Consider the following 119,910-nt stretch of genomic DNA (forward strand, 5'->3'; position numbering starts at 1 on the left):
CCGACAAGCGCCGCCCCCTGCTCCATGGCGCCCAGTCCCATCGACCACCCAAGGACTGAGGAGTGCGGGCGCATAGCGGGGGACTGGCAGGCAGCTCCACCTGCGGCACCCGTGTGGGAGCCACTGGGTGAAGCCAGCTGGGCTGCTGAGTCTGTTGGGGACTTGGAGAACCTTTATGTCTAGCTAAGGGATTGTAAATACACCAATGGGCACTCTGTATCTAGCTCAAGGTTTGTAAACACACCAATCAGCACCCTGTGCCTAGCTCAGGGTTTGTGAATGCACCAATCCACACTCTGTATCTAGCTACTCTGGTGGGGACTTGGAGAACTTTCGTGTCTACACTCTGTATCTAACTAATCTAGTGGGGACGTGGAGAACTTTTGTGTCTAGTTCAGGGATTGTGAACGCAGCAATCAGCACCCTGTCAAAATGGACCAATCAGCTCTCTGTAAAATGGACCAATCGGCTCTCTGTAAAATGGGCCAATCAGCAGGATGTGGGTGGGGCCAGACAAGAGAATAAAAGCAGGCTTGCCCAAGCCACTGGTGATAACAGGCTGGAGTTCCTCTTTTATGCTGGGGGTAGGTTTGTCTTTTCACCTTTTGCCAGCAGTCTTGTAGCTGCTTATTGTTTAGGGCCACGCTGTCTTTATGAGCTGTAACACTCACCACAAAGGTCTGCAGCTTCACTCCTGAAACCAAAGAGACCACGAACCCACCAGAAAAAAAAACAACTCCAGACGCGCCGCCTTAAGAGCTGTAACACTCACTGGGAAGGTCTGTGGCTTCACTCCTGAGCCGGTGAGACCACAAACCCAGCAGAAGGAAGAAACTCGGTACACATGCGAACATGAAAAGGAACAAACTCCGGACACATCGCCTTTAAGAACTATAACACTCACCGAGAGGGTGCGTGGCTTCATTGTTGAAGTCAGTGAGACCGAGAATCCACCAATGCCGGACACCCTGGGCTCAAATTCTCCTTTCTCAGCCTTTCGAGTAGCTGGGACTACAGGCGCCAACCCCCATGCCTGGCTAATTTTTCTTTGTATTTGTAGTAGAGATGGGGTTTTGCTGTGTTAGGCAGGACGGTCTCGATCTGACCTCGTGTTCCACCCGCCTCGGCCTCCTAAAGTGCTGAGATTACAGGCGTGAGTCCCCGCGGTCCCAGTTCTTTTTCAATTGTTCTGTTTCCCTGTTCCTGCCTTACTTGAAAAAAGTAACTTCGAAATGACCGATCCGTTGTTTGTTGCTGGCTTCTTCCGCCTATTCTGTCTATAAAGCGTGCATCCTCTGCTCAGCTCAATGAGACGCTTATTCTGTTTTACAGAAGTTACTGTGATAATATATCTATTTTTTGTTTTTGTCTATAGTTCCTGGCCGACAGCCCATATATAAGCCTTGTAATTTCCTAAGAGACTAGAGTGTGATAAGAGTATCTTTCCTTAAAATATTTGGCCTTTCATCCTTCGTTCCTGAAACAGCTCTGGAGCAGCTCCAGAGTAAGCATAAATGTGAAAGATGGGCTGGGCGCAGTGGCTCACGTTTGTAATCCCAGCACTTTGGGAGGCCAAGGTGACAGATCACGAGGTCAGGAGTTCGAGACCAGCTTGACCAACATGGTTAAACTCTGTCTCTACTAAAAATACAAAAATTAGCTGGGCGTGGTGGTGCATACCTGTAATCCCAGCTGCTCAGGAGGCTGAAGCAGGAGAATTGCATGAACTCGGGAGGCGGAGGTTGCAGTGAGCTGAGCTCACCACTGCACTCCAGCCTGGGCAACACAGCAAAACTCCATCTCAAAAAAAAAAAAAAGTGAAAGACGGGGTTGTTCTTTAGAGCCACAACTGAGCTTATGTTCATAACCACAAGATGGATGGCTGCTTGCCAGGGGAACCAACCATCTGCTCAGAACCCCACCCTCCACCTTCGGGGAGGGGAGATGAACCGAAGGTTGATCACCAGTGGGCAATGATGTAATCGATCATGCCTACATAATGAAATCGCCATAAAAACCCGTAACGACTGAGTTCAGGGGTTTTCCAGGAAGGTGGTGTTGTATGGAAGATTTTGTATTCGGGGATGGAAGCTTTTGTATTCGAGGCCCTTCCGGAGTGTGCCCCATTTATCTCTTCATCTGGCTTTTCATTTGTATCCTTTAAAATACGGTTTATAATAAACTGCTAAACGTAAGCAAATGCTTCCCTGCATTCTGTGAGCTGCTCTAGCAAATTAATCAAACCGAAGAAGAGGGTCATGGGAATCCCGATTTATAGCCAGTTGGCCAGAAGTACAGGTAACACAACCTGGGGCTTGTAATTGGCACTGGAAGTGGGGGACAGTCTTGTGGGACTGGGATCTGATGCTATCTCCAGGTAGATAGTGTTGGAATTGAATTAAGAACACCCAGCTGGTGGCCACTGCAGAACTGGCTCCTTGCTTGATATGGGTGGGTGGGGGAACCCCACACATGTGGTATCAGAAGTGTGTTTCTGGAGTATAGTAGGAGAAATTGAGTTTGTTTTCTACTCATATACAGAGAAACAAAATCACTAAAGAGCACCAAATTGTATTCTGTTCAGATAATATAGTGGAAGAAATATTCCATTTATGGTAGTACCAAAAAGGATAAAGTACCTAAGAATAAATGTTCAGACAATATAAAGGACATTTCAAAACTTCTAAAGGACACAAAAGAAGACATAAAAACACACCATGTTCAAGGATAGGAAGACTCAATATCATACAGATTGTCATTTTCTTTTTTTTTTTTTTGAGATGGAGTCTCGCTCTGTTGCCAGACTGGATGGAGTGCAGTGACTCAATCTCGGCTCACTGCAACCTCCAACTCCCGGATGCAAGCGATTCTCCTGCCTCAGCCTCTCAAGTAGCTGGGACTACAGGTGCATGCCACCACACCCAGCTAATTTTCGTATCTTCAGTAAAGACGGAGTTTCACCCGTGTTGGCCAGGATGGTCTCAATCTCTTGACCTCGTGATCCACCTGCCTCAGCCTTCCAAAGTGCTGGGATTACAGGCCTGAGCCACCATGCTCGGCCAAAGATTGCAATTTTCTATGAGTTACTTGACACATTTAATATAATCCAAATAAAGATACTGACAATATTCTTTTTTAAAAACTACACCAGGTAATTCTAAAGTTCATTGAAAAAACAAACACTAGTCAGATAAAGATACTGACAATATTCTTTTTAAAAAACTACACCAGGTAATTCTAAAGTTCATTGAAAAAACAAACACTAGTCAGCCATGGTAACTGGCTTGCATCTGTAGTCCCAGCTACTTGGGAGGCCAAGGTAGGAGGATCACTTGAACCCAGGAATTTGAGGCTGCAGTAAGCTATGATCACACCTGTGAATAGCCACTACACTCCAGCCTGGGCAACATAGCAAGACTCTGTCTCTTAAAACAAAAAAAGGCAGAAGATCTTTCTTAAGAAGCATTAAAAAGAATTACTCCTATAGATATTTAACATTTTATGGCACCTCAATAATTAAAACAAAGTGGTCCTAGAGAATGGATAAACATTAGCCCAATGGAACAGAGCAGAAAGTGCAACTATAGACCTCAACACAAAAAATTCATGGTGTTGAAAAAAGGGGGATCAATATTTTATACTTTGTACTTATTTAAATTCCAAATGAGTTTACAATTTTACAAGTAAAAAATAAAATAATGAGATTACATTAAATTCTGTTATGATCTCAGAATGGAGATTTTTTTACTTATGACTCAAAATCCAGAAGTCATAAAATATTTATCAATTCAAATACATTTTTAAAATTTCATGAGAAAATATTATAAGCAAAGTCAAAATACAAACCAACAAATTGAGTGAAAAAAAAATTTACAGCTCATATCAAAAATGGCTAATCTTCCTAATATTTAAAGAGCTCCCAAATGTCAAAAACAGAAATAGAAACAACCAGCACTAGAAAAATGAACAAAGTAGATAAAATAACAGTTTGTAGAAAAGGAGACACATGGCTCTTAAACATATTAGAAGATGCTCAACCTCACTCAAAATAACACAGAAGCAAATGAAAAGGTTTCTAGGTAATTCAATGGGGAAAAGATACCTTTAAACAAAAAGTGCTGGAACAATCGGATATCACCAAAAAAAAAAAAAGAACGTCAACTTTTACTTCATACCATATCAAAAATTAATTCAAAAATGGATCACAGGTCAGGCAAAGTGTCTCATGCCTATAATTCCAGCACTTTGAGAGGCCAAGGCAGGTATATAACTTGAGCTCAGGTGTTTGAGACCAGCCTGGGCAATGTGGCAAAACCCTGTTTCTACAAAAAATATAAAAATTAGCCAGGTTTGGTAATGTATACCTATAATGCCAACTACTTGGGAGGCTGAGTGGGGAGGATTGCTTGAGTCCAGGAGGTTGAGGCTGCAGTGAGCCAGGATTGTGCCACTGCACTCAGCCTAGGCAACATATCGAGACTCTCTCTCTCTCTTTTCTTTCTTTCTTCTTCTTTTAAGAGATCAGGTCTTGCTGTGTTGTCCAGGCTGGCCTCGAACTTCTGGGCTCAAGTGATCCTCCCTCAGCCTCCCAAGTACCTGGGAATACAGGCATGTGTCACTGCATCCAGCTTTACTAAGAACTTTTAAAGCTCAACAATATTAATAGCCCATTTCTTAAATAAGCAAAATATTGAACAGATAGTTCACAAAAGAAGACATGTGCCCAATAAGCAAATTAAAAGTGGCTCAACATTGTCAGTCACACCTGTTAGAGTGGCTAAAGTTTAAAAGACTGACTATACCACATGTTGACAGGACCACTTTGGAAATGTTTGACAGTTTTTCAATCCAGCAATTCTACTTCTAGGTATTTACCCAGATGAAAATATATGTCCAAACAAAGACTTGTACACAGATTTCTGGAGGAGCTTTATTTAATAACCAAACCTGAAAACTACTCAAATGTTCATCAATGGATGAATGAATACATTGTGCCTCTATCTAGACAATGGAATGTGTTGGGAATACAACAAACTACAGATACACAGAATAACATGTATTACTCTCAAAACCATTACAGTGAGGGCAAAAAGCTAGACGCAAAAGAGTACATACTGTGTACTCATTTCATTCATATGAAATGCTAGAAAAGTGAAATGTGATCAGTGGTTATGGAAAGGTCAGTGGCTGCTCAAGGCTGGAGGTGGCGAACACTGACGGGAAGTGATGTGGAGAACTTCGTGAGTGGTTGGGAATGGTCTGTATTTGATTGTAGGGGGTGGTGGTTACTCAGGTGTTCACATGTGTCAAAGCACCTCAAATGATACATCTTATTTTTATTTTATCTTTATTTATTTAATTTTGAGATGGAGTTTCGCTCTGTTACCTAGGCTAGGGTGCAGTGGCATCATCTCAACTCACTGCAACTTCTGCCTCCTGGGTTCAAGCAATTCTCCTGTTTCAGCCTCCCGAGTAGCTGGGACTACAGCCGTGTACCACCATGCCTGGCTAACTTTTGTATTTTTAGTAGAGGTGGGGTTTCACCATATCGGTCAGGCTGGTCTCAAACTCCTAACCTCAGGTGATCCACCTGCCTCGGCCTCCCAAAGTGCTGGGATTACAGGCACGAGCCAGCAAAATAATACATTTTAAAAGGGTGTTTGTTGTATGTAAATTACACCTTTAAAAAATATGTAAATGCTAGGGGAAGAGAGAAACCAAACCAAACCCTGTTCTTTGCTGGAGCTAGAAATCCAAGACTTACAAAGCAATAAACAATTGGACAATAAACAGGCTGGCTAGGTGGCTCATGCCTGTAATCCTAGCAGTTAGCGGGGCCGGGGCCACGTGGGAGGATCACTTGAGGCCAGGAGTTAGAGACCAGCTTGAGAAGGCCCTGTCTCTACAAAAAAAAAAAAAAAAAAAAAAAAGCCAGGCATGGTGATCCTTTAAGCCTGGGAGGTTGAGGCTGCAGTGAGCCATGATGGCTGTACTGCACTCCAGCCTGGGTGACAGAGTGAGACCCTGTCTCAAAACAAACAAACAAAAAACAAACAAAAAAAAAACTTGAACAATAAACAAAAAGATTACACTGAGATACAAATTTTCACTTTCCAGAATGTCAAAAGATCCAAAAGTTTAATAACACAGTGTATTGACATGACTATGAGAAAAAAACACCACTGACAATGGGAGTGTAAATTGGTATAATCCCCAGAGAGGGTATTCTGGCAATATTTACTAAATTATAAACGCTTTGATTTAGCAATTCCACTTCTAGGATTTTATCTTATAGATAAACTCTACCACAAATAGCACATGTTAAAGGTTATTCATTGCAAAAGCATTTAAAATAGCAAAACACAAGAAATAATCGAAATGCCTATCAGTCCAGGACAGGTTGAATAATTTATGATACATCCATACTATGGAATCCTATGTAACTACAAGAAAGCACAGGGAAAGGCTGTCTGTGGTAACATGGAAAGATCCTCAGTGGGTGATGTTAAGTGAAAAAGGCAACATTGTGTTTCTATGTTGCCATTTGTATAAAATCAGGAACAACAAAAACCCAGAAGATACATATTTGGATTTTCTTGCATATGTATTTTTTAAAAAAACAAAACCTTCAGGAAGAATTACCAAGAAACTAATCGCAGGGAATGGGGGAAGGCATGGGAAATATGTGTGGAGGGAGAATTTTCATAATATGCTTTCCTATCTTTTTAAATGTTTAGCCAACCAAAATTTAAATATTGGCTGGGTACAGTGGCTCACACCTGTAATCCCAGCACTTTGGGAGGCTGTAGTGGGAGGATCCTGCGAGCTCAGGAGTTCAAGACCAGCCTGAGCAACATGGGGAGACATCCTCATCTCTACAAAAGAGATTTTAAAAATTAGCCGGTTGTGGTGGCACAACCTGTGGTCCCAGCTACTCAGGAAGCTGAGGCAAGAGGATTGCTTGAGCCCCAGAGATCAAGGCTACAGTGAGCTATGTTCGTGCCACTGCACTCCAGCCTGGGTGATAAAGCAAGACCATCTAAAAAAATTTTTTTTTTAATGCTTAAAAATAAGGCCAGGTGCGGTGGCTCACACCTATAATCCCAGCACTTTGGGAGGCCTAGGCAGGCAGATCACTTGAGGTCAGGAGTTTCAGACCAGCCTGGCCAACATGGTGAAATCCCATCTCTACTAAAAATACAAAAATTAACCAGGTGTGGTGGTGTGCGCCTGTAATCCTGGCTACTCGGGTGTCTGAGGCAGGAGAATCACTTGAATCTGGGAGGTAGAGGTTGCAGTGAGCTGAGATTGTACTGTACACCAACATGGGCGACAGAGTAAGACTCTTGTTTCAAAAAAAAAAAAAAATACTTTTCAATAACATCAAAACACATTATATATTAATATATTAACTAGGATACTATAACTATTATCATTATTCACCAGGTTATCCTGAAGAAAAATATAATACATAAGAAGTGTCTAGTCCAGTATAAGGACATATTTGGCACACAGTAATGGTTACTATTTCTATATCCTGCCTCTCAAATGCCCGCACACAACCTGTCTCGTACTTCAGGTTCTAGTTCTCCGAAGCCCAGTTGCCTGGCTACTTCTTCCAGCTGTGCCCTTGCAGGGACTTCTCCTCTGCTGAATGATTTTCCCTGTCTCTTCTTATTGTCCACCTACTTGGTAGCTGGGATGTGGAGAACATCACTTCCTCAGGAAAGCCTTCTCTGATTGACACACACCCTCCTCCTCCCTCTTCACACCAACCCTTTAGGTGGCCCTTGTCCTCCCTCCCCTGTGGACTGCAGGGTCTGCTCAGTCCTCTGTAGTCCTGGAGTGCTGGCCAAGGATCGAGCTCCCCTCCACAGGGCGGGGATTCATGGCAGGGGCAGGCCTTACTCTCCACCCACACAGACATCCAGAAAAGTTTCGGTTTCCCCTAAACGTTATGTTAATCTTCCCATGCTCACAAAGAAGAGTTTAGGTTTCCCCTAAGTTGTGATCTCATTTTTCCTGTCTTCCCTACCCCAGCCAAGGGGCAGTGCCAGCTTTCATGGTGAAGATGCCTGGGGTTTCCTGGGCAGCCCTTCATATACTGTGTAATAGCAATGGAAGGAATCCACAGGTGAACACTGATGCGGGAAGCTCCCAGTCCAGCAGGGAGGGCAGCCATATATGCAAGAAGCAGAAACACACAATGTGGAATGGGTGCAGAGAGCCAGGCAAGGGCATAGAGGACAAGTCTCACTGGGCCTCAAAGGGTGGCCGCAGTGTGGCTGCAGGGATTGGAGGGCAGGCTTTGGAACAGACAGCCTCAGCTAGAAAGCCCTGGGAGGGCCCATGAGAGGCCTCCAAGTAGGCAAAGGGGCAACAGCAGGTGCAGCAGCCTGGGACTCTAGGAAGGAGCCTTGGAAACTTGAACCTCAATGGCCATGGCAGTGACAGAGGGGTCTGTGCTGGGCTTTAGGGAGGTGCCTCAGGCAATGTGGATGACCTCCACGAGGAGGGACAAGGCAGCGTCTGGCAAAGGCAGGGACAGACAGCAAACAAGACAGAGCCAGGCACCCAGGAAGGGCAGAGACCCCTGGGGGGAAAGGGAAGTTGCGGTGCCACAGGACAGGCTGGGGCTGTTCTTAAGGGGAGGCTCTGATTTTTGTGGTTTTGTTTTTCCCAGAAGTCTCTCCAAGGAGTAAGATTCCTTTCTCAGGACTCAAGAAGTCAGAGGCCCCCTTCTCTGGGGCCCCTGGGGTTTGGGCGAGAGTACTGGAGCAGAAAACAGGGCTGGGCTGGGCCTGGGGCCAGGCCTCGATGACTGTTTCCTTCCCGTCAGCCAGCGGAGAAGCAGTGACAGAGTGTACCAGGAGGGGAAGCTGACGGTGGCCCCAACTCCTCTCTTGAATGGGATATGACCACCCCGTCTGCCCCTCAGTATTTGCAGCACACTCTGGCACACTCATGCCTTCCTTTCCTGGTGAACCTGTATCCCACTACAAAGAGGAACAGAACTCCCCACCCAGCCCCACCCCTGCTTCCAGGGGCTTTGAGACACTCAGGAGAAGGAGCTTCAAATACTGTGAGGGTCTGTCTTTGTCAGCCACCAGGATGTCAATCCCTGCCTGGGCTGGCAGCAGGGACCTTGTGGACCCTCCTAGCCCACCCCATGCCCTCAGGAGCCCCGCTTGGCTTCTTCTCTTTTACACATTGTAAACACCACATTTATTTGTCTGAGGCTTGCAAACGTCTGGTAGGAAGCACAGAACGCAGGGCTCTCCTTCATGCTGCCCTGGGCCCCAGCTAGCCAGGCATGCAGGACGGAGCTGGCAGATGAGTCAGACATCTTTGGGAGCAGCGCCAAGGAAGCAGCAGGCCCTGCTCCTTCACATGTCCAATCCCGCTAGCACGGGCCTGGACTGCAGCCAGGAAGGTGGGCCAGCCAGGATCCCCAGGTAACTTCGCCACAAGGACCTCTTCTCGGAGGCTGCCTTCCCTTCCCTCCCCATCCCTCTCCAATCCCCGCAGAGCTTAGAGCCTGGGCCACATGCTTGGTCCCTCACACAAGGACCAAACCAGCTGCTGTCAGGCTGTTTCTGTGGGTCCTGTCTCTCCAGTCAGGAAGGCAGCAGGGCAGGGCAGGGCAGGCCTGGCTCTCCTCCTGGAATCACACCGTGCACCCAGCTCAGCGCTGGGCGCTCAGCTGGGGACCGGGATGGACAAAGACTTGTCCAGAGAACCACTGTAGGGGAGACGTGCATTGCAGCCGGACTCAGCCTCCCCCAGCCTCCATCCATGGGCTCTTGGCTGGGCCTGAAACTTGTTAGGGCCTCAACTCTCCATGGTGCAGATGAACACCTCCTCCTCCAAGAGGCCCCTCGGGCTTGGTGCCAGGCTTGGGACCGGGCTCTGGAAAGTCAGTCAAGGCTGCTACTTCAGGGCCCTGAGGACAGCCTCCAGCTTCATGGCCATAGCCAGGTCGCCCTTCACCTTCAGCCGTCCGCTCATGTAGGCCCCCAGGGGCCGCAGCTCTCTGCACAGCAGGGCCTGCAGGTCTGCCTCAGCCATCTCCACCACCACATCAGGGATGCCATCAGGCACCCCGTGTCCCACTCTTCCTCGTCCTGTGGGGCAAAAGAAAACCGAGTGTCAGTAGGGGAATGGAGGAACGTGAAGGAGAGCTATGGGGGTGGGAGGGGCTGGCATTTCCCATTGGGAGGAGAGTACTGGTTAAGAGTTCGGGTTCTAATACCCTGGGTTTGAGTCTTATTGGCTGTGTGAACTCTTGGAGCCTCAGTTTCCAAATCTGTGATGATAATTCCTTTAGAGATGACAATTCCTAAAGCATAGGCTCATGGTGAGAAGTGGGTGAGATAATGCACAAAAAGTACTTGGCACAGAGCCTGACAGGGAGCAGGCCTGTAACACGGGCAGACCGCTTGGTATTGGAAGCCTGGCTGCATTGTCCTGCGGATGGCAGGGAGATCAGGGCATAGTTAATGCCCGGAAATGGTGTCTGAGCCCCTGCCTGCCATGGGTTCACCCCAAATTATTGGCAGGAGCAGGGGGCAGTCTACAAGAGCACCACTGGGGTAGGTAACAAGCAACCTAGCAAGCTGGATGGGAAGTAGAGGCAAGGAGGGCAGCGGCACCTGTAGTGAGGTCCAGGAAGTAGGTGCTCTGGGTGCCGCTGGGCAGGACGACATTGAACTGGTAGCAGGCCCCGACTTGGCTGACCAGGGCCTCAGACAGGAAGGGCTGTAGAGCAGTCAGTAGCCCCTCTGCCAGAGGCTGCTTCGGACTGGACCTGGCACCAACTTGAGGGGCAGGTGGCTCAACTTCACTCACCATCTCCACGGTGTCTGCTGGGGGTGGCCAACAGGGTTGGGGAAGGAGGCAGAGAGGAGGTCATCGTGTTGCCAAGATCAGGACCACTCACTGTGGCCTCTGCACCTTTTGTGGCAGTTTCCTCTTACATCCCCTTCAGGCCTCTGTTCAACTTCCTTCTCTACCAGAAAGGTGCCCCTGAGTTTTCAGCCTAAACCTCAAACTCAGTTTCTAAACTACTCCAGCCTCAGATATAAAACTCCTTTCAGCTGCCCTTCTGGTGATGTCGCCTCCTCCCATGGAGGCTGCCAATGGCCTCTACACACTCAGACACCTGGCCTCCTCTCACTGCCTTGGCTGTGGTCAGTGTGGGCTGAACATCTGTGCAGAGTGTGTACTGCATAGAGCTGCTGGGATAGCGAGCAAAATCTGTGCTGGCATCAAGCTGGTAAACACCCCCGCCCTCCTCCCCAGGGCTCCTCACCTGGCCCCGGGGATGGGGCACCTCCTGCCACTGAGTTCATGCTTCCTCCCAGGAAGTGCAGGGCCAGGTGCTGGAGGGTGCTGTCCAGGTTGGGCCCAGCTGGGCTGTCCTGGGGCGGCTGGAGCACGGCCTCCACCGCCAGCTCCACGCGGTCTACCTCCAGCCCCCAGGCCCTGGTCACATCGTTGATCTCCAGCTGGAGGACAGTGTGGGGAGAAACGTAATTAATTCAACAAACCTTTCCTGAGCACCTTCTCTGGGCAGACTGTGTGGCCGTGCATGGACATGGTGGCACCACACCGCCCTTAAGACGCTCCTAGCCTGGGAACACAGGCAGAGGGCAATGACTTCTCAGCTGTGGTAAGTGCCAAGACAGAAGCAAGGCCGGTGGTGAGCCCCCAGCAGAGGAGGGTGGTGCCAGCAGGAGGGAGTCCTCAGGTGCAGGAGGACCCTTCCAGGCAACAGATACAGCATGTGCAAAACCCCAGGCAAGAAAACCTGGCATGTTTGTGGAGCTGCGAGGAACCAGAGTTCCATTTAGCTGGACCCTCACATTTCGGCTGAGGACTGGAGACAGCTGAGGGGTCAGAGGTAGGGTGTTTCTGCTTACTTTGATTTATTCTGAGGCAACAAAGAGCCCCAGGGAGGAGTTTGAGCAGGGAGGTGACAGAGCAGACTTGCTTTAAGGCAAGATCCTCCTGGCTGCTGTGGATGCTGGATTATAGGGGGCTGAGGGGAGGGATGGAGACCAAGGAAGACATTGTTTCAAAATACAGCCAAGGAATGATGCAGCTCTGGCGAGGGTGGAGGGGAGCTGTGAAGCCAAGAGCCACTGAGGGAGGCATGCCTCTATCAACTCTACTGAGCCACAACAGGGCACTAGAGAAGTGCAAGCACCAGGCTAGGGGCTGCCTCGATGTGTGCAATGATATGAGAGGGGGTGGGAGTGGGGAGGAGTCAGGCTCCTGAATGGATGAGTGTGGCATTCACTAGAGAGGACACACGGGGGTGGGAAGGGAGGGATGGCAACTTTTTTTTTTTTTACTACTGTAAGCTTGAGGTGTCTGTGGGGCAGTCAACTGTCCAGTAGGCAGCTGGAGAAATGGCCCAGAGTACAGAAGCATCAGGGCTAGGGCAGGTCATTGTGAATAATCAGCGTCCATAGGCAGCAGACAGCCCAGATGGATGAGCTCTCCCAGGGAGGTCACAGATGAGAAGAGGCCAGTGATGAAACCCTGGAAACTCAAGGGCAGGAGAATAAGTGGCAGCAACCAGGGGTGACAGGGAAGGAGGAAATGCAGGGGGTTCTGGGGGCTGGGGGCTGGGTCGACCATGTCAAATGCTGCCATCAGGTGATATAAGGGAAGGGCTGAGAGGTGCCCACTGGGCTGGCATGTGGGAGGTCACTGTGATGTTGGCCAGCGCTGTCTTGGGAGCCCAAGGAGGCCAGGATGAAGGATGTGGGGGCAGGGGCTGGGAGCTTGGATGAAAGTCTTGCAGAAGAAAAGGGGAGAAAGGGAGTGGGAGCTAGAGGGCACTGGGGCAAAGGGAGGGCACATTTCTACACAGAAAGGAGAGGTGACAGAAAGAGAGTGCACGGAGTGGAGGTAAGGCATCCTGGGACAGCAGGGGGCCCACAGCACTGCGCAGTACAGAGATGAGCCTCAGAGAGGGGAGGCAGCAAGGCAAGGAGGCAGGAAAGCAGCACAGAGGCAGGTGGGTTTGAAGGGGTGAAACTGGAGGAAGCAGAGTGCTCATCCTAGAGTCTTTCTCCTGAGTGTTAGGAGGCAAGGCCTGCTGCAGAGAGCAATGGGCAGTGGTGGGGCTGGAGGAAGGCAGCGAAGGGCTGAGGCAGCTGGCCTGGAGCACTGGCAGGTAAGGAGTGGTAACTGGCTAAGGAGGGTCCAGCAGGTGAGAGGTGGGGACTCTGATTTCTCTAGAAGAAAATCAGGCAAAAAGGGGCATGTGAATAAGTGTATGCCTGTACCAGGGCCTGAGGGCAGTGTGCTGGACTTCCTGAGGTTCTGTCTCAACCACAGGCACAGCTCTCACTCTACCAGGTTCTCACTCAGTCTAGGAAATGGGGCCTAAATGACTCTCACATCCTGGTGTGGGACTGACTTCCCCAAACTGCCTGTCTCACATCAAAACAATGTGCAACAAGTCCAAGATCAATTTTCTCTTCCTAAAGGTGAATTAACACGGGACATGGTTTTATGAATAAAAGTTGTTATCCACTTGCTATCTGAGTTGTGTTAGATCAAGCACTGGATTGAGGGGGGATGGTGGGATGGAGGCAGGTGGTCTGGCTATGGCTCAGCTCTGCCCTTGACCATAGCTCTCAGAGGCAAGTCAAATTATCTCTTAGCTTTAGTTTCCTCCCTCCAAAATAAAACAGTAGTACCAACTTGCAGCAAAAATGTGAAGCTCAGAAATGCTGGGCTAGACAAAAGGACTTTGTAAACCATAAACTGCTAAGCACATGAGAGCTATTGTTAGGATCTCAAATAGTATTTCCTCAGGGATTTCCCCTCGCTGCTTCCAGTGGGACCTGCAGGACTGGCATTTATCCCATTCCCCTGCCTGTCCTCTAACCTTGATTCCCCAGGGCAAAGCAGAGCCAAGAGGAATGGGGAGAAACATCACTTACATTCCCCTGTCAGGACACAAGAGGAAGCACAAGTTGAGTGTGGCTGCAGGGGACACGACTCTGCATGTGTATTTATTTCTACCCCATCTTGTAGCAGAAGAGATTTAGGGCAAACTCCAATATATACATGGAGAAGAGGCAGGAAAAAGATCCAAATGTCCTCATGTGCCTTTGTTCTGTTCCAAACAAGGAAACCAAAATCACAAGCATGCACACGCTGCATGGTGAGCCTGGAATTCCCCAGCAGGTGACTGGGCTGGGAGGGTCCCTGCTCCTTCACCCACCTGCCTGCCCCATGAGTCAGGCCTGGAATGAGAGCTGTAGAGGCCAGTGTCATCATGGCAGAGCAGTGAGGGGTAAAAACTAAGGGGCAGACCCCAAGAAGGTCTGCCGGGGCCACTTCCTCTTCTCGGGGACAAGTTTGCCCAAGATCGTTATGGTCTACGCCCACCTGCCATTCCTCAACTCATGGCCCCACCCAGGCACTGGCTCTTCGAAGGTGGTTACACTATTGGGACATATGGTAAACTGAGGCCCACAGTGGTCTGACTCTTTGCTCAAGGTGACCTGGCAGGTGGAGCCAGGCCGGTGCCACCCCCCAAGCTCCGTCTTGTGAGGGGCTGCCTACCAGAAGCTGGTCGCTGATCTTGAGCTTCTCCATCTGGATCTCCCGCAGCGGCCTCTTGAGCAGGGCCTTGGTCATGGCGTTCTGGGCTGTCATGCGTGTGGCTGTGTTCAGGTCTTTCACAGTCATCACCGACAGCACCGGGTCCCAGATGCGAAACTGGACATCGGCTCCCACGGACAGCACAGCCCCGTCCTTAGAGGCCAGCTGTTGGGGGAGGCCATGAGAGAGAGACACTTGAGGGGTTGGGGGTGCAGGGAGGTCAGGCCCACTGGGGCCACCCAGCTTGACCCACCTGCTTGGCAGCTAGCTCCTCAAGGGCAAATGGTGTCACCAAGTATGTAGGGTTAGGTGTATGAAGCAAGGATGTCCTCCTAGCCTCCATCAATTTTCTGGTCTCTTCTTCCCCCTGCCCCCCTCAGATGGTGACTCACAGGCCAAGGTCCTGGCACCACAATACATTCTGGACAGGCCCCCAGTTCCTCTGTCAATGCAGCTGAGAAGCCCCTCACCTTGCAGGGAGGGACGTTGAAGGCTCGTGTCCTCAGATCCACCCTCTGAAAGGAGTCAATGAAGGGCAAGAGCAGAACCATGCCAGGTCCCTGGGGGGTGCGGATCCGGCCCAGACGGAACACGATCATCCGCTCGTAGGTGGGCACAATCTGTCCACAATGGCAAGGGAAAGAGTTGAAAGTGGTCAGCCTAGGCTGGCCAATGCCGTCTGCCTAGGTCCCTTCCTCACTTCTCTCCTCCTCACCTGGGTCACAGTTAGGTATCCCTAGCTCTGTTTCCAGATGAGAAAACCAAGGCTCAGGGAGGCTAAGTGACTTGCTCAAAAATTGCATAGCCCTAAGTGAAACCGGGAAGATTTGAATACAGTTCTGAATAACTCCAAAGTCCATGTGTCTTAACCACTGCACTGTATTGACTTGATCCTTAGAGAAACTTTTCATCTCTGTGGTCTGAAGCTAGACATGACTCATACCAGGAAACTGTCTGTCCTTGGATTAGTTAGGAGAAAAGGCTGGGCTGCCCTAACAGCACCCCCAGGGAAAGGGCTTTGTCAACTTTAGGTCCCTGGACCTCCTAGAGAAGTAGTGATGTCCAAATTGAGAAATGAAGGCCCAGAGAAGCAAAGAAACCTGCTCAAGGTCACACAGCATTTGTTTCTGTGGCAGTTTTAGAACTAGGATCTAAGGCCATTTAAGGACGCCCTTGCAGACCACACCAAACCCAGAGGTTTTCTAGAGAGGGACTGTTGCCTAGGGCTACACAAAGGGCAAGGCCTCCTTGGGCTTCCACTTTCCCCACAGCTTTCACGTGTGATGCTGAACTATAGCTCCATGGTTCATCCGCTTCCCACTGTACCACCCCTTATGGAAAACGAGGTCTGAATTCCCATTATGCATTACCTGCTGGGCTAAGTTGGGTGTTTTCATTTCTAATTTATTCTAACCCAAAGAGAAGATAATTTGGCAAAGACATCTGTGTGCACCTTAAAGGCAGTGTCCAGATCCCAGGACTTAGGAGTTTGGGACTTGTTTCTACCCCCTACTGGCTCCCAGTATGACTTTAGACAAGCCCAAGCCTTAGTTTCCTCCCCTGAACAATGTGAGTGAATGGTTCTTGCCTAACCCAACACGCAAACGGGTAATACTATTTAGAGAAAGGGGACAGAGGATAGGCAAATTTATTCATCAATGCCAAAGCTCTCAGTGTGGCCCAACCACCCTGGGGGCTGACCCAGCCAGCCTTACCTTCAGGGCAAACCAGCCGGAAATGGGGAAGGTGACCAACAGCAGCAAGAACCCCAGGAAACTGATGAGGCCATGACAGAGGCAGGAGGGCCAGCTCTGGGGTGCATCTGCAGGTGAGAGCAGAGGTGGTCAACTGGACCTGCCATGACAGCTGCAAGTGGAGTGAACTTGGGCAAGTGTACATCACGCCCACCTTCCCCTCGAGAGGCTCCTTCCTTCTCAGGGCTCTCAATCTGGCTCCTTGCCTAATATCTCCGTATCTTTGGGCAGCTGCGAGTTAGGGTCTGTTCCCTCCTCCCATACATCAACACTCATTTGTCCCAAGTCCAACAACCCTCACAAGGTCTTATTCTCTGCTAGACAACAGCCATTCAATCTCAGAATCCAGTCCAGGTGATGATGCTCTCCTCACTGGACTGAGTAGGGGTCAATCCTCTCGTTTAATTTATACTGCCTACCCATACCTGGCATGGAGCCAGGAGCACCTGGGCATCTGTAAACATGCACTAAATACTGCTGGCAGAACACACGCCTCCTATACCATCAGCCCCAGAAGTGTGCTTTCCAGGAGTCTTTATGAAGATGATGCCTTAGCCTACAGGGATAAAGCATAAATAGCTTATCAACAGGAGCCATAGATGAGGAATTAGATTATTATTTTCTATTCCTCACGCTACTTTAATGCCTTAATGACCATTAAAAAATGCCTATTTCATGAGATTGCGCCACTGCACTCCAGCCTGGGGGACAGAGCGAGACTCCGTCTCAAAAAAACAACAAACAACAAAAAACAAAAACAAAAAAAACCCCTGCCTATTTCAATTCAAGAAAATTGTTAGGGGTCGGGGTCAGGGGCAGAGCTAGAAAGATGAGGCTTATCCAAGCCAAATGTCCTGGCCCCTGGAGAATCAGGAGCCCAGGATGGGAGCGAAGCCGAGACAGCTCCAGAATCTGGGATGAGGTTATTTGCCACTTTCCTTCTCCCAACCCTGGACAGGAAGCAGTCAGGAGCCCTGCTCCATTCTTCCAGGAAGCCCTGCCCTCTGGGCTAATTCCCAGAGCACTGAGGCTCCACTTTGTGCCTGGCTCTGATCCACCAGGCCTCTCAAGAGAGTTCTGGACAGGGAGAGCTTTCAGGACAGGAAGGCCAGGGAGGGATCAAATCCAAGGTTAGGCGGTCAGGCTGAACAGCGTGGGATCTGGCCTGTAGGCCAAAGGAGCCACGGAAGACTTTGAGGGCAAGACAGAAGCAGGGCAGATCCAACAGGCAGCTGAGGACCTGTCATTTTGGCCTGCACATCCAGGAGATGCCTAGTTCCTGGGCTTCTAGAGGTGCCCCCTAGGGTGAAAATTCTTCCATTTCCCTGCAGCAGGTGCCTTTAGGGTGCTGGTGGCCTCCTCTGCCTAGACCTCGGTTTCTTCTATGCGAAATAGAAACCTGAAACGTCTTCCCAGGCCTAAAGGGCTGATAAGAGCCGAGGACCAATGTGGTGAGGTGAGGTTTTGGAAGATAGGAGCAACGCTGGCTGGCTCTGGGGCCAAAGCCCAGTGACCCTAGGGAGGGCGGATCGGCGCTAGTACCAGGCGCCGGGTCCAGCCCCCTCTCCACATCGTATCCCTTTCTCAGTCCCCCCTCGTAGGGTGCGACGGCACCGGGCCGGCCGACTCCTCGGAGGCAGAGATTCGGGCCTGGGGGTTGCCGGCCGATCCCCCCCGGGTCCGCCGTGCCAGGCGGCCACTCACCGGCCCCCGTCCCCACGCCGCCCCGCTCCGGGGACAAGCAGCCCTTCTGCGAGCCCAGAAAGCCGAAGCTCGACTGCTGGAAGCGGTCAAAATCCCCCAGGGGCAGCGCCCGGTACCCAGACCTGCCGAGCATGGCTTTTGACAGGAGACACGCCCCGCGCCTCCGCGCGGCGCCCTCCCTGGCCAGTGGGCCCTACGCGGCACCGCCCTCCTGGCTGCTGCTTCCGGCTTCACCCGCGCGGCCACCCGCGGCGGCGCGGGCGCAGGAAGAGGAGGCCGGCCGGGGCCCGCTTCCGCCGTCGCATGGCTCCCCCTGCGCTGGGAGGACCGAACTGCAGCCGAGGGCTAGTGGGTGTGATCGGTGTTCCTGGGAGCCCGCTGGAGTCATCGACTCCTCCCCTCTTCTCCTACTCAGCCTTAGAAAAGCTGGAGGGGAAGCTGGGCACGGTGGCTCACGCCTATAATCCATCAATATGGGAGACTCAGGCAGGAGGATCGCTTGAGGCCAGGAATTCAGGACCAGCCTGAGCAACATAGTGAGAGCCCATCTCTACAAAAAAATTTTAAAAATTAGCCTGGCGTGGGATGCCTGCCTGTGGTCCCAGCCACTTGGGAGGCTGAGGCGGGGGGATCTCTTGAGTCCAGGAGTTTGAGGCTGCAGTGAGCTATGATCGTGCCACTGCACTGCAGCCGGAGCGAGAGAGCAAGATCTCATCAGGGTTTACAGGAAGCGAATCTTCTCCAGGATCAAGGACATGCTATATCAGCCTTCTCAGCACTCCTTCTCTCACACTGGAGGCAGGACATGCCATATCTGGACTTTGGGTTTCTCTGGGACATAGTCTGCAAATTATTCCTCTTTGTGAATCCACAGCCCAGCAAGCAGGGACTGGCATAGGGCAGGTCTCAGTACTTATTTAAGTAATGGCCTAGCCAGGTCACCGTGATCAAGGTGGAGTAGGAAGGCCTGAAATTTGGCACAAAAAGAAAGAAGTTTCACATGCAGACCTCGGGGAGCATGGGAGTGTAAGGAAAAAGGGGATAGCACAAAGCTACATGAGGGCAGGGGCCCCAGAGCACCACAGAGGTGAGGCTCTCAGTCCTGCAGGTCCAGAAACAGCATGCCCCTGATCCAGGTACCTGGAATTAACTTGCCTCTCCAGGGCTTGAGAAAACCTGAATGCAACTTGTGAATTTACTTTGAGAAGTGTTAACTTCCAACAGGACTTTGGGGTAGTCTGGGAGCAGGCTATCTTCCAAAGCAAGCAAAGAAATGAATAAAGCTTCCCCAGCTCTGCCTCCTCAGCCAATCGCCTCTGGCCTCCGAAGCCCCATCCTGCCATAGCCCACTTCCAGGTCCCTTGTGCAGATGGCTGCCCACCATATTTGGCTTTTATGGACTGATTCTCTAAAGGCCTGGGAGTACTGACCAGGCTGGAGGGAAGGGCAGGCTCCTGAGGCCTCTTACAGTCCCTAGGAAGTTGCGTACCTGCCCAACTCCTGCTCTCCACCCTGCTGACTGTAAGGTTTATAAGAGCCAGGCCCTATCATCATCCTTTCTAGTCTGTTTCTAAGTTGGAACAGAGTACAGAATGGTACACAGGAGCCAGCACAGTGGTTGCAATGGTTTAAATTTGAAGCCGGGGCACTGACCCAGTGAGGTCACCTGGAGCTGTGTCCCTTTCCCCTTACCAGCTGGGAGTCTGGCATGCTTTTTCATTGGCGAAGACCTAGCTGGCTCTCCCCTCACCCTCTTCATACCCGCTCTCCAGCTCTCCCCCTCCCTCCTGCCCCCACCACCTCAGATCCACCAGCCTTTCCAGCTGTCACTCAAGGCATCATCCTGCTCCCTCACCTCCAGTCACTGGCTTCCCAGGATCTCTGACTCAAGTCCCTCCTCTGCATCCCACAGCCACTGTCCTAGACCAGGGCACATGCTCCTAGGTCGTCAGAGTGACTGTCCCATCATGCACAGCTGATAGTGTTGTTCCCTTGTTCCAAATCCTTCACCAACTTCCCATCACTCACAGAACTGGTTCAATCTCCTTAGCTAGGATCTTGTCCCAGCACACTCCTTGGGCATCATTTCTCATGAATTCCCTCTTAAATCTGAAAATGGCCAAAATTAGTTCCCAAACAGGCTATCATGTTTCAAACTTCCATGCCTTTTGCAAGAGCTATCTTTTCTGTTTCAAGTGTCCCCTGTACCCCACCACCTACAACCCTAAATCCCTGGTGAATTTCCACTGCTTTTTCAGGTCCCAGCTGAGGGCTCTCCTTTCCAGAATGTCTCCGTTTGCAGGCTTGCTCTTCCATTACATCTAGGGCTCTTAGAAAGCAGGGGCTGCGTGTGGCTCATCTTTGTACGCCCAGCTCCTGGCAGGAGGTGGCACGAAGCAGTGCCAGAGTGAACTGATGAATGGATCAAAGCCGGGAGCAGGGCTGCCCCCCTGCAGCTCTGCCCTACCTCTCCCGCTTTACCGTAAGTCAGCTGTAGGTCTGCAGCTTCCCGCCTCTACCTCCTCCCCGCTCTGGGCGTGTCTTTAAAACCCGTAGTCGGCCTCTCTGCCCCTAGAACCGCCCCCAGCTTCTGTCTCACTTCCTCTCCAGAGGCGGGCCCTGAGCCGGCACCTCCCCTTTCGGACAGCTCAAGGGGCTCAGCCAACTGGCTCACGCCTCCACTTCAGCTTCTCTTCACGCCCTCCAAGATCTAAACCGAGAATCGAAACTAAGCTGGGGTCCATGGAGCCTGCACCCGCCCGATCTCCGAGGCCCCAGCAGGACCCCGCCCAGCCCCACGCGCCCACCATGCCTCCCCCCGAGACCCCCTCTGAAGGCCGCCAGCCCAGCCCCAGCCCCAGCCCTACAGAGGTACTATTGGGTTAGGGGATGATGGGTTAGGCTTTGTTGGTTTGCTGTGGTGGGGAGAGGTGGGAAGAGAGGGTCTAACGGAGGATTTGGTCAAGTACCCTAGAGAGTGACACAAAGCGGGAAGATCAGACACCAGGGTCCTGACCCTCTCGGCTGGGGCAGGGAAGGGAGGGTACGATAGAGTAGAAAAGAGGACACGGAGGAGTTGGGGCGGCCTCGCTGGGCTGCGGTTTCTCCACTGAGCAGTTGGGCAAGGTGAGAAGGGTCAGTGGCCTCCGGGCCTGGGCCCTTCCGCCCACCCTCGTGCCCTGCCTCAACCCTGCCTCAGGTGCAGGACTTAAGATTAGGGAGGATGGAGGTAGTACCCCTGTTGCGCTGGCCTGGAGCCAGGGGCATGTCCCAGGCACGGCAAAACTAAAACCAACTTCCCAGATCCGAGGTGAGAAACTGTGGCTCAGACTGAAGAGGTATCTTTGCCAAGGCCTCCCAGCTCATGTGGTTTCTGCTTAAGGAAGCCTCCCCAACGAACCCTTCTCTTGCCACACCTCTCCTGCCCACCTCCCACCTCCACCCCCAAAGGAACTACTTGGGTTTCTTGCTCTGCTGCCTTTCAGGCCCTTTTGCTCCCCTTCATGAAAGTACGGAGGCCACCGTATTACGGTAACTTTTATAAGCATTATTACAACTAAGAATAACATTACTTAACAATACTAGGTAACATTTATGAGCACTTCAAATGTGCCAGGTACTGTATTAAGCACTTTGGTTTTTTGTTGTTGTTGTTGTTTGTTTGTTTTGCTTTTTTTGTTTATCTGTTTGTTTTTGAGACGGAGTCTCACACTGTCGCCCAGGCTGGAGTGCAATGGTGCGATCTCGGCTCACTGCAACCTCCTCCTTCCAGGTTCAAGCCATTCTCCTGCCTCAGCCTCCAGAGTAGCTGGGATTACAGGCCACGCCACCATACCTGGCTAATTTTTATATTTTTAGTAGAGATGGGGTTTCACTATGTTGGCCAGATTGGTCTCTAACTCCTGACCTCGTGATCCGCCCACCTCGGCCTCCCAAAGTGCTGGGATTACAGGCACGAGCCACCATGCCCGGCCTGTTTTCGTATTTTAAAAATTGTGGTAAAATATACCTAACGGATAAATTCCTATGTTAACCATTTCTAAGTGTACCATTCAGTGGCATTAAGTAGATTCACAATATTGTGTAACCATCACCACCATCTATTTCCAGAACTTTTTCATTACTCCAGAAACTCTGTACTCTTTAAACCATAGGCAAGGGAAAGATGGCTTCCCTCCACCCTTCTAGTTTCCTTGGCTGGGCTATGAATTAAATAGCCCATGAATTAAATAGTCATAAAATAGATTAACAGCGGAAAACCCATATTTAATTACATATGTATATTCAGGAGTCCCACAAAGTATGAGACTCAAAGAAAGGTCAGATGATTGAAGCCTGTATAACATCCTGAGCTATGGAAAAGATCTTGGAGCTTCTGGGTGGTGGTGATAACACAAGTTATGGGAGGGTGAGGAGAGGAGCTGTTTGGTGAATAGAGGTTGTCTTGCTATGTAGATAAAAAGTTCCTAGATAATAAAAGTTGTCTGGAGCAGCCCTCTTTTAATATAGATCATTTTACTAATGTAGATTTTCTTTAAAGATATAAATGCCTTTCTTTTTCACAAAAGGAGAGCTTTTCAGAGCTATTCCTGTATCGGCAGTTTCTCAGAATAACCAGCTTAAAATATGCCAACGAAGTATATTTCAAGAGCCTCCTGCAGTCATACTTTGAAGTGGTGTGTCCTGAGCCCCAGTAATGCAATAGCTCCTCATTTTCTCCTTCGCCTAGCCCTTGGTAACTTCTAATCTACCTTCTGTCCCTATGAACTTACTTATTCTAGATATTTCATATAAGTGGAATTGTTACCATTAGAGGGTCTTGACTGCAAATTGTTCAGGTTCTTGGCATTTTGAACAAAGAATTGGACAAAATGCACAGCAAAGCAAGAAAAGAATGAAACAATGAAAGCAGAGATTTATTGAAAATGAAAGTACACCCCACAGGGTGGGAGCGGCTGGAGCAGGGCTCAAGGACCCCAGTTACAGAATCTTCTGGGTTCCAAATACCCCCTAGAGGTTTCCCATTGGCCACTTGGTGTTCACCCCATTGGTTGCAGAAAGCAACCAACCAGAGGTACTTTCAATTTTCCATCTGCCTGGCAGGAAATGGGGTGGTTTGCAAAGAGAGTAGCCTCTCGTCCTTTTGTTACTTAGGCGTGGAGAGTTGCGGTTTTCCTTTCGATTTAGTTCTAGGAAGTCAGAGGGAATCGGCCTTAGGTTCCCTGCCTCCAGACCCTATTCTCCTGCCTCAGAGTCATATAGTATTTGACCTTTTGTGACTGGCTTATTTCACTTAGCATAATTTCATTGAGGTCCATCTATGTTGTAGCATGTATCAGAATTTCATTTCTTTCTAACACTGAGTAATATTCCATTTTATGTGTAGACCACATTTTGTTTATCTATTCATCTGTTGGTGGATACTTGGATTGTTTCTACATTTTGTCTATTGTGAATAGTGTTGCTGTGGACATTGTTGTACAAGTATCTGTTTAGGCCTTGTTTTTAGATCTTTTGGTTATATATCTAAGAGTGGAATTGCTGGGTCATATTGTTGTTCCATGCTTACCTCTTTGATGAACCCCTAAACTGTGCATTAAGCACTTTATATGAGGTTGGTACTTAGTGTATCTACCTTCCTAACTGAGTTCCTTGAAGGCAGAATGTATCCTACACCTCTTATATCTCAGGGGCTAGTACTGTGTGCGATAAGAAGTAGATGCTCAATAAATGGTGCAGTGAGAGCTGGAGGGCCTGAATAAATGGGAATATTGGGGTGCTGATAAGCCAGGGTTTTGCATCATCCAATGACTGGCTGGAATGGAATATGAGGTCCTACTCCAGTCTCCAGCTGTAAGGGTGATTGGCCGGTAGGTGGGGGCTCTTGGGACTTCTCCAGGCCTCACCTGCCTCTCTGGTCCCCCAGCAAGCCCCCCCTTTGGAGGAGGAGTTCCAGTTTCTGCGCTGCCAGCAATGCCAGGCCGAAGCCAAGTGCCCGAAGCTGCTGCCTTGTCTGCACACGCTGTGCTCAGGATGCCTGGAGGCGTCGGGCATGCAGTGTCCCATCTGCCAGGCGCCCTGGCCCGTAGGTGCAGACACACCCGCCCTGGATAACGTCTTTTTCGAGAGTCTGCAGCGGCGCCTGTCGGTGTACCGGCAGATTGTGGACGCGCAGGCTGTGTGCACCCGCTGCAAAGAGTCGGCCGACTTCTGGTGCTTTGAGTGCGAGCAGCTCCTCTGCGCCAAGTGCTTCGAGGCACACCAGTGGTTCCTCAAGCACGAGGCCCGGCCCCTAGCAGAGCTGCGCAACCAGTCGGTGCGTGAGTTCCTGGACGGCACCCGCAAGACCAACAACATCTTCTGCTCCAACCCCAACCACCGCACCCCTACGCTGACCAGGTGAGTAGGCTGGCACAGGGTGGGGTGGTGCATCCAAGTACCAGGTAGAGGGCGAGAGGAGCAAAGATCCAAAGAGTCACACAGCTGAGGACAAGGAGCTTCTGGGGCCTTGCAGCTCTAAATGTGGTCTGCGGATATGCAGCGTCCGTGTTGATGACCACAATTTATGCTGCCAGTCCCCACGCAGGTGGATAGTAAGTTTCCAATTTCCTCCTGTAATAAATAATGCTGCAGAATCATCTTTGCATCTTTATCCAGTAACTTCTTTAGGATAAATTTTTAGAAGTGCCACTGCTGGGTGTAGGGGGACGGAAATTCTACATTTGATAAATGTTACCAAACTGCCCTTTAGAATTTAGTGGAATTTTCCGAGAGCACTGACACGGAATCTCAGTAAGGCTGGATTCTAGGATCAGAGACAGGTAGTTAGCTTCTGTCTGAAAAGTTGAAACCATTAACACCAGGCAGCGCTATCTGAGAATGTCTGTATGGGGAAAAAAATCACATCCAGTTGTAATTATTTTTATTAAACAGATTTTAATTCAGTTTTTTAATAGGTAATACATTCGTACAGTTCACAAACAAAATATGTAAAGAGGAGAGAGAGAGTGCAATCTTCTGTCCATCCTCAACTGTCTAATTCCCACCACTTCTCCCTCTTCCCATCCACAGGTAGCCATTGTTACTAGTTTTGAATGTTTCTTCTGAGAGTTTCTTTATGAATATATATGCAGGTAGGAGCAGTCTTATCAGGTCCTATTTTCCCTCTTTTAGCCAAAAAGGTAGCATAACTATGTGAACTCTTCACCATCAGAAATAGATTGTTTATAGAAGGCGCTTCTTGGTTCTTAGGGATCCACTTGCAAAATGAAAGCATTTTTCGCTGGTTTTTGACAACTCAGAAATATATATGGCTAAACCACATACCTGCTAAACTACATATCTGCTAAACTGAGTGTGATTTGTTTCCTGCTTTAGGATAAACTTCCCACACTATCAGAATAAGCTTTCCCCTCCGACTCCTCAACAGCTGGTATCACCGTTTCTTAGCTTATTGTAAAGGTTGAGTGGCTTTCCACTTGTTTATTGGCCATTGTGTTTCTTCATTTGTGAATGGCCTGTTTAGGTCCTTTGCCTGTTGTTGTTGTTGTTTCCTTTGGGGAATTAAGGGACTAATTAAAGAATTCAGGAACAAATTCCTCGAAGGAAAAAAATGTATGCATTTCTTTTGCTCTTACAATTTATGCAGTTTTAAAACTTACATATTTATTGGATTTTGATTGAAATTGCAATAAATTAGGAGAAATTGGCTTTATCTCTGGTTATATCTTTTGGATTTAAAAAAATTTTTTTAATTTTTTTTTTCTTTTTTTGAGTTGGAGTCTCGCTGTGTCACTCAGGCTGGAGTGCAGTGGCGTGATCTCGGCTCACTGCAACCTCCACCTCCTGGGTTCACGCCATTTTCCTGCCTCAGCCTCCCAAGTAGCTGTGATTACAGGTGCACGCCATCATGCCTGGCTAATTTTTTGGCATTTTTAGTAGAGACAGGGTTTCATTATAATGGTCAGGCTGGTCTCCTGACCTCAGGTGATCCACCTGCCTCAGCCTGCCAAAGTTCTGGGATTACAGGCATGAGCCATCGTGCCCAGCCTTATACTAATTTCTTAATGAATTTGTAAGCTTTCATGTTTTGAACATGATAATGCAGCCATCCCACGGGATCCATGGGAGACTGGTTCAAATTCATAGATGCTCAAGTCTCTGATATAAAATGGCATAGTATTTGTATATAACTTCTACATATCCTCCTGTATATTTTATTTTTTATTTTATTTTTATTTTTTGAGACAGGATCTTGCTCTGTCGCCCAGGCTGGAGTGCAGTGCTGCACTCGTGGCTCGCTGCAGCCTCAATCTCTTGGGTTCAAACAATCCTCCCACCTCAGCCTCCAGATTATATGGGACTACAGGTTTGCACCACCAGGCTCAGCTAATTTTTAAATTTTTTGTAGAGACAGGGTTTCACCACATTGCCCAGACTGGTCTTGAGAACTCTCGGGCTCAAGCAACAACCCTCCGTAGGCCTCTCAAAGTGCTGGGATTACAGGTGTGAGCCACTGTACCCATCCCCTCCTGTATACTTTAAATCATCTCTAGATTACTTATAATGCCTAATACAATGTAAATGCTGTGTAAAGAGTTGTTTTACTATATTTTTGAATTTGTATTTTTTTATTGTACTTTTTTTAATTGATTTTTTTTCCCCTGAATATTTTTGATCCAAGATTTGTTGAATCCACAGGTGCGTAACCTGCAGATACTGAGGGCCAACTGTACATATAAATTGTTTAGCGTAGTGCCTGGCACATATTAAATACTCAGTGAATGTTAAAATTCTATTATAATTTCTCCGCTCTAGAACAGTTTGAAGAATATGAGAAATTTAGGCTTGTAAAAGTTTTTTGAAAAACCATCTTGGAACTGGTGCCTTTTTTATAGTAGATTTTTGAGACTTTTCCCATTTTTGCCATGGCATTAATCTGTTTTGGCTCTTGTGTCAGATTTTTGGAAGATTTTCCAGTTCATCCTGAGTTATCTTTCATTATTTAAAAATCTCCTATATGCCTGTAACTATACCCCCTTTTTTTATTTCTGATGTTGTATATTTGTGGTTTAGCGGTCTTTTCAAAGTACTGTACTTTTAGTCTTTCCTTAGATTGCTTACTGATTTTAGTGTTTTCCTTCTTTCTGTTTGATCATTTTATTTTTGTCATTTTCTTCCTCCTAACTTTTGTCATTATTCATTTTCTAGCTTCTTGAACTTATAATTCATTTATTTGCGATCTTTATTGTTTAATAATAATAACTTTTTTTTTTTGAGACAGAGTCTCCCTCTGTCACCCAGGCTGGAGTGCAGTGGTAGATCTTGGCTCACTGCAACCTGTGCCTCCTGGGTTCAAGTGATTCTCCTGCCTCAGCCTCCCCAGTAGCTGAGACTACAGGTGCCCACCACCACGCCTGGCTAATTTTTTTATTTTTAGTAGAGACGGGGTTTCCCCATGTTGACCAGGCTGGTCTCGAACTCCTGGCCTCAAGTGATCCACCCGCCTCAGTCTCCCAAAGTTCTGGGATTACAGGCGTGAGCTACAATACCCTGCCTAATAATAACTCTTTTAAGGTATAAGTTCTCTGTATATGGCTTTGGCTGTATGCCATAACTTTGATAACTTTATTAGTGTTCTCATAGTCTATCATTTCTCAAATATCATTTCAGTCTTTTCTTAAAAAGGTTCTCTTGCTTAAGGTCAAGAGTTCGAGATCAGCCTGGGCAACATAGCAAGACCTCATCTTTACAAAAAATAAGAAAAATTAGCCAGGCATGGTCGGTGGTACATGCTGGTAGTCCCAGTTATTTGGGAGGTTGAGGCAGGAGGGTTGCTTGAACCTAAGAATTTGAGCCTACAGTGAGCTGTGATGGTGCCACTTCACTCCAACCCGAGCATCAGAACCAGACCCTGAGTCGAAAAAAAAAAAATTTTTTTTCTCTTGAAAAGTTTCAGAGAAGAGTGTTTTCTAAAATTTTCAAGTGGTTTGTGATGTTTGGTTTCTTGCTCTGTCACCCAGGCTGGAATGTGATGGTGCGATTTCATACTTGTTAATTTCTGCACTATGGCCAGTTTATACAGTTTGTATGAGTTCTACATCTAAGACTATATTGAGATTTTCTTAGTGGCCTAGGATATTTCCTTGGACTCACATATTCCTAGCAATAATCCTTAGAGATGAAAAGTTGTGTTTGTTGTACAGTACACACATATATATACATACACAAATATATGTATATGATATATATGTGTATATAATGTATATATGCATATATCTATGTGTATATATCCACATATATGTAAGTTCTAGTGCTTGTGTGTGTGTGTGTGTGTGTGTATCTCCACGCTATTGAAACTTTCTACCTTTCTTTCTTTTCTTTTTTTTTTTTTGATGGAGTCTTGCTCTGTCACCCAGGTTGGAGTGCAGTGGCATGATCTCGGCTCACTGCAACCTCCTCCTCCCGGGTTCAAGTGATTCTCCTGCCTCAGCCTCCTGAGTAGCTGGGATTACAGGCGCGTGCCACCATGCCTGGCTAAGTTTTTTTTTTTTTGTATTTTTAGTAGAGACGGGATTTCACTGTGTTGGCCAGGATGGTCTCGATCTCCTGACCTTGTGATCCACCCTCCTCAGCCTCCCAAAGTGCTGGGATTACAGGCGTGAGCCAACACGTCTGGCCGAAACTTTCTACCTTTCCTTCCATTCTGTTTCACCAGTTCTCTAAATGATAATTACAGAGTGGTAACTCCCCCATTAAAACATATATATAGGCCAGATGTGGTGGCTTCCACCTGTAATCCCAACACTTTGGGAGGCTAAGGCCCGTGGATCGTTTGAGGCCAGCCTGGGCAATATGGCGAAACCCCGTCTCTACAAAAAAATACAAAAATTAGCTGGACACGGTGGCACATGCCTCTCGTCCCAGCTATTCGGGAGGTGGAGGTATTCCTCAGAGAGGATCACCTGAACCTGGCAGTTCAAGGATGCAGTGAGCCATGATCATGCCACTGCACTCCAGCCTGGGTGACAGAATGAGACTCTGCCTTAAAAAAAGAAAAAAAAATGGGCCAGGCGCGGTGGCTCACGCCTGTAATCCCAGCACTTTGGGAGGCCGAGGCGGGTGGATCTCCTGAGGTCAGGAGTTCGAGACCAGCTTGGCCAACATAATGAAACCCCTTCTCTATTAAAAATACAAAAATTAGCTGGGCGTGGTGGCGGGCGCCTGTAATCCCAGCTACTCGGGAGGCTGAGGCAGGAGAATTGCTTGAAACTGGAAGGCAGAGGTTGCAGTGAGCTGAGATTGTGCCACTGCACTCCAGCCTGGGCAACAAGAGCGAAACTCCGTCTCAAAAAAAAAAAAAAGTGTATACACACAACCACACACACACACATGCACACTCTAGAACCTATCTCATCTGTCACCACAAAGAGTAGAATATAACTAGTCTTCCAGAGAAAATAAAACATTTAGCACACTTTTATAGTTTTTCTTCTTCCCTCTTCCCTCTCACTTTCAGATTTAGTTGAAATAATGTGAACTTTTAGTTCCAGATTACTACCAAATTGTTAATGTTTTTTTTTTTTTTTCCTATTGTAAACTTCCTTTCTGAACAGGTATTAAGCTTCATGGTCATATTACAACGTACTTGTTAGCCATACCTTATACTTTAATTGGTTTCATTGCTCATGATAATTTTTCCTATAGCTTTTCTTCTCCTTTCTTGAATTATTTAAGGTGATTAATTTTCCATTTGGCAGGAATACTCCATCAAGTAATTAAAAAAATTATTCCAGAGTTTACTTTCTGAGACCTTAAGTGTCTTTACTTGTATGTCCTTCTTTTGCTGTCACATATGAGGGAAAGTTTAGCTAGGTGTAAAATTCTGAGGTCACAATCACAGTGCTTTCACCTCAGAATATATAAACCTTGCTTCATAAATTTCTAGTCTCTGGTGTTGTAGATGAGAAGTCCACTAATGGTCTATTTTTTCTCTGTGAGTAATCTGTTTTTGTTTGCTAAGGATCTTTATTTATTTTTATTTATTTTACTTTTTAGAGATGGGGTCTCACTCTGTCACCCAAGCTGGAATGCAGTGGTGCAATCAGAGTTCACTGCAGCCTCAAACTCCTGGGCTCAAGCAATCCTCCCCACCTTGGCCTCCCAAGTGGCCAGGACTACAGGCACCTGCCACCACGCCTGGCTAATGAATATAGTTGGATGGTTTTCATTTGTTTATTTGTTTGTTTAGAGATAGGGTCTTGCTCTGTTGCCCAGGCTGGTGTGCAGTGGTGTGATCATAGCTCACTGTAACCTCGAACTCCTAGACTCAAGAGGTCTGCTAGCCTTAGTCTTTGAGTAGCTAGGACTATAGGTGCCTGCCACCGTGCCTGGCTAATTTTTAAAATTTTGTATAGAGATAGGGTCTCACTATATTGCCCAGGCTGGTCTAAACTCCTGGCTTCAAGTGATCCTCCTGCCTTAGCCGCCCAAAGCACTGGGATTACAGGCTTGAGCCCATGCCCGGCCTGCTAAAGATCTTTATATAGTTTTTTCTTTTTTCAATAATGTTCTATCACCATTGTTGATCTGAAAAACTCAAGTCTTTCTTCAGCTTTTCATCTCAGGGAAATTGTATTCTGCTTTTTAATTTTTTTTTTTTTTTTTTTTTGAGATAGAGTCTCGCTCTTGGAATATAGTGGCATGATCTTGGCTCATTGCAACCTTTGCTTCCCAGGCTCAAGCAGTTCTCATGTTTAGCCTCCCAAGTAGCTGGGACTACAGGAATGCGCCACTACACCTGGCTAATTTTTGCATTTTCTTTTTAGTAGAGCAAGGTTTTGCCATATTGGCCAGGCTGGTCTTGAATTCCTGGCCTCAAGTGATCTGCCCGCCTTGGCCTCCCAAAGTGCTGGGATTATAGGCATGAGCCACTGTGCCTGGCATACTTTTTAATGTACTGATAGCCCTTCATTTGTTTATTTTATTTTTTATTTATTTTTTTTGAGGCAGGGTCTCACTCTCACCCAGGCTGGAGTACAATGGCATGATCTCGGCTCACTGCAACCTCCGCCTCTCGGGTTCAAGTGATTCTCCTGCCTCAGCCTTCCGAGTAGCTGGGACTACAGGTGCGCACCACCATGCCCAGCTAATTTTTGTATTATTAGTAGAGACGAGGTTTCACCATATTGGCCAGGCTGGTCTCAAACTCCTGACCTCATGATCCACCTGCCTCAGCCTCCCAAAGTGCTGGGATTACAAGTGTGAGCCACTGCACCCGGCCCATTTGTTTATTTTAAAAATTTTTACTACTGTTGTTATATGGATATTGGAACTCCAAGAACATATTTTACATCTTTTAAATTTTTTCCCCATTAATTCTGTTGCTTTGCTTTTTTCCCCGAGATTCTTAGAGAGCTCCTTGAATTGTTTTTCTAACTCGCCAGCTCATCTTTTTGCCACTGATTCCACTCTTCTATCTGCTATCCCTGTTGAGTTGTTGTGGGTTTTTTCCCCCCAGCAATCTTTTTTTTTTTTTTTTTTAATTGCCAAAAGAGCTTAATGCTCTCAGGATGCTTTTTCTTGGCAGCCTGTTCTTGTTTTCTCATTGTAGTATGTTCTTAAGTCTCCCTGAAAAACACACTTGGCATTTACAGAGGTGTGTGTTTCCTACATGATCCCCTTTTCAGTGGGGACTTGCTCAGTTTGGCTGCTGATTCTCTTCATATGTCCTGTGGTCTGTGCTATCTGCTCCCATGTAAAGGTTGACAACTAGATTGTTCAGTGTTTGTAGCTAGCGTGGGCTGGCAGCAATTGTGTAAAGCACAATTTATACCCCACATTCAATCCCTGCAGTGGCACAGGGCCGCTCCCCACGAGCCCCAGATTGTGTCAGCTTGTAAGCAGTCCCACCTCTACTGTGGGGGTCAGAGGTGGATTTCTCTCCATTAGGGATGGAAAAAACCTTTTGTCTGTACCCATTTTAGATGTCCAGCTAGGTCCCTGTAAATTAGACTAACAAGATATAGATTAACACGAGAAAAGCAGGCTGGGCGCGGTGGCTCACACCTGTAGTCCCAGCGCTTTGGGAGGCCGAGGTGGGTGGATCACCTGAGGTCAGGAGTTCGAGACCAGCCTGGCCAAGATGGTGAAACCCCATCTCTACCAAAAATATAAAAATTAGCCAGGCGTGGTGTCACACACCTGTAATCCCAGCTACTCAGGAGGCTGAGGCAGGAGAATTGCTGAACCCTGGAGGTGGAGGCTGCAGTGAGCCAAGATCACACCACTGCACTCCAGCCTGGGTGACAGAGCGAGACTCTGTCTCAAAAAAAAAAAAAAAAAGAGAAAAACAGGAGCTTTTTAGCATGTGCATCTAGCATGGGTATCACATCTAGCATGGGAATCGTGCATATACCTGGGAGTATCCAGAGATGAGTAACTGAAAGCGTTGGTTAGAACTTCAGCTTACGTAGCATCTTAATGAAAGAAAAAGAAATGTTTAGAGAAGTGGCAGGGTAAAAGAAAGGGGTTTTAGGCTTGCAAAGGTGGCAAACTTTTGGAAGTTGTGTTTCTGTTTTGCATTGCTAGAAGGAATACCTGAGGCTGGGTAATTTATAAAGAAAAGAGGTTTATTTGGCTCATGTTCTGCATGCTGTACAATCATGGCACCAGAAACCTGCTTGGCCTCGGGTGAGGCTGCAGGTAGGTTTTACTCATGGCGGAAGGTGAAGGGGGAATAGGCGTGTCACATGGCAAGAGAGGGAGCAAGAGAGAGAGAGAAGGAGGAGGCAAGAGAAGGAGATGCCAGGCGCCTTTAAATAACCAGCTCTCCCTTGAACTACCAGAGAGAGAATTTACTCTTTACCATGGGATGGCCCAAAGCCATTCATAAGGGATCCACCCTCATGACCCAAACACCTCCCACTAGACCCCACCTTCAACATTGGAGGTCACATTTCAACATGAGATTTGGTAAATATATGGGAACTCTAATGGAGTAAGGTTTGTTTGTGCGGGCCTACTTGGTGCCAGCTTTCCATCTTCGCGGCTGTTAAACTTTCCTGAGAGAGGAGATTTATGGTAGTTCTTGTTTCTCAGAAGTTTCTGTTTTTAGTCATAAGAGCAAAGAGCGTTAAGAGTCAAGAGAGTTTCTGTTTTTAGTCATGAGAGAAGCTCTTAGAAGGCTCCTTTCTGCGTCTGTTGGTTTTCATTTGCCTGCAGCTCAAAACAATCATATGCCAAAGTGGCATATTTTGGGGTGGCATATTTTTATCCCTTATGTCAGGTACAATGTGCAGGGAAGGTTCAGCCAGCAAGAGGGCAGGATTCCTATTCCTTGAGCACGGTGCATGGCCTTAACAAACCTGAAAAATCATGTGCTCCCACTCCCATTTCACATTGTTTCACAATTTACCAGTGGTTACTGGACAACCTCAACTTATTTTTTCTGCACAAAACTTCATTGCCATAAATAAGAGTTCACAACTTTCCTCTGGTCACAAGTCAGTTAGCAGCCACCTCGCTCTTTGACACTGAGCTGATTTAGAGCTCACACTGGGGAGCAGCCCCAGAGGTGGCTTTAAACCTGGGACTCGGGGTGTCTGCCCTGGGGTGGCTGTCCTGGGGCCATTGGTATTTGCTCCACATGCCTGTGGAGTCCATTTTTTCATGTTCATGTCACACCTACTGTGTTGCATGTTCTTTACTAGGGGGTGGGGTAGAAATATGAATGGACACAGCCCCTCCTTGAGATCACAGCCTGGTAAACAGATCAGCCATTAACAATTGAGACAGCAGGGTTCCATGCAGAAGGCTGCATGACTTTGCTGTCTATTGTGACTGCGTTTTGATAGTTGCCTTTGTCACACTGTCTTCTGTATTATGTTTGCCCTCAGCAACATGTCGTATCTGGCACAGGGCTGACATCCTGTTTGTGCTTAGTCAGTTGTGGAAGGAAGAAGTCAGGCAAACACAAAGGTGGCTGAGCTCAGAAAAGGCCACTTACCCTTCTGGGATTGGCTGGGGAAGGTGGCTTCCAAGAGGCCATCACACTTAGTGTGATTTATAAGGAAAGAGAAAGGCCACAGACAGGAGGGACCGCACGTGCAAGGAAGGGGCACTAGTGAGTTTGCAGCATCTCAGGAACTGCAATAGAAGGTTGATGTGAGGGCAGGCACTGGAAGGGTGAGTTGGGGTCAGATGTGGCAGGCTTGGAAGGAGTCAGGACTCTATGCTACAATTTCCAGAACACTCAGTGTGCTCAGCTTTCTCCTTTGTCATGCCTTCATACCCCCTAATCTTCTCACCAGTGACTATCCTCTGGAAGACAATGGGAATGGGACCCTGTGGAGGGTTCTGTTGAAAACCCATTGATGGGGCCGGGCGTGGTGGCTCACGCCTATAATCCCAGCACTTTGGGAGGCTGAGGAGGGCAGATCACGAGGTCAGGAGATCGAGACCATCCTGGCTAACATGGTGAAACCCCGTCTCTACTAAAAATACAAAAAAAATTAGCTGGGCGTGGTGGCAGGTGCCTGTAGTCCCAGCTACTCAGGAGGCTGAGGCGGGAGAATGGGGTGAACCCAGGAGGCGGAGCTTGCAGTGAGCTGAGATTGCACCGCTGCACTCCAGCCTGGGTGACAGAGCGAGACTCTGTCTCAAAAAAAAAAAAAACAAAAGAAAAGAAAACCCATTGATGGGCATTGAGGAGTGGTGGGATGATCAGAGCCTCTCTCTGCACTCTGGTACTTTGACAAAAGTGGGCAAGTTTGGGAACAGGAAGATCAGTATTTCTTTGGCTGCATACTTATTTATATTTCACCCCATTCCACGGAGAATTTGAGGGGATTTGTCACCAGATGTGGGATACTTATCCAATAGAAACTGAAGCAAAGAATCTGGACAAGGGAAAGGGAGCCTCATGAGTACACTAGGTCTTAGGTCCAGGTGGGGGTGAGGCCTGCAAGAATGCAGAGATGGAGGGGTGTGGAGACAGCTGTGGTCCCACACTGCCAGCATTTGCCTGACCGGCCATTCTCAGGAGTGCTTCCACCCAAGCATGGTGTGGGTCTAGGGCTGCAGGTGGAGCTAAGTCCTATCTGTGTCTGGGTGTCAGATCCTAAAATTTGCTGGATGGAGTGGGGGAATTAATCCAGGGCCATCAAGGCCTGCAGCCAAAAGATCTTGAATTATCATTGAATGGAGGAAACAAAAGGCCTATTAATCAAGTTTAAGAGGTGTAATTGAAGGATTGGCACCTATCCCTGCTTGGTGCTCTCTTGATGCCCTCTGTGAAGTTAGTGGTAAATTGCATTTTATTGGGGATTAATATTATTGGGATTGCTTCCTGGCCTGCAAGGAGCATTACATGGGCAGAAGAAAGGCTGCTGCCAGGAGTTGGGCAACATGATGAAAGATGTGGACAATAAATGACCCATTTCCTAGTTTTTCTATGAACTTATCTTGAAGGTAGATTTGTAGAATAATATGTAGATAAAAGGGGTTTTCCTCCTGGTCTCCTTTGATGTTTTGGAGAAAGAAGCAAGGAGTTTATTTATTTATTTGTTTATTTTTGAGACAGTGTCTTGATCTGACATCCAGGCTGGAGTGCAGTGGCACAGTCATGGCTTGCGGCAGCCTCAACCTCCCAGGTTCAAGCGATCCTCCCACCTTAGCCTTCCTAATTTGTAGAGACGAGTTTTCACCATGTTGCCCAGGTTGGTCTCGAACTCTTGGGCTCCACCCACCTCGGCTTCTCAAAGTGCTGGGATTACAGGCTTGAGCCACCATGCCCAGCCGGAAGCAAGGAATTTAAAGCAGCGCAAGCCAAGATCAGGATTAGGGCTGGTGCTCCATTCTCACTTCTCCTGAAGGCCAGTCTCCTCTACTTTCTGCAGCTGTGGGAGTGGGCTTTGCTATTCAGGGGTGGAGGCCTGGGATGTTTTAGAACAATTTGGGGTTTTTTAGTTTTGTTTTTTTGAGACAGGGGCTTGCTCTGTCACCCAGGCTGGAGTGCAGTGTGCGATTACAGCTTACTGAAGCCTTGACCTCCCAGGCAAGTTATCCTCCCACCTCAGACCCCCAAGTATAATAGCTGGGACTACAGACATGCACCACCATGCCCTGCTAATTTTTTTTTTTTTTGTAGAGATGGGCTTTCACTATGTTCCCTAGGCTGGTCTCAAACTACTGAGCTCAGGCAATCCACCTGCCTGGGCTTCCCAAAGTGCTGGGATTACAGGTGTGAACCACTGCGCCCAGCCTTTAGAATAATTTTTAACAAGACTTGAAACTAACAAGCTTTTGGCATAGTGGTGCACGCCTGTAGTCCCAGCTACTAGGGAGACTGAGGTGGGAGGATCACTTGAGCCTCAGAGGTTGAGGCTGCAGTAAGCCATAATCATGCCATATTGCACTCCAGCCTGGGCAACAGAGCGAGGCCTTGTCTCTAAAAAAAAAAAAAAAAAAAAAAAAGAAATTAACAAGCTTTTCTCATTGATTGCTAACTGATAAAATTAAAAACTATTAATAGAACCACGGCCAGCCAGCCAGACAGCCATTGAGCAATCACTTATTGAGCATTTATTTCATGACTGGTGTTATGATAGCTATTGCCAGATGAAAAAGAATGCCTGCCTTTGAAGCTTGAATTTGTGGAGAGTTTCAGCCTATGGATAAGTTGCATGTGTGTGCAGCCTTGTACTCTATGGCAAGAACCCAGAGGTCCCAGAAGACACGTTCAGATCAAGCGCTGTGGCAGTTTTAAGAAGGGAAAACTTGTATTTATGTGGGAGAGTCAGGGAAACCCTGATATTTTAGCATTTGGGCTACACCTTGAAGGGTTTATTTGTCTCTATAAGTTGCATCTAAAACAAACTGTATAAATTAGTGACTTTTCTTTAGTTAGTAGCTTAAGCAAAAGCTGGATTGATGGCTGATGTAAGTGAATCGGGGTCAAGCTGGCCTCTGACCTGACCAATTAGATATTCAGATTGTGTCACCAGGAGGTACTTTCTCTGTATTTCTTGTGACCTGGCTTTCTTCCAAGACTGGTCCATTCACAGAAGGGTTTACTCCTCATGGGTGCCAGATGATTGCAGCAGCTCCAGAGGTTACACCCTCAGCCCCAAATTCAAGGGGAAGAGAGTGTGAATCTCTCCCAGCATTCCAAGCTAAATCTCAGTGTGTCTTTGATTGGGTCAGGTTCCTCTCCCTGCAAGGGTGGCTCAGGCTAGGGGGGTTCTCAGATTAGCTTAAGCCTGAGTCATATGCTCCCCCAAAGCTCATGGACTGAGAACAGGAATGTGTGGCTACCTAAAGGCAAAGTCCAGTTTCATATTGGTACAAGAAGAAAGAAGAATGTGCCTTTAATACATCTTAGAAAAAATGTCCAATAGCCACTGTAAATGAAAGCAAAGAAGAAAAAAACACTCCAGGTATATGGAAGGCAGTGGAACAGAAACTGAAGTGCAGGGGACAGGTTTGAAGCCAGCCTCAAGTGAAACATCCTGACCCCTTGGTGCCTGGGTAAACTCTTCAATAGAAAGCCAACCTTTTTCCAACCAGGTTAGGGAATGTGCTATTCAGGCTGCATTCAACCTTTCCTGTTGACAAAGTAGAGCACTATCCTGCCATTTGAGATGTTTTTCCTGTGCTATTCTCCTAATTCCCACACCCTCCTGTAAGATTATTAGGAAGAGAGAACTGTTCCCTTTGTACAAACAAGGCGAGAGGCCAGAGAGTTAACAGGAGCTTCCCAAAAGGGAGAGCTTGCCAGAGCCGGGCCAGAACAGGATGCAGGGTTTCCTGATTGCAGAATGGGTGCCTCTTTCCTACTCCTGCTGGACTCTACATTCAGGCAGCCCACAGCTAACGACTGCACTGAGTTGCAAAAAGAATTCTAGAAGTTGTTTCTTAAGAATTTAGAGCGTATCTTAAGTAAGCATGCAATTTAAGCATGTTGAACTTAATTTTCCCTGACTTTTACAGAAGATAAACTAAAGTGAAATTAGACTTGCTGAACTTCAAAGAAATAATTCTTCATCGTAAAATATTTTCCTAAAAGATCCCTCTAAGATTAAGAAAAAAAAACCCCAAGACATTAAGAGGTTGGAGTCATTTTGTTTTTTGAAACAGAGTCTCGCTCTCTTGCCCAGGCTGGAGTGCAATGGTGCAATCTTGGCTCACTGCAACTTCCACCTCCCGGGTTCAAGTAATTCTCCTGCCTCAGCATCCCGAGTAGCTGGGATTACAGGCGCCTGCCACCACTCCTGGCTAATTTTTGTATTTTTAGTAGAGACAGAGTTTCACCATCTTGGCCAGGCTGGTCTTGAACTCCTGACCTCGTGATCCACCCACTTTGGCCTCCCAAAGTGCTGGGATTACAGGCGTGGGCCACCGTGCCTGGCCATTTTTTTGTATTTTTAGTAGAGATGGAGTTTCGCCATGTTCGCCAGGCTGGTCTTCAACTCCTGATTTCAGGTAATCCACTCACCTCGGCCTCCCAAAGTGCTGGGATTACAGGCAGGAGCCACCATGCCCAGCCTCATATCGTTTGTTTTTAATGAAATGCTTCTAGTTTACATGGTAGTAACTGAGTCTCTGCAATGAAAGATCAAGATGGTTGGCTTCCATCCTTCTAGTTTTGGTTCCATGTCAATAGGACTATAAGGTTTACCATTGGTCTTTTTACTTTAACATCACTTTTCCCAAGTTTTGTATTTTGATTGAGCTTAGTTGGACAGATGTTATCAATAAGCAATTTTTTTTTCAAGAAGGACTTTTTTGTTCTGAATTCCTTGAGTCTCTTGGTGTTGAGAATGTCTTTGGGTTACTCTGATACTTGAATAATATCTCGGCTGGGTATAATATTCTTAGGTCACAATCACTTTCAAAATTTTGTAGACGCTGCTGCATTATCTTCCAGCATCAAATGTTCATTAGGACAGCTCTGGGGCCAAACTGACTTGCTTTTTCTGTCTTTATGCCTAAAGATATTTTTTATTCTTGAAATTTATTAATTTAACCAAGCTGTCTTGGTGTTGAACATTTTGTATCAAATTATTCTGGAACTTAGCATGCTCCTTCAATCTAAAAATTATCTTTATTTCGATTGCTTAAATTACTTCTCCTCCATCTTCCTTTTCTTCCTTCTCATTTTCTTCTTTTTCTTGCTGTATTACCAATAGTATCGCAATTTGTAATTTATTAACTTTAGGTGTGTTCAGTTTAGTAATATAATAGTACTACTACCATTTAGGGTGGGGCAACTTATTTACTTAATGACTTAATGAATGAGTAACAAAGATTAGAACCACCATATACATTCACTTGATATATATTTTTATAAAAGTGCTTGAGAATATCAGAATTATTTATGTCACATAAGGAGTTACTGCCTGTTTTCTGTGTCACCAGATTCTATTAACATTTAATGATTAACTTTACTCTTTGAATTCTGTAACAAATTCCTGCTGTGGCATATTTTGCAATTTGATTATGTTCTGCCAAAGCTGTAACAGTAGGTGAGGTGTTTCAAATTTGGCATGACTGAATAGAAGAGCTGCCCGTTCTTACCATATGTTACTCAACTCATATATTGCCATGTTATTTTTACCTTACTCATCAAATTATCTTTTTTCTTATACATGGCTTTAATTAATTGATTATTTTAGGTATTTCCATCTCTTGACATTTCATGTACTGAAAATAGATCAGATTTAAATAAAATAGCTTGATAATCAGTATTTATGTGATAAACTTTGTCTTATTTCTTGCAACATTTACCGGCATGTAAATCCAAATTGAATATTGGTTAATGTTCACCAATATTCAATACTATAATAATTGTAGTGTTTTGTTATGAAAGTCAATGAATTTCCCCCCATGATGTACTTTGTTCCAAAATTTGAATCTCCTTTAATAACATATAACACATATGATGCTTAAAAAATTTCTCACCACTGACACTATTTGGATTGTACTTACGACAGGCATACTGGCCATCACCTCAGCATATGAGGATAACCATATTTTAGAAATACCATGCTGGTGGCACTGGGGAGAGCTGATTGGAGCTGGAGAGACCAGAGGCAGGGAGGCCTCTTAGGACATCGTGCTCAAGGAGATAAGCAATAACTGAGGCAAGAACAGAGGCAGTAGCAGTGGGAACTGCTGGGACAGGTTTAGGAGCCAGCATTCTGCCTTAATCATCTTTATACCCTTGCCGCATGCCTAGACCTACTTGGTACTTAGTAAGTTTTTTTGGGTTTTTTTGAGATGGAATCTCGCTCTGTCTCCCAGGCGGGAGTGCAGCGGCGTGATCTCAGCTCACTGCAACCTCCGCCTCCTGGGTTCAAGTGATTCTCTTACCCTCAGCCTCCTGAGTAGCTGGGATTACAGGCGCCCCCCACCACACTCAGCTAATTTTTGTATTTTTATTAGAGACGGGAGGCCGAGGCGGGTGGATCACAAGGTCAGGAGTTCGAGACCAGCCTGACCAATATGGTGAAAACCCGTCTCTACTAAAAATACAAAAATTAGCTGGGCGTGGTGGCGGGTGCCTATAGTCCCAGCTACTCAGTAGGCTGAGGCAGGAGAATTGCTTGAACCTGGAAGGCAGAGGTTGCAGTGAGCCGAGATCATGCCACTGCACTCTAGCCTGGGTGGCAGAGCGAGACTCTTTCTCAAAAAAAAAAAAAAAAAAATCGTTGAAGCCATAGAGGACAGGGAGGCATCCAGGAGTGGCTGTTGAATGGTGGTGCCATTCCCCACCATAAAGATGGCAGGAGAAAGAGGGAACCCACGTGGCAGTGTACCCGCCGCCTGATGAATGAGTGACATGATCCAGGGGAACACTGCCCACCATGGATACACCAGCCATATTCCTTGGGAGCAGGTACCTGTGTAGAAAAGAGTGGAGAAGAAAAAGCACAAACTTTCCCCTCCCCATTCCTGGGTGTGGCACCAGCATCAGACAGGAGTTCAAACAGTGCTTCCTTTCACCGCTTTCCTTGCTGCTTTTCTATTCTGGTATCTTCTTCTCCAAGACCTCAGGCTTTCCCCTCTCCAACACCACCTTCTCAACCAATAAATCACTGGAGGGGAGGTCCACAGGAATAATGCATTCACTCTCTTCAAATATCCCAGGGTCTAGAATTACCCATCTCCTCTCCTGGTTTCAGAAATCTTGTTTTTTCAATGGTGAGATAGCAGGAAACTGATCTGGTGAAATGCATTCATACTACTGTATAAAGGATTGATGGATCCTTTTAACTGTAGTTACTTGAATTTCCAAAAGAGCTCTCTTTTACCACTCTACCAAAGTGAAAGTGCCAAGTTGCTGCATGGAAATGGGACAGGTAGAGGAGAGTTTTTGGTCACCATTAAGGCAAGCCAGGTGGTACCAGCTCTCCTTCACTGGTCCTATTTCATAACATTGTTGCTTCTTGCATTTTAGAGCTACCAGTTTCCTAGAACAGCAGAAGTAGCACGCTCCCCTGGCCCAACCAACAGGTGCGGCTATCGTGGCCTATCTGTACTGGGGAGGGGACACTCCAGATCTGATATTAACAGGTTCACCCAACAGCAGGGATGTCCTGTGCCATGTGTAATACCCCCTCTTCTTTCGTGGCTCCAGAATGTCCAATGACTACATAGCACTGTGCTGAGTCCTTCACATACACCAGCTTGTCTTTGTGCTTGTAACAGTCTATAAGGGAAGCATTATTACTCCCATTCTACAGATGGGGAAATTAAGACTCAGAGAGAAAAGGTAGTTAGCTCAAGGCCTTGTAGCTAGAAATTTGGAAGAGCTAACACATACCACTCTTGGCATGGCAGTTTAGACATGGACAGCTTTAGGATGGGGAGACTGAGAACCCAGGAAACATGTTGAGGCTTCTATTAAAATACAGTACTCGGCCAGGCGAGGTGGCTCACACCTGTAATCCCAGCACTTTGGGAGACCGAGGTGGGCAGATCATGAGGTCAAGAGATTGAGACCATCCTGGCCAACATGGTGAAACCCTGTCTCTACTAAAAATACAAAAATCAGCTGAGTGTGGTGGTGCATGCCTATAGTCCCAGCTACTCGGGAGGCTGAGACAGGAGAATCGCTTGAACCTGGGAGGCAGAGGTTGCAATGAGCCAAGATTGCCCCACGGCACTCCAGCCTGGCAACAGAGCGAGACTCCATCTCTAAATAAATAAATAAATAATAAACATAAATAAAATAAAATACACTACTCAGGAGGCTGAGGTGAGAAGATCACATGAGCCCAGGAATTCAAGTCCAGCCTGGGCAACATAGCAAGACCCTGTCTCTGAAAAAAAAATTAACAGTGTGGCTATTTCACTGAAGAGTCATAGAGGGATAAATGAAACAATACATCCCAGAGAAGAGAAAGAGCTTTGTTGTAATACCTAGATGGGATGTTCTTTGAGTGTTCCCCATTGCTTCCTATTTAAAGTCCAAACTCCTTTACTTAGAATTGATTATAGAAACTTTAGGAAAATCTAAATAGGTGAAAAGGAGGGACGAGAGAAAGAGGAAACTACTATCCCTCTAGACCTTTTCCTTTCCTTTTTGCTATCTCTGTGATCATCTAAAACAAAATGAACAACATTTAGTGTTGTATAACTTGCTTTTCTTATAAATAGTCATGAATATCTTTCAAAAAATATATAGTTTTGAATTTTTTAGGCAGTGGCATCTGTTTTTTTTTTTGAGATGGAGTCTCACTCTGTCGCCCAGGCTGGAGTGCAGTGGCGCGATCTCGGCTCACTGCAAGCTCCGCCTCCTGGGTTCACGCCATTCTCCTGCCTCAGCCTCCTGAGTAGCTGGGACTACAGGCACGTGCCACCACGCCCGGCCAATTTTTTGTATTTTTTAGTAGAGATGGGGTTTCACCATGTTAGCCAGGATGGTCTCGATCTCCTGACCTCGTGATCCACCCACCTCGGCCTCCCAAAGTGCTGGGATTACAGGCGTGAGCCACCGTGCCCGGCCGGGCAGTGGCATGTATTGATTGTATGGTTTCTTTCATTTCTTCAGTAATTATAGTGTCTTTACTATGGTGAGAGTAAATAGTCCACTATGTTTTCTCCTTCGAGATGTAATTTTACACGTTTAACTTTGTGATTCATTGGAAGCGTATCTGGGTATGAAACAAGAAGCAAGGCTCTAACTTCATTCCTGCCTCCTACCCTCCTCCCTAGCCAATTTCTCTGATTCCAATTGTTGAAAACCCCTTTAATGTCCATCAGTTTGGGCTGCTGGCTGGGCGCAGTGGCTCACGCCTGTGATCCCAGCACTTTGGGAGGCAGGGGCTGGTGGGTCACCTGAGGTCAGGAGATCGAGACCAGCCTGGCCGGCATGGTGAAACCCCGTCTCTACTGCAAATACAAAAGAATTAGCCAGGCGTGGTGGTGTACACCTGTAGTCCCAGCTGCTTGGGAGGCTGAGGCAGGAGAATCGCTTGAACCCAGGAGGTGGAAGTTGCAATGAGTTGAGATCACGCCACTGCACTCCAGCCTGGGTGACACAGTGAGACTCTCTCAAAAAGAAAAAAGAGAAAAAGATGGGTTGCTTTCTTTCTTATATAAAATATTACATTTCTATAGATGCCAGGGACTACATCAGGCCTACCTGGTCTGTTCTACTGATCCTTCTCTTGACTCTTGAACTAGTACCATATTCTCTTAATAATGGCATTTCTATAATGTATTATCCCTTCCTTACACTGATTCCTCAAACATTTCTTAGCAGCTGGTCATAGTGGCTTAGGCCTGAAATCCCAGCACTTTGGAGGCCAAGGTGGAAGGATCACTTGAGCCCAGGAGTTCGAGACCCGCCTGGGCAAAATGTTGAGACTCTGTCTCTATAAAATTAAAAAAATTTTTTTCTTAGCTATTTTATCTGTTTGTTCCTTCATATGAAATTTAGAAAGCTTGCCAGACGTGGTGGCTCACACCTGTAATCCCAGCACTTCTGGGAGGCCGAGGCGGGAGGATCACCTGAGATCAGCAGTTCGAGACCAGCCTGGCCAACATGGTGAAACCGCGTCTCTACTAAAAATAAAAAAAAATTAGCCAGGCATGGTGGCTCACACCTGTAGTCCCAGCTACTTGGGAGGCTGAGGCACAAGAATCACTTGAACCCGCGAGGCAGAGATTGCAGTGAGCCAAGATTGTGCCACTGCACTCCAGCCTGGGCAACAGAGTGAGACTCAGTCTCAAAAAAAAAAAAAAAAAAAAAGAAAAAAGGAAAAGAAAAGAAATTTAGAATACTTTGGTTAAGTTTCAAAAATAATTTAAATTGCCTTAAACCTGTTTATTAATTCGAGGAGAATTAATAATCTTATAATATTTAGTCTCTCTTTTTGGGAACTTGATACAGTCTTCTGTTTTTTAGACTTTATCTCTTAGTAGGTTTTTGTCATTTTCTAGGTATTTTGTACCATTTTTTTTTAATTTAAAAAAAGTCTTTTAGAGATGAAGTTCTTGCTAAGTTGCCCAGGCTGGCCTGGAACTCCTGGGTGTAAGCAGTCCTCTCACCACAGCCTCCCTAGTAGCTGGGACTATAGGCACACAATCATGGTGTAGAATTTTTTAAATAGCTGCTGTGAATGGGAAGATGGATTTTTCCCCATATTTCTGTTCGTTTGCTTTGCTAAGATAGAATTATGCTATTTTTCTTTCTTAATTATTATGTAATCTAGCCACTTTGGTGAGCAATTTCTTATTAAGTTAGTGGTGTTTTTGCTCATTGTTTTGAGTATTCCAGAAGCAAATAGATGTTATTTTGCCTTTCTGAAGATACAGTTAAGTCTGGGTTCTTGTCATGGAGCCCTTCTGGGCAGTGTCCCACTTCACCTCTGCCTCCTCCAAAGTGCCAAGCATGCAGCAGGTACTCAGTGAGTGTCCTCTGAATGAAGGTAAAGGAACCGCTTGGCTAAGAAGGTCATTCCTGGCCCTGGGTTGGCAGCCCTTTGATTCAGGTCTGCACCTCAGTCTTACCAGAGGGCTGGGGGCTTTTAGACCCAGGTGTCTGATTCAGGCTAGCCACCTCACAGACACTTGCTGCCCATTTCCATCTGGAGGGGGAGCAGGGGCCAGTCACCCTAGGGAGACCCCATTCAGGACAAAAGAAGGTTAGAAAAAGGACCCAGCAGAGGCTATGGCCATCCAGAACGTCTTGCTCTCTATCCAGCCAGGCTGCCTGAGGTGTGCCCTTCCAGGCTTGGAGTCCTATCTCCAAGGAAGGGGATCCAACATCAGACATAGCCCCTCTCCCCAAGGGTCCAAGTTCCAAAGGGGGAAAATAACAACTGTTTCTTATTCTCCTCCCTTTATTCCTATACCCTATAGAATTGCCCACATTTATTAGTATTCTGTTTTTTAATTTCAAAAAAAGGAATACATTCACAAGGCTCAAACATAATCTAAAAAGGTATACAGTGAATGTCTTACTCTACCCTCATTCCACCCATCCCATAGCCACTTTTATTAATTTGCATGTCCTTTTAAGATTTATTTATTCAAATACAATCAAATATGAAGATATTCTTATTTTTCCCCATTCTTACACAAAAGGTAGCATCTGATACACACATTTCTGCACCTTGATTTCTAACTTAAAATATACATCATAATAATACAAATAGCATTTATTGAATACTCATTGTGTGCCAGTCATTTTTCAAACTTTTGTCCATATATTAACTCATTTAATCCTTCCAGTACTCCTATTATTAACCTCAATTCTCCATGGAGAATTTTCCTTATCAGTATATAAAGAGCTTCCTCAATGGCTTACAGCTACATAGTATTACGTTGTATGGGTGGATCATAATTTATGTAACTAATTGCCTTGTGATGGACACGTGGGTGGCTTCTAATTCTTTGCTATTGTGGACTGTGCTGCAGTGAATATATTGTATGGATATCATCTTGTTATGTGTGGAGATAGAGCTGCAGAGCAGATCCATAGAAAGAGGATTGATGAGTTAAATGCATTTGTAATTCTGATGGGTATTGCCAAATTGCCTTCTGCAGAGTTATTAGTTCTTTTCATAATTGCTTAGTATTTCTAATTAAGCATAGCATTGATGAGCACTATGTATCAGTCTGGCTGGCTAGTAGGCTCTCTGTTGGTGGTTCCAGAACAAGTTGATCTCAGCATGGTCCCAGATGAGACCCTTTCTTCTGGCCTCAGATGGGCTGACTTATTCCTTTCTTTTTTTTTTTTTTTTTTGAGATGGAGTCTTGCTCTATTGGCCAGGCTGGAGTACAGTGGTGCAATTTTGGCTTACTGTAACCTCCACCTCCTGGGTTCAAGCAGTTCTCCCATCTCAGCCTCTGAGTAACTGGGATTACAGGCGCACACCACGAAGACTTATTCTTATCACCGCCGGTGAGGGTAAATTACAGCAACATTTCTGGGGAAGTAACAGTATTTTCCCTGGTAATATTTGAAGAAGCAGCCTTGTAATGGTTAAGAACATGGACTCTGAGCTGGACTGCCTGGGTTTTTATATTTTCTTTTGCTGCTGTAACAAATTACCACAAATTTAGGGGCTTAAAACAATGCAAATGTATTCTCTTATGGTTCTGGAGGGAAGAAGTCTGAAACAGGTCTCACTGAGATATATAAAGGTGTCAGCAGGCTTTGCTCCTTTGGGAGGCTCTGAGGGAGAATGTTTTCTTGCCTTTCCCAGCTTCTAGAGGCTGCGCACATTCCTTGGTGCATGGCCCCTTTCTGTCTTCAAAGCCAGCAACATCACAACACTCCCACCTCTGCATTCAATCATATCTCCTCTCATTCTCCTGCCTCCCTGCCCTTTCCTTTGTAAGGATTCACGTGATTACATTGAACCCACCCAGATAATCTAGAATAATCTCTTTATCTCGAGGTCCTTAATTGAATAACACCTGCAAAGACCCTTTTGCCATAGTAAGGTGACATATTCACAGGTCCCAGGAATTTGCACGTGGACATCTTTAGAGGCCACTATTCTACCTACCACAGTTTGCATCTAGACTCTACCACTTACTAATCGTGTGACCTTGAACAAATTATTTTGCCTCTTGCGCCAGTTTTCTCATCCTTAAAATGGGGATAATAATGGTATCTATTCCATTGGATTGTCAGGAGGATTGAATGAGTTAATATTTGCCAACGCTTATAATAGTGTCTGACACACAATAAATGATACGGAAGTATCTGCTAGCTAAAATATATTAACCAGGCCAGGCGCGGTAGCTCACGCCTGTAATCCCAGCGCTTTGGGAGGCCGAGGCGGGTGGATCACCTGAGGTCGGGAGTTCAAGACCAGCCTGACCAACATGGAGAAACCTCGTCTCTACTAAAAATACAAAATTAGCCGGGGTGGTGGCGCATGCTTGTAATCCCAGCTACTCGGGAGGCTGAGGCAGGAGAATTGCTTGAACCCGGGAGGCAGAGGTTGCGGTGAGCTGAGATGGTGCCATTGCACTCCAGCCTGGACAACAAGAGTGAAACTCGGTCTCAAAAAAAAAAAAAGTAACCAAATAAAAATATTAAAATACAAACACTTTGATCTAGCAAGCCTATATTTATAATCTATTTCATAGGAACAAAAGCTTCCATGATTAGGCTATATAACTTGGATATTACTAAAGTGTTGTCCATATTGGCACCAGAAGAAAAAAAAAGGAAAGGAAAAGCAAAGAAAGAAAATGCACAAACAGGAAATTACCTGAATGCCAGCAAAACGAGAGTGATTGAATCAATTGTGGCCCATCTGGGATATACCAGAGCTATTAAAGAGAATACATCTGATCTGTGCCTACGCACCTAGAGGAATGCTCTGAGTGAAAGTTCGTTAAGAGGAGGAAGTTACAAAGTAATTATATGACTTGATTTATTTGTTTCTTTTTTTCTTGAGACGGAGTTTCGCTCTTGTTGCCCAGGCTGGAGTGCAATGCACCATCTGGGCTCACCGCAACCTCCCCCTCCCGGGTTCAAGCAATTCTCCTGCCTCAGCCTCCTGAGTAGCTGGGATTACAGGCATGTGGCACCACACCCGGCTAATTTTGTATTTTTAGTAGAGACGGGATTTCTCCATGTTGGTCAGGCGGGTCTTGAACTCCCGACCTCAGGTGATCCACCCGCCTCGGCCTCCCAAAGTGCTGGGATTACAGGCGTGAGCCACCGCGCCCGGCCGATTTCTTTCTTTCTTTTTTTTTCTTGAACAAACAGCCCCCAAAATTGTTGTAGATATCTAGGTCAGTCATTTAACACGTTGTTTCTTCCTCTGGGAAATATGTATAACAATAATTCTCACCCAAGGGGCTCTTGCAAAGGTTAAGTGGCATGGCTGACATGTGTCAAGTCTGTACCATCCTGCAAGCAGCAGCCCAGTCTGGCATTTGTGTAAGGCGGTTTCGGTGGAGAGAGGTGTGGAAGGATGCACCCCACGATGCTCACCTGGTGCTTCCTCGGTGGGGAAGGGAAGTTCAGAAGTGGTGGAAGGAGATGATTGTCGTTTCGTATATCTTTGTATTGTTTCCCGGATGTTGAAATTGTTACTGTAGTAACCTTTTATACTCATGTGTTATTGGTATTTTGGATACTATCACCATAACCACAAACACCGAATTAGGAAAAGCAGAAACCTAGAAACATGCCATGATTCAAAGTCTGGTATTTTTGGAAGAGGAATTTAATAACGAACGTTTTTTAAGAGGAAAAAGTCAGGAGAGTCCTAACCCAGGCCAACCTTGTGTGTCCACAGCATCTACTGCCGAGGATGTTCCAAGCCGCTGTGCTGCTCGTGCGCACTCCTTGACAGCAGCCACAGTGAGCTCAAGTGCGACATCAGCGCAGAGATCCAGCAGCGACAGGAGGAGCTGGACGCCATGACGCAGGCGCTGCAGGAGCAGGATAGTGCCTTTGGCGCGGTCCACGCGCAGATGCACGCGGCCGTCGGCCAGCTGGGCCGCGCGCGTGCCGAGACCGAGGAGCTGATCCGCGAGCGCGTGCGCCAGGTGGTAGCTCACGTGCGGGCTCAGGAGCGCGAGCTGCTGGAGGCGGTGGATGCGCGATACCAGCGCGACTATGAGGAGATGGCCAGTCGGCTGGGCCGCCTGGATGCTGTGCTGCAGCGCATCCGCACGGGCAGCGCGCTGGTGCAGAGGATGAAGTGCTACGCCTCGGACCAGGAGGTGCTGGACATGCACGGTTTCCTGCGCCAGGCGCTCTGCCGCCTGCGCCAGGAGGAGCCCCAGAGCCTGCAAGCCGCCGTGCGCACGGACGGCTTCGACGAGTTCAAGGTGCGCCTGCAGGACCTCAGCTCTTGCATCACGCAGGGGAAAGGTAAGCACGCACGCCACCTTCCTGGGCGGCCTGTGCCTCCGCTGCACCCTAGGGAAGGCGAGTCAGAAGAGATCATCTCCATTTGACAGAAAAGAAAACTGGGTGTTTATTCAGTCTTTGGGGGTTGGTAAGGTCTTAGGTTCCAGGGCACAGGATAAGGGGGAGATGAGGCCCTGACAAAGGGCTGCAGCCACCCAGAGGGGACACGTTTTACTAATTTACAAGACTGTATGGATTGACCTAGCGATGACTCACGGGGAACACGTGAAAGTTGAAAAACTGCAAAGCTGAGAATCAGACCCAGTATCATTTTGGCGCCAGAGGGACCAACCACTTCAGGAGGTTCTCTTAAGCCACCAGTGTCTCGGAACAGAGAAGTCAATTGGGACCTGGGGTTATGGTAGAAGGGGGCTAAGAAAACCTCCTGGGGATGGTTGGATGCTTACCCAAAACCATACAGTGGCTCAGTGGAGGAGATCCCTTGTCTGCAGGATGACCTGCTGTCTGCCAACCTTTGTGCGCCCTGCCTAGTGTTGGACATTTGAGAGGTAAGGAGACACAAACTAGTTTCAGATCTCAAGGAGCCAGAGCCATTTCACATAGCTGGAGAATGAGACAGTGCTCAGCTCTGCAATCCAAATCCGGGAGATGTAGCAGCTGTGTATTAGCTGGAACAGGGGGGCTTTCAAAATAAGAGGTAGGGGGAGTGCGCCAGAGAGTCTCCAGGACTCTTTGACTAAATCTCCAAGCTGGAATGTGAGCTCTGAGCAGCTAGTATAGGATGCCCTTACTGGGAAAGGGGAGGGAGGCTATGGAATCTGAAGGCACCTGGGTAGGGTGCCAGTGACAAAGAGCTTATTTACTTCTCCTGGAGCTGGACATGGATCATGAAGGATAATCTTAGAAGGCCTGGACCTGTGCTTTCTCCACCTAGGCAGTGAATGTCACCCATATTAAGGAAATGACCCCACAGAGTTTACACAGCTTGCCTTGGGTGTTATAACTGGGCAATAGCAGAGAGAAGGGTTATTTTATTCTGAAGCATAAGAGATTTAGATTTAATAAAAACCAGCCTGCAGATAAGGAAGATCATGGGGCTCTCACTATATGCAGAGAGTCAGTGAGCCGGTAGTGATGGCTTTATGATTGCGCACACTTAGCCTTGCTGGTGGCTCAGAGATGGAGAGAGGTGCACTTGGGGTTTGGAGCCAAAAGCAAGCACTCTAATGCCACCTCTCTTTCCCTTCTGGCTGGGTTCCTGCCCACTGCATTCGAGAGAGCTCTCCTTCCAGCTGCCCCTCCAGGGAGTTGTCCAGTGCTGTGGGATGCCCTGCAAAATAGGTATCCCGGAAAAGCAACAGGGACCTCCTCTCTATCACTGTCCCAGGTCAGGATGTCCCTTACCAGCATGTCCTTGACCTGCCTGTGACCTTTGTGTTCTACAGATGCAGCTGTATCCAAGAAAGCCAGCCCAGAGGCTGCCAGCACTCCCAGGGACCCTATTGACGTTGACCTGGTGAGATGGGTTTGAGGTCTGAAGGGGAGGTGGTGGGGCCCAGCAGGTCAGGCAGGTTGTGAGTCCTGCTGTCCCTGTGTGTGCAGGGAGAGTGTCTGAGTGAGCGACAGCAAGTGGCTGGGCTGGAAATTTCAGTGAGAGGAAATAAAGGAAGACATTAAAGAAGGGTTGGCTGGCTAGCTGGCTCTGACTCTAGGCTCCTAAATGCCAAAGTTGCTCTTGATGGGCCATGAGCCAGGTTCAGTGGGGGTTAGATGTGGGGTAGACAGTCAGCCACAGATCAGGGCTGCTGCAGAGGGAATTCCAGCATTAGATGGCATATGAGTGCCTTCCAGCCATGAGAAACTATGGTTGTCAGATGTATGGTTAGATGTAGGGTCAGCAGCCCTGAGGGATGTGGCAGATGTCCTCTCCCCTCCTACACCCTACCCCCAATGTGTGAGCCTTCTCTTGGAGTCAGAATAGGTGGGCCCTCCCCTGCTCTTTCCCCACAGATGGTTCTTGGAAAGGAATGGGGAATGGTGCCAGGAGTCAGATTTCGATCCCAGTTGCCCGGGTTCTGCTGGTGTGATTCCAGGGCCATCATACATGTAACAAACCAGAGTGTCTCAGGGTTGGAAGGTATCCATGTCCCATCTAATGCTGACATTCCTTCTGCAGCACCCCTGACCTGTGGCTGTCCAGCCTTCATGTACACATCTCCAGGGACAGGAAGCTTGCTCATTCTAGAGGCAGCTGCTCCCAACTCTGGGCTGCTCTGACTTAGAAAGTGCTTTTCCGAGTGGAAATGCAGTGGTGTCCCTTTGACTTGCCCCCTTTGGCACTCACAAGTATGGCTCCTTTCCACCAGAATAAGCATCCTCGGTTTCTTCCTGGACCTGGCATCTGGTCTTTTCCCCAGCCTAGTCACTCAGGTTTGCATGCACCTAGCCTATTAAGGATCTGGCCCAGGACTGGCCAGTCCTTCATGGACAGCAGGTCTTCTAGTGGTGGGTAGGGGCCTAGCTTTTGCCATGGCATGACCCATAGGAGAGAGAGAGTGCTGTAGGTTGAGGCAATCAGGAGAGGCTTCCTGGAAGAGACAGGACTTAAGAGTCTCAGAGTTTTAGAGCCAGGCAAGAGCATGGAGTCTAACCCCCTTTTTTTTACAGAGGACGAAGCTAAGACCCAGAAAGGATGTGACTTACCCAAAGCTACACACAGCAAATTAGGGGCCAGATTAAAAGCTGACTCTGTTTTTTGTTTGTTTGTTTGTTTTTTAGACGAAGTCTCGCTCTGTTGTTCAGGCTGGAGTGTAGTGGCGTGATCTCAGCTCACTGCACCCTCCACTTCCGGGGTTCAAGCCATTCTCCTGCCTCAGCCTCCTGAGTAGCTGGGACTATAGGCGCGCACCACTACACTCGGCTAATTTTTGTATTTTTTAGTAGAGATGGGGTTTCATCATATTGGCCAGGCTGGTCTTGAACTCCTGACCTCATGATCTGCCCACCTCGGCCTCCCAAAGTGCTGGGATTACAGGCGTGAGCCACTGTGCCCAGCCTAAAAGGTGACTCTTAACTGCCTTGGGTACTGCATTCCTATATACACAATCTCAAGTAAAAAGAGGAATTTTTTAATATATGTGTACATAATATAATCACAGTCAGAAATAAAAACATAGAAAGTGATCAATAGTGTCTTACTCCCACTTCAGACCCCAGTTCTTATGCCCATATAACTATCTTTTAAAAATTTCTTTTGAGACAGTCTTGCTCTGTCACCCAGGCTGGAGTGCAGTGACACAATCTCTGCTCACTGCAACTTCTGCCTCCTGGGTTCAAGCGATTCTCATGCCTCAGCCTCCTGAGTATCTGGGATTATAGGCACGCACTACCACACCCAGCTAATTTTTTGCATTTTTAGGAGAGATGGGGTTTTGCTATGTTAGCCAGGATACTCTCAAACTCCTGGCCTCAAGTGATCCACCCACCTCAGCCTCCCAAAAGTGCTGGGATTACAGGCATAAGCCACCGTGCCCCACCTCTTTTTTCATTTCTTATATATCCTTCCAGAATTTATTTATGTAATTACAAGCAAATATTATTATAGATATTTGCCTTTTGCCTTCTGTGTTTCACAAAGGTAGGATAATACCAGGTACGCATAGTATCATACAAGAATTCTTATCCTATCAATAGGTAGAGAGCTTCCTGATACCTTTTTGCAGCTGCATAATGGACCGTTAAATGGATATGGCAGGCTTTATTTAGCCAGTTCCTTGTTGCTGCATATTTAGGTTGTTTTGCTATTACAAACAATGCTACAATGGATGATGTTTGCAAATAAATAATATAAAATAATAAGGCCAGGTGTGGTGGCTCACACCTGTAAACCCAGGACCTTGGGACACTGAGGCGAGCAGATTGCTTGAGTCCAGGAATTTGAGACCAGCCTCGGCAACATGGTGAGACCCTGTTTCTACAAAAAGTTTAAAAATCAGCCAGGTGTGGTGGCACGTGCCTATAATCCCAGGTACTCAGGAGGCTGAGGTGGGAGGATCACCTGAGCCCAGGGAGTTTGAGGTTGCAGTAAGCTGTGATCACACCACTGCATTGTAGCCTGAGTGACAGAGTGAGACCCTGTCTCAAAAAACAAACAAACAAATAAAATCAAAATAATAATAGGGAAATGCTCTTGGTCCACAGACTCAGCTGTCTTCCAGATGCTAGTCATTGGTGAATGAACAGCAAGAGAGCCTGCACTGTCTTGTGTGAAGGTCTAGGTATTTTGGGTCTTTGTCTTGATAAAATCAGGATAGATATGGCCTCTCACTATCAGCTAGGAAGCAGTTTGAACTTGCAGTATCAGAGGGTTGCTCTTTTTGCAAAGCCTCTGGCTTCAGTCCTTGCCTGGGGATGGCAGTGGAGCTGAGGGAAGGCAGTGGGGAACACAGTGTGAGTGCAAGGACAGGTGAGGCAGGCACAGATGGCTGTCCCAAGGGAAAGTGCTCCATCAGCTGTGCCAGGAGAGAAGCAGCTCTTGGGTCCGTGTTTCTGCCTTAGAAGGCAGGAGTTGGGCATCTAGGTCCAGCGCTCATCCCTCTTGAAACTGCTGGTTTGTTTACTTTCACTGCAACTATATGCCTGGAAGAGATGAAGAGAAAGCTCAGCAGGCTTCACTAGGATTGTTTGGGTGGGGCAGCAGCAGCTCAGATATTTTCCCTCCTCTGTTTCTCATAGGCTGTTTGTAATCGTGTTATAATACTTTAATGGAAAAAAATAAATTTATTATTTTAAAGCTATAAAAATTATAAATCAGTCATTATGATGTGTTTTTCTCTACTGAGCCCTCTGGTGTGTTCCCTGTTTTATTAACGTGGATGGAGGGTGTATCAGGGAGGTTGGGACAGAGGCAGAGAGGAGGCCAGCCCAGCCTTTGGGGAGTTCGTGGCCTGTCTGGAAAGAGGGTCTTTTACATACCAGCAGTTTGCAGAGGCAGACACAGAACGATAGAGCAGGACCTTTTAAACTCCTTTTTCAAAAAAAAAAAAAGTTTAATTTTGGTAAAATACACATAACATAAAATACATCATCTTAACCATTTCAAAATGTTCAGTTCAGTGTACACTGAGTGTACAGTTCTTTAGCATTCAGTACATTCACACTGCTATGCAGCCATCACCACCACCTGTTCCAGAAGGATTTTCATCTTCCCAAGCTGGAACTCTGTCCCTGTAAAACAGTCACTCCCCATGCTGCCTCCCCTCAGCCCTGTGACCCTTGTCTACTTTCTGTCTCTATGATTTTCACCACTCTAGGTACCTCCTATAAGTGGAATCACACAGTATTTGTCCTTTTGTGACTGGCCAGTTTCACTTAGCACAATGTTCTCAAGGTTCATCCATGTAGCATGTGTCAAAATTTCCTTTCTTTTTAAAGCTGAATAATAATATCCCATTATGTGTATATGTCACATTGTGTTGATCCATTCGTCTGTTGATGGACACTGGGCTTGTTTCCATTTTTTGGCTATTGTGAATATGCTATAAACACAGGTGTACAGATATCTCCTTGAGACCTTGCTTTCAATTATTTTGCATGTTTACTCAGAAGTGGAATCGCTGGATCATATGGTAATTCTATTTTTAATTTTTTTGAGGAATCACCATGCTGTTTTCCATTTTTTTTTTGCACCATTTGACATTTCCACCAGCACTGTGTAAAAGTTTTGACTTCTCTACAGCCTCACCAACATCTGTTATATTGTCTCTCTCTTTTTTTCTTAAATAATAGTCATTCTAATGTGTGTGAGGTGGGTTAAACTCTTTTTTGACCACTATCCTCTATTAAAAAATATATATATTATATCTTAACTTATAGTATATACACATGCACACACATACCGTAGCTAAAGGAGTTTTATAAAATAGGCTGGGTGCAGTGGCTCACACCTGTAATCCCAGCACTTTGGGAGGCGGAGGCAAGTGGATCACCTGAGGTCAGGAGTTCAAGACCAGCCTGGCCAACATGATGAAACCTCGTCTCTTCTAAAAATACAAACATTAGCCAGGCGTGGTGGCGGACACCTGTAATCCCAGCTACTCAGGAGGCTGAGGCAGGAAAATCACTTGAACCTGGGAGGCAGAGGTTGCAGTGAGCCAAGATTATGCCACTACACTCCAGCCTGGGCAACAAGAGCGAGACTCTGCCTCAAAAAAAAAAAAAAAGAAAAGAAAAGAAAAAAGTTTTACAGAATAAATTATGATTGTTACATGGGATGTACTCTGACAATTTCTATTCTATACTATTATTTTTGATATAAAAATGTTGGTCATGACCCCACTAAATTGCTTTCATGGTTGGATCCACTAATGGGTCACAAGCTGCAGTTTGAAAACCACTGGCCTTAAGAGTGACTAGACTTTCCTAGAGGCCTGGCAGAGACAGATCCTGGGAGATCATCTGTTCTCTCTCCTTCCCGAGACAGGCTCACACTCTCTAATCCAGAGAGGTCATCCTCCTTCTTTTTAAAGATATGGAGAAAAAGAAAGGAAGGAAGGAAGGGAGGAGGGAAGGAGGTCAATCCATCATGGCCAATGGTGTGGAGCCCATGAGAAGGACCCACTGTGGGGTTCTGGTACCTGGCACACCCAGGAGCCAGCACTGTGCTGGGGCCATCCCTGCCTTAACTCACACGCCCAGCAGCCTCTGTGGGGAGCCTCCCTGCCCAGCCCCAGCTTGCCCGGGTGGTTCTCAGAAGGCCCACACAGGAGGGACAGAGCTTGTCCCCGTGAGGAAGGTGTATCCCTGCCACTCACTCATTTTCAACAATCGGTCCAGTGGACGCTTAAAAAGTTCACAAAAGAGAGAAAGATGGTGGGGAGGGACGTAAAAGACTCATCAAGTAAAGAAAATGAAGAGCACGCCAGGCAGGAAGAGGCCTCCATTTCAAGACACTGGATTTGGCCAGGTGTGGTGGCTCATGCCTGTAATCCCAGCACTTTGGGAGGCCGAGACGGGTGGATCACCTGAGGTCAGGAGTTTGAGACCAGCCTGGCCAACATGGTGAAATCCCATCTCTACTAAAAATACAAAAATTAGCTGGACATGGGGGTGTGGGCCTGTAATCCTAGCTGCTTGGGAGGCTGAGGCAGGAGAATCGCTTGAACCCAGAAAGCGGAGGTTGCAGTGAGCCGAGATAGTGCCACTGCACTCCATCCTGGGCAACAGAGCAAGACTCTGTCTCAAAACAAACAAACAAATGAACAAAAAACACTAGATTCAAGTCAGGCCAGGGGTCCTGAGGTATGGGACCTTGGGAAATCACTTCACCTCTCTCTGCCTCCGTCTCCTTCTCTGAAGATTGGCAATAATCATAGTATGGTACCTACTTTTTTTTAACTATAATTTTTATGGTGATAAAATTCATATAAAATTCACCATTTTAACTCTTGAAGTGTGCAATTTAGTGGTATTTATTACATTCATAATATTTTTTAAATTTTTAAATTTTTTTTTCTTTGCAGCTCCAGCTCAAATGATTAAATTTTTTTCTTTTTAATTTTCAGACATGCGGTCTCGCTATGTTGTCTAGGTGGGAGGCTCAGGCGATTCTCCCACCTCAGCCTCCTGTACTTTCATAATCTTGCACAGTCATTGCCACCTATCTAGCCCCAGAATATTTTTATCCCCCCAAAAGGAAACCCCTTACCCATGAAGCAGTCAGTCCCATTTCCCCCTCCCCCATCTCCTGGCAACCACCAATCTGCTTTCTGTGTCTATGGATTTATCCATTCTGGGCATTGCATGTAAATAGGATCATACACTGTGTATTCTGTGTCTGGTTTCTTTTTTTAAAAAAAATAATTATTATTATTAGTGTTTGAGAGAGAGTCTCACTCTGTGCCCCAGGCTGGAGTGCAGCGACACAATCTCGGCTCACTGCAATGTCTGCCTCGGGGCTCAAGCGACTCTCGTGCCTCAGCCTCCCAAGTAGCTGGGACTACAAGTGTGCACCACCACGCCCGGCTGGCTTCTTTCATTTAATATAATACATTCAAGGCTCATCCATGTTGTACATCTCAGTCCTCATTCCTTTTTATGGCTGAATAATATTCCATCACGTGGCTATACCACATTTTGTTTATTCACTCATCAGTTAATGCACATTTAGTTTGTTTTACCTTTTGGCTATTGTGAATAGTGCTGCTGTGAACATTCACGTGCAAGCTTTTGTTTAACCATCTGTTTTCCCCTCTTTTGGGTGCACACCTGGGGTAGCATTGCTAGGTCATATGGTAATTCTACATTTAATTTTTTAAGAAACTGCTTCTATTTCATTTTGAGATAGGTACATGAAGCACTTAGCACTGTGCCTGGCACAGGGTAGTAATAAAATAAGTAATATTTATAATCATCAATGACATTTTCTAAGTGCCAGGTATTTTATATTTTACTTGTATTAACACATTTCATCCACATTACCATATGAGGTAGATGTTATTATTCCCACTTTATAGAGGGGGACTGAGGCCTGAGGAGTTTTAAGCAATTCATCCAACTTGTGTAGTAGCTGACCCAGGTAGAGTTAAGGCTGAGAGGGCAGAGGCGAGGTCCCAGGGAGGCCAGTTTCAGCTCAATGGGAGGATTTTCTCACTGTTAAAGGAGCCGCTTTCGCCAGTAGTGAGCACTTTGTCCCTGGAGGTGTGTGTATAAGTTGGGCTAATTATTGAGCATGTCCTGAGTTGGGCAGTGTGATTCCTGGGGTATCTTCCAGCCCTGTTAGGACACACAAGAACCAAAGTGGTCCCTGGGCTCCAGTAACTCAGAGTCAGAAGGAGGTGATGCCAGGCACGGTGGCTCATGCCTGTAATCCCAGCACTCTGGGAGACCGAAACAGGAGAATTGCTCAAGCCCAGGAGTTCAAGACCAGCCTGGGCAACATAGTGAGACCCTGTCTCTACAAAAAAATTTTTTTTAAAAAAAGGAGGTGATGTGATGGAGAGTTTGGAGGACTTCTTATCTCCAGTGAGCTCTGAGCTTTGAGTCAGGGAGCCCGGACCTGTGACTTGGTGAGGCCCCAGGGATTGGGCCAACCACAGGTCTGGGGTACCTGGCCCTGGGGCTGCTGCCTAGTCATTTCTGACTCAATTTTCCCAACTTTGCAGCCCGAGGAGGCAGAGAGAGTGAAGGCTCAGGCTCAGGCCCTGGGGCTGGCTGAAGCCCAGCCTATGGCTGTGGTACAGTCAGTGCCCGGGGCACACCCCGTGCCAGTGTACGCCTTCTCCATCAAAGGCCCTTCCTATGGAGAGGTAAGGTTCCCCCCAGCCCCAGCCTTCCCTCCTGAAGGCCTGAGTTCCACCAGGAAAGTGAGCTGGCACTGGGGTGGGAATCCAGGCCTTCATCAGATCAGCTCTTTGTGGGAAAGTGTTTGCTCGACGCCTTCTCTGTGCTCTCCCCTGTGCTTGGCTGCATGGTCAGGGAGCTCCCCATGAGCATGGCCCACTCCCAGCCCAGCAGGGGTGCTGAAACACCCAGGGTTGTCAGAGGCCAGCAGAGACTGGTGGACAGCAGACAGTACCAGCTTGGGAAGGCTTCCTGTCTGAAGAGAGACATAATCTGCGTGGTTGAGAGCAGAGGAGAGGGGACGGCAGGAGCAAAAGGGTGGCCACAAGTCCCTGGCAGTCAGGGCAGGCTCTGCCCACTCACCCCTGGAGGCACCTGACTTGGCTCTGTGACTCCCTCTGTGCAGGATGTCTCCAATACAACCACAGCCCAGAAGAGGAAGTGCAGCCAGACCCAGTGCCCCAGGAAGGTCATCAAGATGGAGTCTGAGGAGGGGAAGGAGGCAAGGTTGGCTCGGAGCTCCCCGGAGCAGCCCAGGCCCAGCACCTCCAAGGCAGTCTCACCACCCCACCTGGATGGGCCGCCTAGCCCCAGGAGCCCCGTCATAGGAAGTGAGGTCTTCCTGCCCAACAGCAACCACGTGGCCAGTGGCGCCGGGGAGGCAGGTAGGGAGGTGGGTAGGGCAGTGGTCTGGGTGCTGCCCGCCAGGGTCTGGGCGGGGCCCCTCTTCTGTATTTTGGCCCCATCCAGAAAGCCCAAAGCCAACAGGAGTCCCTTATTCCCACTGAATAAGACAGGGAAAGTTCACAGTGTGCGTGGGGGTGAGAGTGGACACAGTTTACCATGTGTTTTGCCATGATTGAGGTGTGGGGAGCCTGACAGGCTAAAATGCACAGTTCTATGAGTCCTTTCTCCCAAACACTACTGTGCCTTTGCACAGGGCAGGTCTCCACAAGAAGTTTGTTGGCTGATGCCTAGCATACTCCCAGAGAGGGCTTGGGCATACCATCACAGGAAACTGGCCTCCCTGTGACCTTAACTCTGCTCTCTCAGTCTACACCCATCGTTTCCCCAAGTGTTTCTGCAAAGGCCACCTACCTAAGTATCTCATTTGTCAGAGTTATCTTCTGTGAACACTGCCAGGCAGGTAGTCAGTTGGGCAGGAGTTGAGGTCAACCCAGAGAAATCTGGAACAAGAGAGTTGTTCTAAGGATCTGCTTCACCCAGAGTACAGCTTTGTTCTTCATTCTGACTGAGCCCTAGCCCTGGTCACACACTGAGCACTGACTGATATTCCTTACCCACAAATGCTATTGGTAATCGATGGGTTTGGATTAACTAAATGAAGCATCTTTTAACTCTAGACATCCCAGCTCATGGAGCTGAGAATGGGGACAGTGTGCTTCTTTAGGATTGCAGAAGGTTCCAGACCAGGTAGCGGTTGTCAGGCCTCCTGTACATGGGGCAAATTCTGAATTCTGGGCAAATAACTTAATTGAATATTCATAGATAAGGCACAGCAAGAAATTATGGAAACCCATTTGTGAATTACTCAAATCCAAATGCAAAGCAGAGTCACATTGGCACACACAGTGGCTGTTCCCATCCCCCTGCAGGGCATCCGTTGCCCCCAGCTGACTGGCCTGCAAGGATTCCCATAGGCGCACACCCACACCCCTCCCAGCATGCATCCTAGGTAGTTCATAATGCATCTCCCCTTCCCCGTTTCAGAGGAACGCGTTGTGGTGATCAGCAGCTCGGAAGACTCAGATGCCGAAAACTCGGTGAGTGGCCCAGAAGTTCAGCCCAGGACTCCTGCCTCCCCCCATTTCAGGTCCCAGGGAGCACAGCCACAGCAGGTGACTCTCAGACTTGCCTTGCGCCTGGGGAATTTTCCAGTGAGGCATTGAGTCCCAAGCTGTGCTGAGGACAGTCTCCAAATGCCAGCTGCATGCCTGGACCACCCCAGCCCTCCCACTACACCGGGGCCAGGAGCCTTCAGTAGCCATATGTACTCTTCTGAAATGCTGATAGCATGTGTCCAGAGCCCTGTCTCTTTTCTGGAATGTCCAAGGCCTTTGTCTGGAGCTTCCTTATGCATTTTCTGTCCTCTAAGTCCTCAGTGAAAAGGGCTGGACAAGAATCCATTCCTTGGTTTATTGCAGCCAGTGGGGGCCAGTGAAGGGGTGTGAGGCCACGGGGCAGCTATACAGGGGCCAAACAAGTGAGGTTTGACTCCATCCATGTAGAAAGAACTATAAATCCATTCCACAGTGAAACAGGTGGCCTCATGGGTAGTGACCCTTCTGTCCCTAGAGGTTTATTACTAGAGGCTGGACTATCACCTGTCCAGGGGAAAAGGGGATCTGAATAGAGTGAAAGGTTGGACTGGGTGGCCCCTGAGGTCTCTTCCAGCCCTCAGTCTGAGGTTCTGTATTGGAAAGTGCATGGAGCCCATGGAGACCGCCGAGCCACAGTCCTCGCCAGCCCACTCCTCGGCCGCCCACTCCTCGCCAGCCCAGTCTCTGCCGAGAGCACAAGGAGCCTCCAGCCTGCCCCGTGGCACATACCACTCCCCAGCTTGGCCTCCCCACCAGCCCGCTGAGCAGGCTGCCGTCCCCGATGCTGAGCCTCACAGCCAGCCTCCTGATCACCAGGAGCGCCCTGCCGTCCATCGTGGGATCCGCTACCTGTTGTACAGAGCACAGAGAGCCATCCGCCTTCGCCATGCCCTCCGCTTGCACCCTCAATGGCATCGGGCCCCTATTCGGACTTGGTCTCCCCACGTGGTCCAAGCCAGCACTCCTGCCACCACAGGGCCCCTCAACCATCCTGCCAATGCCCAGGAACATCCTGGCCACCTGCAAAGGGGCATCAGCCCACCCCACCGGATACGAGGGGCTGTGCGATCCCGCAGCCGCTCCCTCCGGGGCTCCTCCCATTTATCCCAGTGGCTCAACAACTTTTTTACCCTCCCCCTCTCCTCCATGGCCTCCCAGCTTGACATCTCTTCCATGGTGGGGGCAGGGGAAGGCAGAGCCCAGACTCCTGGAGCAGGTGTTCCCCCTGGGGATTCTGTCAGAGGTTCCATGGAGGCCTCTCAAGTCCAAGTGCCTCTGGAAGCCTCTCCAATTACATTCCCACCACCCTGTCCCCCAGAAAGGCCCCCCATCAGCCCAGTCCCAGGCCCCCATCAAGCAGGCCTCTGAGAGTGCTACCCTTCTCCTGTAACCTTGCAGCCGTGTACACCCCTGCCCTGCCCCTGAGCTGCCTCCTTCAGCCCATGCTCTTACAGGCCCTGCACAGAGTAGGCACTCATTAATTCTTGGTTAAGGAATGAATCAATGAATGAATGGCTATGCATGGACCTCTGGGTAGGGAGACCTGGGTCTTCTCTGGCTGAGAGGGGAAGGCTAAGGCATGGCTGAGATTCAAGCCACCATTCCAGGCCTCTTTGCCCAAGAAAGAAACTTCTGTCACCCTTGGCACCCTCCTGTGTTCTGAGTCCCTGGCCAATAGCACAGCCTTCCATGCCCCAACCCCCACCCCAAGCCTCTCCACCAGGCCTCTGCCAGGATCTAAGCCCATGAGCACAGGGACTGGCTATCCCAAGACCTGGCAGATGTGGCTGCTCAATAAACACTTGTTGAACCATCACCCTTGCGAACCCTTATTCCACGACCATCATGTTCTCCGATGGATCCAGCTCCTCCCTGCAGGCTGTTCTGTCTTCCCCACGCTGGAACTTGGTTCTCCTCTGGGGATACCATGTCCCCTCTTCCTCCCACACTCATGGGCATCAGAGGTGGGAGGTAGGGTCAAGGCCCCCTGCTTCCTGGACTGTTCCAGCCCCCTCCTGGCCGTCTGGTAAGATCCTCTGTCCCTCTCAGGGCGGGCCCCATGCTCCCCAGCTCATCTCATAGACACCCACCTGCCCACCCTCACTGAGGGCAGACGTGAGCATTCACCTCCCAGATTTCTTCTCCCTGCTCAGGTCCTGCCTTCCTCCTGAGTGACTTCTACATCCACCGACCTGCCCGCCACTCCTTAACCTCTCAGGGGTCGTCACCCCATTCCCCCAGACAGCTGCCTGCCCCATGGCCGTGCCCTGCACCTCGCCATCACTGAGCACTGTCGGTCCCTCAGCCGGTCCTCTCAGACTCTGACCGCAGCCTCCTGTTCCTTGAGCTCTCAGTCCTACCTTCGCCTCCCTCCAGCCCCGCGCACTCCCCATTTCATCCCATCTTTCATCAGAATTGCAGCTCCCTGCCCAGCAGAAAATCCTGGAGGCACTCAGGAGATTGTCGCCTCTGTGCTGCCACCTGGAGACCGAGATCTGCAGGAGAAAGGCCTGGGAAAACTATGATGGTTACCTGTGACTGCTAAGGGCTCCTTGGTGCTCTGCCCAGCATGTCCTTTCGCTCTGCAGGGCAGCCCCCGCCTGCCTTTCCTCACTGGGCCCTTGTCCCAGCCTCACCCTCAGCTGATGGCGGCACCTTCTGCTCCAGGGAGAAGACAGGAGCTCTCCAATGGCATAGGGACAGTTGACATCTTGCTCTCTATTTACAGATCCCCATCGCACCCCTTCCCTGTCCTCGTTAGGGTGGAAGGGATGTCCGCCTGCCTCCAGGACTCACCCTGTGTCCTGGCCCCAGCCCTTGACCCCCTGGGAGCCTCACTGCTCCTCCTCCTCATCTCTCTTGCATCTTCTAATGTATCCACTGCCTTCTGAACTAAACACCCTGAATGAGGTCTTTCTCATCTCAGAAAACTCCACCCACTTCTCTCTCCAGCTGTCGGCTCCCCTTCCTCTGCTCTCCTTGTTTACACTTCAGCCCCCTCCTTGCCCCTTCTTCACCCCACCTCCTGCACTTCCCCGCCAGTACCAGGGTGGCCTCCGTGCCTCTAGGTGCAGTGTTGCGTTTAGTCGTTATTATTCTTGACCGGCGCCAGGCCCGGTCTTTCCTGGAAAGATCGCCTGCTCGGATGCAGCTCTGGGCACTCCTCCCTCTCCTCTGCAGGCTCTGTTTTGTCTTGGGTGTGGTGCTCCTGCAGCTTTGCTGCTGGGCCCTGTCCTCTTTTCAATCTGTGTATTCTCCCAGGTGCTCTCAGCCATGCCCCTGACTTCAGTTACCGCCCAGGGGTAGCTGATACCCAACACTCGCACCTGCCTGCCAGACCAGCATGGCCAGTGACCTTCCAACAGCTCCGCATGGATGCCCATAGGTACCTCAAACTCAGCACCTTCTCCTCCCGTCTCACTGGCTCGCCCCACTCTCTGCCCGGTTGCACAAGCCAAGACCTCATAGCCACCCAGGGCACCCCCCTTTTGATTATTCCTCACATCCAACCAGTTATTGAGTCTTGTCTTTCTAGGGTGTAAATTCCTCTGAAATCTGGGCACTTCTTTGCATCCCATAATCTTGGTAAAATTAAAGCTACCACTGACCCTGGGTAGAGGCAGAAGCCTGGGAAGGAAAGGTGGAGAACAGGTTTAGAATGCCAACAGTCTCCCCAGATGTCATGGAGAATCAAGTAGAGGGACCCCAGCAATATTGGGGGTGGGGTGGGGAGTATGTAATGCTTGCCTAGCAGCAAGGAGTCATTAGGGGCTATCCAGTGAATTAAGGGAGGGGGTAAAAGCACATTTCAGGTGACGATGAATTAAATACCTAGGAGCTCACATTAGAGAGCAGGCCTGGAGACATGGGGAGAGAGCCAGAGGACCGCTGCTTTTGTGTATGTAGCTTTAAGACACAGGTTTTAAAAATTGTTAGAGGAGTCCCAAACTTTAGAAAATATATATTTTAAAACCCCAACAAATTAGGTCCCCCCTATGCATTTCTCACCCAACTTTTGGGCCCTTTCCAGATCCCTGGTGCCCCTAGAGTACACCCAGCACCACCACTGCACACTCCTACTCCCCAGCTTGGAGGGGGTGGGATGATATTCCCAAGGTGATCCTGGCTCCCACCTAACCCATCCTCCCCAGCTCTGCAGCTTGTATCCAGCCTTGCAGTGAGGAAAGTTTCAGAATACTGGTCTGCTACAATATTACATTTTCCAAGTGTATCAGGGCATTTAGGGACCCCTCCCTTGAGCTTCAGCTGTGTCCTAGGGATTCAATGAGAGACTGTGCAAGGAGGAGCGAGAGGCAGCAGGGCATAGTCATGGGGTGGAGCAGTGAGTCCCCTAGGCCTGGTTGTGGAGTACCTGGGGTGAGGACTTTGCTTAAAAACTGCCAGAGTGGGTCAGCAATGCGCCTGCCCTGGGGTCCCTGCTTTAGGATCCAAAGTGGAAAAGATAGGTGTTGTCACCCACTTTTGTGATAGATTACTGGCTCCGGTGCCTTGGTGGCAGCAGCAACGGGGGGGGGGGGCCAAGGCGAGAGAGCAGCCTGTGGCAGAAGTGGCAGTGGTGACGGCGGAGGAAGGGAGGCCTGTGGGGAATGGCTGATCCAGGGGAGGGGCCATGGCACTGGTGAGTGTGCATCTGAGAGAATGAAATGGAGGTGCTGGCCAAGAGGCTGGAGCTAGGCAGAAGGGCAACAGAGGCCACAGGCTGGCTGAGTTTATGGTCCAGTTCACTGATAACATGTGCAGTATTCCTGGGGTCTTTGAGGCTTTGCAAGAGCTGAGGGTTTGTGTCTGCAGAAAGATAGCAATGCATGTGTCTTGCCAAACTGATCCCAGCTGTAGCTGATGCTTAAGTGCTCAGAAAGTTCTTCAGGAGCTTGAGGGCTCTTGATAAGCATGAATGTCAGATGCTCTGTATCTTCCAGACGCTGGATGCTGACTATCAGAGTTTGGCTTGTGTTTGGCTGATGAGCAAACCTGGAATGAATCAGCGATAAGGACAATTGTTCTCAAGCTGGCTGTATATTGGGGAGTTTTCCCAACTACAGATTCTTAGGTCCCACGCCCCGAGATTCTAATTGAATCAGTCTTGGGTGCAGCCTGGGCCTCAAGAGTTTTCTCTTAAAGCTATGCATGCCTAGCCAAAGTCAAGAACCACTGAATAGGGGGATTCATTGCATGTGTGTGGTAGAGGAATGCTGCTCATTTGTTTATAGATGTGGCAGCCTTGAATGCAGGTGACATTTTCATACCAGAGTGTAATACAGCAGAGGAGGGGAGAGGCTGGATCTTCCCTGATGCACCTCCTGGACTTTTGGAATGTGATTACAATGCCAATCCAGCCACTTCCTCTGAGCATGCTTGGGATGACTGTTAGACCTGCTGTGTTGAGTTAGAATGCAGTTGACCTGCTCAGGCCGTGAGATCTATGAGGAAGGGGAGTGAGATGGATGTAGCTCATGAGCCAGATTGCAGGTGTATCCAAGTTGCATGTATATCCTGAAAAAATCCTGGCTCTCACGAGGCTCAGCCTGAACACAGTTTTGCATTCAAAGAAACAATGTCCATTAACCAAGTATAATAAAGAAATAAATCCCAGTATTTACTTGCATCTTTTAAAAGAACGTTAAAGGGAATCCAGCTCATAACCCCAGCAGCACCTCTTCAGTCCTTCTTCCCCTTTTCTTTGGCACCTGGCATCTCTCACTGCATAGCAAAGCTTTCCCCCTTCATTCCCAGTCCTCACACGCAGGCTCAAGGCTCTGTTTCCCATCTTCTTTCTTCTGTCCCCCTTCCTCTTCTCTTCCAAGCAAATCTAAGCCTTTTCCAGTGACTGTCCCTCTCTATGCTCCCCCGACACCCAGTTATCCTAATTTGCGGAATAAGGCCAAGGTGTGGGGCCTGGGGGCAGAATGGGAGAGTCTCCCCTAGTGAGCAGGGAGGGGAGTATGTATGTCCTGCACCAGGCCACTATGTCTGATGGCCCTGCTGGCAAACTTGAGTCTTTCGGAAAGTCTTGTTTAAATGCGTCAGCACTCCCCAGCTGTGATGTTGGAGTTTAAGGCCGGGCAGGGGAGAATCCTGAGTTTACAGCTGGCTGGAGTTCCAGTGAGACCAGCTCCATGGGTGGCCATACTTTATGGAAGTCCCCAAGGGCAAGAGGAATTTTGGAGGAAGTGAGTCAGGGCTGAAAGATCCAGCCTCTCCTCCATTAACAAGCTTGGTGGAAAGGGGGTGTCCTTTTATTAAGGGAGCCAGGAGAGGTTTCTTAGAGAAGGCAGCTCAAGTAAGTTTAGGACAAAGGACATTTCCCTGGCCCCGGGACAATGGAAGGCTCTAAAAATGAGGTTCTAGTGGCTGCCATAAATGACCCTGCTGTAACGATGGGAGGTCGATGGGAGAGGTCGCCTAAAGAGACAGCACTGTGGCTCTCCAGGGAGCTCTCCTCTTGGAAGAGCAGATCTGAAGGCGAGAAGACTGGTTCTAAGGCCGAGGACATTGCCCCGAGCTTTGTGGAGGCACTCAGGAACACAAAGGGGCATTTGCAGTTGGGTTTGGAGCAGGAAGAAGAACGAAAAAGAGAAAGTCCTGTGTGCTGTGTCAGTGGGTGGCAGCATGGACTCAGCCTCAGCTATTGGCACAAGGGATCTGAACCAGGGAGGACCCAGAAGGGGAGCCCAGCCCCTCCGCCAGCTTGTGGGAGAGCGCTGCTGCCCGGTGAAGCCTGGAGAGAGGAAACAACTGGATTCTCCCAAAGCGGGAGAAGGTGGAGTCTCCAGCCACCCAGCTACAAGCTAGGAAGACACCTTGTAGAAGGCTCCTTACAGGGAGGAAACCGAGTCGGAAAGGCGAGGCAGCAGTGTGGGCTCACCCGGAGCAAGACGTGTGAAATCAGCCTTTGACAGCGTGGCTGAATGAGGATCTGGAGATGCGAGGCACTGGGCAGACTCTGACTAGAACCCTGGATACGAAGAGGCAAAGCCAGCTCTAGAGGGATTCATAGTGCGTGTCTGCTTCTGACAATAACTGGCAGAAAGTTAACGAGCCTGGAGCAGGGCTGTGAAATGCAAATCAAGTGAAATCCAGCCACTCCTAGGAAAACCCACCACATCTTAGGTTACTCGTGGGCGGAAATGCTTTTTCTCTCAGTTGAAGCTTGGTTGGAAGCAGATGTTTCACTTGGGCATTGGAAGGGTCTGGGGAAATGTGCTGTCTCCTAGGCCAGGGACATTAGCCAGAGGCCAGAATTAACTGAGGCTTTAGCACCAGGTGACACCAGCTTCATTGGTGTCCAGAAGCAGTCCATAAAGAGGAAAAACCCAAGGCCTGCTCTGGACTCTGTCCCAGCCATGCTCCCAATTGGCCCTGTGATCCTGGCCATGTCTCTTCCTTGCTGGTTTCTGGCTAACAGGTGGCATTCACGGGAGGTTCCAAGTTGGTCACCAAAAACTAAACATCTGGGCTTGGCAGCTGAGCAGATGATAAGTAATTAACTCTGTATTACCATCAGAGGCTCCACCTTCCTCTGTAGTCCCAGTCCCTTGGGGAAATCTCAGAGCTGGAGCCCTTCCCTCATCCTCTGGCTCCCCACCCCATGGCTTCTCGAACAGTGTTCCCACCAGGACCTTGGGGCAGGAGAGAATGCCTCACCTGAAGGACTCCCAAAACTCAGGTTTCTCTAAGCTGCTGGGTCAGTTGCCAAGAGCCTCCACTGCTCTCTCACTGCCAAGGACTTGGGTGTCCACCTAGATGGGGCCTTCAGGAGGCCAAGCAGTCCTTCCCCTCGCCTTTGTGTAGGACATTGGCACCTCAGCTGACTTCGGGGACAAGAAAAGGCAGGCTCCCGACCCCTTCCAAAGAATCATCTGGGGTTCAAGATGAGGCTTCTTTCTCCCGTCCCAAGTTTTTGGTGTTTCTTCTGAGTCTGCTCAGAAAGATGAAATTAGGAGCAGACATCTCAGGTCCTGCCTGCCATAGCAGATAGCTCCTTCCCTGAGCCTCCATAAGCAGCACAACACACTCATGCACACACCCACTGGCATTTTCTCTCACACTTCCATATGCTTGTGTCATCGCAGGTTCACAGCTCACACTCAACTGTGCATGCACACACAAACTTAGCACTTGGATTCATTCCCACGCATGCACGTTCACAACCTGTGTGTGTCACCCTCCCTCCCCTACTCATGAGGGTGTATGCCCTGGTTCACACATGTAACCCTCACATGTGACACACCCAGTTCACACCCATTCATGCACACATATCTTCTCTTGTGCACACATGTCCCCTTTCCCAGTGGTACACCCTCCTTCATGTGCATGCAGATGCCCCCAGCTATACCAGCTTGCTAGTGTTCTGCACAGGTGCTTGCCTTGGCCCTCTGAATCCCTGACGCTTGGTTTTTCTGTGTTGCAGTCCTCCCGAGAGCTGGATGACAGCAGCAGTGAGTCCAGTGACCTCCAGCTGGAAGGCCCCAGCACCCTCAGGGTCCTGGACGAGAACCTTGCTGACCCCCGAGCAGAAGACAGACCTCTGGTTTTCTTTGACCTCAAGATTGACAATGAAAGTGGGTTCTCCTGGGGCTACCCCCACCCCTTTCTAACTTAGTCTCTGAGTCCCAGAAAGAAGTGCAGGCAGAGCCATCTGCCAGGCCCAGGAGAGCTCTGAGCTCTGGCCAACAACTGCAGCCAGGCTGGGCAGAGCACTCCGGCTCACCTGGGCTCCTGGCGTGTCATTTGCTGGCTTGAATAAAGATGTCCACTTTATCCAGTGCCTGAGTGTGCGAGGGAGGCAGATGCCTCCACAAGTGCACCTCTGACCAGTTCTTCTCTTAGACAGAGAGCCTGGGGAACACACTCCTAGACAGAAACACAATGCGTGAGCTCATTGCTGTGAGCCCTGTCATCCGAGTAAGGCCTCTGGCTGTGCTACACGTTTCTGAGTAGAGGGCCAATCCCACAGGTGGCTGCACAGGGCTGCCCACAGATCCAAGGTCACAGAGGGATCAGACCCCTTATCCTGGAAGCCCCTCGACTTCCTCCAGTACTTGCCCTGGCTCTGCAAATGCCCCTCCTTGAGCCAGAGCCCCAGGCCCTACCCTGTGGCATGGACTCAACATTGGGGCTAGCCCAGCAAGACAGAAACAGCAAGTGTTTTCATGGTACAGGAAAGTCATTTTCAGACCTCAGTGGGAGGCTCTTGGCCTTGCTCTGAGTGGAGTGCTGTCTATGTCCCAGGGCTCTGACTGGGCTGGAGTCCTTGAGGGGATTGGAGGAAGGAGCATGGGATGGAGAGCTAAGTTCAAACAGCCTGGGATCTCTAGTGCAGGTGGCTGAGGCTGATAGAAGACAGGAGGGACCTGTATCCATGGGGTTTGGCCAACTCTGGGGCTGGTAGTGAAGGAGGGGAGAGCTGGATCCCCAGCTGGTGAACAAAGTGTTTGGAGGGCAGCCGAGCCTCCCCTTCTGACTGCTATCCCATCACAACCAGGGTCAGAGCTGCATTTGGGGGCTGATGTGTGGCTACTGCCAGCAGGCCCCAAGGTGAAGTCTCTAGATGGTGGGTCAGCAGCCCTAGAGGACCCCCTGCTCCCACCCCAGAGCTCTCTGTGCCCCTGGGTCCTCACCCTGCCCTTCTCTCCTGCCCAGCCCAGAAGATTAGCCAGCTGGCTGCGGTGAACCGGGAAAGCAAGTTCCGCGTGGTCATCCAGCCTGAAGCCTTCTTCAGCATCTACTCCAAGGCTGTGTCCCTGGAGGTGGGGCTGCAGCACTTCCTCAGCTTTCTGAGCTCCATGCGGCGCCCTATCTTGGCCTGCTACAAGCTGTGGGGGCCTGGCCTCCCAAACTTCTTCCGGGCCCTGGAGGACATTAACAGGCTGTGGGAATTCCAGGAGGCCATCTCAGGCTTCCTGGCTGCCCTGCCTCTCATCCGGGAGCGTGTGCCCGGGGCCAGCAGCTTCAAACTCAAGAACCTGGCCCAGACCTACCTGGCGAGAAACATGAGCGAGCGCAGCGCCATGGCTGCCGTGCTGGCCATGCGTGACCTGTGCCGCCTCCTCGAGGTCTCCCCGGGCCCCCAGCTGGCCCAGCATGTCTACCCCTTCAGTAGCCTGCAGTGCTTTGCCTCTCTGCAGCCCCTGGTGCAGGCGGCTGTGCTGCCCCGGGCCGAGGCCCGCCTCCTGGCCCTACACAACGTGAGCTTCATGGAGCTGCTGAGTGCACACCGCCGTGACCGGCAGGGGGGCCTGAAGAAGTACAGCCGCTACCTAAGCCTGCAGACTACCGCGTTGCCCCCTGCCCAGCCTGCTTTCAACCTACAGGCTCTGGGCACCTACTTCGAAGGCCTGTTGGAGGGTCCGGCGCTGGCACGGGCAGAAGGAGTCTCCACCCCTCTTGTTGGCCATGACTTGGCAGAGAGGGCCTCCCAGCAGAGCTGAGAGGAGGGGGTGACCAGCTTGGAGTCTCTGGTGGGCAGAGAGGCATGGGGTCCCTGAGCCAGGCCCCACCCATCACAGCATTCCCAGATCCTGGTACCCAGCCCTCAGTTGTCATTTGGTTGAGAATCAGTTCCCTTTCTCTGGGACCAAATTTCCCTTCTCTAAACATCCTACAGAGAAGGTTCTAAAGCTGAGCACCCATCACCCTAGGTGCGCACCAGACCCCTATTAGCCCCTCCTTCCAGGAGCTAGAACCAGGGAGGTCCTGAATGAGGCAGGCATGACCTCTGGGCTCTCTAGGTGGCCCTGGTCTTGCCCCATCCATCCCACCTGCCACTACCTTGGGTGTCCTTACAGCTCTGCCTTGACCCCAGCCCCTGCCCCAGGACACCTGCTGACAGCTCCCACACAGAACAGTCTGAGGTGATGCTGGCTACAGCCCTGGCAGCCCATGGCGACTCAAAGTGCCTTCCAAACCAAACTGCCCCTCATGAGGTTAGGGTCCCCCACCCTCCACCTGCCCAGAGGCCAACTCTGTTCCCTTCTCCTTTCATCCCAGAGGGGCCTCATCAGCAAAGACAGAAACTGATGTTCCATGCATGTCCCTGCTTCCAAAGCCTGACCTTCCAAAGCTTGCTTCCTTCCTCCTGGCTGCACAGACACCTCTGCTTGGCCACAGCTTTGCTCTTTGGTCCTCAGGCCACCAGACCCCTCACAGCATGGCCCTTGGCTCTTCCTGCACTGCCCTCACCCTCAGCCGTCCCAAGGAGTGCCCAGCACTACTCAGCGTGTAGTCTAGGATCTGCAGCATCAGCATCCCCTGGGAGCTTCTTAGAAATGCAGACCCGTGGGCTCTACCGCAGGCCTCTGGAATCAGAATCTTCAGGATGGAGCCCAGCAGCCTGTGTTTTAACAGGTCCCGGTGATGCTGGTGCATGCTCAAGTTTGAGAACCGCTGCTCTCATAGACTGCTCGTCCAAGGGGAAGCAGTGTGGAACAGCAGAGAAAGTCCCGTCCCTATCTCTGACTGTGCAGTGAGTGTGGCCTAGGAACAGGCCCCTTCCTAAGCTCGTGTCCCCATCTGTAAAATGGGCTGATTGGCCTCCATGGTCAGAGCTGCCATCTGGCTGTGCCATCCTGCATTTTTAGGAATGGAAAGCAGGCCTCTGAGGCAGTGGACAGGAAGATTTCTCATCCTTGAATTCTAACTCCCATTCCAAACTGTTAGTCCCCAACCTTGTGGTCACATCAGAGGTCAACAGCAGAACACAGGCAGGTCAGGGTTGTCCGCTCTGATTAGCAGAACGACGGACCCTTCCTCCTCCTCCCTCCTTCCCATCCCTTCTCATTGGCTCCCTGCTCCTGGGATGCTTCCCAAACAGCCCAGGCCTCTAGCCTCCATGGCTGATGACCTCAGCTTTCACACTGGTGAAATCTGTGTACCCATACTGCAGCCCCATCCCATGGGGGCCCTGAAGACCCACTGAGGAATTCCGTAGGGTCTTGTTCCCGCTACCGGAGTGCTGGCTCTCACAGTGAATTTTGATGCATTTAAAATAAGATTCTGATGCCAGACTGTTAAAGCAGGCGCTGGTTCTGAAGCATCGATGGAAACAGATTGATGCAGATGGAAGGAGGAAGGGAGACTGGGCCCACTGATTTCCAGCCCCACCATGTGTGCTGTTTTCAGATGTGATTGAGGGGTGTTCTGTCCTGCCTCCACTGTCACAGCCTTTAATAAAGATGTGAATCTTGAAAGCCTGATGCTCCAATCACAGACTCTGCTCAGCACCCCCAGAGGAACCACTGAGAAGCCTTTTGCCTGAATAGGAGGGGGCTCTCCCAGGCATAGGCTTATGGCCACTTGCCCAGCACAACTGTGTTTTGTGGGGCATCTTTTAGGACTTAGCAGAGCTGAGAGCCCTTTGTTGCTCAATGCTGTGAGCCTTAAGCATGTGAACCCCCCCACATGACAAGTGGGGCGACCCAGGGTAGGCTTGCCTTTGGATCATCTCCAAATGGGAGTGCCACGTGGAGGGAAAGCAGCACCGATTTCAAGAATTACTTCCTAGAGAAAGTCAGGAACTAGAGACCAGAGTCTGCAGGAACTTTGCCACTGCCCTTCACTGGCTAATCCTATACTTCTCTCTGTGTTCCTTGAGTGACAGGTGGTAAAACCCTTAAAAAGGGAGGTGTGGGAGGCCCAGGACTTTGGTAACAGGTGATGAAAGTGTTGTCTTGGCCATCACAGATGGAACTTCAGTTAGAACCCGAGGGAGTCCCATGGCACAAGCATTATAGGAATTAGTCCACCACTGGCGTGGGTGAGCAGCCAGGCAATGAGAATTGACCAGTGCCACCACCCTTGACCCCAACTACCATCCCAGATGCCCAGATTCCAGTCCTGGAGCTTTATTCTCTCAGCTTGATCCTTTGACCAAGAAGATCCAGTCCCAATGTGTCACCTGTGCTTCATCTTTGGACTATATCTCAGGTGTTTACATGTCAACTAATGGGAGCTCACTGGATTAGAAGTCAGGACACTGAGTTTCAATCCTCACTTAGTAGTCTGTGGCCCTCTTTGGCACATTTATCTCCCTCCTTGATCCTCAGGCTGCGCCTCTGTCAAACGGGAGAATGCGGCTCCTTTTGACTTCAAGGGATCTTTGTGGGAACCAATGAGAAAATGTGTGTGAAGATAGCTTTTGGGTATATTTTGAAAGTGTACAAATTTAAGATCTTACTGCTTTATAAAGTGCTTTATGAATTATAGGAAAATAAACACATTTTAGATCTTAGAAAAAAACAAAAAAACATGGGCTTGTCTTCAGGGTAGTAAAGAACAAGATCTGGGATGAACAAACAATTGTGGGGGTCCTGGGGTCTGAGGGAGCCAAGATCAAGGGGCCAACCATGGAGGGGCTGGGCAGGAGATGGCACTGTGCTCCCAGCACACCCAGATGGGACATTTCAGTCACTGGGGCCCGGAGTAGAGAACAAGCTTTCTGTGTGGCAGCTCAGCGAAGCCCTGCTCCAGGGTCTCCTTCTGAGGCCTGAAGTCATCTAAAAATCTGCTTTGCCCCCAACCCCAACCTAGCTCTTAGCTCCAGCAGCTGTCACAGAGCCCGGTCAGGCTGTTCTCCCACCCTCCACTTCCCCTTGTCCTGGCCCGTGTCCACCCTTCTCCCTATCCCAGCCTCACTCTGACTCCTGGCCCCAACCCTGACCATTCTCCATGCCTCAGAGTCTCACCCTCAGCCCAGCCCTGCCAGCAGGCCCCATCTCCTCCTCTGACCTCAGCCTTGTCTCCGCCTCACACCCCAGGTGTCTCCAGCACCTAAGCCTAGAGTAAGGGGCTCCCTTCTCATCTTTCCTCACTCCTCACAATTAAGGAAACTCCATGGCTAGTGTGCATACCACCCAGGCTGGGATGCACCAAATGTCAAGTCAAAGGGGGTAGGACACTGGGGGGACTCTACCTGGTGAGAAGGGGAGCTGAGCTAGGGCTGCTCCCGGACTCTGCCAGCAGAGGGCGCTGCAGCCCCCACCACGGTGCCTGGCAACAGGCGTGGGCCACAGTGGTGCTGGTGGTGCTGGCGGTTTAAGCTCAGGCAGCTCAGTCCTTTCTAAAGTGCTGTGCGTGCTTCCTGTGGTATGGGAGATAACTGTAGATACGAGGCACGTGGAGAAACATTTTTTTTAAAATGTTAAACCTTTTATATTTATTTTAACATCTGTTAGAAACCATACAACCAGGCCATGTGTGGTGGCTCACACCTGTAATCCCAGCACTCACTTTGGGAGGCCGAGGCGGGTGGATCACTTGAAGTCAGGAGTTCGAGACCAGCCTGGCCAACATGGTGAAACCTGTCTCTACTAAAAATACAAAAATTTGCTGGGTGTGGTGGCCCGTGCCTGCAATCCCAGCTATTCAGGAGGCTCTGAAGCAGGAGAATTGCTTGAACCTGGGAAGAGGAGGTTGCAGTGAGCTGCGATTGTGCCACTGCACTCCAGCCTAGGTGACAAGAGTGAAATTCCGTCTCAAAAAAAAAAAAAAGAAGAAGGAAAAAGAAAAAAAGAAACAATACAAGCAGCTCATCGAAAGTGTGATTTCTGGCCGGGTGTGATGGCTCACGCTTGTAATCCCAGCACTTTGGGAGGCCGAGGCAGGTGGATCATGAGGTCGGGAGATCAAGATCATCCTGGCTAACACAGTGAAACCCTCTCTCTACTAAAAATACAAAAAATTAGCCGGGTGTGGTGGTGCGCACCTGTAGGCCCAGCTACTCGGGAGGCTGAGGCAGGAGAATTGTTTGAACCTGAGAGGCAGAGGCTGCAGTGAGCTGAGATCGCACCACTGCACTCCAGCCTGGGCAACAGAGTGAGACTCCATCTCAAAAAAAAAAAATGTGATTTCTGGGATCTAGTTGCTCAGAATGACGCTGAAGTGGAATTCTTTAAAGATCCACTTAGGACGAATAGTAAGTAACTCCACACTCGGAAGGGACGCAGGTAGAGCAAAACTTATGACTGTGAAAGTGAATGGCCTGTTAATATGAGGAAATACTGGGTTACCAGTGGACTTAGGGTGAGCTCTACAGCTAAGGATAGGGCCCAAGTTAGAACTGGGGTAAGGATGGGGTGGGCTTAGAATCAGGGTGAGGGTTAGAGCTGAAGTTCAGGGGAGGCCCCAGGTTAGGATTTGGGATTAGATCAGATGGAGGGGCACATTTGGTGCTTAAGGTTGAGAACAAACCTTAGGAATTAGGAATTGAGTTAGAATTGGGGTGAGTTAGGAATTTAGTTAGAAATGGAGTTCAAGTCACTCTTCAGGCCACAAGTCTTTGTGACTTAAGCAACTGAAAAGTCCATGGAACTGTGAACAGATGGGCAGGAGCTTCTTGACCCCCTAATAGGCACCCCAAGTACAATCTGCCTTTTCCCCCAAATCCTCTTCTAGAAGCACCTGGCAGGGGCTCTGCCTGAGCTCACAACTCCAACAAGGTCAATGTACACCAATCAGATTGGAAGGACCAAGAAGTGGGCAATCCGGCCCAGGAGGGAGAGCATGGGACAACCAGGTAAGATAACTGGGTACCAGACATGATTTCACCATTTAGCACAAGTAACCTTCTTTAATCTTCCCAACTGTCCTATGTGGTTACAGCCCGTCTTCCTCCTACAGAGGAGCACAGCAGGGCAGCAAGGCTGAGTACCTTGTCAGGGTCATTAAACTTGTATGTGGCAGAGCTGGGATTTGCCTGCGGGGAGCCTGTGTCTAGACTGGCACCATCTGTGGCCCACACCATGGAGTGCATGGCCACGTGTTGGGGGACAGGCTGCCTGGTCTCTCCTTCTCTCCTTTCCGTGCTCTCCTGAGCTGTCAGTCTCAGGTGATGCAGAAGGCAGGTCCCTGGAAGCTACCCCCACCTTCTCGTCCCTGTGCTTGAACTTTCATTTTAATTTTTTCGTTTAGGGCAGTGTTTCTGGACCTTTTTATAATTATTATTATTGTCCTCTTAAGGAGCATTTTTAGCATTTTTCCCCAATTGTGCCTCCCTGTATGAAATTTTAATACCATAGATACACTATACATTCCATAGGATTTTCTAGATACAAGATCGCATCATCTGCAAATAGAGATGGTTTTACTGCTTCCTTACATGGACATATGTATGGACTGTGAGCCTTTGGAGGGTCAGAACCATGGTAATAGCTAAGATGGTCAACTGCCCTTCCTCCCCTGCCTTTTCATCCTCTGTGGGGTGATAATGCCTCTGTTGAGAATGCATGATTTAGGGTAAGGCCCCACCCCGTTATAATGTAGGTAAGAAGTGGTCACGGGAAGGAGTGGGTGGGATGCGGGCTGCACCTCTATGTGGGTGGAGACTAGGTGGGCCAGGTGGAGGGAGATGGAAGGGAATGGAGATCCAGGTTTCTGAGGACACATTCGCCTGTAGTGGCCTTGGTCCTGGTCCCAGGCACAGGCACAGGCTGAGCCTGGGGCTGGGGGAGGAATGGGGCCAGTACCATCATTTATTTTTGTCTCTGAATCCAGATGTCAGCTCCAGACCCGCTGGACCTGAATAAAGCAAATACCTGTGGAGACCCTCTGTTGAGAGAAGAGTCTAGAATTTCAACAGATTCTCCCCATACTAAAAGCAAACAAACAAAAACAAAATGAAACAACTAAACAAACAAAAACAAAAAACAGGAAGTTTGGACGTCTCTATTCACCCTTACAAAATGCATTTGCTGTCAAGTGAGGGGAAAATTCCTTCATTCTTGGCTCAAGGAACTTCCTTAAACTAAGACCAGCTGCCTGGACTGTGCTAAATTCAGTTTATAAATATTATAAATATCCCAAACTTGATAGCCAAGCAGATTACAAAAGCTAGCTAGCTAACCACAGAAATTTTCCAAAACGCTAGCCAGTCAGACAAGTATGAGATATTGTGAAATCCTGTGTTGCTTGTCTGATTTCCTGAAATCATTCATCTCAGACTGATTCAGAGGGCCTGCGGGTGGAATTTAGGAGTACTGACTATCTCCTACAGTTCTAGAGCCTTAAAGCCCTGGCTGACCCCAGGGTGGATTGAGTGCACAGTTAAGTCAGACCAACCAGCTGGGCGCAGTGGCTCATGCCTGTAATCCCAGCACTTTGGGAGGCCGAGGCAAGTGGACCTACTGTCATGAAGAAGGTGGAGGCACTGAGGCCCTGAGTAATTTTATAAAGAGCACCTTAGCAAATATCCAGCACTATGGGTTCTTACCTTCACTCAGGACCCACAAGGCCCCACGTTCTGACAGATTTTGTTTATCAGACAAATTGCACTTAGTCATGCTTCATTCATTTTCCTCGGACAGTTCCCAGGTTACACAGAACTGAGATAATCTCCCCACCTCGCCGTCACCCCCCCACGAAGACACTCCATGTTTCTGTTTGCAATACAGTCTTACACGGATCGATATTAGATTTTCATGGTGCTCTTTGCATTTTGCAACTATTGCTCAAGCTGGGGACCCAAAACGAGCACTAGCTTTAGAGTCAAAGACCCCTGGATTCCAGTTTCAGCTGAGAGACTGTGAGCACATCACTAGCCCACTCTGATCCTGTATCCTAGTTGTACAATCACCTATTTCCCATCAATTGCAAGGCTGGAGAGAAAAGTGCCCACTCTGGCCAGTACACAGTAGGTGCTTAGTAAGCTTAAGCTCTCCTGCTTCCCCACTACCCTAAAGTGTTAGGGGAAAGACAGATGTGGGGAATGGTACCTGGGAGGCTCCAGCTGTATGCTTCACAGTCCTACTGAGAGGTGACAGCGTGCTGGCAGCCCTGGCTCGCTCTCCGGCTTCCTCTGCCTGGGCTCCCACTTTGGTGGCACTTGAGGAGCCCTTCAGCCCGCCGCTGCATGGTGGGAGCCCCTTCCTGGGCTGGCCAAGGCCGGAGCCGACTCTCGCAGCTTGTGGGGAGGTGTGGAGGGAGAGGCGCAGGCGGGAACCAGGGCTGCGCCGCGCTTGCGGGCCAGTGCGAGTTCCGGGTGGGCGGGCTCGGTGGGCCCCGCACTGGGAGCGGCCAGCGGGCCCTGCCGGCCCCGGGCAGTGAGAGGCTTAGCACCTGGGCCAGCAGCTGCTGTGCTCGACTTCTCGCCAGGCCTTAGCTGCCTCCCCGCCGGGCAGGGATCGGGACCTGCGGCCCTCCATGCCTGAGCCTCCCCCACGCCCCGCCGTGGGCTCCTGTGCGGCCCAAGCCTCCAGGACAAGCGCCGTCCCCTGCTCCATGGCGCCCAGTCCTATCAACCATCCAAGGGCTGAGGAGTGCGGGCACAGGGTGCGGGACTGGCAGGCAGCTCCACCTGCAGCCCCAGTGTGGGATCCACTGGGTGAAGCCAGCTGGCCTCCTGAGTCTGGTGGGGACTTGGAGAATCTTTATGTCTAGCTAAGGGATTGTAAATACACCAATCAGCACCCTGTCTCTAGCTCAAGGTTTGTAAACACACCAATCAGCACCCTGTGTCTAGCTCAGGGTTTGTGAAAGGACCAATTGGCACTCTGTATCTAGTTACTCTGGTGGGGACTTGCAGAACCTTTATGTCTAGCTAACGGATTGTGAATGCACCAATTGGCACTCTGTATCTAGCTCAAGGTTTGTAAATGCACCAATCAGCACTCTGTGTCTAGCTCAGGGTTTGTAAATACAGCAATCCACACTCTGTATCTAGCTACTCTAGTGGGGAGGTGGAGAACTTTTGTGTCTAGCTCAGGGATTGTAAACGCACCAATGAGCACCCTGTCAAAACGGACCAATCAGCTCTCTGTAAAACAGACCAATCGGCTCTCTGTAAAAGGGACCAATCAGCAGGATGTGGGTAGGGCCAGATAAGAGAATAAAAGCAGGCTGCCTCAAAAAGCAGTGGCAACATGCTTGGGTCCATTTCCACGTTGTGGAAGCGTTGTTTTTTTTGTTTGTTTGTTTTGTTTTGTTTTGTTTTTTTTTTTTTTTTTTTTGCTCTTTGTAGTAATTTTTGCTACTGCTCATGCTTGGGGTCCACACTGACTTTATGAACTGTAACACTCACTGCGAAGATCTGCAGCTGAATGAACTCTTGTAAATCAGCGAGATCACGAACCCACCGGGAGGAACGAACAACTCCAGAAGCGCCACCTTAAGAGCTGTAGCACTCGCGGTAAAGGTCTGCAGCTTCACTCCCGAGTCAGGGAGACCATGAAGCCACCAGAAAGAAAAAATTCCGAACACCAGAAGGAACAAACTCTGGACAAGCCGCCTTTAAGAACTGTAACACTCACTGCCAAGCTCCGCGGCTTCATTCCAGAAGGTCAGTGAGACCAAAAACCCACCAATTCCACACGCACTACCAATGAAAATTGTATTAGGCTTCAGTTTTCCGTCTACAAAATGAGACAGGACAGGAGTGGGTAGGAAGAGGAGGAGCTTGGCTTTGTTAGTTTAAACTGGGCTGGTCTGATTGCGTAACGCAGGCTTTAGTGTCGGGTACAGCCAACTCCCCAGTCAGGGCTTCACTTGCTCTGAATGTCTCTTGGCCAAGTCCAAGGCTGTTCAGGGTTGGGGTGGGGAGGCGGGGTGGAGGATAGTGGGGTGGGGGTGGAGAAGCAGTTCCCCCATATAACCTGCAGGTGGCACTAGAGCAGCGCGGGGAGCCGAGGGTTCCACTCCAGCCTTCCCGAAGACACAGGCAGGGCGGGGTAGGGCGAGGCAGAGGTGGTGCAGAGCGCTCAGCTAGGCAGCAGCAGGAGCGCAACTACGGATTGGGCCACACCATTTAAAATGGACACATGGGTCTTCTGGCTTTGGCAGGGTGATCATATGCTTTATCATCCAAATCCAGACACTTGAGAGTGAAAGGGGCGCTATTAATAATTGCATCAGGACAGCAGACATAACCTTAGCTGTACCTTGCAAACCAGAACATATGGTCACCCTACTCTCCGGTCACTTTTTCTTCCTTGTTTCCATTCTTTTAATTTTTTTTTCCTTTTAAACACACAGCATTATCTTTCCATGAGCGCCATTGTCTTTGCAAATGCTCTTGCAATCGGGATATTTTCGACCTGGCAACATGCATCTTGAGTCTGAACAGTCTCTGACCCTACCCCAAAACCTGGTTTTAGCTTTCAGTTAGAAGACTCTGTTCCCTGGCTTGCAACCCCCATGACTCAAGAATTAAAGATGTCAGAGGTGGGACAGTGGCCCTTATCTCAACTTTGGTGCTTCTTTGCTAAAGGTGTTCCTGTAATTTTTTTTTTCTTTTCTTTTTTTTTTTTTTTGAGATGGTCTTGCTCTGTTGCACAGGCTGGAGTGCAATGGTGCAATCTCGGTTCACTGCAAGCTCCATCTCCCAGGTTCACGCCATTCTCCTGCCTCAGCCTTCCAAGTAGCTGGTATTATAGGCGCGCACCACCATGCCTGGTTAATTTTTGTATTTTTAGTAGAGACGGGGCTTCACCCGGTTGGCCAGGCTGGTCAGAAACTCCTGACCTTGGGTGATTTTCCCACCTCAGCTTCCCAAAGTGCTGGGATTTCAGGCATGAGCCACTGCGCCCGGCCCTATTCCTGTAATTTTGTTCTGAGTGCTCATTTCCTTTGTCTCTTTGAATTTGTGTATATTGGTTTATTGAATTGCAAGTAGACAAGTCCCATTAAGCAGGATTCTTATATTTCCAAGATCATCTCGTTACTCCATTCAACCCCAAGTTAGCATGCCATTTATCCCCTTGTTTCTGAACCTTCTTCACTCAATAGTCTTGTAAACATCCATTCATTGCAAAAAGGACTTGAACTGTTCTCACTTCCATTTTTAGTTGATTCATTGATATCCAAGTAATGATTTGTCTGGGGGAGTCATTAGTAGAGAACTGTGCCCTTAAATTTAGTTCTATAGTTGGATTCTGCTAGTTAATATCTCTCTCTCTGTCATTCTCACATTGCAGCAAATGACCATGGGTTCCTGTCTTAACCTAAAATCCAGGTTAGAAATTTGGTTTTATCTGAATAAGATATTAATAGATAATGTGAGAAAAATAATTTGCTGAAACTTTTCTCAGCTAAGAATGACACTCATGGTCATTAAGCAAGTGGAAAATTGGGCTGTAAATATATAAACTCTTAAAATATTATGTTTAGAGACAAGATTTTCCTTTTTTTTTTTTTTTGTTTTTAGTAAAGCATATTTGTTATGGTTGGAATGATTGTGTCTCCTTTAAAATTCATACTGGAACTTAAACCCCAGTGTAATAGCATTAGGAGGTGGAGTCTTTAGGAGATGACTAAGCCGTAAGGGAGGAGCTCCCTCATGAATGGGATTAGTGACCTTACGAAAGGGCTTGAGGGAGCTACCTAGCTCGGTTTTCTTCTTTTGCTTTTCTGTCCTTTCCACCATGTCAGGACACAGTGTTCAAGGTGCCATCTTGGAAGCAGGAGCAGCCCTTGTGAGACTACAAACCTGCTGGCCCCTTGATCTTGGACTTCCCAGACACCAGAACTGTGAGAAACACATTTTTATTCTTTACCCATTACCCAGTCTCAGATATTTTGTTATAACACCACAAATGGAGTAAGACAGTATCTTACATACAGTGAGAGTCATATACCTTAAGTTACAACTTTGTACTATCGTTTTTTGGTGTGTTTTTTGTTTTTGAGATGGAGTCTTGCTCTGTTGCCCAGACTGGAGTGCAGTGGCAAGATCTTGGCTCACTGAAACCTCTGCCTCCCGGGTTGAAGCGGTTCTCCGGCCTCAGCCTCCTGAGTAGCTGGGATTATAGGCGCCTGCCACCACGCCTGGCTAATTTTTGTATGGTAGTAGAGATGGGGTTTCACCATGTTGACCAGGCTGGTCTTTGAACTCCTGACCTCAAGTGATCCACCTGCCTAGGCCTCCTAAAGTGCTGGGATTACAGGTGTGAGTCACCGCGCCCGGTCAACTCCATAGTATTTACATATGTGCACACTCATGTAACCACCACTCAGCTCAAGATACAGAATGTTCCCATCAGCACAGAGGGCTCCCTCTTGCCCCTTCTCAGTTGCTGTTCCCTCAAAGTTAACCAGGATCCTGACCTCTGTCACCATGGATTAGTTTCACCTGTTCTTGAACTTCATATAAATGGAATCATTCAATATGTGCACATATGTGGCTGGCATCTTTCATTCAACATAATCCTGTGCGATTTAGCCATATTTTGGGTACTGGTAGTTGTTTATTTTTCTGGTTGTGTAGTTTTCCATATTTCATTTATTACCCTTCTGTTTTTGTCTCTAACTCAGTGTCTTGTGGGGTCTGTTGGTCCTTTTTAGCTAGATTGATATTAATCATCTTCTTATCAATGGAGCTTAGGACATTTTTAGAAGATGAAAGCCTAATAAACCCAAGCCCCCCAATCTTAAGCCAAGTTTCCTTCTCACGCCTGCTTCAGTTGCTCTTCTTCATGTGGTATTTTTTCCCTCACAAAACTGATGGAAATTAAGAAACCCAAAAGCTCTTCATCATGTTATCAGCTTAGGGATGCTTGTCATCTGAATAACACGGTAGATATTTATAATCTGAAATGTTAAAATAACTATAGCAAACACATAGCACTGACTGCTGTTCAAAGTGCTTTACGTACATTATTTTCATCAAAACAACTCTGTGAAATAGACACTATTTTGTCATCCTCATATTTTAGATGGGGAAATGGAGGCACAGAGAGACCATGTAACTTTCCCAAGATGGTAGAGCCAGGACTTGAACCTGTGTTTTCTGGTTTTAGAGCCTGCACCCTTCACCACCACACCATATTGTGTAGCATGATGCTTCATGTGGTTAAAGCATTTTCTTCTATTTACTTGGGAGCATTTTCTGCATAATTTGAATCTTATAAATTTGCTTCAAAGAATACAAGTAAATCGAAATGGAAGATCTGATATAGAATGTGTGGCATTCATGAATAAATTATAGGACTCTCTGGTTTCAAATAATCATTTGCGTCCCTTGTGACTTTTGTCGGCAGGGCTGTAACGCGCTCACCTCATTTTCCTTCTCTTCAATGGGAGGAGATGGGCTCAGAGACAGGCACAATTTACCATAAAATCTCATCACACTTTCCCTCACCATCTGGAAGCTGGAGGTAGGTTTGTGAAATCTTAATTGAGAAAGAATTGAATGCTACTTGTAGCATAGCGAGTTTAAAAAAAAAGGTTTTACTCCCCAATTCTGTTGCACAGGGCCCTGTGAGTTTTGGCAATTAACATATGTGGCCAACAGTTTTCTCACAAAGATATCAGGGTTCTAGAGGAAATTATCTTCCAGTTTTAATCTGGTGCTTAAGTGCTATCTTTCATTATAGATGAACTAATTAATTCTTGGTCACTTGTTTTTATTAGACATTTCTCTGCCTCTGTACACTGTGCTTTGTCTCTTTATGCCCAGCCCCAGGTTTTTCCTTCTAACTGCAAGAAAAAGATCATTGGAATTTTCTCTCTCAAACTCCTGGGTTCAAGTGATCTCCCCCTGTCTGCCTCCTGAGTAGCTGGCATTACAGCTGTGCACCACTGTACACACACAACACACACATGCATATAGGCACACAGACATCCACATGTATACACACACACAGAGACATACACATATCCACACATACTCATTAGATATACATTTACACAGACACACATGTGCACACACACATATACACACCTTGTTTCCATCATCTTCTCAGGACTCAGGGCTCTCAGAGAGTGGAAAGAGTCTTGTACCATGAGTCCAGGATCAACTGTGCAACCTTGCCCAAGCGTCTTCCCTCTTGAGATCTTGTTTATAATAATAAACATCCTTACCCACCAATTAGGGTTATTTTGAAGATAGAAAGGATAACAGAGTGATGGCATGTTGTATAGTTTCAAATAAAAGTTAACATTGACCAAAAAGAGGTCTAGCCTTTGTCCTAGACTCCTGGGAGGTAACCGTCAACATGTAATACCTGATAGGAATATCTTTGCCTGGGGATCTTGACTCATGATGGCTGGTCTAATAATAATATTTAGGATGGGGACTAGCCAGGCCAGGAAAAGTGACTACATGATTTAGAGTCTGGGCTTTAGGTCATCCCTGGAAGGACAGGAGACTGGAAACTGAGAGCAGCCACATGGACAATCAAGCATGCCTCTGTGATGAAGTTCCAGTAAAAACCCTGAACACCAAGGCTTGAGGGAGCCTCACTGGCTGGGAATACTCCATGCGTATTGGCACATAGCAAAGCTGGGAGGGTAATGCACTCTGACTGCATGGGGAAGGGATAATGGACCCTCCATGCCTGGTGCCCTACTGGACTCAGCCCTATGCCTTTCTTCCCCTGGCTGATTTTAATCTATATCCTTTCCATGTAATCAAACCACAGCTATGAGTATAATAGATTTCTGTGAGTTGTAGCCAGTTCTTAGAGGTAACCAAGAAGAGTTGATCTACTGCCTGCTTGAAAAAGCTATTTAAAAATCCCTAAACCAAAGAAGACCAAATTTCTCATGAATCTGACCCAGCAGGTTTTGAAGCCAAAGCTGAGGGCATTTGAAGCCAAAGCCTGGCTAGACAGAGATAAGGCTCCTGAGAGGGAACAGGTGCAGTCCTGCTCAGGCTGCAGTGTCCCTGGGCTACAGTTGGACAAGGGCTCCCTCTGGGTCACAGCTTCTAGGGACAGAGTTTGGGGCAGGTCGACTGTCTGATGTGTAGGACTCTGGTGATGAACTCAGCTGGAAAACTCTGTGGTAATGGGAAGAGAATTGTTTTGCTTTTCCAAATCATCTACCCCCTGTATGCTTGGCTCCACATGGGAACTCAGTGTAGAAACTACATTTGAACAGCCTAAGCCTGAACTCTGGGCCATGTGTCCAGTTTCCTGGCCTTCAGCTTTGTTCACTCCTTACCCCTACCCATACTGATGTCAGATCCATCCTCCCAAATATCCTTTCATCATGTTACCCTCCCCACCACCTCATGGCACCTTCTACACAACAGGAAATGCCTCCCACCTCAGCCTGGCATTCAAGGTTCTTTTGATGTGGCCACCTCTCACTACCCCACCACATCTCCCTGTGGGCCCTGCCAACTTGAATCAATTTTTCCTACCCACGAGCTGAACTTTCCCACCTCCATACTGTTGCTTACACTGTGACTTTCCTGTGCGTGTTCTTTCCCTCTTCCCAAGTCCAAATGCTATAGACTGAAGTGTGTCTCCTGAAAATTCATACTTGGAGCCCTAACCCTATATGTGATTGTATTTGCAAACAGAGCTCTTAGGAGGTAAAGTGAAGTGAGGGAGGAGGGGCAGAGCAAGATGGCTGAATAGTAGTCTCTGCCAATCACTCCCCCTGTGACCTGGCTGGCTTCAGGTGAGACCCAGCACATTCCCAGCTATGGCGGCTGTGGTGAGAGACTTCTTCTGCCTGAGAAAAGCAGAGGGAAAGGTAAAAGGAACTTTGTTTTGCAGCTTAGGTACCTGCCTGGCCACAATGGGGTAGAGCACCAAATGGGCTCTTCTGGTCACTAATTTTGGGCCTTGGCTATTAAACAGAATTTCTGGGCCTTTCCTAGGCCAGAGGGGAGCCTACTGCCCTGAAGCGTGAGTCCCAGGCCTGGAAGCATTCACCAAAAGTGACTTAAGAGCCCTTGGGCCCTAAGTGAACATTGACAGTAGCCTGGCAGCACTCCCTGTGGGCCTGTGGTGGTGGCCACAGGGTGAGGCTCCTCTGCCTGTGGAAAGGGAAAGACAGAGTGGCAAGGACTTTGTCTCATGGTTTCAGTGTCTGCTCAGCCACCTTAGAATGAAGCACCAGGTAAATCTCTAAGGTTTTTGACTGCAGTCCCTGGCTCCCAGACAGCATCTCTGGACCCGCCAGGGCCTGAGGAAACTCATTGCCCTGAAGGGAAAGACACAAGCCTGGCTGGCTTTGCCACCTGCTGACTGTAGAGCCCCAGGACCTCGAGTGAACATAGGCGATAGCCAGGTAGTGTTGACAGTGGGCCTTGAGCTTACTCAAGCTTTAGGTCTGAGCCAGTGCAGTCCCAGTGGTGGTGGCCATAGGGATGTTGTAACAGTCCACCCCCAGCTCCAAGTGGCCCAGCAGAGAGAGAGAAATGGAGGGAGGGAGGGAGGTAGGAAGAGAGAGAGAGAGAGACAGACAGACGGATAGATAGACAGACTGTTTTTTTGGAGGAAAATTACAGGTAGAGAATAAGAGTCTCTAATGCCTGGTAGCCCAGATAATTCTTCTAAATCTTATCCAAGACCATCAGGGCAGTTCCTCTGAGTCTGCAAGAAGCTTAGCGTAACTTGGCTTGGAGTGTCCCCTAATAAAGATACAGTTTAGATCACCACACCCACATCATTTCAAATACTTGGATAGCTTTCCCAAGGGTGGGTACAAACAAGCCCAGGCTGAGAAGATGGTGGCAGCTTGAAATCAGCCATGGAATATTTGCACCACCGAAAATGGCAAACACTACAGAACAGACCTCTGTTCCCTCCCGGACAGAGAGCGCCCCTTGTGTAACAACGGCACACCACTGCCCCATCCCTGAGCAGAGCGCTGTGTGTTGCAGCAGAGTGGGGGTGGGTGTCTTCTCCCTTGGGCTACAGAATACACATTTTTTTCCTCAGCACTTGGATCATTCTCAAGGATAGACCATATCTTAGGTCACACGACACGTCTTAAAACTTTAGAAAAAAATGAAATAATATCAAACATCTTCTCTGATCACAATGCAATAAAACTAGAAGTTAGTAATGAGAAATGTTGGAAACTATATGAACACATGGAGGTTAATAATATGCTCTGGAATGACCAGTGAGTCAATGAATAAATTAAGAAGGAAATTGAAACATTTCTTAAATGATAATGGAAACACAACATGCCAGAACCTATGGGATATGACAGAAGCAGTACTAAGGAAACTTTATGGCTATAAACACCTACTTTAAAAAAGTAGAAAAGCATCAAATAAACAACCTAACAAGGCATCTTAAAGAAATAGAAAAGCAAGAGCAAAGCAAACCCAAAATTAGTAGAAGAAAAGAAATAAAGATCAGAGCAGAAATAAATGGAATTGAAATGAAGAAAACAATCAAAAGCATCAATGAAATGAAAAGTTGGTTTTTGGAAGAGATAAACAATGTTGACAAACTTGTAGCCTAAGTAAGACTAAGACTTAAAGAAGACACAAGTGAATAAAATCAAAGATGAAAAAGGAAAATTACGACAGATACCACAAAAATTCACAGGCTTACTAGTAGCTATTATAAGCAAAGCTTTGCATACAATACGCTATTGTATGCAAAGAAATAGGAAAACCTACTAAAAATGGATACAATTCTAGACACATCCAGCCTGCCAAGATTGAACCATGATGAAATCCAAAACCTGAACAGACCAATAAGAAATAATTAGATCGAAGTGGTAATAAAAACTCTCCCAGCAAAGAAAAGCCTAGGACCTGGTGCTTCACTGCTGAATTCTACCAAACATTTAAAGAACTAATACCAGCCTTACCCAAACTATTCCAAAACTAGAGGCTTTACCCAACTATTCCAAACTCATTCTACAAGGCTAGTATTACCCTGATACCAAAACCAAAGATACATCCAAAACAGAGAACTACAGGCCAATATCACTGATGAATACTGATGCAAAAATCCTCCCCAAACTATTAGCAAATTGAATTCATCAACACATTAAAGTTGGGATGCAGTGTCCCAGGTTCACTCAACCCTTCCCCTTTTCCTGTGTGCATCTACTTTGGCTGTGCTCCCTGGTGGCAGCGGTGGTGGCAATGTTGGTGTGTGGGTCTCCCAGGACAAGGGGAAAGTGAGTATGCCCTTCTCTTGCCTCCTGCCAGGCATCCGTAGCCTGGCACCAGCTCTGGCTAGGTCTTCAAGCAAGGGATCTGGAGATATTCTTTTCCAATTTCTGGATTGGGAAATGGAGGCAAATTCTGGGTAGTAGAGTCAGAACTAAGACGAGGCTGAATCGGGAGAGTCTGGGGTCCTGAGAGGCAGAGACCTGAAATCCTCTAGATTGTGTGGGGAACTGGATGTGTGTCCTGGCCAGTTGTTTCTCCCTGTGCCTCAGTGTTCCAGGTACTCTTGGAGGGACTGAGATCCTGGGGATGCCTGGAGCCTGGCTGCATGGCCTGGCCACCCTGATGCCTCTGTGTTCTCCGTGGCAGGCCAGCAAGGCCGAGGAGAATGGCTCTGACAGCTTCATGCACTCCATGGTCCCACAGCTGGAGCGGCAAATGGAGACCACCCAGAGCCTGGTGGAATCCTATGTGGCTGTTGTCAACAAGACCGTGTGGGACCTCATGGTTGGTCTCATGCCCAAGACCATCATGCACCTCATGATCAACAATGTGCATGCACCACCTCACAGGGGCAGGGGGCTCCTGTGGCACTGGGGATGCAGGTGGCTGTGTTGGCCTGACAGAGATGACAACCAGCCCTGTGGGACCAGGTCCAGAGAGGGGCACGGTCCAGACCAGAGCTGTCTCATAGAACTATAACGTGGGACTGGGCACAGTGGCCCATGCTTGTAATCCCAGCACTTTGGGAGGCCAAGGCAGAAGGATCGCTTGAGCCCAGGAGTTTGAGACCAGCCTGGGCAACATAGTGAGACTTGGTCTCTACAAAAAAATTTTAAAAATAGCTGGGCTTGGTGGTGGCACGTGCCTGTAGTCTTAGCTACTCAACAGGCTAACCTTGGAGGATCACTTTGAACCAATGAGGTTGTGGCTGCAGTGAGCAGTGATCTTGCCCACTGTACTCCAGCCTAGCAACAGAGAGAGATCCTATCTCCAAAAATTAAAAACTGAGTAGACAGGTGTCCTGGTGGCATGATAGGTCCTGGGTCCCCTCCCAGATCTGTGACCTTGGGCAGGCGGCTTTTCCTCTGGACCTCAGTGTCCCCATCTGAGTGAGAAAAAGTGGTGAAGAGTTGGGTCTTTGAGTCTAAGTGGTGTAGAAGCCGCATCTGAAAAGCCATACTTGGGGCTCCAACTGCAGCACACAGTCCCAGCAGGACCTGGTGGGGTGGCCAGGGTGGCACAGGCATCAGGTCCCAACCTCCTTCCCTCTTTGCCCACTCTCAGGCCAAGGAGTTCATCTTCTTGGAGCTGCTGGCCAACCTGTACTTGCGTGGGGACAAGAACATGCTGATGGAGGAGTCAGCAGAGCAGGCACAGCAGTCATAAACACAATCAGCATGCCCACGGGGGCCCGTGGGCAACTCCTGGCTGCAGGTTCAGAGCATCCTAGCTGGATGCAGGTACCAGGGCTGGCCCCCATGGCCCCAAAGTCCCCCAGCCTCCATGGCTGAGCCTGTAGGCTCTTGGAACAGGTTCCATGCCCAAGTTGGCAGACGTGGGTGCTCTCTAGAGTCTTCAGAGAGGGCAGAGAACTCATGGTTTATGGTGTAGGGGCTGGGAACTTGGAGGGCGTTGTGTGTGGGGCTGGACTCTGAGGCGGCCAGAGGCCTAGGAATGTCATCCTGGGCACAACATAACTCTTGTGCAGTCTTGAGTCATGCTGCCAGGGCAGGGTATCCAGTTCCCAGTCTGGGAGTGCCGAGTGCCAAATCCACTGCAGAGCAGGGGTGATAGGGTCTCACCTCTTCTGTTGGTAACCCAGTGGTGATCTAGGATAAAATCTTGAGCATCCCACAACACACCTCACAGGCCAGGCAGGAACACACAGCCCCCTTCCCTCCCTCCCAGGTACCACCATAGCTGCTAGTGTATGACTGAAGGCAGGGTCCCTGGCCCCTGCTGAAACACTACCGCCAGCCAGCAGGCTCATGCACCTCGGCCTGTTGCTCCTAGGGGTCACCTGTGCTATTCAGCCAAGGGGACAACAGTCCCTGCTGGCCCAGCTGAGCTCTACCGAGCTAGCCCACCCAACTCCCCTGCCACAGACTCTCCCTCTTCTGCTTTTCCCAGCAGGAGGGGCCCAGGCTCACCTATGCCACCTGCAGCTCCCCGCAACCAGCTAAGGCTCCCCTCTTAGACTTACAAGTCTATGACCAGTGGCGTATACCCTTTCTGCCTCCCCCAGGGTCCTTTCAGAGGGTCCTGGGCTTTCTGACCACCCAGAGTGGCCTCTGGTGCTCACTCCAGTCCAGCCATCCCTTTTAGCTTCACCATCCTGAGTCAAGCAGTGTTCCTTCTCTATCAGGCCTGGTGGCTGTTGGGTGGGGCTCCCCAAGGAGAGAGGTGGCCCTGGGCCAGTGGGTTGGAAGGGAGGGTGACCAGAGAAGAGGGAAGCCCGAGGGGGCTGAGCATTGGTCTGAACTGTGGGTGCACTGCCTGGGTGCCATGGGAGAGGCCAGTGTGTGTGGGCTGGGGAGGGCTGCTGCAGCCCCCTGGCACTACCTGTGAAGCTCTGGCTCCTCCCTTCATCTTCCTCCCCTTTTCCTTCCAGCCCCTCTTTTCCAGGAACCTTGCCACACCTGCACCTGCGTCCTCCCCTCCCCGGCCCTCCCACAGCCGCTGCAGCATGCCCATGCCTCAGCAGCTCTCTGCTTGCTTTTCTCTCTCCCGTTTTTCTTTCTGCTTTCTCTCCAACTGCCAGCTCATCAGGTCAGGCAAGTCCATCGCGTCCTGAGAGCCCCAGCCCCACTCTGACCTCTAAACAGATCCTCCTCTTCTCAGAGGCCTCCCTTTCCAAGCCTGCCTGGGTGAGTGTCCTGTGACTTAACAGTGGCTCCCCAGCCCCAAAGCCAGCCCCCTTCATCTGTGACTTACTCTGTTGTAGTGGTGAGCTGACACATCCAGATGTGACCGTTGATGAAAACTTGTGCCCCCTCTGTGGTATGCCCCTGCCCTGTTCTATATATATCTATAAATACTCATATATATATATACACACACACACATACACCTACACATGGCCGACCGCCTCACCTCTAGCACTGGGAATCAGTCACCGTGCTGTCCTCATGGAGTCTTGTGGCCCAACAAGAGGAAGGTCTCCCCTGACACTGCCCCTCCAAAGTGTGCCACCTCCAGTGAGCCTCCCTGTCATGCCCGGCCTGTGGACAGCCAGCCCCTGCCATCCCTCCCACCCCCCACCAAGCATGGGGTGCTGTGCAGGCAGCCGTGTGGCCTGACAGTCTCTACCAGTCCTGCTGTCCCTCGGCTGAGAATCAAACCCATTCCTGGATGACAGGGAATGTGTCCTCTGCTGGCTGTGTTCTCTGTGGAGCTCAGGGGGGGAAAAGGCCAAGCCATTTCTAGGGTGCTGTTGGGAGGACTGAAAGGGTCACACCCTTTCCAAGGGACACTTTTCCTGGAAAGCCCCTGGAGCTTAGCTGGCTTTTATCCTGCGAAGCCGGCTCTGGCCACTAGGGAGCAGGGCCATGAACTCAGCCTGGAGGAGCCTGCGGGGCAGCCAGCACTAACAGGCCACAAGGTGCACTGGAGGGACAGACAGAACAGGCCACTGGGTGCAGACAGGCGAGGGAGGCAGGGGGATGGAACAGAAGATGCCTGGGGTGGATGGAAGTCAGTGCCCTTGGGTGCTGGTATCTGTCTTTCCGGCCACCACTAGATCAGGATTCTGAGCCTGTTGGCTGTCAGGGCCAGACTGTGCCCCATAGGTGCCATGGCAGTCCCCGTGAAATCTACCAGGTGTCACCAGGCAGCATAAAGGTAACAGGCCTGGAAGGTCCCCAACAGCCAGCTGGACATGCTCAGACACTCTAGGGCTCCTCGTTCAGTGGCACAAACTCCAGGACCCAGTGAGGGAAATGGGAACCCACCAGGCTGAGCAGTATGGCTAAATCCATTTACTCCAAAATGAAAAGCAAAATAAACAGAAGTCACATCACCAGAGAGCCACAACCCCATCCCCGCCTCCTTCTTCTGTCCTATGCTATCAATAAATAAGTTTCCCAGCCACAAATAATGAGTAGAACCTCCTCATATGCCAGCTCCAATCTCCGCTAGGTATGATCCAGGGGGTGGCCCTGCCTCCCTGGAATATACAAAATGTTACACAGATACTATATGTACACTGGGGAAGGGGGTCCACCCCAGCAGCCCGTGCCCTCTCCTGCTCTACAGTTAGCCCCACTGTCCCACCTCAGCTGCCTCTCTGAATAAAAAGATGGGAGCCCCCTTAGGGAAAAGTTGCTTTGGTGAGAGTAGGGAGGCCATCAGGCCTCCTCCAAACAAACCAGCTCTACCAGCCTCTGGCTCTTAAATAACATCATCATCCAGAAATTTAAGGACTCAGCCCTGGTCAAGGTGGCAAAGGGTCTGTTTGTCTCCCCCCATTAGACAGGGGTCTTGTCTTTCTACCCTAATGGTAAAGGGATGACTGGGAAGGGGTGGTAGGAACATGATGGGGATGGAGACTCCAGCCCCACTTCTCCAGGCTTATGCTGACAGAAGCCTGCTTTTATTTATTTTTATTTTTATCCCACGACTTATTTTTTAATCCCATAACTTCTTTTTCATAATACTTTTTTAAGCTTTTTTTTTTTTTTTTTTTTTTTTTTTTTTTTTTTTTTTTGAGACGGAGTCTTGCTCAGTCGTCCAGGCTGGAGTGCAGTGGCACGATCTCGGCTCACTGCAAGCTCTGCCTCCTGGGTTCACACCATTCTCCTGCCTCAGCCTCCTGAGTAGCTGGGACTACAGGCGCCCGCCACCAAGCCCGGCTAATTTTTTTTTGTATTTTTAGTAGAGATGGGGTTTCACCATGTTAGCCAGGATGGTCTCGATCTGCTGACCTCGTGATCCACCTGCCTCGGCCTCCCAAAGTGCTGGGATTACAGGCGTGAGCCACTGCGCCCGGCCCTTTCTTTAAGCTTTTCATAAAACTTTTACTTTTTTTCCACAACTTTTTTTGCCACAACTTTTCCACAACATTTTTTATCCCGTAACTTTTTCATCCCACAACCTTTTTTATCCCATAACTTTGGTTTGTGCTCTTTAAATAAACACACTTGCATAGTTACATTACAATTTTATAAAAATAAAAACTGATCATCTCATGTCAAGCGTGCCCAGCATTTGCACAGTCTGAATACCTTTAACACCACAGTTTTCAAGGCACACAAAATTTTAAGGCAAAAACAGCACTTTGCAACAATTTAATAATTTATTACATTACAGTAGCATCACAGTAGCAGTCAATAATGCCACTTTAGGCAACAGTGTTTCAGTATTTCCATTATACACTCTGTTTACAAGAATTCATAAATTGGTAAAAGTCATTCTAAGAAAACTTGGCAAATAAAGCTTTGCATTGGAATTGGCATTTCTTTCTCTACTTTTCCTTCCCCCAGTTTCTTTCTTTTAAACTACAGTCTTCATATTTTAAAATGTTTTAACTTATTTTAAAACTTAAGATAGCAGTTACATTTTTGAATAGTTATATTCTTTTAAAATGACTCTTTAAAGTTTTTGAGAAACTATATTATGGATAGGGCTGATTTACATTTTCACATTTTCTAAATATCAGCTTTGGTTTTAGAACTGACTTGTTTTCATTTCTGGAAAATCTATCAGGTTTAATCAAATACTTTAAAAATGATTATATATTGCAATCTTTAAATAGGTTTTTAATTCTTTACTTCCTACAGAAATTCAAATTTATTCAGTTGAACCAACACTTTAAAATTCTATGTTTCTGATTCAACTCTACCCTTCTAATGTTGCTTTCTAAGCAAATTGAAAGCTGCTTTATACTGAATGAGGAAGAGAACAAATACTTGGCTGAATGAGGTATTGCAAAGGAACTCATGCACTTTGAAGAAAGACTTCAGTTATTGTTATACAATTTACATGCTATTTAATTTTTCTTAAATATATGACAGAATACCTACACAAAGAGTGGTATTTCAGTTAATATAGTACATTTATTTTCCAGACTGACATTCAGCTTAAATATGCCAGTATGTGATTTAATCCATAGGTACCTGATGAACACATTATTGTCAGATTGGTTACAGATGCTAAACGCTATCTGAAGATCATTCCTAGTCATTTATATTTATCAGGGTAAAAGTGAAGTGATTTGAACTATAAAAATACCTTTGAAATAATTTATCAATGTATTAGGTAAACCCAGTTGCAGAATTATAAAGAAAAACTGTTAGACCAAATAAGGTGGCTAATTAACAGTGGTATGATTTCTAGCCTGAGGGTCTAAATTGGACTTAAACTGTCTTTAAACTGAACTCAAAGAATGCAAAAGTGGCAAGTTCAGAAAATAAAAGGCAAGAACAGGACTTTAAGTCCATTTTAAACCCTCGGGCTAGAAATCGTACTACTGTTAATTAGCCACATTTGTTGGTCTAACATTTTTTCTTTATAATTCTGAAACTGAGTTTATCTAATACATTGATAAATTCATACAATTTGGAAGAGTCAGTTGAAGTCACAAGGACTTAATATTTGCACTCTTTCAGTGAATGCAGGCACATCTGTTATTCCATCTGTAAAATCGTATTATTGCTGTCCTATTAATGTCATATGTATAAAAGTATCATGAAGATGCCAAATGCTAAAAATGGAGATGGTCTAGTAACTAGAAATGCGCACCCCAGGGAGCACACATACATCTCTCCCTGCATCCTAATAATGTGACGTATTTTGGAACACAGACATTAGAACTTCATGAAATTTTAGCTGTTGATTCTTTCCCAAGCATCTTAAAGTTATGATTTAGGCAATGTATGACTGAAATAATTCATTCATCATGTATAGGCACATTAACATAAATATGGCACAAAATATGCCTCTAACTGAAACTGAGAGGTATAAAAACATATTTCACTCTTTGTGAAGAACTTTGTGAGGAAACATCACTCTGTGATTGTATAGACACTTTTCCTCATAATACTTGGACATTCACAAACATTAGATTGCACTGCAGCATGTAAACATTTTAAGTTGCATAAACTTCGCCTTGATTTTCATGTGTAGTATAATACTGTCTACTAAAACTCCTTTTTGTTTCAGCTAAGTACTCTCTCATATATTGGTTTATAATAATGGTTATTATTTTTAAAGTGTTTTCCATTCAAAGAAAAGAAGTAAATTCCTATGTCAGAGTAAGCAATGTGGCTGAAGAATAGGTATTAGCCAGAGAGGTCTAGATGGTAAAAATCCATCTTCTAGCCTCAAAGAAGCTCCATGAACATAGAGGAAGGCCAAGTGTCACACAGATTTCCTTCACTCGAATTCATTCTTGACTAGAACCTGTATGCCTCTTCCATGGACACTTAAACTCTTAAAGGATTTCTTATGATCTTTACTAAACACATTAAGAAGAATGCCAACCAGTGCCCTTTTGTGTACTGGGACATATACTCATGTGATTAAAACAGGTAACATGAACTCTGACTTTAAAATGTATTGTAGATATAAATGCTCTAAGCTAGAAAAGGTTTTCCACATCCACAGTCAATGATGGGAGCCTTTCATTCCTCAGAAATAATCCCTTTTTAGGTCATCGAGAAAGGGTACAACTGCTGCAGCTCATGATGCAATATCTTCATGAGCCCAGAGCACATACAAATCATAAGGGAACTACCATAGTACAGCGCTCATTCTTGGCACCAGAACAAATGAAACACTCTATCCTGCACACACCTGCCAGAGCAGGCCACTTTCCTCTTCTGTGAGATTTAAAAAGCTCCCCAAAATATTATTACTCCCATCCCCAATACACAGAAAATAGGGGAAAGGCTGTTTCCAGTTCTCGGCCTTTAAACAACTCTAAATGTTAGTACTCACAGTGGCATGTTACAAAATAATAAACAGTGCGCACTTGAGGGCAAACCACATATTGAGTTAATGAAGAGCTCACTGTGGTTAGGATTCGATCAAACATAATAGCAGAATATAAGCAAATTTTATCTGAATTCTGTAATGAATATACATGCTGCAATAACATTAAAAAAGCGTGGCAGCCTGTTCCAAACCAGTAAGAATAGTTTTGTGCAAATAGTGGGTCTTTGTGTGTTTGAATTCCCATCACCTAAGGGCAAACTCGATATGCGTGCTAATGACCTACAATTATCAAATTAAAAACAAAAATGCTAAAGGATGCCAGAGTGAACATCAGGGAAAGACCAACTCTCCCTTAACTTTTTACAAATAAATTTAAACGGTAAATTAGAAACATAAATAAATGTGAGTGGCTCTAACATTCAAATGGAGTAAATGAATGGTGTAGGAGATTAACCCCATAACTTTTTGTTGTTGTTGTTGTTTTAAATTTCTTGACCAGCTCTTAGATGATGATGATGTTTATCTCCCTGTTCTCGGCTGCCCGGTAAAAGAATGGCACGCAGGGTTTGCTGGGCAAGCCTGGGTGCTCCTGGGTGTCCTGCATTATAGGAGGCAGCTGCACGATCTGCTGTGCAGAACCCTCCCTGGCCGCTACTGGTGCAGGCTCCATGCTGTCGTCCAGGCTCACCTCATAAAAATCTTCGGAGAGAGGGAGGCGGGGGTCTGAGCACAGTGCAAGCCTCCCCTGCTCCTGCCTGCCCCCCCCCCCCGCCTGAGGGCTCTACTCACCATCCGCCCCAAGTTCCTGGGGGGCTGGGGCCCCTGGAGCGGGCTCATCAGCAGGGTTCTGGGCAGCAGTGAGGAATTTGCCTTGACCCTCGTGGTTGCCCACAAGGGGCAACACCAGCTCCTGCAGCTCCAGCAGCTTCACCTGAAGGGAGGGGTGCTCAGCTCCCACCCTGGAGCCTGCGCCAGCACCCATGCCCAGCCCCACCCCCGCAGAGATGTTACATGCCCTACCTTCATCTCTTCCTCCTTCTGGGCCAGCCTGATGACATCCTCCATCTCCTGGTGCTGCGTGATTGGCACTGCCCCCTGGCTTTCATATCCGGTGAAGGACTCTTCTGTGAGAGAACATGGCTCAGACACTAGGGTCCCTCCGATGGCCCTGCAGCTCCCCTTGCCCGTGCCCTGGCCTCCCGCTCACTCATGCCATCTGTCGCTCCAGAGGGCTGGATGAATCCATGCTCCAGTGTTTCCACCTGCTCCTTCCCATCCGCTTTCTCCTTTGGGAGGTCCATAAAGCTGCTCTGGAGCCAAAATAATGGGGTCACGTCTCGGGAGCGACCTGTTCTGCCCTGCCCCCACTTTTCTTGGCCCATGCCAGGACTCACTTTCAGCTCCTCCATGGCCTCCTTCAGGGCCTGGTAGCTCTCCCAACACACACACTCATCCCCAGTCCTCCCTGGGGCTGGGGCCTCTGCCTCTGGCTCCTTCCAGGCCGAGGCCACCAGTTGAGCCAGGTGCAGGCAGCACAGCCTTCGCACCTTCCACTGCCCACATAGCCATGCCTGCTCCTCCTGGGAACTGGCTCCAGCGGAGTTGAAAAATGCCACTTGAAGGCAAGAGGTGAGTATTCTTGTAGGGGCATAGACAGAACAAATGAGGCAGGGAGGTGGAGCACAGCCCCTTCACTTGGAGCCTCAGAGAGTGCACCTGTTGGTCACAGGTGACAAGGTGTCTGACCACTGGCTCCTGGAAGGGGTGAGGAGCCAGAGAAATCAGAAGGCGGGAAAACCAAGAGCATAAGGGGGTCTGGGAGGGACCACAGAGGAAGGTGGCAAAGTGGGGTGGGGAAATTCAGGCTCACCGTGGACTCCCAGCTCTCCAGGTCCTCTGGGATGTTTGGCATGGGCTGAGGCGCCTCCTCCTCCTCACTGTCCAGATGTCCTCCTCCATCTCCTGTAGGGAGTTGGCCAGAGGGGTCCTCAGACAACCCAACAAGGGAGGTACTGTGGGCCCACCTCTGTCCCCACCCTGACTGTGTAACCCTGAGCCGGCCTCTCCCCAGAGGTGAATGAGCTGCTGTTCTTTATTTTTCCTTTTAAGAACCAAGATCTTGCTGTGTTGCCCAGGCATAGTCCCACTACTGGTGAGTGCGGGAGTCCTGACCTGCTCCCTTTCTGATCTGGGTCAGTTCATTCATCCTTAGGCAACCTGGTGGCCCCCTGCTCCCAGAAGGTCACATATTGATGCCGAACACAGTGCAGACACCTGGTTGGCATAACTACCAGCTGTTCTAAAGGTCTCTTCCAACCCCTCAATCCTATGCTGCTAACAGTCCCCCATTCTTCCTGGGGTGCTCTCCTCTTCCTCTGAGTGGTCTCCTGTACCTTCTCCAGGGAGAGCCGTGAGGCTCAACTGGGTCTCCAGCTGTTGGTTCTGCTGGCTGGCAGCTTCTAGGTGCTCCTAAGGGGGTGGAAAACAGAGTGAGAAGGCACAGAGGTTGCCAAGTCATCCCCCTCGGGGCCCCGTCCTCAGCAACTCCCCCTCCCCTGGGTCTCCTGCAACTTTTGGCGGGCCATCTCAGCCACCACGTTGTCCTGAGCTTCCTGCTGCTGCAGCTGGTCCATGTGCTGGGTCTGCAGCAGTAACTGCCTGTGCAGCGCCTCCTTCTCAGAGGTCAGCTGCTGATAGGTGGCCGTGTACTGCTGCAGGTGACCCAGGTACTAATCTCGCTGCTGCTGCAGACCTGAGACTCTTGGCTCTTCAGCTCCACCTGCAGGAAGACCCTGGGCACGAGGGCGTGTGGTGGCTGGCTTCCAGATTCTGGACCCATTAATAGGGTAGCCAGGGCACTGTGGGGCTCTGTCACCTGCCCAGGACCCTGGTCCCTTGCTCCAGGCCTAAGAGGCTTCCTCCCTTGCCTAGAACCCCATGCCTCCTTCCCCAGCCTCAAATCTCATGTTCTTCTTCCCTCAATTTAAACTGTAGGCCACAGACTGGTGGAAAAGCAGAGGGAGCCAACCATCACCTGTTAAGTGTGCTACATGCCTAATGCTTTCCATATATCCTCTCATTCAATCCTCAGCACCTCTGCAAGGAAAATGCTAACTTCCTTTTGAAGTTAAAGAAACAGAGACTTAGAGATGAACAGTAGTTGAATGGTGACCAGTGGAACCCAGGCCAGAATCCAGTTTGAATCTGAGGCTTTTTTGTTTTGTTTTGAGACAGTGTCACTCTGTGGCCCAGGCTGGAGTGCAGTGGTGTAATCTCAGCTCACTGCAACCTCCACCACGTGGGCTCAAGCGATTCTCGTGCCTCAGCCTCCTGAGTAGCTGGGATTAAAGGCATGTGCCACCATGCCTGGCTAATTTGTTGTTGTTGTTGTTGTAATTTTAGTAGAGGTGAGGTTTCGCCATGTTGGCCAGGCTGGTCTCAAACTCCTGACCTCAAGTGATTCTCCTGCCTCAGCCTCCCAAAGTGCTGGGATTACAGGTGCGAGCTACCATGCCCAGATAAGGAGCCTCTTATCACTGTCTCTTCCCCTATGATTGGGTGGCTCCATGCATCTAGCAGGGATGATGATGTCCAGATCTGGGAGGAGCCCAGGGCTACCCACCTCTAAAAGTCAGAGGGCAAGAAGCAAGAAACAGTCATAGGGCTGCCCTGGAGGGTGCTGGGGTCACCTGCGCCCCAGCTGGAGCTGCCTTTGACCTGGCACCTCCCCTCCCCAGAGGCTGGTGCCCACCTCCCAGCCCTTCTTGGACAGGGTGGAGGTTACCATCTCCTTCACCTCGTCTAGCTTCTCCTGCAGCTCATTTACTTGCTGCTCCAAGTGCAGTGCACTCTTGTTCTCATTGTTCTGCACAGAGAGAAGCAATCAGTTTCCATCCACTGCAGCTGGAGATACCAGAACTTGGTGTCTGCCTCCCATGTCACCGGGAAGGGTGTAGGCAGGTTAGAAAAATCATCCCTTCTCCCCCACAGCCATCAGAGCAGGGCCTGATGAGCTGTAGCTCACAGGTGCCTTTAGAAGTACCATTTCATGTGAGGGCTACACTGCCCCATTTTACAGGTGGGGAAACAAAGGCCTGGAGGGATAGGGATGAGGGCAGGCTCCCCAGGTGGGGCAACCCACCAGATCCTTGAAGCTGCACTGTGGCTCAGCCAGCTGCTTGTCGAGCTTGTGGTTCTGGGAGAGCGCGAGCCTCTCCTGCTTTCGCAGCCTCTCCTCCTGCTTTTGTAGCCTCTCCTCCTTCTTCCACAGTCTCTCCTCCTGGTCCCACAGCCTTTTTTCCTGCTTTCGCAGCCTCTCCTCCTCCTTTCGCAGCCTCTCCTCCTGCTTGCGTAGCCTCTGCTCCTGCTTTCGCAGCCTCTCACCCTGCTCCCCTAGCATCTTCTGCTGCTCCCGAAGCATCTCATTTTGTTCACACAGTCTCTTCTGCTCCTGCACCCTCCACTCCTTCTGCTCTCGGAGCATCTCCTCCTGCTCCTGGAGTCTCTGCTTTTGTTCCTTGCTCAAGAGACTCAAGGCCTGATTGTTTTCCACCTGGGATTGGAGCTTTCCCTCCAGACCCTCCACTTCCTGCCTCAGGTGTTTGGCCTCATCTTGTAGCTGTTCCACCACAGAGGTCACTACTGGGGGTGCCAGGGATGGGGGCTCAGCTGAGAAACGAAGCAGACAATAAGGGCCTCTGGATTCCCCACCTCCCTCCAAAAAAAATCCCTCTTCTTGATGCACAGCTCCTCTCAGGCTTCCCAAACTTGGTCTCACTGCTAATGATTCGTTGCACCTGATGGTAGCCAATTTCCAAGCCACTTTCACATAGAGAGCACTGTGAGTGGCTGACAACGGGCACTCCTCCCTCTTTGCTGATGGGGACCCCGAGGCTCATGGAGATGACAAAACTTGCCATCTCCTGGCACAGACCTCTTTCCCTCTGCCTCAAAGCCCTTCCATCCACCCACCTCCCTGGGGCATTCTAAGCCACCCCCACAGACCTCTGATGACAGTCCTGCTCCCAGGTCGCACCAGCCCCACCTTACCCATCTGGTTTTTGAATTCGGACAAGCTCCTCTCCAGCTCCTGTATCCGATGTATGTCACTCTTCTTCTCTTCCTTCAATGTGCGAGCCTGCCCAAAGCACAGGGGAAAGGGCCCTGGGGAGAGGGGCTGGTGGCTGGACAGGCTACCATCTCCCTCTCTGCCCCCATCTGCACAAAGCCCAGACCCAAGACCACCTCTGGCTGTACTATTCCCATTTTACACAGATGCCCAGAAAGATCCAGTGACCTATCTAAGGTGGGGGCTGAGGGGTCAGGTCTCACCTCCACCGACATTTTCCGCATCCTCTCTTGCCACCGGGCCCTCTCTCCTTTTATGTGTTCAGCATATTCGTCTTTCTGTAGCTGGACTTGTTTTAATGACTCTGTCATCTGCAAGAAATGGGCACAGAAGTTAGGAAGGGCTGTCACTGGTCCTCACCTGCTCCTGGCCACCTGGGGTCATCTTCCTTCCACATCCCTCCCTCTGCAAAGCCTCACCTGTGTCACATGTGCATTCAGCAGCGCCCGCTCCTTTATGGTCTGCTGTAACCGCCGCTGGAGGACCGCTTCACTGCAGCTCGAGGACTGGATGGTGAAGAGTGAGAAGTTTTGATCTGGGGAGCCCAGGCAGTGCCGCTTAAAAGGGCTAGGGCTAGGCTCAATATACAACTTGGTTAGTAAAGATCAAGGCATTTCCAAGCCCGTGGCCTGGTTATTAAAAGAACTCAGTAAAGTTGGAAGGGACAGGGAAAGAGATCGCATTTACAGCTGGCTAACAGAGGCCCAGAGAGTTCAGATAATATTGCTGTTGTTATTACTGTTATTACTACCACTGTTTGAGCCGTCATGGAGTGCTTCACCAGGTTCCATGCTACAAGCCCATTTCATCCTCACAAACACCATGTGAGACAGTTACTAGGATTACCTCTATTGTGTAGATGAAAAACATCAAGTGTTCCAGGTTAAGTGCTTGCTTAAGATCACTTAGACAGAGCTGGGATTTGAACACCCAGGTCTATCCTATTCTCTAAGCCCATTTTTCTTGTTGGGGATGGGGGCACAGATAGGAAGGGGGAAATTAATCTTTTGTTCACTTTTTGAAAGGGTAATACATTCATATAGTCCAAAACTCAGAAGGTACAGAAGGGAGGTGTCTCCCAGGCAACCTTTACTCTCTCCTGAGTTTTTTATGAATGCTTGCAGATGTGTTTTTGTATATTATCATAGTACACACACACACACACACACCACACACCCCTTTCCTCTCTCTACAGAAACGGTAACATACTAAAGATACTCTTCTGTACCTTCACAGAACAACTACCCAATACCCCACCTAGGACTTGGCCAAGGCCACAGCCAGGAAAAGGCAGGGCAGGCACTTGGCCTCTGAGCTCTGCATCCAGTGCTCACTCCCCACAGTGCCCCCCAACTCACCCACAGCAGCTGATTCAGCCCCAGGCTGCCTCTAACAACCATACACAAAAGCAGTGAGAAATGAGCATGCTGCCTTCTGGGCAGGACACTCCATCGTGCAGAAGGGACTTTTAGGCTCACTCCTCCATCTGGGAAGCCAGGCTGCCAGGGGATGGGGCAGCTGGTTGGACTCACCCTGTCGTCTTCCTGCTGCTGTGTAGACACAGCACAGAGAGCCCGCTCCAATTCTTGAATACGCTGTAAGGAGTATTGCAGGCGGCCAGCCAGATCCTTGGACTCTTCTGTAATGAGAGAGGTTGAGATGGGGCCCAAAGGACTCCCCCTAAAGACCTGTCAAAGTGCCAGGTTGAAGGATGACGGGATGTGCAGATTCCCACCTTCGAAGTGTCGGGCAGCACGTTTAGTATGGTAAAGGGTGGTCTTCAAGTCTGCCTTTTCCAGTGTGAGGATGTTGATTGTCTGGAATTGAATGTTTGGGAGAAAAGCCAAGCAAATGCTGAAAGACAAGGAAAGACGCATTCTCCAGAGGACAGGAGAAAGCTCCCCACCCTCCACTCACCTCTAACTGCTCCGTTTGTGCTTTGTGTATTTCATTGTTTTCTTTCTTTGCCTATAGGAAGAGGAAGACAGAGCTCTTACCACGAGGAGGCAGAGATGGCACAGCAAGGGACAGGCCCCTAGAATGCCACCAATGCCCCAGGACAGGTCCACCCACGGGACCAGGTTATCAGGGACCCTGTGGGGATGGGGCAGAATCTGAGGGGGGAGCCTTCTTCCCCAGGCTGGGAGTGGGTAAGATGAGACTGGCACCTCTACATCTGAGTGCCCCCCAAACCCAGAAGTCATGTGAGCAAAGAAATCACGTTACTTCTTCCAGCTGATGTTCCACTTGTTTCTTCTGCTCTTTCTGTGGGGAAAGTCAAATTCAGGTGACTGAGAGTGGCCCCCTCAACTCTATTCCCCAGACCAGGAAGTGGTAGGCGGGGACCAGGAATGGATTTTAAAGGCAACATTCTCAGACCCAGTGGCAATACAAACTGGCCAACACTCCTCAAGCTCCCAAGGACAGAGGATTTGGGTCTTTGTTGGTTTTTGCCCACAGCCACAGAACTCAAAGTCTGAATCTGGATTCTCTTGAAAGGACAGTAACATAAACCTCTAGAGAGGGAGTCTCAGGAAGGCCCACCCTTCTGCCAGCTTGTGCGTTAGAAAGGTGCCTTCATTCAACAAACTTTTACTGAGCACATACGGGCCAGCTACAGTTCTTCACAGCAGATATAGGATGAAAAAGGACAGACAGGAGCCCTTGGCCCTCAGGTTTCCATTCTAGGGGGCTTTAAATCTCAGACTCTCAGAGCTAACAGAGACCTTTGATGCTCTACCTCCTCCAGAAACATGAGCTCAAGGAGGACAGGTGGCTTGTCCAGACTCAAAGCAAATTAGGGACTGAGTCAGGGCAGAAATACAGGGCCCCTGACAACCAGTCAGGCTAGTGCTTGCCTGAGAGGTGACAACCCCAGGGCATGTGTGGCAAGGACTGGAGCAGGGGTGTCTGGAGAAGAGAGAGTTGGCAAAGAGGGCAGCGACAGAAGAGCCATGCTGCATGTTCCTTGCTCTGGGGTCCCTCCCGGTGAGGCCTATGTGCTCCAGCTCCCCATTTGCCATTGGCACCAGGGTCCCCCAGCCCCTTTCTTCAGGGCCCCAAGGGGAAACTAAAGCCCAGGAATGGCAGTGTGGAATCAGGGGACCCCACTGGACTCTTACCAATGATTCTATGTTTTCATTGAGTTGATTGATAGTCACGGAGCTTGACTCCAGGGCTACTGCTAGTCCTTGGTACTGGCTCTGAGGCACATGCAGAGAGGAGGAGTTGGAAGAGGATTGTGGAAGAGTATTAGGGCTGGGGTGTATGTGGGCTGTCTCAGGTGGCAGAGGGTCACCCAGCCCCCATTGTGAGAGGAGGTTGGAGGGCTGGGGTGTATGTGGGCTGTCTCAGGTGGCAGAGGGTCACCCAGCCCCCATTGTGAGAGGAGGTTGGAGGGCTGGCCTGCAAAGTCACTGCACCTCGGCCCAGGGCCTCTTACTTCCAGATCCTTCAGGGTAACAGATGATGCAGAAGTAACAAAATGAGAAATTTAAAAAAAAAAAAAGAACTCACATGGGAAATAGTTATGTATATAGAGAAAGTATAAAAACAGCAAGGAGCCAGGCACAGTGGCTCACACATGTAATCCCAGCAGTTCGGGAGGCTGAGGCGAGTGGATCACTTGAGGTCAGGAGTTCAAGACCAGCCTGGCTGACATGGTGAAGCCACATCTCTACTAAAAATACAAAGATTAGCCAGGCATGGTGGCAGGTGCCTGTAATCCCAGCTACTCGGGAGGCTAAGGCAAGAGAATCGCTTGAACCCCGGAGGCAGAGGTTGTAGTGAGCTGAGATCACACCACTCCACTCCAGTCTGGGTGACAGAGTGAGACTCTGTCTCAAAAAAAAAAAAAAAAAAAAAAAAGGCCCAAATCCCACATGCCTGCTCTGTACGTTATTCCCAGATTACTTTTAAACTTTTAAGTGTCACCATTTCCAAGATGATAAAAGATGCGGGGAAGGAAAAAAAACCCACCAATCAAGCAGGTGAAGAAGCAGACAGAAAAGGGCTGAAGGTTAATGGCAGCAACATAAAACAAGGCAGAGGCCAAGTATCCCCTAAGCCAGAGAAGCCTCAGGGCCATGCACAGCTGGAGACAGCAAGCCAGAGGGGGGTCTTGGCACTGCCTCACCTTCCACTTGTCCAATGGGGGAGTGCTACCCCATTGGAGTGGTTAAGGTTGGACACCAGCACCTTCAGAATGTCCTGAATCTACAGGAGGTGACAAGGGAAAAACAAGGGCAGGGGGCAAAAGACAGAAGTGGCTTAGAGAGAAGTAAGAAAGTCAGGGTAGGAGGAAGATGTGGGTTCAGGAAAAGGAAATGCTGAAGAAGAGCAGAGGAGATTAAAACCATGGCCTGTGCCATTCTTCCAAATGGCCACCTGCTGCCTTGCCAGGGGCAGGAACAAATAGATGGAAAAGTCCCCTGAGTGATGCAGTCACAGAGTGGAGTCAGCTGACCAACGCAGCTCTTAATATGCTCACTGGACCCCTCTCCTCAGGCCCAGGACATGGGTGATGAATCTGGTGGAGCTCCAGACCTCCACCTCCATTTAAAAAAGCAGACTGCTGAGTAAGAGTTCACCTGAACTAAGGGATCTCCAGCTAAAAAACAAGTTTGAAAGACATTGATCTTATCCAGAATCATCTTACAGAGGAGGAAACTGAGGCCCAGCAGAGGAAGTGATTTTTCTGTGTTCATCCAGCAAGCTGGTGGCAAGTTAGAGCTTCTCTTACTCCTAGGGCCTGGGGCTCTCCTCACCACACCCTGGGCCCCCTTCAGTGACTCCTAAAGGGACAGCCTGATGGCAAGTGGCTGTACTCATTAGCCCAGCTTCCCCTTGAGAGTGGGGATCAGGAAAATCAAACAGCAATGACCATTTCCTGGGTATCCTGGGTGTTTACAGCAGGCCACGTACTAGGGGTTAACATGAAAGCAACAATAATAAGGAATCTCATTTAAACTTCACAAATGGAAGTCAAACAATACTACCCCTATTTTACAGATGTGAAAAGAGAGGCCCAAAGAGCTCAAGCAACTTGCCATAAATCAGATCCCTAGCAGATGGAGAAGCAGGATTCAAACCCAGAATTCTTAACCAGTACCCAGCAATCTCAACAGTTACCCTCTACTGCCCCTTGGGCCCCCTGTCCCCAGAAGCCTGGCCAGCCAAGACTCACATCTCCAGGTGAGTGGCAACCACCAGAAGTGGTTGTCTCAGGGCTACTGCCAGTTTTTTTCTTTTTTGTCTTCGCTCCTTCTGGAACACCAGAGCTCTTCCTTTGCTGATATTCTTTTAGCTGTGGGAAAGAAGAGTAGTAATACACATGAGAACTACCAGCCCCTACAGCCACACCCTCCTTACAGTTTTTGCAAAATACTCTTATACACCATCTGATTTAATGCAACCAACAACTATACAAGGTGTTGTCACAATCACTTAGTGATTGAGAGGGATGGATATTATGGCTAAAAAAAAAGTGTGGGGGGGGGCAATAATGGAACTTAAACTCAGTCTTCTGACTCCAAGCTCTGGGGTTTTGCCATGAATCAGCAGCTGCCAGGGACCAAAACCAGAGGCAGAGATAGAAAAGTAAACATTACATAGGCAGGAACTACACGCTGTGTGGTTTAGTCATACATCCTCACATGTCTGTTAGTGTGAAGAAGTGCACCAGTATCTCTCACACTTTTACATGAATGTGTCCTCATGGCAGAAGGCAGCTTTTTTGTTAAATCTGGGAATTTATCAGAAAGAGGACAACCCAAGTCTCATTTCAGAGAGAAGTCTGGTATACTCTTAGAAACCTATGTGAGGGTCATCCCTAAGTACATTAATGTTTTTTCTCTCAAGAGAATCAAGGGAAACTGATGCTTCTGAAAGATCTCCCACATTCATCCTGTGGCATTCAATGTACCCCAAGTTGAGATGATATGAGGAAGATTCAAGCTGTCAAGTTCAGTTTCCCAAGATCTATTCCACAGAAGGTGAGCAAATCTCACTTCAGAGACCACTGACTGAAGGGCAGTCTGGTCCCAGAACCATAGAGAATTAGAATATGAGGTAGAGAACTCAGAAAAAAATGTTCAAGTCTCTCTGGAGAGTAGAATCCTGGGAGAAAACCAAACCAAACCCATTCTCCCATTACCACCCAGAGATACTGTCAACGTTTTGAGCTCACAGGGGAAGTTTAGGCTTTTCACACTGTCAATGTCTATGTAAAGGGAGTAAGGCAGCCTGAAACCCCTTGCTCCTAGGTCCCATAGTCCCCATTTCTCTTCTAGCTGGAAATTTGTGCTGTGACCAGAGGAACCAGAAATGGGGTGAGAATGCTTAGGGGACTGGGTTGTAAGATCAAAGGCCGGTCTTGCAGCAGTAATGACAGTTCCTAGGGGGACTGTGACATCACTACATTCCACTCCTCCTGGAGGTGGGGGGAACGACATCGGTGCAATGGCTGAGTTGCCGATCCACGATGGGGGAGGGGGGCGTAGGGCTGGGACCCAGGTCCTTGGAGATGCCAGTCCAGAGAGCCCAGGGAGGTTGGGCTTGGGTCGGCAGGAGGGGAGAGCAGAGTCTGCTCAGGGAACCCCAGGAGTCACCAGCCCAAAGTCACCCAGGGATGACTGGAGATGCTGGGGGGTTAGGGCTGGGGGTCCCAGGTCCTTGGAGACGTGAGCCCAAAGAACCCAGGGAGGCTGGGCTTGGGGCAGCAGGACGTGAGGGCTGAATATGGAGTAGGGAGCCCCAGCAGTCACCCGCCCAAAGTCACCGCAGGGTGATTGGCAAGGGCAGAGGCTGGGCTGCTGGCTGAATGGGTGGGGCTGACTGACAAGACTTTGGTGGAGGAGCCCAGGGGCGCCGGGGTAGGGGGGCCCAGCCCAGTGTGTCTCAGGAGGGGATCTCCGGCTAGGTTGGGGGGCCATGACCTTTTTCTTGGCTTTTTACCTTTTTCTTGGCTGCTGCCAATTTGTTCTGTCGAGTTTCTTCTAACATCATGGGGTGGGGAGGGAGGTAGGGTTGGGGCCACATCAGCGAACACCTCCAGTCACCTGCCAGGCTGCTGTGTGACTGAGCCAGAGGAGGCGTAACCAGGACCACACTGGAATGCAGAATAGGGGTGTGGCCTTAATGCTCCAATCCCATTGGTCAATGAGAAAGATGAAAGGGAAAGGAGGCGTGGCCAGGCAGCAGTGTGTCCAGAGGAACCTGTGACATCACAAGGAAAGCTACCTATGCGACTGCTGTCCCCGCCCACTTGGGGAGAGGGGCGGGGCCTGCCTACTCCAGGAGAGGAGAGGGACGGTTTTTGCTTTAAAATGTTAAAAATAAACTTTAAAAAATATATGTGTTTATACTTTATATATATGTGTGTCAGTGTGTGTGTGTCTGCATGTTCCTCCAGAGCTGTCTTCATTATCCAGCTTGTATGCATGGTCTATGATTTTGGCCTACATTTTTCATCTTCAGATGGAGTACAAGAATTACCAGTATTACCCCAGTTAAGACACAAATCCTATAAAAACGGAAAATCCATATCATGTTTGATGATTAATGAATGAAGTGGACTATATTATCCAACATTCCAATCATTCCAATAAGGTAAAATAATCACAATGATTTCTCTGTTTTGGAAAAAACATTTCTCTTATTCTCCTACATTATTAAGAATTTTTAAAAAACAAGAAACATGTCTAATATCTTTAAAAACACAAAGCTTTTGGGCTGGGTGTGGTGGCTCACACCTGTAATCCCAGCACTTTGGGAGGCATAGGTGGGTGGATCACCTTAGGTCAGGAGTTCAAGACCAGCCTGGCCAACATGGTGAAACCTGTCTCTACTGGAAATACAAAAACTAGCCAGGTGTGGTGGTGGGTACCTGTAATCTCAGCTACTCGGGAGGCTGGGGCAGGAGAATCACTTGAACCCGGGAGGCAGAAGTTGCAGTGAGCCAAGGTCACACCACTGCACTCCAGCCTGGGTGACAGACTGAGACTTCATCTCAAAAAAAAAAAAAGTCAAAAATAAATAAAAACACAAAGCTTTCCATTTAATAAGCACTCAAAGCTCTTTACTGGTTTAAAGCAAACACAAGGCCTATTTTTCTAGAATCACCTGGCCTCTCTAGGCCTTGCAAATGAAACTGAATTTCTCACTTGATACTTGGCTATGACTTGCAATCATGAAAACCAAGAATTGTGTTATGTCACTGTGTATTGCTTGTTACCCGAATTCCACACTAGGCTGGGATCAAGGGTTGAATCTTTCATGATTTGCTCCATAACCTGTGAGCTTCTTTTCCTACACCAAACTAAGCTTTGTTTTAGAGTTCTGCAATTTACAGTTAGTAGACAAGAGTGGTTCTCAAAAATGTAGTCTCTGGACTAGCAGCACCAGCAGAACCTGAGAACTTTTTATAAGTGCAAATTCTCAGGCCCCACCCTGGACATGGTGAATCAGAAACTCTGGAGCAGGGCTCAGTAATTTGTGCTGCAGTCATCCCTCCAGGTGTTCAAGAACCTCTGGCATACAGCAGGTAGAAAAATGTGTTTCCTTCTGTAGGTCAAAGCCAGGGATACCATATGTTCTGTCTTGATATGAAACAATGACACGCAATTAAAAGACATAAATCTCCTTCCTGCTCCCACCCTCCATCCAAGGTGTTTTATTTTTATGAGTTAAATAAGAAAACAAATGGCAATCAGAGATTCAGCATAAAAAGTATATTTACAAGTGTCAGTTCTCATCCAGCCTGATCTCATACAATACCATTTACACCCTCTTACCTCTCAAGTTTTTTAAAAAGTGTCTTCACAATGTAAGTCTCAGGCACACTAGCAGTTCTATAATAAAACACCAAGTAGATCGGAATGTCCAAACTTACCAAAGAAGAAAAGTGGAATCACTGGCTGTATTTTCAAATTGCATTCAACAGGAAATGTAAGTTTTGAATTCTTTTCACCTTCACACTTCCAAGTTAATAGCATTAAATCAGAATACTCCATTCTTCCAAAGCCTCTAGCCAGGCAAAGTTTTACTGTATTACTTCTTGCTTTCAATGGATATAAAGCAGAGTCCTGCTAGGCACATTTTGTATACCTGCAAAGATGCAGAAGTAAACAGTTCCATCTATTCAATATTAAAACAAAAGTCCTGCAAACCTTGGATGGCGAGTGTAATACTTCAGCACTAGCACCAAAGCCTCAAATATAAAAAGATACCAAGATCACCACTAGCAAACAAAATGAGCTCTCGGCCAGGAGCAGTAGTTCACGCCTGTAATCCCGACACTTTGGCAAGCCAAGGTGGGAGGATCACTTGAAGTCAGGAGTTCAAGACCAGCCTGGGCAGCATAGTGAATTTGCATCTCTACAAAAAATTTTAAAAATTAGCTGGGCCTGGTGGCATACACCTGTAGTCCTAGCTACTTGGGAGGCTGAGGTACGAAAATTGCTTCAGCTCAGGAGTACAAGGCTGTGGTAGCTATGATCATGCCACTGCACTCCAGCCTGGGTGACAGAGCAAGATCTCGATAATTACAGTCTGTCCTGCTCCTGTTTATGTTAAAATGCTTTCAATCAGCAGGATAAAAATTAAGTGAAATGTGACTTGGGAGCTTGGCCAGAAAATAGGCAATGGAGAAACAGGCATTTCCCACAAGAATAAAAATGGCCAATAAGCATATAAAGATTCAAGGCTGGGTGCCGTGGCTCACGCCTGTAATCCCAGCACTTTAGGAGGCCGAGGTGGCTGAATCACCTGAGGTCAGGAGTTTGAGACAGGCCTGACCAACATGGTGAAATCCCATCTCTATTAAAAAATACAAAAATTAGCCAGGCATGGTGGTGGGCACCTGTAATCCCGGCTACTCAGGAAGCTGAGGCAGGAGAATCGCTGGAACCCAGGAGGCAGAGGTTGCAGTTAGCCGAGATTGCACTGTTGCATGCCAGCCTGGGCCATACAGCAAGACTCCATCTCAAAAAAAAAAAAAGTTTCAAAAGCACTAGAAACCAAAGAAATGTAATGAAAACAATGAGATTTTCTCCTTAAATATCAGCAAAGAGGACAAACGGAAGGGGGACACTGGAGCTCTGCCCCTGTTGGGAGTATAAACTGAACCAATTTTTCTGCAGGATAATTTGAAAATGTCTATTAAAAATCTTAAAACTATTTTATGTTATTTTCCTCCAGAAATTCTCCTTCTATGAATTCAGCCCCAAAATGCTTGCTTGCATCCATTAAAATACATATATAAGAAAATTTACTTCTGGGGTGGCAATGATTAACTTAATATACATCAAACTTTTAAAAAGATGACACCAAGGATATAGTTACTGCCATAGAAATATGCCCAAAACATAGTGACAAAAGACTATATATTACGATTCTACTTTTTAAAATGTTCATATGCATAAAAAAGTGTAAAAAGCAACAAACCAGAATGCTTTCAGTGGCAAAATTAAAGACTTTTCTTCATATTTTGTCTTCCAAATTATTACTAAAAGAATGCAATTCACTTTATAATCAGGGAGAAGTATTATTTTCATTTATTTACATATAAATTTCTTTTCTTTTCCTTATTTTTTCTCATGGATGTATCACCTGTACCCTAGAGAACTGGAATCCCTACCTCTTGAGGTAAATCAGACCATTTCTGTCTCTATCAACTTGCCTTTTTTGGACATTTCAAATCAATGGAATTATACAATATGTGGTCTCATGTCTGGCTTTTTTACTTAGCTAATGTTTTTGAGGTTGGTCCATGACATATAACAGGTTTTGGTAGTTTGTTCCTTTCATTACTGAGTAGAAGTCCATTGATGGATATACCACATTTTGTCAGTAGAGAACATTTAAACTTTGCTTTCAACTTCCTATGGTCTAAATGAAACCCTTGGAACACAGGACTTACAGCAAAAGCTGCTGTGAATGTCAAAAGAACTACTTATCAGAACCAGCTTTGTCATCAGGAGCCTGAACTGCTGCAGAAATTTTTGCCATTTTGCAACTTCCTTTTTACAAGCAACTTTTGTGTTACTACACATCAGGACTTTTGAAGCATCTGATACATCCATCTAATAAGTATGAGCATGTGTCTGAGTGGACAAGTAAAACCATCTATGCTACATTGCATATTTTTTCCTCCCCCAGACTGGACCAGGGAATCTCTCAACTTTCTAGAGTATCCTGTCTCTGTTGACAAAGCTGAACAGTATTAAAGATCCTGCTGCCTTCGTTAGGCAGATTTGGAGGGGCGGCCCAACAGCAAGGGTGGAGAGGAAAAAGAGAGGGGAGTTTGTGGAACAGGAAGCCCCCCAGAGTCTGCGCATGGCTCCCAGCTGTTGAGGATGTTGTGGATGGGGAAGTGCTGATGGTGTCCCCAGGCAAGCCTAGCACCTCCATTGGGCCCAGAAGGTCTTGACTTTAGACCCTTACCCATGTTCCAGAAGTGTTTACAGCTGTTTTTGCTTTTGTTATTTTCCTAAATAATCATTACTTGGTAGTTAGTTATTAATCTTTCTTTGGGAGAGAGACAGAGCTTTAAAACTGAAGAACATAATTTTCATCAAAATATCAAAAATGGAAAAAAGTTACTTTGTAAACAATTTGCTATACAAACCAAATGGCAGCTGTTGAGAATCTCAACAAAATGTTAAATGCATTTGCTGCTGTTAGAAGAAATACAGAAAAAAATTTTAAATAAAGAAAAAAATGCATTTGCTGGCAGTGGTACCATTTGCCTAAGGTTGCGTCGCTGTGTCATCATGCTGTGGTGGGGGGTATGTGTGGTGAATATGTGTGAAACTTTTCATCTCAGGATGGGTCATAATGTGAGCTGCAGTTTTCCTTCCAAATAGGGTTACAAAGTAGTAAAACATGGGCTTGGAAGTGACAGACCTGAGTGAATCAGCCAGGCTTAAAGAAAAACCCAATAAAATTAACTTATAATAACCCTGAGGTTGGTTTTTGAAACAATAGATACAATGATTTACTCTAAGCATCTGGTTATGATTTTGAATCAGTAATGCATACTGTCTCGACCCTTTTTTTTTTTTATGGAAACAGGTTTCACCCAGAAAACCCCAAAACAGTGACTTTTTTTTTTGAACAGGGTGTTACTCTGTCACCCAGGCTGCAGTGGAGTGGTGGATCTCAGCTCACTGCAGCCTCGACCTCCCACCTCAGCCTCCCGAGTAGCTGGGACCACAGGCACCACTGTGCCTGGCTAATTATTGTATTTTTTGTACAGATGGGGTTTTGCCATGTTGCCCAGTGTGGTCTCAAATTTCTAGGCTCAAGCCGTTCACCCACTTCAGCCTCCCAAATTGCTGTGTCTACAGATGTGAGCCACTGTGCCCAACCTGCAGTGACTTTTTGAAACATAAGTTCAAGCATCTCTTCTTAACTCCTTTAATTGGAGGTATCTCTTCTCTCATTCTCCTCATCTTTGGTGTTCCCCCAGAGTTCACTGCTGTCTGGATGTACAACATATGTTTCAAAGTCAAGCCTGGGTGTGGTGGCTCATGCCTATAATCCTAGCACTTTGGGAGACCAGGGCTGGCAGATCACTTGAGTCCAGGAATTCTAGACCAGCGTGGGCCACACGGCAAAACCCTGCTTATATTAAAAATATAAAAAACTAGGCATTTCCACAAGTGCTGCATGGAGTTAGTGTTAGCCGCTTTTGGCATGGCGGCCTTTTCCAGCCTGGCTGGGCCTGTCCTGTCACTGAACCCGCAGGTAGATGCTGAGTTTCAGAAGGAGGTGGCACAGGTTTGCACGTGCATAACCCGATGAAAAAAACAAGAACAACTGGCCGGTCGCAGTGGCTCATGCCTGTAATCCCAGCACTTTGAGAGGCTGAGGCAAGCAGATCACCTGAGGTTGAGAGTTAGAGACCAGCCTGACCAACATGGAGAAAACCCGTCTCTCCTAAAAATACAAAAATTAGCAGGGTGTGGTGGCACATGCCTGTAATCTCAGCTACTCAGGAGGCTGAGGCAGGAGAATCACTTGAACCCAGAAGGCAGAGGTTGAGGTGAGTTGAGATCTTGCCGTTGCACTCCAGCCTGGGCAACAAGAGTGAAACTCTGTCTCAAAAAAAAAAAAGAACAACTTTCTCCTGGAGTAGCCTATGTGCGCCACCTACATAACCTACTGAATGAAACCTAGATCCTTTCCTATTTCTCCCAGTGTGGCACTGTTACAAGGTTCAGACTATCCAGAAAGAAAAGGACTGGAAATAGCAAAGGCTATGTGTTTGTGGAGTTTAAGTCTGAGGATGTTGCCAAGATAGTTGCTGAAACAATGAACAACTACATGTTTGGTGAAAGACTCTTGGAGAGTCATTTTATGCCACCTGAAAAAGTACAAAAAGAACTCTTTCAAGACTGGAATATTCCATTTAAGCAGCAGTCATATCCATCAGTGAAATGTATAATCAGAATTGGCACTTACAAAAGAGTTACGGATGGAGGAGTGATTTAAAAAGAAAGGATTACTCGGGAAGAAATTAGCTTAAAAAGGAATTGATTATGATTTTCCTTCTTTGATTTTACAGAAAATGGAAAGCATTTCAAAAACAAATCATCAGACATCTACAAAAGGTCAGGGTTTATGTAAGAAGAAGAAAAAGGTTTTAGGTACTTCTGACACTCCTGAAAAGACTGCGGATACCTAGGACCCCACACCGGTTTGTACATCAACATTTTTAAAGAGACAAAAATCTGAAGTGGCTGAAATGAATGATGATGATGAAGATAATGAAATGGTTTTCAAACAGCCTGTATCCTGTGTAAAAGAAGAAATACAAGAGACTCAAACACCTACACATTCACAGAAAAGAAGATGAAGAAAAAGCAATCAGTGATTTTCAATGTATTATATATAAGATTTCTTCTGAACAATATTTTTATGAGAAAAATACAAAAAATTAGCTGGGCATGGTGGCTCATGCCTGTAGTTCCAGCTACTTGGGAGGCTGAAGTGGATCACCTGAGCCTAGGAAGTTGAGGCTACAGTGAGCAATGATCACGCCACTGCACTCCAGCCAAGTCAAGTCATTACATTTATCTTAACCTATTCTAGGCTGGCTTAAGTGGGATTTGTATTAAGAATACAATAGGCAACCTCACAGACATCTAAGTACAGAACTCAAAATACAACCACACCATGGAAGGACTGGGCTGGGAGGTGATTTTTCTCTCCTGCGTGCCTTCACTCTGGACTTCTGCTCCATGCTTGTGGTTTGCTCTGCAGATGAACATATGGCACATGCTCCAGCCTCCTCCAACCTCTGAGACTTTGGTTTACCCTGGCAGTATCCCTGGTCCCAGTGTTACTGGACCTTTCCATACAGATGCTCCTCTGCAAAAAATCTATCAAACACTCTGTATGTCATTTCCAATGAGCAGGATAGAGAATCTGATCTGCCTGGCAATGGGGGTGGGAGTTCCCTAGTTGTCCCTGGATTTGTAGTGCTGCCTTTCCAGAGACTCGAGGAGGGGCCGGATATCCAAAAAGAGGGTGTGGGTGGGAATCAGTAATACAGTCTACTTCAACAAGAAAGTATAAAGTAGGGGCAGTGGCTCATACCTGCAATCCCAGCACTTTAGGAGGCTGAGGCAGGCAGATCACTTGAGCTCAGGAGTTTGAGACCAGACTGGGCAACATGGTAAAACCCTATCTCTACTAATAATACAAAAAATTAGCTGGGCATGGTGGCACATGCCTATAGTCCCAGGTACTTAGGAGGCTGAAGTGGGCATATTGCTTGAGCCCAGGAAGTAGAGGCTGCAGTGAGCCGACATCATGATGTCACTGCACTCCAGCCTGGGCAACAGAGTGGGACCCTGTCTCGAAAAAAAAAAAAGTATAAAGTGGCAGCATCTGTGTGCATGATTTAAGTCATGCTTTCCATCTATTTTTTTCCACCTTTCTTTTTTTCTCTCTCAAACACTATATCTTAAGATTTTCTTCATGTTATCAAGTACTCATAAGCATTATTTGAATGGTTGTATCATAATCCATTATCTGGACTCATTGTCATTTATCCATCTGCAGTTGCTGGAGATACTGCCCTTTCTGCCACACTCAGTCACCCTTCTGATCTTGCACTGTGTCCAGTTATCTACTAATACACATACTGGTCCTTTAGGACTTAAAGTTAAGAATAAATAGTTATCATGGTTTCTAACACTTCAAAAAGAATGTATCTTCCTAAAAATAGAAAGGCTTTGTGGTTATGACAATTTTAAAGCAAAATAGACAAATCGATGTTGAAATTAATGTTTTGTTTTATTCTTGTATCTATTTTTCACTTCTCTGTCATTTTGATGGATAAAGTTTCAATTGGAAGGATGTTTATTTCAAAATAGAAATAGCATATGACATGAGAATGGGAACTCTGAAAGGTTTAACTTTCTAGTTTCCTAAGATTGTCACAAAAGCTACTGATAATCGATCATGATTGGCCTGTATTGAAAGTGAGTTAACATTATGTACAACTTAAGCACTATACTTTTTATCAGATATAGAAAAATAGGTGGTGTGTTTGGAAAAGTATTGGGCTAGGAGTCAGGAAGCTTGACTGTTAGTCCCAATCCTGCTTCTTCAGCTGAGCACCCCGAGGCAATAATTCAGCAGCTATTTATTAAATACCTAATGAATTTCAGGCTTTGTAGTTGGGCTGGGAATATAGACATAGATACTGCATTCGTGATTCTCCAAGGCTCCCTTCTTCACCCCAGCTCACAGTGAGCTTTCTTATGCATTGTGTAAATTTGTCTCCTAACCGGACCTAACTCTCTCTCCAACCTGCTTCCAAGGGCAGTTGTGAGGATCAAATGAGAGAGAATATGTGTGAAAACAAATTCTAAATGATTTTAAAATGTAATAGAAGTATGACCCATGGAAAATTATTTAAAGATCCTTAGAATTTTAGATAAACAGTACATTAACCTGAGTTCTCTATGGTTTTTATTTTAAATAGGTATGAAAGTTTTACAATGGACCACTGATATGGTTGAAAATCTTGGCTTGATTTTTCTCCAAGAAAATGACACAGTGTGATTAATTTTCTAAAATTGCCAGCCAAAAAAAACCAAAACCTTTTTTGAGTTGATTGACTAAATCAGTCAAAGGAACATTGACTGTATAATGGAGAAATGTTTTCTGTGTTCACTAAAGGCTTGCCTTTGTTTGATTCCAGCTGCAGCATATCGTGAGTGATGAGATCTGTGTGCAGGTGACTGACCTTTACCTGGCAGAAAATAATAATGGGTCCACCGGAGGCCAGCTGAACACACAGAACTCAAGGAGCCTCCTGGAGTCAATGTATCAGCAGAAAGCTGAGCAGCTAATGTCAGATGAGAATTGCTTTGAGGTGAGAGTTGCTCAGATAGTCGAAGACCTTGCTGGTGACAATGTCAGTTGTTAGGAGTCTCTGAACCGGAAGTTAAAGCCGGGGTACTTTGACCCATGATTCTACTCCTGGAACTTTTAATGAGTTCACCAGAGAAATACAAAGTGGAAGTAACTATCTTCCTGGACAATCTACTTTCTTTCTTGCCTTTAAAAAAAAAACTAGTTATATATGATTGTTACAATTTTGTATTCTTTTTCTCTGAACATTTTTCGTAGTATGCTTTGTAAATATTACTGTTAGAAAAATGTTGGTACATGAAATCCATGGTCATGATCATTATAGAAAAGAAGACATAGGCCCAGCATACATGGCTCACACTTGTAATCCCAGCACACTGGGAGGCTGAGGTGGGCGGATCACGTAAGACCAGCTTGGGCAACATGGCAAAACTCCATCTTTGCAAAAAATACAATAACACAAAAATTAGCCAGGTGTGGTAGCGTGCGCCTGTAGTCCCAGCTACTCAGGAGACTGAGGTGGGAGGATCGCTTAAGCCTGGGAGGTCGAGACTGCAGTTAGTTAGCTCTGATCACGTCACTGCACTCCAGTCTGGGTGACAGAGTTGACCCTATGTCAAAAAAATAAAAAAAATGCAGATAACCAAAAAAGTCACCTTAGAATTCTTTCCTGAAATCACCATTGATGACATTTCTAGACTTTTCTATGCTTGAGTATATATTTTGAAAGAGTTTATACTGTACAAACAGTCTTTAACTTTTTCAATTTTTCAGACAGGGTCATGCTTTGTTGCACAGGCTGGAGTGCAGTGGTGCGATCTTGACTCACTGCAACCTCTGCCTTCTGGGTTCAAGCGATCATCGTGCCTCAGCCACCCTAGGAGCTGGAATTACAGGCATGTGACACCACACCAGCTAATTTTTGTATTTTTGGTAGAGATGTGTGTCAGATCCCGGGGTCCAGGTCCAGCCCATGCTGAAGTCTGAGGAAAGTGGGTGGGTGAGCGGAAAGAACACTCAATGGGGCCGTAGGCAGGTGAAAGATAGTTTTATTCAGCAGCAGCTCTCATTAACAGCTTTCTTACACTAGCCCTCTGCTTAGCAGCTTACCGTTCACCCTGTCTTGGCGGCTTGAGCCAGCTGCCCCCACACACAGCTGCGCAGCCGGCTCTTCCTCACCTTCAGGGTCAGCAGCTTAACTCTTTCTCTGGGCATGAGCAAGCCCAGCTGTGTCCTGGCTCCCTCCCATCCGTCCGCAAGATGGACAGCTTTGGCGCGCTCTCTCTTTCTCTGGGTGCCAGTGCGCCCCCCATGTTGAGCCATGTTGAGCCCAGACCAGCCAAGCCCCCAAGAGCCATGTCTCTTATGCACAACGTCAACAGGGCAGTTACACATTTTACAGACAATAGTGGCATAAAGCCAAGTATGAACTTACACAAACAGGTTATATTACAAATGGAGGCGTGTGTTTGCACGCCAAACTCCCGAGTCACGCAGGCCTGGATATCCACCTCAGCCTATTCCTTGACCAAAGCACATCCACGTACCTTACAATGTGGTTTCGCCATGTTGGCCAGGCTTGTCTCAAACTCCTGACCTCAAGTGATCTGCCCGCCTTAGCCTCCCAAAGTGCTGGGATTACAGGTGTGAGCCACTGCATCTGAACTGAAATGGTCTTTAATGTATTTTTGCTCAATTAGCAACACTTCTGGGTCTTTAATGTCTTTTTTATGGCTATTTGATATTCACTTTTTAGAGAATTAATGCCTGTATTGTTGGACATTTAGGTTGTTTCCAATTTTTCACCATTATAATGGATAATTATAAAAGCAAATAGTTGGAAACAACCTAGACGTCCAACCCACTATGGCGACTGGTTAATGACATCCTGTTATGATCTGGAGACAGATTTTGCAATTCTTAAATTATAAATTGTGAAAATGCAGGGTCTGCCCCCACAACCCCGAGATCTATTTTGGAAATAACTGTATTTGTGTGTATATATTATGTTATTGTCA

The 119,910-nt window shown here is 48.0% G+C and overlaps 3 protein-coding genes, 1 long non-coding RNA gene and 1 pseudogene across 25 annotated transcripts; 3 read left to right on the plus strand and 2 right to left on the minus strand.

Annotated features, from left to right (window-relative positions):
- Positions 1-9,201: 9,201 nt before the first annotated feature.
- Positions 9,202-20,621, minus strand: STOML1 (stomatin like 1). 9 transcript variants are annotated; one of them, XM_054531160.2, is made up of 7 exons: positions 20,568-20,621; positions 16,344-16,450; positions 15,099-15,248; positions 14,590-14,793; positions 11,312-11,507; positions 10,653-10,865; positions 9,202-10,124 (listed from the first exon to the last, which is right to left on the minus strand). In XM_054531160.2, the coding sequence occupies exons 3-7, from the start codon at positions 15,225-15,227 to the stop codon at positions 9,931-9,933; spliced, it is 936 nt and encodes a 311-aa protein (XP_054387135.2). In that variant the 5' UTR covers positions 15,228-15,248; positions 16,344-16,450; positions 20,568-20,621; the 3' UTR covers positions 9,202-9,930.
- A 73-nt stretch (positions 20,622-20,694) lies between these two features.
- Positions 20,695-72,832, plus strand: PML (PML nuclear body scaffold). Of its 13 annotated transcripts, XM_024232481.3 has the most exons (9): positions 20,695-20,957; positions 24,013-24,485; positions 48,863-49,443; positions 50,889-50,959; positions 58,605-58,748; positions 59,189-59,447; positions 60,514-60,566; positions 69,055-69,205; positions 70,287-72,832. In XM_024232481.3, the coding sequence occupies exons 1-9, from the start codon at positions 20,829-20,831 to the stop codon at positions 71,072-71,074; spliced, it is 2,649 nt and encodes an 882-aa protein (XP_024088249.2). In that variant the 5' UTR covers positions 20,695-20,828; the 3' UTR covers positions 71,075-72,832. The 13 variants fall into 13 exon arrangements, with proteins under 13 accessions (XP_024088249.2, XP_054388841.1, XP_054388843.1 ...); XM_054532866.2 differs by lacking the exons at positions 69,055-69,205; positions 70,287-72,832 and adding an exon at positions 61,227-62,439; XM_054532868.2 differs by lacking the exon at positions 58,605-58,748 and having other exon boundaries at positions 20,719-20,957.
- A 6,168-nt stretch (positions 72,833-79,000) lies between these two features.
- Positions 79,001-88,822, plus strand: LOC129050505 (uncharacterized). Its single transcript, XR_008514189.2, has 3 exons — positions 79,001-79,911; positions 81,999-82,097; positions 83,606-88,822. It is a non-coding gene; the product is annotated as an uncharacterized LOC129050505 (long non-coding RNA).
- Positions 88,823-93,717: 4,895 nt separating this feature from the next.
- On the minus strand, positions 93,718-108,642 carry LOC100462370 (golgin subfamily A member 6C). 2 transcript variants are annotated; one of them, XM_054532873.2, is made up of 18 exons: positions 108,458-108,642; positions 106,689-106,808; positions 104,626-104,706; positions 103,730-103,768; positions 103,421-103,471; positions 103,239-103,320; positions 103,036-103,142; positions 101,923-102,009; positions 101,707-101,814; positions 101,425-101,512; positions 100,517-101,043; positions 100,172-100,240; positions 98,769-98,844; positions 98,246-98,337; positions 97,583-97,685; positions 97,396-97,499; positions 97,165-97,306; positions 93,718-97,074 (listed from the first exon to the last, which is right to left on the minus strand). In XM_054532873.2, the coding sequence occupies exons 1-18, from the start codon at positions 108,539-108,541 to the stop codon at positions 96,878-96,880; spliced, it is 2,157 nt and encodes a 718-aa protein (XP_054388848.2). In that variant the 5' UTR covers positions 108,542-108,642; the 3' UTR covers positions 93,718-96,877. The 2 variants fall into 2 exon arrangements, with proteins under 2 accessions (XP_054388848.2, XP_054388850.2); XM_054532875.2 differs by lacking the exon at positions 100,172-100,240 and having other exon boundaries at positions 108,458-108,626.
- A 5,557-nt stretch (positions 108,643-114,199) lies between these two features.
- On the plus strand, positions 114,200-115,379 carry LOC112131649 (MKI67 FHA domain-interacting nucleolar phosphoprotein-like; annotated as a pseudogene).
- Positions 115,380-119,910: the final 4,531 nt, after the last annotated feature.

This window comes from Pongo abelii, chromosome 16, assembly GCF_028885655.2.
Source record: "Pongo abelii isolate AG06213 chromosome 16, NHGRI_mPonAbe1-v2.0_pri, whole genome shotgun sequence".
In the NCBI taxonomy this organism is placed as follows: Eukaryota; Metazoa; Chordata; class Mammalia; order Primates; family Hominidae; genus Pongo; species Pongo abelii.

Coding starts and splice junctions, on each gene's coding strand:
- STOML1 (XM_009249999.4), bottom strand. CDS start 18,219: ATGCTCGGCAGGTCTGGGTACCGGGCGCTGCCCCTGGGGGATTTTGAC. Junction 16,451..18,086: donor CGGCGTGGGGACGGGGGCCG/GTGAGTGGCCGC, acceptor TCTCACCTGCAG/ATGCACCCCAGAGCTGGCCC. Junction 11,508..14,589: donor AGATCAGCGACCAGCTTCTG/GTAGGCAGCCCC, acceptor ACTGTCCTCCAG/CTGGAGATCAACGATGTGAC.
- PML (XM_024232481.3), top strand. CDS start 20,829: ATGGAGCCTGCACCCGCCCGATCTCCGAGGCCCCAGCAGGACCCCGCC. Junction 50,960..58,604: donor ACCCTATTGACGTTGACCTG/GTGAGATGGGTT, acceptor CCAACTTTGCAG/CCCGAGGAGGCAGAGAGAGT. Junction 60,567..69,054: donor ACTCAGATGCCGAAAACTCG/GTGAGTGGCCCA, acceptor TCTGTGTTGCAG/TCCTCCCGAGAGCTGGATGA.
- LOC100462370 (XM_054532873.2), bottom strand. CDS start 108,541: ATGTGGCCCCAACCCTACCTCCCTCCCCACCCCATGATGTTAGAAGAA. Junction 102,010..103,035: donor AGCAGCAGGAAGACGACAGG/GTGAGTCCAACC, acceptor TTCACCATCCAG/TCCTCGAGCTGCAGTGAAGC. Junction 100,241..100,516: donor AGTGCAGCTTCAAGGATCTG/GTGGGTTGCCCC, acceptor CTCTCTGTGCAG/AACAATGAGAACAAGAGTGC.